This window comes from Heteronotia binoei, chromosome 16, assembly GCF_032191835.1.
Source record: "Heteronotia binoei isolate CCM8104 ecotype False Entrance Well chromosome 16, APGP_CSIRO_Hbin_v1, whole genome shotgun sequence".
NCBI lineage: Eukaryota > Metazoa > Chordata > Lepidosauria > Squamata > Gekkonidae > Heteronotia > Heteronotia binoei.
Genome location: NC_083238.1, coordinates 13,986,203 through 14,108,098, shown reverse-complemented (window position 1 = coordinate 14,108,098; position 121,896 = coordinate 13,986,203). Strand labels below are relative to the sequence as shown.

At 42.1% G+C, this 121,896-nt stretch overlaps 1 protein-coding gene and 1 long non-coding RNA gene across 3 annotated transcripts; both read right to left on the bottom strand.

The window, feature by feature from the left end:
* Positions 1-1,760: 1,760 nt before the first annotated feature.
* On the bottom strand, positions 1,761-37,515 carry ACVR2A (activin A receptor type 2A). 2 transcript variants are annotated; one of them, XM_060257447.1, is made up of 10 exons: positions 37,406-37,515; positions 30,789-30,943; positions 18,473-18,496; positions 12,582-12,725; positions 11,274-11,417; positions 10,028-10,173; positions 9,569-9,683; positions 8,612-8,750; positions 6,583-6,713; positions 1,761-5,511 (listed from the first exon to the last, which is right to left on the bottom strand). In XM_060257447.1, the coding sequence occupies exons 1-10, from the start codon at positions 37,452-37,454 to the stop codon at positions 5,317-5,319; spliced, it is 1,242 nt and encodes a 413-aa protein (XP_060113430.1). In that variant the 5' UTR covers positions 37,455-37,515; the 3' UTR covers positions 1,761-5,316. The 2 variants fall into 2 exon arrangements, with proteins under 2 accessions (XP_060113430.1, XP_060113431.1); XM_060257448.1 differs by lacking the exon at positions 18,473-18,496.
* Positions 37,516-38,108: 593 nt separating this feature from the next.
* Positions 38,109-99,301, bottom strand: LOC132585504 (uncharacterized). Its single transcript, XR_009556312.1, has 2 exons — positions 97,374-99,301; positions 38,109-38,161 (listed from the first exon to the last, which is right to left on the bottom strand). It is a non-coding gene; the product is annotated as an uncharacterized LOC132585504 (long non-coding RNA).
* Between the last annotated feature and the right edge of the window lie 22,595 nt (positions 99,302-121,896).

Below are 121,896 nucleotides of genomic sequence, written 5' to 3'. Positions count from 1 at the left end.
CTCAAAATATGCTGACACATCTACTAGGCCATTCCTTCAGCTGCTACTACTGGAACCCTGCCTCAAGCTACAACTTGCTTGGTTTCAAGAAAATCTTTCGACAGCTATTTTTCATGTTTTTCTTTGGTTGAAACATGGGGAAATTGCTGTGAAAGGTACTGCAATTAATGAATTAAATTTATATGAAGTTCATACAAGCTTTTCTGCAGTTATCCCAAAAAGGATATTTGTGTTTCCCATGCCTTTGAAAGCAACCTGTTCTGCAGGTATTTAGCCAGTGAACTACTTTCATCCTTTTTAATATCTACAGGAGGAGTTTAATTTTGGTGTCAGACAGCTAAAAGCAGGCCCAGTAAAATGGTGCCAGGTTCATAGTACCATCTCTTCCAGTACTGTTGAGATATACCACAGTAAACTCCAATAATCTCTTTCTGCCCCACACCTCACTCACACAGAAATCTCATAGGCCACCTGGCAACAACTGGGGGTGCCAACTTTTCATTGGCAGAGCTCCTATGTCTGCAACAACAGTATGATGGACAGAAAAGTTTCATCCAGTAAAAATGGAAGGCAAGAAAGGGAAAGAAAGACGTGGAAAGAAACAACATAAAACATAAGAGCCATGTTGGATTAGGCCAGTGGACTATCCAGTCCAAAATTCCCTCATACATTCCCCAAAAAGCACCAGAATGTCCACCAGGGGGGCCAGGGCACCAGAAATCCTCCCACTGTTGCTTCTCCCCCCATTCTAGCACCAAGAATACAGACAGAGCATCACTTGCAGAGAAAAAAAAAAGCCTTCCTCACCATCAGATGACCCCAGCCAGCAAAAATTCTGCCCAGGGGTCAGTTTGTTAAAAAATAGCTACTGCAATGCCCACTCCTTGCTGAAAAAAACACACACACCCTTCTTTGCTACCCAGGCCTCCCGGGGAAATCTCTCCAAAAGATCATACTGCAAGGCGCATGAAAGCTCATACCTTGAAGAACACTTCATGGGTCTAAAGTGCCAGTGGATGCTAGCTTTTCTCTCAAACACTGGGAGCGGGGGTGAAGGAAGGAGAGGCAGCCCTGCTCCTCTCTGCACAACACAGACATGAGGCAAGGCTAGATTTGTGACCCAGTAGTGAGGCTTCTGTGGCCTGGTGCCAGTTCCCGACCCTGCAAATGGGAAACAGTGCCCTAGAATATGGGCAATGCAGTCATGAGTCCCCAATATGGCACCCACCCAGTGTTTTGAGAAAGTTGGTGGGGTCGCATGGAGATGTTGCTTCAGCATCAGTTGCCATCACAGCTCAAGTGTTTTATGTTGCATAACTGAGGATAAACTGCATATGAAAGAAAATATTTTAAAAGATATGAGTTTCTGCCTAAGATGTTGAAGAGTCACACATAAGCTCACTCCTTGACATTTTCCAGTAGCACCCATGCCAAGGTGCCCACTGGATCCAAAAGCTTGGGGACCCTTGATGAAAACCCTCTCCCACGCATGGAAATATCTAAACTCCATAAATTATCAGTATCTACTCAACAAAAGTACTTGGTGAAATGTAAATTTATACCTCCCATAAGAATGGAGAAAGAAGGCTTGGATATTGTACACAGTGTGTCTAAGAACCTGACTGGATATGTGAGACTGCTCAAGTAGAACTGGAACTATTCATTTTTATAACTAAATAACAAGAACCCACTGGAAGTAACATTTCATATACTTAATATAGGGATAAGAAAACTCGGAAAAGAATATACAAGTCATAGTAGTCACTTAATTTTTTTATTCCTCTTTCTGTGGGAATAGGGAAAGAGCATACAATTTATACAATATTTAACAATCACTTTTATCCAGGATGGGATGTGTTTGTTTTTTAAATACTTGCTAAAACTGCAAGTCAACAGTAGTACAACAACCTGTGTCCAGAACACTGACAAGTACAGAGTAAAGCTAAAACAATTGCTTACCGATATCTTGAGAGGTAACAGATCGTTATGGACTGAGTGTGCATAAAAAAAAAATTAATAGTACTGCTGGTTGAGTATCTTGAGGTAAATGGTGTCCCAACAAGGATACTGTTTTTATCATTTTGCCCGTAAGCCTGTACATAGCTTTCTGCACCTTATACCAAATATTCCTAATAAAATGCATTAAAAAAGGTTAAAAAGAGAAAACTGGAAAAAAGGTCAACCAACCAGTCACCTCACTTTGTTAAACTACAATCAGCAATTTTTTTCCTGTAGAACTGTAGTATGAACAAATATTTATTACTACTACATCTGGTTACACTTTAGTTATGCCACACGGATTCTGCTATCAAAGGTACAAAGTTGTGTATTTCAATTCAAACTCGTTTTCAGAATACCACCATGAATGAGAACGCTAGCTCAAGAACGCCGACAATTACGAGGCACAATCTGTTCCAAAATGCTAAGTTAATATTTAGTAGCAACTGTACAGAGAGTCGTCATGCATCATGGGATATAAAATCCTTAGCATCTAACACAAACTGAAAGTACTGCAGGGCTGAGACTTTGAATTGATCACAAAAACTGGCTAATCTGTTAAATCCTGTGGCAATTATATGGCAGCCAACTAAGTAGACACAGGCAAGCCAAAGACGACTGAAAACTTGAGCCGGCGGCCTAGCTTTTCTTCACAAGTCAAAAATACAAGGTAAACCACCAAAGCTGGCCATATCCACACAAGCTGTATGATTCAAACACGTAAAAGCAACAATGTTCACAATATCTGCCCGAAAGCAGAACATCTTCCCTAGCTCTGACTTTAGATGTTGACTTTTATTTATTGGTCTTCACGCAAGCATTTGAAACTTGGCCACCTCTACGTTTACTGCACTGTAAAGTTGGAAACAAAAGGTGCTGCGAATCCCTGCAAGACGGCGTTTTAAATATGGATCGAGACAGGTCAGCAACAGCTTAACGAGATCAGTATAAAAAAGCTATATTCCATTTGTGAATAATGTGGTGGTATTCTCTTTAAAAATCTGAACTCTGGGACTTTCAAAAGCATTGGGATAAGTATGAAGATGCATTACCCAGTTTGATTGTCTGTTTTGATTATTTCCCCTATATGACCTGCAAATAGACGCGTATTCACAAAATTACATAAAAAGTTTCCTCAGGGGTCATGGACGTTTGACGGAAAAGTTGCTTTATGAAAACCAAACAGATTTTCACGTACAAAAAAGTTGAATTTATGTTTTCAAATGAAAAAGGGTGCATGTATTTACATGCTTTTGGACAACCAATGATGCTGTTCCTGCATGTACATCCTAGCAAACACTCCCACCTGAGGAAAAATCAGATATATTAAATCAATAATCGACCATTAAAAAATTCAGATCTTTTCGGCCAAGACGTCTTGAGTTGTGGTTAACACACAAGATTTTTTTAAAAGTATTACGCAATCCAAACACAGTATAAGCAATAGTCCCTTGCCCGCATTGTCAATAATGAGCAAGTTTTGCCCAACATAATGTTTCCCAATTAAAGCTTGGGGTTCTTATGACTACCATAAAACCAAAACACAAAAACAGTGAACTCTGAGGTGATGTGCCAAGTTAGCTTATGAACAACTCTGCTGTTACCTTTCTCCCTGCTGCAGAAAACAATGATAAAAATCATCTTTATAGATAATTCCTCTTTGTCCCCAGAGATTTAGTATGTTAAAACAAATACAGGTTTAATAAATAACTGATTAGAAGAGAACATTCACAGTGATTGTGACATTTAAAAAATTCATTACAAATCTAATGCATGATCTTTTAAAAAGTGACCTGACCAGAATCTCAGAATACTGGCTACTGAATGAATCGGTAAAGTCATAATTTTAGAAAGTTAACTTTGGCCTGTATAAACGTAACTGATGAAATAACTGTAGTGTATTATTACTTTGAAAGTACTTTGGCACCTGTTCACATACTGCCTCTTTTGCTTCAGCTGTTATAAGGCTCCATATCTTAAATGTCTGTAACTGAAATACAGGAGTTAGGTTTAACGTTATAGGGCTTTTTCTTTTTTGCTATACTGTGCTACATCATCATCTACAGAAGTCATTGCATATTTGATGGTAAGCATTCTTTTTTTAAAAGAAAGGTGTGGTTGTATGTTCTTTGTGACCATAGGATACACCTATGCATCGCAAACATCAAATATTACTCTGACAAGTCGGCACCAAAATCAAGTGTTGTGAAGCTGCAAAAGGCAATGCAAAGCGTGAGGAGTTCTGGGTAATGAGGCTTCCTGAGGTGATCCTGAAACAGGGACACAGTAGGAACTGTATTCTGTTTAGTGAGACAGAAAATAGGCAGAATATTTACATACAGAAATCGGGAAAAGCTTATTTCAAAAGAAAGAGCTTTCCAGTGCCACAGCTCACATAAAATTTTAAAAAGTCATGCTTAAATTTTCAAATAACCCTCAGACACAGCAAACCTAAATAATATTTAGTAAAATAAATGTATGCAATATTTTGGAAACTGGAGGTAAAATAATGCTTTCAACTAAAAACGGGAAGTTTGCCATTTCAAACACAAATACTTTTTTTTTATACACAAGCTAGATCGAGGAAGGCAAACACACTTTTAGGAATGGCCACTGACTGTTGGCATGAAGCACAGCTTACTGTTTTTTCCCCAAACACGATGATCTGTAATATATCATTTACAAAATGAGGATCAATTTATTATTTCAGTGTTGTTAGTGTTGTCAATTTCACAATTTAGCGGCAGGTGGAACTGAGGTATACCTTGTTGAGGGAGGTTAAAAGTAATGCTTGGAAGCCTTTTTGCTAGATCCCACTTTGATTACATACAACAGCAGCACACTAAACATTCACAAGCTGTGTCATATTGGCATTACAATAGTCATAATATAAACACAACAGCAAATGCAATAAAAACAAGTTACCCTTTTTCTTAAATCTGAAATGAAATGTTTGATTTAAAAAAAAATAGCAGTAGTTCATTGTAAGGAATTAGTCTTTTTCTGACATATTAGGAAATACAATGTCAGCTTTTAAAATGCTTGACTAGCCAGGATAGGTCCATGTTCTTCTCAAATGTTCATTAATGTCATTCGGCCACTTCTCCGTCTTGTGTCCTTCATATGCAGGGAATGCAATAAGTCTCCTGGATCCATGTCTGGAGTAGAGCAAGGAAGCACCTTCCTACTGACACTTTGAAGCCAGACTTACCATTCCAAATTTCACACAGAAAATTATGTCGACCAGAAACGGCCTGTTAGCTTAGCAGCTCCAGTTCAGAGAGTCTCATTGGTCGTGATGCGTGACCGGTGTAACTATCATAGGCTGGATTCTTTGGGAGGAAAGTCCACATTTGTCACCATAGTGACCACAGTCACAATGTCCTCTGTTGTTATAATGTTTGTTAGTCTTTGCATCTGAATAATCCTTTCCTCTACACAACCAGCTGATAATCGGGCTTCTGCGTCATGATCCCAACACTCTTCTATCGTTTCGCAAAGCATCGCCATTCCCTAAAAAAAAAAAAATACAATAAATAACATTCATGTATCATGTATTTAAATCTGAATTCAAAGGATCGGCTCTAAAGACTCTCCCTGACTCTCCCTCCAACAGAAGACTGCAAGAAAATCTGTGGTTCCACCCTTCAGGAAACAACTAACATACTATTTAAAAATAACCTGCAAGCAATACATGCTGTCCCCCCATTTCAGTTACTGTAACAGAGAAGACAACAGTCTACAACAGAAAAGAGCCTGCTTCAGATTCCAGAAATATCAAAAAGTGCATGAGAAATGTGCAAAGGGCTTCATACATAATAGGCTGGTGATATTTTAGACTGTCAATTACATACAGTTACTCACATGAAATATTTCTTGTTATTGCAGGCTAATTCCAATACTAATAAAGATAGAATTGTTCAATAGCTTTTAAATGATACTAACCCTGAAATTACAGATTTGGTCGCTACGTTTTTGGCTGAAGTCGTCAATACCAGATATAGGCTTTTTTAAAGGAACTGTATTTATTTTACTGTTCAATATTATACATTTGTTATAGGTATTTTATTCCCATTATGCCATTAAAGGTGTCCAATTGACTGACTGACATAAAAGGGTGACAGCTCCACACCCAAGGAAACTCCCAGTGAAACACCATAAAAATCTTTGTGCAATTGCACAGCCTCCTTACAATCCCTAGAAATCTATTATTATTACTCCCACTACACTAGAAAGCACAACTGGGAATGAAACCCAAGCTACATCCAAGCTTTGCTGTAACACCAGCTCTGAAGTCACAAAGGCATAACCGGACAAAATATAGTTGCAATTTATTTCTAGTGAAATCAGTCACGAGTGAATCCCATTCATTATTTTCAACAGGACTTGTGATTAATGTCAGCTATAAGAAAGAAGATACAAACATTAACACTAAACTGACAGTAGCTGCATTGAGTTACGTACATACCTAAATGTCTGAAGACCACTAAAATGAACAATCCTGAACCTTACTCTCTACAGGACAATTCTGTTGTTGTTTTAGGTTTCTAATATAACTTCATGTTACTTGATCATATTACTTACAGCATGCTTCTGCCAACACTCTCTCAAAACAGGCCTCTTCTTTTTATGTACAACAACTTCCTGCATATCTTCCAGAGAGGGATGCTGGCCCACCTCTTCTTCAAAAGGTAGCATATACTCATCCACTGGTCCTGTGTTTTAAAAAATAATAAAAGTATTAGGTAACACATTCAATAACCTCTTCTTTTGTGCAGCACACAGAAGATTCACATTTTAGCCTAATATCTCAATGAAGCTGATCAGGCTTAAAGTTAGCCAGTTTTCCATGATCGACAATGACTTTAGGCCTAATGGCTTTAAGTCTCCTCCCTCCACTATCCACTCACTACAGAGTATGCTGAGGATCCACAGTACTTCAGTTCGGCATCTATTTATCAACATTCACCCTCCAAAAAGCGCCTCCAGGTGATAACAACTGAGACACAGACAAAAAGACTAAATACCATCCAAAACATCTTCTACACATTATGTAGTGTTTGTAAACTTAAAAGTTTTGCATTTTTAAAATTTGAATTGTAAACTACCTTGGAAAACTCAAGTATGTGGATAGGAAAGGTATACGTTTGTTAAAATTGTTCATAGTTTCTGAATAGACTTGATTTCTGCATGCAGATACGTATCAACATTGCTATATATAAATTCTGACATTCCGGCATTTTCCAACTCTTTCATTGGCTGTGGTGCATACCGCATCAGCAAAACTGGCCCATAAATTGCCAGTCAAGACAACGTGTGTGCCATTGTCTGGGTCCGCTCCTCTCCCCTGCCCACTGCCAGCCCCAGGACAGATGAGGATTGAGTCACTGGGGAAATTGCTAGGTAGTAGCTGTTGCTAGGCAACCACGTTTGCTTCTGTCAGTAAAACACAATTAACCTTGGTTCTTTCACTAAAAGGCAGGGGGGAGAAGATCCTTTCTAAACCTCTTTTGGCCTCTGAGGGAGAACTCATTGGACCCAGACCGGACTAGGGTTGCCAGTTACAGGTTAGTGGGATTCCTTGAGATTTTGTGGTGGAGTCTGAGGAGGGGAGAGGCCTCAGCTGAATATAGCAAATCAGTGGTTTTTTTCCCAGGGGGAGAGAGATCTGTTGCCTGGAGTTCAGTTGCGATACCGGGAGATCTTCAGGCTTCACCTGGAGGTTGCCTACCCTACACCTGGCTGCTTGCTACTGCTGCTGGGAAGGAGACAGAGTTGCCGACTCCAGGTTGGGAAATTCCTGAATATCTGAGGAGTGGAGCCTGGAGAGGCTGGAGTTTGAGGAAGGGTAGGACCTCAAACAGGTACAATGCCATACACTCCATCCTCCAAACCAGCCACTTCCTCCAGGAGACCACTGCTGCCAATCTCCAGGTGAGGGCTGGAGATCACTCAGAATTAGAGCTGCTCTCCAAATGACAAGAGATCAGGTTACTTGGAGAAAATGGCTGTTTTGTAGGGTGGACTCTGTGTCATTGTACGCTGCTGAGGTCGCTTCTCTCCTGTTTTCGTCCACACTGTTATTTTGGACCACTTACAGACTTTCAGCCTAACCTACCTCACAGGGTTATTATGCAGATCAAAAGAGGTAGAAGAGAATGATATGAGCTGCTTTGGTCTACAATGTGGAAAAAGACTGTCCTTTTCCCAGGCAGAGGCTGCAGGGAGGGGGTTGGAAATGGAAAGCCGAAGTTAGATCAATTCCCCTACAGAAAACGGCTGCCTTGGATGGGTGGGAAGGCACCAAGGTTGGAGTGAATGAATGCCTTTGCTCGGGTGAGTGGGTGGAAAGACAGCAAGGGGGGGGCACTCGCCCACAGCTTCTTTCTAGAGCGCACTGTCTTTCCCACCACAACGGGCCTTATTCCTACTCTTGAAATAACTGATGATCATAATTAATGACAGTTTTAGAAGTATATTCAAACACTCTAAAACCATAACATTTAAAAATTATAATCTCCTTTATGACAGATTTTATGGCAAACCAATTCAGCAAAAACAAACTTAATGTGCAAGATATTCCCCAAATATTAAAGAGCTGCATATTACTTACCATCAGATGCAGTGCATCGTGAAGCTAGCTCCCAAAGTACCAGTCCCATGGCATACATGTCTATTCTCAAAAATGCATCCCTTTGGAAGTTGATAGCACCTTCTAACACTTCTGGAGCCATATACCTTCGGGTGCCAACCTTGAAAATTGTTTAAAATGTTTATTATGTTACTATTCATTTCATAGCTAAAAACAGTACATATAGAACATGTGTCAGTCTAATGCTTTCTATAGAAATGTTTTCAGTCTAATGCTTTCTACAGAAAGGTCTCTATATTCTCTCTAAATACTTTTGGATTGTATGCTGTAACTACCCAAAGAGCAACACTACTACCTTTAAAATCATGGATTGTCATCCAGTCAGCACATATTGTATTTTAAAAAGCATTTGACAGCTTTAGAAACCAACAATTACAGTAGGTTTCTGCATTTTTAAAATGAAATGGCCAAGACAGGAACAACATAAGAGAGCAGCTGAGGACAGAGAGCTTTTGGCAAAGACATAACCACCCAGACAAGGGAACATGCTCCAAGCCTCACTTAGAAGCATTCTCCAATGCCAAGACCCTCATAAAAGTTATATAAGGAACTCTGGTTTAGATCAGTTTTAATCTGTTGGAAGTCCCCATGTAACTCGGGAGTAAAAAGGAATATGATGCAGAATTTGGAGGCAGCACTAAGAATTCACACATCCCTACCAGTGTTCCCTCTAAGCTGAGTTAGTGTGAGCTACCTCACAGATATTTAGCTTCCAGCTCACACATTGTTGTCTTAGCTCAGGAAGGATGACCCCAGAGGAGTAGCTCACAAAGTAGAATTTTTTGCTCAGAAGACTCTGCAGCTTAGAAGTAACATTGATTCCTACCTAGTAACACTTTCTCCCTCCTAATCCTACAACTTTGCAAGTAGCGCTCCAAATTTCAAAGAAAGTGAATCACATTCTTTCCGGCTACTTACCTGACCGTGTGTGTCACCTGCTGACTTCCCAGCTTCAAATTTTAGAGCAAGGCCAAAGTCAGCAATACAAGCTGTAAGGTTATTTTTCAGCAATATATTCTTGCTTTTGATATCCCTTGAAAAATTAAAAACAAAGAAAAAATGATTATGCAGACTATATGAATGCCAAAAGAATTTACTGAATAAAGTATAGCACAGACATGAGTAAAAATCTTCAACTTCAGATCCATTCGATGGAAGAACTCATGAAGGAATGAAGAAGGATGGGGAGACACATGGATTTCCCCTTCTCACTGCAGGCTTCCACCCTCCATCCCATGCCACGCCCCCCCGCCCCCCCAGGGATCCTCTTGGCACCATGCTCATCAGGTATTCCCATTTAAATAATACTCTAGTGGTACATTTATTCTTTATACGTTTAAAGAAGGAAGAATTAAAGTACTTTATTAAATGTCATACCTATGTGATATTGCTGGTTTATGCCCATCTTTTAGACCAGGGATGTCTTCATGAAGGTATGCCAGACCTCTAGCCATAGTTTCAGCAATGTGACACAGTTCATTCCATGAGACTACGTTAGCCTTGAGGAAGTCTGTAAGCGAACCCTGGACAAAGGAGATGAGATAAATGGCATATTCTTTCCTATGACAGTAGTCAACATACCTTCCCTCCCCCAGTTTTCAAAGAGATGTTAGAAGCTATAAATACTAAACGACGACATCTCACATTCAGATACACACAAACTGCTCCAATGTACACAGAATGGTTTCAGATATCATAAAGAGAAGCAGAGACATTTATCCTGAACCCACCTTTTACCCAATTCTATCGTGTTTACTTTCCACCATAAATGTTAAACTCGGTTCAGCGCTCAAATCCTTGGAGCGAGCTAAAGACTTAAGAATAGGAATATATATCAAATTTATACCAGCACCTCTTAAAAGCAAGGAAGGCAGAGTATGCCAGTTTCTGCGAACATCCAAGACAATGAAAAAAGTCCGAGGAAATAAAAGGACTGGTTTGACACATTTATTTACTTGGGTTTTTTATCTTGCCTTTCTCCCCATTTGCACCCAAAGCAGTTTACACATTGTTCTCATTGCCTCCCCTTCTATCCGCACAACAATCCCGTGAGGTATATTAGGTTTAGAATGTATAACTGGCCCAAGATCACCAGGAAGCTTCCATGGCAGAGTGGGGATCTGAATCTGGGCCTCCTAGATCATCGTCCAATACTCTAACTGCAGGTGTGCTGTTCGCAAAACAGAAATTTAAGCATAATCAGAGTTATGAGCTTTATGGAAAACACCATGGTGTACTCTGTTTTTAAACCTGCAATTAGCCTGAGGAAGCAGACCTCAATAATGCATGAAAGAATTATTGCTGAAAATGGTGACCCCCCATGTAAAATTATTTCCTTTCAACATCTGTAGTATCCTGTTCTCAGATTCTTATGCTGTGTGTTTCTCCACATTACTGGCTGGTAGAGGCAGGAAAACACATCTCTGGTCATGTAAAGTTCTCAATGCAGCTGGCGAGTTTTGTTGTGAACACTTTTAGAAACCTGTCAAAGCATACATGCCATAGGACTATATAAAAAGCCAGCTTCCTTACAGACAGTATTCTATTTGTGCACTCAGAATGGGACTAATACAGTTATGGGGATCTGATTACTTAATGCACACATACAAAACAGTCCAAATACCTTTTCATGATATGCTGTAATCAGCCACAAATCTACATCAATGTTAGTGCCTCTTTTCTCAGCACCGATAAATTGCAGTATATTTTCATGCTTCATTCCAGGCAAGCTGTAGACTTCATACTCATTTTGCCATGACTGTTTGTCCTTAAAAAAATAAGTATATTAATATGCAACTATAGCTCATAACTTTAAAAACTTCTTCCTGTTCAAAACATTACTTCAGTAATTCATTCTCAAAAGCCATCTGGAGCTTCTGTATCAATCAAATGGACACCACAGATTTTATGGGACCAATTTTACCCAAATTATACCAATTATACCCCAGCAGTTTACATAGACTGGCTATCAGATATGAACAAGTGTTTTATTAAACTCGCTGATAATTCCAAGGTGGCAAGGCTAGTATGGCAGTTTATTTAATTTATACCCCAAATCTTAAACATTTAAACTTTTAGTAACCTATCACACTTATAAACATGCTCACACTATCAGCTGTTTTGACCAGACATCCTTTTAATAATATAATGGTATAATCAATTTCCCTTTCTCTGAACAGCTAAATCTCAGCCCAGTAGCACCTTAGAGACCTACAAGATTTTGGGGTTATGAGCTTTCAAGAGCCAAAGCTCCCTTCGCCAGAAACCTTTGACTCAAAAAAGCTTAGACGTCCAAAATCTTGTCGGTCTGTTAGGCGCAACTGGACTTTAATCTACCTGTTCTACTTCACACTAACATGGCTATCCCTGAAATTTCTCTAAACAGTTAGGGTTCATGTAAATTGGTTCCTTTCCAGTCCAGTATTTTTGTCTTTATTCTATTGTAATTTTTTATTCATAGCATTTTGAACAAAATGTGGAATTATAGGGTTGGGTTTCCCCCCAGTTACATGAGCAACTTTTCTTAGTGAACTTGCATTTCACAATAATGTAGGGCACTAACATTGCAATCCTATACAGAGTAACTCAAAGTAATCGCATGGCACTGTGAGACTGTTTTTCTTTTTTCTATAATTTTTAATCCAACATTTAAAAATCAATCAAAAAACCAGTGGAAACCTTGCTATATCTAATCTAATACAATCCTGCAAAGTCTGACCTTCATTGCGTGTTACATAAAACTAACCAAAGTTTAACAGTTGGTTTCATAATGTACATGTACAACAGGACTGTCAAAACGAAATTAACTTTCTATAATATTGATTCTGTGGAATGATGTCATTTTCAGAAAGAAAAGGAAGTAAGGGGTACCAAACGGACACCCCATGTCTTTCATATTGGTCGTAAAATATATCATATGAATTATATATACCTGGATTGGGAATATTTTCACAGCTACGTGTTCATTTAGCAACTGAGCTTTCCAAACACAGCCAAATCTCCCCCTAGCTTTGACTTCTAGTAACTGCAGGGGCTTCAGGCCCATCAGTGGTGATGGCGGAGGTGGGCCAGGGTCCTAAAAGCAAAAAGACAAATTAACTAAGCTCTACATTCAAATGACTAATTGAAATGAAAAAATAAAATAAAAGGCCAACTTCTAACAATGCACCTTATTAAAAATGTACGATAAGAGCTTAATACTTAAAAAAAACCCATAATACTTATTCCACTGCACTGGATTAATCATCCTTATTTAGCATTAGTGGAAGAAACCAACAAACCTTTATTTGTATGCAACAACACATCCTTCTGATGCAATATCCAGATTATTATATGAGTTTCCATAAAAATCAAGGGGCTCAACACCATCTGATTTACTCCACTTACCATGTACCTTAATTTCCATTAACCACCCAAACCTCTAGCAATTTGTACTCCAGAAATCAACCCATCAAACCAAACCAAATCTCACTTGTGTAACTAATTTGATCACCACAGATAAGTCATTTTCTGGCATTTTGACAGCTTTCCAAGGGCAGCAAGGGAATGAGTGATTTAGAAAATCACTTGACACAGGTAAATGTCTTCAGTCTAGAGGGGTTAGCAGATGTTCCCACCGAAAATGACCATCTCCACGGGCTCTTCTATGAGCAGCATTTCCACTTTCTGTCAGTCAATGTGCTACTCCAGCAGCTTCAAGAAGTCTTTCCTGACTTTGTACAAGTTCTGTTCTGGTACTAAACCTGCTTGCATGTCAGGTCCAAGCATTATGCTCATATTCCAAAAGACAAGCATAACAGATTCAGAGAAGACAGAAACAGAGGCCATCTATACACCCTTCATCATGCAAGGAGAGGGAGGTCAGTGTTTTGCCTGTATCCTCTGGGAAGAAGGAAGGAAGGAAGGAAGGAAGGAAGGAAGGAAGGAAGGAAGGAAGGAAGGAAGGAAGGAAGGAAGGAAGGAAGGAAGGAAGGAAGGAAGGAAGGAAGGAAGGAAGGAAGGAAGGAAGGAAGGAAGGAAGGAAGAAACAAACAGAGGCTTGGGCTTTTTCTGCACACATCCCTCTGTGGTTGTGCTGCCTAATATATGAGAAGCAAGCATTTTCATTATACTCTGAAAGGTGAGCAGACAGGCAGGGAGGCTCCTGAAAAGTAGACTGGAGGTGATAAAGGCTAGAGGCAAATGTTCTCTCCAAGAAAGAACAGTACCAAAGCAGACAAGATGCAAGAAATCTGTGATGGGAAAGTAGTAAGCATCACATTTCTAAGCTCTCTCAATAGAATCCAAGAGCAGCAAGCCTATTTCCCAACGCAAACTATTCACTCATATTCCTCATCTCTGTCTGGCTCTAGCAGGTTAAAAAAACAAACCAAAACACAGGCAAGCATGTTTTGTGTAAAGAAAGCAGCTGGGGGGTCCTACTTTAAAATAAAACTGGAGAGCGCCAGTAAGTGGAGGTAATGTTATCCCTTCTCGTATTTTAGTCTGGTGCTTGAAGAATTTTTCTATCACCCAGCTCCAATTCTGACTAGTAAGCTGGGCTGGAAGAAAAATGCTGAAATAGAACTGAGCATTGCAGGGTAAAATGTTGGCTGTGTGTGTGAAGGTTACATGGTTCTTCTTCTATCACTCATTTATTCTGGTTCTTTTCTCCTTTAGGTTACTAATAGTCATTTATCAAAAAAGTTGTGTTTAGCAAACAAAGTTTCCACATGTTTTCAATCCCAATGATGGGTTTTAAAAACATCTTTCAAATTCAATTTGTAGCTGCAAGTTGGAAGTGTTAACATTTTAAAGATCTTCTTGTGAGACAAGTGCTCCATTACTTAAATGGTACTACCAAGTAGTACTATTAATTCAATGTAGTAAGTAACAAATATGGACACCAAAAGTAAAATTTTAAAATATCTGACAACATACCAAAAAAATAACTAAAAGATCTTTATCTGTCTTTTCAACCAGAATGCACGCATGGTCTTTCAACCTATGAAGCCTTCACCTGCAACTGAAGTAGAGCTGGTTTTATACCCCCCCCCCCCGCCCTTCACTATCCAAAGGAAACTGGAGTGGCTTACAATTGCCGTCCCTTCCTCTCCCCACAACAGACACCCTGTGAGGCAGGTGGGGCTGAGAGAACTCTGATTGGCCCAAGGTCACTCAGCTGACTGCATGTGAAGATGTGGGGAATCAAACCCAGTTTTCCAGATTAGAGTCTGCTGCTCTTAACCAGTATCTCACTGGCTCTAACACTACACTGGTTCCCTGGAATGATGCCTAAGATGATATCAAAGCACACAAAAGACTTGTTCATAGTTATTCTGCTCCCTTCACACTGTCAAAGTTTAGAGTGTAAGGTCCTTACAGCAGAAACCTGGTTTTTAAAACATACATCACTCCATAAAACAGCTATTTTTTTTTCACTTTGTTTAAACTCACACAAAGGAAATAATTACTTGAAATATTAAGCAATCAAGAATTTAAACAAGCATTTTGTAACAAAATGCAGACAGGAAATAAGAAAAATATAATACTCAAATTTCAAACACTCTTCCTTAGACTTATCCATTATTATACAAGTAATCAACAAAATTTCAAACCTATATCAACTAACCGTCCAATTAGAAGACGAATCAAAGTGTTAACTACAGCTCCTGATTCCAATAATCCTAAAAAAGTTTCCACCTACAAGCAAAACTAGGCTTAAACAATCTCCCATCTCTGAATACATCTAATTCAGTAAGTTTATATAATTTGGCCATCTGCCATATCTTTGTTTATCCACATTTTAACTTTTAAATATATATTATACTCCTCCAACTCCTGGCAATATTCATTTTAGCAACTGAAAGAAAATCTGAAACCATTGCTTTGTACTTAGGGGTACACATTTTGGCAATAAATCTGGTAACAAAACTTTAGGATCTTCTGGAATTTTATCATATGGTTAATAAATTTTCTTTACATTACTTCTTAGAATATCTAATTATTTATATATTTCAATTGAAAAATTGCCAGAACACTGAACACACATTTAATGGGCCTTCAAACCAATTTCTCTTTTCTTTGCAACAAAGTACAACAGACGCTAAACCAAATTTAAACCTGATGCAGGGAAATTAAATTACAATTTCTGCAGCTATATGGGACTAGCCACCAGTGTAAAATGTTACAAGAGTGCAATGTGTAAAACAACAACAACAAATTATAGGATTGTATTTCTGGACACATTTTAAAATACTGCTTATATTCACTTGTAAAAAGACAGCAAATTGAATACTACATCGTTCTGGAGGCTGTTTATGGATTAATTTGATGGTTTTATGGTATTTCTATGTTTGGGTTTAGTATAATTTTTATTTTGGTTTGTTATACATTTTAAATTAGATTTCAGTGTCAATTAATTAGATTTGGTTGGAAAGATGGCATATAAAACTCTAAACAATATATATATATATATATATATATATTCCAAGAAATGATTTATTATTTTTTGCTTATATATACAGCTGTAAAGATAGGAGTTAGTAACTATTATTACTTTCTAAGTAGGGATGGCACAAACCTACCCACAACCATGTCCAGCTAAAATTGCCCGGGTTGTGGTTTGCAAGCCGGGGTTCATGCGAGTTCCCTTCCACAACTCTTCCCCGACCCACATTTCTTTTAAGAGATTTGTGCAAGTTGTGGGGGGGGGGGGAGTGAGAGGGATCGCTGAAATGGCATGCATTTATTTTGTTAAAATGGTTCTGCACTGATTTCATTTTGGTGGAGAGCCAGTTTAGTGTAGTGGTTAAGTGTGTGGACTCTTATCTGGGAGAACCGGGTTTGATTCCCCACTCCTCCACTTGCACTGCTAGCATGCCTTGGGTCAGCCATAGCTCTGGCAGAGGTTGTCCTTGAAAGGGCAGCTGCTGTGAGAGCCCCTCTCAGCCCCACCCACCTCACAGGGTGTCTGTTGTGGGGGAGGAAGGTGAAGGAGATTGTGAGCCACTCTGAGACTCTTTGGTGTGGGCGACGGGGTATAAATCCAATATCTTCATCTACCTCACAGGGCGTCTGTTGTGGGGGAGGAAGGTAAAGGAGATTGTGAGCTGCTCTGAGACTCTTCGGAGCGGAGGGGCGGGGATATAAATCCAATATCTTAATTTTAACAGCTGACTGGCAAACCAGCCCAGCTGTTAGGCTGAAACTGATGCAAGCTATTTCAGCAGCCCCTTTCAGCGTAACAGTTGATGGGCACACCTGTGTCTTCAATCAAGCCAGTCACAACAGCTTTAATAGCTTGTAGCCATTTAACATTTCCTAGGTAATTCCCCCTTTCCAGGAGACCACCCCCCCACTTTCCCCTGCTGAGGCCTGCCACAGCAGGAGAAAAGAAGAACCTTCCCAGGAGATCCTCTCCCCACTTTCTCCTGGCCACAGTTCATCATGGCCAAGAGAAAGGTGACCCCAGGATCTGTATGCAGCATGGTGGGATCCAGACTGCAATGGCTTGTCTTCTGCAGTACCCTTTAAACCACACCACAGGATGAGAAACTGATCCCAGGATCTGTGTGTGGTTCTTCTCCTGGAGTGTGTAGGGGGGTCAGTAGTGTGTAGTGTTCTACTGCATTTCATGAAATGAACTGGTTTGATAAGTGGAGAGCTCCATGATGGTTCATAAGGTCCCACAAATCACAAGCCAAAATGAATCTTGATTTCCCCAGTTTGTGCCCATTCCTACTTATAAGCTCACTGGAAGTAATGAATAACGGTATTATGATATAGATGATAATTCTAAAGAATACGTAGAACTTTGAGTTCAGGAAACGATCCGCCTAGTTTTATGTTTCGGGGTGGGGGGTGGGGACTAAAACAAGTTCAGTTGAAAAAGTAAAGAAAATACGTGACTGGACAAACAAACAAATTTTATTGCACCGAGTATTGAACAGGAATGACATTGGAACCAATTGCTCAATAGTCAACACAGACTGAAGTGATAGCAAGTTAGCATTTTTCACCATACAAAAGCTTTCCACAATACTATTTCAGTTTCTTCCAGAACTGTAGTATTCATTTGCTCTGATACTTCATAATACAGAAAGTTAAATGGACAGTATTCAGGATTTTTAACCTTTGCTAAAATGGGAGGGGGGAACAGTAATAATGACTGTACTGCGGTTATTAACATTTTGATACGAATACTGAGCTTTATCACTTTTTGGGTGTTTTTCTCAAATTGAAGGCAACCGAACATTTGCAACAGGGAAAAAGTCTAAAAGGGGAGAAAAATCTCAATACTAAATGGATTGTACTTGGCATGAAATTAGTTCCTTCTACTCAAGTCACAGGAGAATCACAACTGCTGCCAAAGAGCATAGCCAGGCAAATCACTGACACAAAACTGAAGGACAGCATGCAGCAGTTTACAATGGTCGTTTTCGCACTTACCTTATTCCGGAGCGACGTCCCTCTTCACCACGCAGCGTCTGTGCGGATTTCGCACTACTTGCTCCGCAGAACCTGGAAGTCCCGCGGCTTTTGCGTCGCAAATGTAAACCGCCAAAAACCAGTTTACATTTGCAACGCAAAAGCTGCGGGACTTCCAGTTTCTATGGAGCAAGTAGTGCGAAATCCGTGCAGATGCTGCGCGGTGAAGAGGGACGTCGCTCCGGAATAAGGTAAGTGCGAAAACGACCGCTGGAAACTGTTCAACACTTTTCAACACAAGTATTTGGTATTTTGGTCCATATATGTTTATTTATTCTATAAAGTTACAGTTGAAATGTCACTCATTGTGTATAACCCACAAATACATAACTATGAATAAGCAATGCATCTTACCTCTATCATTATATGAAAGGCGTGCTTGTAAAGAAACACACAGAGGCAGAGGAAGTTATTTTATATAGTAGACTTTACATATAAGAACAGCATAAGTTATAAAAAGAATGCCAAAAACACAGAAAAGGATTCGTTATGGGTGTTCTTTTTCACAATGTACAATGAACCAGCGACAAGGAGGAAGCTAATTATGTAGGCAGGTAATATTTTATAAGTCCCTAACATTACACCAGAGGGCAGCGCTGCATCATCTAGAATGATTTTAAATACCTGCGACGAAAATGTTTAGAACAGCTCTAGCTGTAGAGTCTTTCTCTGGCAAAAGAAGCAGCAAAACATGTCTCTTACACAGGAACAATACACCTTACAAGCAAGAAAGGATATGCCACTAGCAGAAGGGATTCATAGGATCCAACAGGGCACAAATGTAGCAGCATTCTCAGAAGGGAATTGATTTTCACAAGCCTAGCTTGTAGGGAAGATACGATTGGTCAGCAAGCTGCAGAGCTGCTGTGTGCACTATGGATGGTGACATTTGGTACTCATTTAATATGGATAATACAATGAGTTGCTGCTGAGCATAAAATACTGACTTGCTTGCATAAGCAGACAATAATGAAAACTGGACCATGATTTCAGCTATATGTCTCAATCATTTTGAAATATTAGACTATTATAATACATACTTCCACAAGTGCTTTTTCTACCACTAACTTTTAAAAATGGATAGGGAGTGCACTGGTCTGGGACAGAATTCTTATTCCTCATTACATTCCAGACCCTTAGCCTTGTGTACAAGAAACGAGAAAACCCACGTTAACTCCATACTTTCATAAATGTCTGCATGGAGATCAAAAGAAACAGAAAACAGCTGCATTAATTGGCAATATATTCCTGCAAACTATTTTATAAAAAAAATTCAATAATGCACTTCAAAAAAGGAAACATTTCCAAACATTAAAAAATACCACCATTTCAGAGTATCTCTGTAGTAACACAGATATCATATACAAGATGTCCTGCTACAACAGACAGCTGCCTTTTTGTAAACAAAACCACAAAATCTCTTACCACCTAACACTTGATATGAAGTAAGTTAAAACTAAAATAACAAAACTTTTATATAGGAGATGTAGCATTTTGTGACTCTTGCTACACCTCATTTCCATGCAGTTTTCCCTGTAGTAGGGCCCATGCGGACAAGGTATGCCCATCTGCTATTCATATCCAGGCTAAATTTTTCTACTGCTGCAGTCCACTGATCTTCCCAAAATGCTGCTCCTGAGGGACCAAGCACTATCTGGGAAAGCTCAGTATTTTAGCAGAAGAGGATGTGATACAAGAAGTTCCAACACAGCCCTATGCAGCTCATATCCTGGGGTGGGGTGGGGTGGGGAGGGAAAAGTTAGTTTAGAACGCAGGCCTCAGGTGTAGAAAGTCAGACAACTTCTGCACAAGGCAGAAGTGCTGTTACTCAACATTAAACCTCTGAATAGTACAGATTAAAAATAATACACACACAGTGAGTTGTGAAACATCTGCCCATTTTGATGGGTAGGAAAGGGTGAGGCTTATTGAGAGGAGACATACAAGCAAGCTTTTTTCTTTCCACACTCCCTGCTGGGTGCAGATTCTCCTTGCCCAAGTCATGCCCAAGGCATGCAGAATGAAACAGGTCTGCAACAAAAAAAAGGGAGGCATCCACTTCCCTGCCAAAGAAATGCTAAGGATTTCCTAACCCATGTCACCCTTACCATGGCAGCAGTAGCATCACAGTAAAAATTTGAGGCAATGATCCTTGAGGAACAATCCTATGCTTTCCATCTACTTTACGTTATCCAACAATTGGGAGTCCCGAAGAAGCTATAAGGAATGGCCCAAGATTACTGCTGTTCCCACTAAACTGCCATTTTAAAAAGTCATAGCCATGCAAAAAACTTAAGTTTGCAGACTAGCAAACTGATCAATCTCGTTTAAATGAACAAAGAACTTTACAACAGCAGACTCTAAACTTAGCCTACTGAGGATGACTTTGATCATTCAAGTTAAGTGATAACCATACACTAGCCAAGAGGGTACCATTAATTTTCAGCTTTGAACTGACACAATTACATTCTACGCTAACTCCTGCGAACTAGCTATTATATGTGAATAGTTTGTCTTCAAAATTAAAATCAACTCCTTAGAAAGTTGCACATAAGAAAATATAATTGTCATCTCTAACAGTCATGGGTCAGCCTCCCACCCACATGCAAATCACAGTCTATACAGCAGGCCAACAAGGGCTGAGGCAGAGGTTTCTACAACCTCAGGGGAACCAACTGGTCAGCAGAAAAAGATCAGAGGTATTAAAATAACTGGGGGATAGCCCCCCCCACATGATAACAGTGATGTTACCTATAAAAAGCCCTGTAGTTATGACAGCACATGTCAAGTTGCCATAGCAACTCAAAATGACACCTGAATTGCCAGCAGCAATACACTGATAACGATAAAAGGGATGTGTAGGTAACGGATGCAGTGCTGGGAACAAGAAACAGTGGGAAGGAGGGAACAAATGAAACTGCAGCCCAACCTGGGGATAATAAGGAACCAGTGGGAGGCAGGGAGGGAAAACGCAGCTGCAGCAGGGGAAAGCAAAGCCTTCGCTCAAGGCAAGGAGCAAAGCTGGGGGAAGTGATTTTTCCACCCCCACCAGTCTTCACGGGTCCCCCTCTATGCTTTCTAATTCAGAGCATGGAGCGTAACAAAAAAGTAAAGTTTGCTTTGTTGGATTTAGCTGTATTTTTCCAACTGATAAAAACATCTACTAAGGACACGCTCAGTAACCCAAAGAAAAAAAAAAGAGACGAAAAGAAATGTCTGAACACTGGGTAAACAGAGGGCCTATTTACATGTGTAGTTGGGCTCAAGGATGTATATGCAGAAAGTGCACAAAAGGCTCCTGCGTAGACAATTCTGATGTTGAAGTGCCTTCAAACAAGCAATTTGTCCAGTTATACTTTGCAAGTGAACAGTCTGGACAGGTTACCAAAAGCACCTCAGTAAGCATACATTTGAATTAGCTCCATAAGATAGATATTTATTGTTACGGTTAAGGATCAATGCAGATAAACAACATACCATTCATAATATTTCTAATTTGGGCCTTCCTGGCAACATTCTCCTCACCTGCTACTTGTATGCAATGGTTGGTGACTTCCGTTTGAATGTATTTGAAGAAGTGTGTATGCATATGAAAGCTTATACCTAGAACACTTTTTTGGTCATAAAGGTGCCGCTGGGCTCAAACTTTGTTTTACAATATTTTCATTACACAATCATGAGTCCATAAAAATCAATGAAACAAAAAAGGGAAAATGCATATGCATTTTCAAATAGTAAAACCCCGTACATAAAATTAACATAGTGTAATAGAATACAACAGCGTAACTACTTCCTCAATGAAACACAGATAGATTTTGCTATTGAGCAGAATTTAACAACCTTTTCTGTAATCTGATGGTATTCACCTGCTTAGGGGGACAATAAGAGAAGATTTTTCTGTTCTTCCTGGAAATTTCCATAGCTCAACACGAAGATATTTATTAAAAAGACAATATAAAAGAATGTGCCCTATCGTTTCCACTTCTTGACTACTGCAGGGGCAATTCTGTTCATAATATTTTTTTAATATCTCCCATTTAACACCTCAGAAGAGAGAATTAAATTAAATATTAAATTATCACACCTCAGTAATTGCAACACCTCATTTGTGGTGTATGCCATCTTGTGTGGATGTAACAAAATTTACGTGGGCAACACGACCCGCCCTATTCGAGTTCGAGGGGCGGAGCACCGCTCAAGGATTAAAATGAAAAATTTAGAGGCTCTTGTCACGACTCATTATCTTGAGGCCCCGCATCATATTGATGATATGAAATTTGTTGTGTTGTATAAACATGTGGGCCCCATGACAATTTTGTCAAAAAGTGCTTATTACAGGAGGAAACATTTTGGATCCGAATGGTCTGAACAGTAACATTGACTTCTCTTGTTTTTTGCAATTATTTTGTGAATTGTTTAAGATATTGTGGGTGCATGTTGGCAGACTCCTTATCTTCTTTTAAAAACTTTTTTCTGAAAAAAAGGTCATACAGGTGTTTGTAATTGTGGCATTGTCCCTTTAAAAAGCTGAGCTGGACACTGATTGGGTGCGGTAATACGCCCTTGGAAGGTTTTGTGAGTGCTTGTATGTGCTTCTGAATAATTTCTTATTGGTGAGTCATTTTATTTATGGCTTTGTTAAAACTTTGTGATATAAATTGTTTCTGTAAAGTATAAAAATGATGGTATGTTGTTTGTCACACGGTAAAATTGTCAGAAGAACTTCTATCTCCCTTCTGACAAAAGCATTGAAACGGCGTGGCAAGTGTCAGCTGGCTTCGGGCTCTGTCAGAGGTGGACCTGTGGAGTCTTTAAAGAATGAACTGCTACTATTTATTATACAAACTCCTTTTGCACTCAGCACTTTATTTATGAGAAGTATATTCTCTAGAAGTTTTGCATGTGCTCAGTTTGTGTGTATGGTTCTAACTGTATGAATTACTGACTTCATTATAATAATGTCAAAGTGATTGTGATTGATATCACTATACTGATGGTATTTTTGATAAATTTGTACTAATGCAACTAATGGTTTCTTCGTTATTTTATCACGGTATTTGTTTGGTTTGCTGTCTCCTCGTGATTCTCCCTGGTTTTATCCATACCCAGAAGACGGCAAAAACCTCCAGGATCCCTTGCCAAACTGGCCAGGAGAAAAACCGCTAACTGACCAAGTGTCAATCAGAATTTCCCTTGCCGTGTAAGAAGGTGCCACAAGAACTAAGCACTGATGACACCCTCCTTGTTCTCCTTCTCATTATGAGCCTAATTCACAGAATCAGCATTGCAGTCAGAAGGCCATCTTGCCTCTGTATAAAAACCTCCAAGGAAGGAGAGTCTACCACCTCCTAAACATACCCAGCTCCTTCAACCTTTCCCCACAGGACTGGGTCTCCAGATCCTTCACCATCTTCATTGCATTTCTCATCACCTCCAGCATTTGAAAAGTAAATTTGTAGATTCTAGTGTATACATCTACCCAGAAAACTACCAATAATGGATTCAAATGTTTTTGCATGTTTATGACATTATGCTCTCATCAATCAGAAACCTAATTTGTTCTTCATGGAGGGGGGGAGCTAAGTCTATGATGGTGCTCAAGTGTGGAGTAAGATCTTGTGGACACTAATCAGAAAGCCATGGCCCTACAGTGGGCCCCTGCAGGGACTGATATTGGGATGGTACTAATTAATACATTCATAAATGATATTCAACTAGGGGTGAGTAATGTAGTGGTCAGATCTGCAGATGACACAAAGGATGGTGAAAACGAAGAAGAAGATATTGGATTTATATCCCGCCCTCCACTCCGAAAAGTCTAAGAGCGGCTCACAATCTCCTTTCCCTTCCTCCCCCACAACAGACACCCTGTGAGGTGGGTGGGGCTGGAGAGGGCTCTCACAGCAGCTGCCCTTTCAAGGACAACCTCTGCCAGAGCTATGGCTGACCCAATGCTAGGAGGTGCAAGTGGAGGAGTGGGGAATCAAACCCGGTTCTCCCAGATAAGAGTCCGCACACTTAACCACTACACCAAACTGGCTAACTGTGAAGGGCTCCCAGAAGATCAATGTTTATAAGTGTAAAGTGATGCACACTTCAGCCCAGCTTCAACTATAGGTTAGTGGGGTCTGAACTTCCTGGGACTGAGAGAGGGAAAGATCTTAGGGTTGTACTGGATAGCTCAGTGAAACTGTCTATGCAGTATGTTGCAGCAACAGAAAAAGCAAACTATGTTAAGGATCATGGGGAAAGGGATTGAACATAAAACAGCCAATATTATTTGTTATAATTGTTTTTAACTGTTGTGACCCACCTAGAGCCTGCTTGTAGTGAGAGCAGGATACAAACTGAATAAATAAATAAATCATAATACCCTTGTATAGATGCAACTTCCAGGTTCCCCTTAAAGCTGCTGTGGGTTCTAATGTCCACTTATGGTGATAGCCATATGGGGGGGAAGAAGGGGGAGGGAGGGAGGGGGGCTGTTGTGGGCTAAAGGCTTGTATCAGTTTAATTTAATTTAATTTGCAATTTATATCTCGCCCTATCCCACAAGGCAGGCTCAGGGCGGCTTACAACACTGAGAAAGTTACACTAACAATAAAGCAAGCACATCTTCCCTGGCTGCCATGTTAGGTCATTTCCTTCTGGATTCCTGAGAATTCCTAACATTGGGTCTGTCTTCTGGAGCCTTGCCAGCCATTTTAGGGGGCCCTTGAGGTTCTTGAGAGATCTCTGCCCCCATCCATGCTTGACCTTCCAGACACCTCTGCCCCCATCCACGCTTGACCTCACAGTAGTGGGAACGGCCTCTCCTCTTTCAGCACCCCCACTCCCATCTTCACCTCCTACACTGCCTCCTCCAAGACCTTCTGGCTTTTAAAGCCCCCAACTGGCAGGCCTGATTCTGTTCTCCTGTTGGTGGTGGTTGATCCCTTCCGGCTTGGTCATCTTCATTTCTGACTGAACTGTGGGAGATCTCCAGCCGCTGACTGGGTCCCATGGGACCAGTCAGCTCATTTTACAGGGGTTTGACGAAAACATTTTTGTTCTTCTAATGGTGTCAATTAAGGATCAGTGGGATTTTATAGAACAGCTAGTTAAAAGTAGAAAATATAGCAAATCTGTGCTACTGTAAGTTTAATTTTTTTGTGTCTGTGTGAAACAATTACACAAACCACTCTTTTTTATGCAGGTTCAATGCCAATCAGAACATCTGCTAAAGTAGACCCAAGTCAGTTATAACGAAGGATAATGGGAACATCCTCAGGAGTAGAAAACTTCACTACGACAACTCAAGTATAATTATGTTTACTGCATCGTTATTTGAAATCCCTTCTTGTTTTTGAGTATGGAAGAACAATAATTCTTCTGTACTAATTCTCTCGCTTTTCATTTGGCAGGTGAATTTTCTTCCTCTAGTTCTATTATAGAGAAACCAGCAAGCGAGTGTAAAGTGGCATCAAGCTGCAACTGGCTTGTGACAACCTCCAAGGGTTTTCAAGGCAAGACACTAACAGAGGTGGTTTGCCATTGCCTGCCTCTGCACAGTGACCATTGAATTCCTTGGCGGTCTCCCATCCAAATGCTAACCGGGGCTGCCCTCGCTTACCTTCCATCATCTGACAAGATCAGGCAAGCCTGGGCCATCCAGGAGGGGTTGAAACTCACATACTACACTTTAAATGCAAAATGCCACACAGGAGTACAAAATATAATGATCGCATGCTATTAGTCAAATCTGCAACCTATGATGAAATGTATGTTATTTTTTTGTAAGAAGCAGTAGCCTGCGGCAGTTTGTTTGATGTGGATAAAGGACTGGATGATGTTGTTAAATAAAAAGCTTTCATTGTTAGAAGCTCATGGAAATAAATTCGGCTGGCATGCTTATATGTACTATGGGAAAATAAAGATGGATGGCCTTTTCTCTCACTTACTAAATACATGGATAAAATATAAGAAATATGGTGATGAAAGAAAGCCGCTATGGATAGTGCCAGCAGAAGTAATAAAAATAACAGCTGAATCTGATGAAGAGAGAGGGATGTCATATAACCAACTGCTAAAGATTCAAGGTGATAAAGTTGAATTAAAATCTGCCGAAGAGCTAAATAGTAAGTATGATTGGTTTCAAATGCAACAAATAAAAAGCTTGATGGAAAATGATATTAAATCTGTTGGAATTAGACGTGAGCAAACGGAATTGGAAAAGGTTCTATTTGGAGATAATGAAAAATTAATATCGAAAGTATATACATTATTGTTGAAATGGTCTACAGAAGAAGTAGTAAAATCTCAAATGATCAAATGGGCAATTAATATAAACAAGGAAATACAGATGGATACATGGGAATATCTTTGGAAGAACTCGATGAACTCGAGTATTAAAGAGAACTGTTTCAAGATGATGTATAGGTGATATATGACTCCAAAAAAACTGGCAAAGATGAGCGAAAAGATGTCGGATATGAAGGATCTTTTTATCATATGTGGTGGACTTGTGGAAAAGCGAAAAAGTTTTGGCAGATGATACAACAAGAAATATCTAAAATTTTGGGATATGATTTTAAGAAAGTTGCGGAGACTTTCCTGTTGGGACTACATATGGAAAAATTTCCAAAAGAAGACAGAACTTTAATCTGGTACTTGCTCTCAGCTGCTAGGACATTGTATGCGCAGTTATGGAAGCAAGAAAAATTACCAGAAAAATGGGACTGGATCGTGAAAGTTTTATCGTGGAGTGAGATGGATAAACTAACAAGAACTTTAAGAGACTATGATTTGGAAGTGTTTAAAGGGGAGTGGAAGAAATTTAGAAGATATATAGAAAAAGAGTGGAACTTAAAAGGACATTGGACAATTTTTTAATAATGAGTATGAGAAAAGGGAGAAATTGAACTTTGATTGGGTAAGGGTACCTTTATAAGTGAACTCAAGTTTATAACTTCGGTGGGAGCCTAGCAACGGAGGGAGGAGGGATTAGAAAATATCATATGGGTTAGGGATAGTAATGATATATACAGATATTGTTACCATATGTTATTAATAAAAATTTTTAACCTGAGAAGCAGTAGCCTGCTAAAGGAGCAGTGCATGGCAAGAGATTCTGAATGAGATTACAAAACAAAGAACCCATATGCCTCCTAAACAGTCCCTGAAGCCTTTCTTGTTCACAGAGTGGTAGAAGAATTGAAGTTGATTATTTTGATCCTTCTCAATCACATTCATCCTGCATTTCGTCAATTAGCCCTTGAAACATACAATATTGTTTTTTAGTTTAATTCCAGGATAATACATGCCCTAAATAAAAGTTACCATCTGGGATTATTGAAATATGATTACACTTACTAAGCACTCTGATCCAATTATGTATGTTCCTTCAAAGCCTTTCCCCGTCCACAGCTAACACACACACAGATAATTTATCTAGCTTTAAAAAAAAATCTATTCCAATATGAACTTCTCCAGAATTTAAGAGGAAGAAGAGCTGGGTTTTATATCCCACTTTTCTCTACCTTAAGAAGTCTCAAAGCAGCTTACAATCACCTTTCCCTTCCCCTCTCCAGAACAAGCATCTTGTGAGATAGGTGGGCCTGAGAGAGTTCTGAGGGAACCATGACAGGCCCGAGGTCAAGGTCACCAGTAAGCTTCATATGGAGGAGCAGGGAATCAAACCCAGTTTCCTCAATCAGAGTGTGCTGTTTTTAACACCTCTGTTGGAGATGCCTTGCTTCAAGGTACATATTACAGGGATGCCAGGTCTTCTCAGTTGCTCCCCTTAAGTTCTGGAATGTCCTATCTGTTGCAGCCATCTTCTCAGGCATTCCAGAAGGGAGTGAAATGACTTTTCTTCCAGGTAGCTTTCTAAACTAATACTTCATGATTTTCTGTCCTATTATCTTCATTGCAATTTCCATATAATATGTTAATAATATTCAATGAGATCCAAGGTTCCTGTGAGAGCACACTGAGTTATATCGAGAATCTTCCCTCAGCAACTCCCTGCACCTTAAGCTACTGTGGAGTCAGCAGATCCCCAGAACTGAATGTGTGAGCAAGAGCAGATGAAAAGGTTTGGCAAAAGGTGGTTAAGTCAATTCTCGCTTCTTGCAAGAAACAAAATAATGCAAACAGGCTATTCTCGTGGGTGGGCAAAAGATGTAAAATCTCCACAAAATTTGAAGCCAAAGGGGAAAAAAACATTTTTTCCCTTTTTAAATAAAAAATGAAAATTTAGGAGAAACTGGAACTTTGTAACACTGAAGCCTCTAAACATGTTAATAATGTAATCTGCTTAGTAAAAGACACTAGAACATATTAAGAGTTGCTAAAACTATTCATACTGAAATAACAAATATATTCTTGAAAATACATTGCATACATAGGAATTATCATCATAACCAATTCTGAACTGGTCCATAAAATAGATTCAAAAGATCCACCCAACAGGACCCTGTACATACAGTGGAGATTTTTCTATAAGCCCCATGTTTGCAGAAAAATATGAAATGTAAAAAAAAAAATACAGCAGCCTTTCTAAAAAGAAATCCAAACTTGAGAAATAATCTCTGATTCTTCAAGAAAAATATGCCAAACTTGGACCTGTGAATTCAACTGATTCCAACAATCTCTTCCCATTGTGTTTTCAGGGTATTCCCATGCAGGGGACACTTTCCTGTGTCAGGCACAGATATGGATAATAATATCCCAAACTATGTTGTGAGATCTCAGCAGCCAATGTAGGGGTTTCTTGGTGACACCAACAATACCAAGACTTCTGTGTCAGCACAGGACAGTGTGGGAGAGAGAGAAACTGAAAAAAGCTAAGCTATAGGAGGATGGGAAAGTAAAGCAAGAGAGAAGAGGCACAAAAGAGGCAAAGCTAAAGGTGGGGGAGGGGAACAAAAAAGAAGAAAAGAGGAAATGTGGAGATTACAACCCCCCATTATTACTCACAAATCTCCCACAAAAAAATTTAGTGCTACAGATTTTCAATAAATATTTTAAGTATTTCATAGGGGTTTTTTCAGTGCTTACCAAAATGTTTCCATCAGAAAAACTGGAAAAAGTAATTTAAAAATGGGGGAAGAAGTTTTTGTGATATATTTTCCTACTTTTGCCCAGGCCTTCACAGTGCTAATGGAGGGAGGCCTGGAAATACTTGGAAATAAAAACTTAGGACATGAGGCCAGAAGAGACACGAAACTGCAAGCAATCTGAAAAGAGGGTAGCAGGAAATGTACTGGCAGGAATTAACAGTGGACTAGCAATACAGATGGGAACATCAACTCATGAGTATGACATCACATTTCTACCATTTCCTCTTCCTTGTCAAAAGCTTCTTATCTATTCCTACCCCCTTAATGTGTGTCTTTCTCAATAACTTACTACTTGCATATTTTTCACACATAACCACGAAAAGACCTGCTCAGTGGGCTGGTACTGAGTATTTTATCAGATTGATCATTACATACTGATAGGGTTGCCAAGTCCAATTCAAGAAATATCTGGGGACTTTGGGGGTGGAGCCAGGAGATATTGGGGACGGAGCCAGGAACAAGGGTGTAACTAGCATAATTGAACTCCAAGGGAGTTCTGGCCAGCACACCTTTTTAAATGTCTTCCTTCCATAGGAAATAATGAAGGATAGGGGCACCTTCTTTTGGGGCTCATAGAATTGGACCCCCTGGTCCAATCATTTTGAAACTTGGGGGGTACTTTGGGGGAGGTACTAGATACTATACTGAAAATTTGGTGCCTCTACCTCAAAAAACAGCTCCCCCTGAGCCCCCGAAACCTCCAGATTAATTCCCCATTATACCCTATGAGAATCGATCCCCACATAGGGAATAATGAAGTGCTCAGCAGACGTTTCCCTCCCTCTCCCCCCCTCCCCCGTTTCTGGCGACTGAAGGAGGGATTGGCCTCTCTACTCACGAGTTGCTGCCAACTTCTTCACAGACACCCCATCCCAAGAGGAAGCCTTTCAATCGGAGACTGAAGCCTCCGGAGCTGGAAACGCACATGGCCCTCTGGGGGCGGGGCTTCCCCTTGCCGGCCAGCTGACTGGGGGCGGGAAGTAGCCTGGGAAAGCGGAAGAACCCCCGCTGGGACCTGGGGATTGGCAAGCCTACATACTGAAGAACATCTGGCTTCCATTTCATCAGCTCTACCATGATGATCACATTGTTTTACTGCTACTTATTTCCCCTTCCATTTAGGCAAATTTTGGAAGAGAATCTTTTAATACAAAATGTTATGCTCCTGTGTGTACATTTCAATTACTATCTAAGTCAGGGGTTCTCAACAGGATACCTTTTAAGATGAACACTGTTTTAAATTTTTTCTTGCATACACAAAGTTTACCTTCAGTCACTTTGCCAAAGCAACTTTTTTAAAAAAAAAAAATCTGTGAAACCAATCGTTAGGGAACATCATCTTAAGTTTTTGCAAGTTAAATGACAGAATGCAGCAACAGTCCATACCAGGGATATGTAAAAGACCTTAAAAAAAAATCTCAAACAAGAAGTGATATCATTGTATTTCCCTAATTAACTTCAGAATGTAATAAATCGTGATTTATGCAAAACAACACTGAAATCAATCATTTGCTTTATAGAATTAATCACTGACTTATGACAAATATAATTGATACATAACCACTTACCTGGGTTGGTACAAGTACTGGAGGATATGCTAATTTATGATGTCGGTACATCCAAAATGAAAATAATACAATCACCGCTATTCCCATTATAGGCACCAGAGAATATAGCAAGGTACTGAATAGGGGTGGCTTAGAAGTGACAGGATTGGAAGTAGCTGCAAGGGAAAAAGTCATAATTAATATTCTGATTGATCTAATAGTAAGCAAACTGCTATGATCCAATCCTTACCATGGGAGGGGGAAAATAAATTATTAAGAAGCAGAGATCAAAATTTAAAACCAAGATCAAAGTTTAAAAGGTTTTAACCTACATTTCAAACCAAATTTTAAGCTGCTTTAATTTACTGTCTTTTTGACATTTTAAAATTGTTGACTGACAAATGTATGTGACTTGAACGTTTTCATCCCCTCAGTAGAAATTAGTCCAGCTAGAAGCACTTTGTATAGCAGCTCCAGAAGCTATCAATAACACAAGTGCTACTTTGAGCTCCCTTAACATTTGCTTAAAATAGTTCTAAAATTTAAGACTACTCCTAGGACTTAGGTTTAAAACAACTTCTCAGCAGGGAAGTTTCAAGTATGCTCAAGGAATCCGTGATGAAGAATACGCACTATACACTTGTGTTTTACAGTGTGATCTTAAGAATGCTTTTTAAATTATAATTATTATGTTATAAAACAGGGATGGCCAATCTGTGGCTCAGGAGCCACATATGATTCTTTCAACACATATTGTGTGGCTCTCGAAGTCCCCACTGCCCTGTCAGCCAGCCTGGAGAGGGCATTTCTCTCTTTAAATCTCTTCTCCAAGCCAAGCCAACTGTTGGCTTGGAAAATGCATTTCAAGTTAAAGCTGCTTTCTTTCTCCCTCTGCACTCCCCCATCTATTTGTCTTGCCTTCCTGCCTGCCTTCCTTCCCTTGCAGCTCTCAAACATCTGATATTCATGTCTTGTGGCTCTCAAACATCTGACATTTATTCTATGTGGCTCTTACGTTAAGCAAGTTTGGCCACCCTGTTGTTAAGGAATTCTATATGCATGTAGTTTAGGGTTTAGTCAAGGGCATTTGCTTACAATTCCTTCCTTGTTTCTCCCCCCTATACAACCACAATATGATGTGCCCAAACTAGGAACTTGCAAAAACTGTTGTTTGTCTCTTGCCTAAAAACAAAAACTATGAACAAGGTAATTTAGAATCCTGACTGCTGGGTCACAAACAATTTTCCTGTGCTCTAATATAAACTCTGATCAATACATAAATGCATTTGTCATCTACTGGCTTCTCTGGACTCTCAAGGCTGATGGGACAAAACCTTGCCAAGCCTGCATTATCTACAAGCATGCAGTTTTCAGTGGCCAACAATTCTTGTGAGATTCTAAGTCTAACAAGCCTTTCTGAAAAAAATGTGGCCAACTCACTTTTCATTTAAACAGATTTGTAAAGATATTTTTAGAGAAGCTCTCTCACCCTTAAGGCTAAGACGAATAAGTATAATTGAATGGGATATTAGAACAACATGATTGTTCCTTCTACTTGAAGATAAGGAAGGCATCTTTGACAGATATAGGATCTCCTCTCATGGATCCTTGAGGCAAGAATGCATACTTATTTTTGTCTCTACCACTAGAGGGTATCCTCCTCTATATGTTCAGAGACGGCTCACCAACCTCCACAATGTGTGCGTACTGCTTTTCCAAACCTAATCTTTAATAACTCAAACTTCAAGTTGTATGGCAGATAAAAAGTGTACCTTTAAAGAGAAAACAATATACAGTGAAGAACAGTTAACAGAAATGAACAGACTGGGAAATCTTTTGATTATTTGTTCTAGCCCTGTTCAAGGGGATATATATCTTCTCCTCCTTAGTTAAGGATAGAAAGGATACTGTCTTTATCTTCAAGCAGACAGAACCTTCACAGCAAGCCCCAGTGTTCCATTCTCACTTGAAGATGGAGGGCATGTTCAGATGATTGAGAGATGGGATGTTAAAAGGTGTTCAACATTCTAAGCAGGGAAATGTCTCCCAGGCAGACAGTTGCAGGATTTCTGTGTCTGAAGTTCATGCCAGCAGCGGCAAGCAAGTCCAGTTATTACATCTGGCAAATGTATATAGACCCAAATTACTGCCTTGCAAATATCAACTAGTGCCATGTTTATGTAAAAAGCTGATGTAGCTACACTCTGTATAGCAATAATCCCTTCAGGGAGTTCCAAGTCTTTTGACTCATATGCCAGACAAATGCATTCTCACAACCACTGAATTAACGACACTTTTAGAGACCTTCTTGCCGTTCTGAGGGTTTGATAAGCAATGAAAAATGAATCAAATTTCCTCATAGATATTTAAATTTGCAGCACCTTGTGATGATTCAATCTGTTATTTTGTGTGCTCGGGACAAAAGGAGAAAAGATAAATGTTTTGTAACTTATGGAAAATCAAAAGGACAGGGTCAATACCTTGCGGTCTCTGAGAACTACAGAAACACTACCCTGATGTAGAAGGAAGATACAAATGATCTTAAGGGACCCTTCACATCCGGGCCACTTGCTATTTGAGATTTTACCGTCAGGTAGGCGATATAGAGTGTTGAAGGCAAAGACAAATAGATTCAAGGGCAGCTTCTATCCAAGTGCCGTGGTTAAGCTAAATGCAGGGTTATGAATGGTTATGTGTTTTTAGATGCATTTAAATGGTCTATGTATATGTCCTTTTGTGGGTGTTGATGTGTTGGTATGTTTGTGGAAGAGCACCTCATTTCGTTGCTATCATTTTCTTGAGAACAATGGCAATAAATTTATCTATCTATCTATCTATCATCCATCCATCCATCATCCATCCATCATCCATCTATCCATCCATCTATCCATCCATCTATCACCCTTCCAGCAGATGTTACAGTCCCCAGAACTAGCACCCTAAAGGTAAGCAATAAAGTTTCACATAGTGGATCAAACAGAGATTGGGGGGGTTGCATTTTTATGTGTGAGTGTGCACCTGGAAGTCTTGGCAACTGCTGGTGACTGACCCTTACTGGGAGCATGGAGGATATTCAGATAGGTGGCTGAATAAAGCCCGCCTCCACCTCCCAGCTCTGGTATTCCAAGGACATCTCCCATCCAAGTACTTGCCAGAGGCAACCCTGCTTAGCTTCTGAGATCTGTTGAGATCAGGCTTGCCTGGGCTATCCAGGTCAAGGCAAACAGAGACTTCGTTAATGCTTGCATGACAGAGAATTCTAAGCAGAGAATGACTAGAAAGATCAAAGCTTTGTTCCCTTCACAAAAATGTCTTTGAAATATGAATTCTTTCAAAAAGTACAAACTTTCCATGTGCTTCCATATACGCTGACAGCGACTGCACAGTGCAAGAAAAGCATAATTTGAGTTAGTTCTTCAGATAATAATTTCTCTGGGACCATTTGCTTTTCATTTACCATGTATCGCCATGTAGCCATCCCATGTCTGGATCACATAATGGTCCTTGGCTTAACGTGTTGGATGTTACTGTCAATTATCATGCAGATTAAACTGAGGGCTCTATCAAGCTTGAAAGGTATGGTCTCCTTGGCCAGTGGAGAGTAATGCACACCAGATCAGATTTCTCCCATCTGAGTTTACCATACTGGAAGTTACTAACTGAAGGAAAAGGTAAAGCAGACCTGATATCAAGGCATCATTTGCACATTCTGCTTCCAAACAGCTGAAGTGTATGAAGAACCTGCTCAGTTTGGCATTAGATGGGAGATAAACATGTTTACCTGAGGGGTGTCCAAACCCATTTGCTATTTCCAGGAATGTCTCTTGGCTCAGAGACTATTGCCTGGACTAAGCTGGTGTCTTCTAAGCCACCTGCCTGATTGTTGACAAAATCGCTGATGTATTCTGCCTTAAGAAAAAGAAAGTGTTTCTCTGCCCATAAAATTCTCTCTGCGGGGCTCTCAATCTGGTGCCTCCAGGATGACCTTGTGCTTGAACATTACACTCTGCCTGTCCTGATGCCTACGTTCAGATGGTGAATTCTGGAGGAAAAGTGGAGAAGGGGTCAGACAGACAGTACTGTGGGGCATAAGATATTGTGAGAAGCTTCAGTCTTGTTCCAAAGTCCCTGGCATGTTCCACTGAAATGTCGGCTCCTCAACCTGTTTATTATCTGAGTACTTTGAAGGTTTTCCTCTGGAAAATGACTCGCTACATTCAACCACTTCATGCTGTGCCATAGGCAAGCATTCACTCTGACCCTGCTGTGATGTTTAAATAAGTTACCTCTGGAAAGAAAGTAGATTCCTTTGACAATGAGAGTACTGAGACCCATATTTCTTTGGACGAATGTCTAAAGGTAGTTCTCTTCTTATCTGTGGTCTCATACACTGACAGTTCTTCCCAAACAGTATTCTTCCTAGGAACAGGGAAGATGCTGGGCTGTACTCAGGCTGCGTATACAGTCCGATTCTTGAACTACCAGTTGCATCTCATTTCCAATGCCGAAACCATGTTTCATTGAGAAGAAAATTTCACTGCATCCAGACTGGCATCTGGCACAAAAGAGAAACTTGCCTTTCAGCTTGCCTCTTACTATGGATCAGCTGTCAATCATCTTTCTCACACAAACTGTGAATCAAAGGCGCGGTGGCGAAGGCTCTGATGGCAGAGTGACACTGCCAGTTCCATGAAGAGGGAACTCACTTTTCTCCAGCGCACGAAACCCTTTCATAAATGTTTGCCATCCTTCAAGATGACTACTGATGAAATGAAACCTGGTACAGTAGCATCAATTACAGGGATCGGAATTCAATCAGTAACCCAGCTAGGACAGTGATATTTGCTGTGCGTGGCCAGAATGAAATCTTTGGGCAAAAAGAGATTACATTCTTATTTTATGTTTTCTTCTAAGGGTGCTGCAAAAGCAAACATTTATTCTGAATTCTTCATTCTGGAGAAAGTGTTCCTGGTTCCTCCTCGGAGAACTTCCTTATTTCTTCCATAGGGCCAGACAGCTCAAGAACTTTCAGGATACTGATTGAAAATAAGATTCCTCTTGAGAAACAGGCATCTGCTTGGTTGTTCCTGCACAGGCAAACCTTCATTGGATATTTCTCCTTCCTCTCTATTAGAATTCAAGCCTTAAGTCCTTTGTCTTGAGATGTTGATCTGCTTTCTCTGATATGTGAAAGGATCAGTGGAAGGGTACTCTTTAGGTTCAGAGGTGCTTTGGTTGCCAAGCACTGGAGAGGAAGGAGGTTATGACATCTGTTGACTTGTTCTGCTTGGTGAACATCCTCCCCAATCAACTGCTAGTCTTCTCTGAGGGTTGGTAGGGTGGGGATGGCATTTATACACTCCAAACCACACAACAGTTCTCAAATTCCAAACTAGTAGATTTACAGTCTACTGCTCCACAACTAAACTCTGCAACTTTAAGGCAAGCTGGCATGCACATTTGCAGAGCCCTTCTATGTCAGAGCTTGGCAAACAGAGGAAAAGCTCCTCCTTGGATAATGCACTGGAACTATGCCATATCATCATGTCATCTGAAGCCACAGAATGAACTGGTGCCTACTAAGCAGTAGGGAAGGGGTCAGAAAGTAGAAATTAAGGATATTTTTGAAGGATAAATAATTCAGAGAGATGAAAAAGGAAGTCGAGAAAGAACAAACAGTAAAATTAGCTAAACTAGTAGAAGAAGAAAAAATCAACTGAAGAGCTCCTTTAATTTAGATAGCATGGATTAGGGGTGTGCAATTGGGTTTTTTAATCAGTATTTTTCAATTCTGGTCTATTGGACCTGGGGAAAAAAAATTGGGATTCCCAAAAACCCCTGGATTCAAATACTAGTATGGTATTTGGATCTGAGATTTTTCAGAAATCCTGAAATTTTTCAGGTCCAATAGATCCAAACCAAAAAATACCAGTAAAAGATACCAGCCCAATCCTAGCTTGACTTCTCCTGCAGCCCAGTTTAAACCAAGTTGCAACAGAAGGCAGCACAGAGCTGCACCAGTGGGAAGTGACGGGCTCCCTGCAGACACAATCGAAGTCGATCCTAGCTGGGCTGCCTCTCCTGCTGGCCCAGTTTAAACTGGACAGCAGGAGAAGACAGTGTAGAGCTCCACGGTGGGGAACTTTCCGCCACCATGGGTGATCCTTGGGCTGTCTTCTGCTGTCCATTTAAAGTTTAAATGGACTGCATATGCCTGCTCAACAAACAGCTGTTTTCAGATCTACCAGAAACCCCCAAATATATCCAGGATTTGGGAGGGGGGGGGGTTCCCCCACGTGGATTTCCTGAGAAAACACAGATACATTTGGGAAGCCAAAATATACCAATAATGTATTTTTCAGGTATATTTTAGTCTCAAGTAGAACTGAATGCACACACCTAGCACGGACCTCCCTAAATTCCACGTTCTCACTTGTGAGGAAGGAATGTACTGAAATAAGAGGACAGCCTCTAGCGGTGGAGATGAAAACTGCAACCTAATTTCTGCCTCAAGTGTCAATGAGAGCCACCACATCTTTCCAACATGCCCTTTTGCTTCAAGTGAGAAGATTCTCTCGTATATTAAGGCAAAAGCCACAATTTGGTTAACAAGCATTTAGAAAATCTAAACAACTTACGTTGTGTAACCTCCATCTCTGGAAAGTAGAAAAAACGTTCATTGCACATGTTGCCTTCACAGCAGCAGAAAAAGACTTCAGGACTGTCTTTCTTTTCGATACAATTAGTCCTGAAAAGGATTCAAAATCAATTACTCATTTTCATTTTAAAATGGTTGCTTTAGCAGTACACAAGAAGAACTAAAACTCATGAAAAAGGATAAGCATTTTTTAAAAATTTAAATCTGAACCACACTACAAAACTAGGATGATAACTTTCATTTAGTTTTTTCAGCAAAACAATAAAACTTCAGAAAGCAGGTAGTTTCTTCTAAAAAAGTAGTCCTCCTCTAGGGGGGGGGGAAATCATTTCAGCTAGAGAGGGATCGCAATGAGATTAAGTCATAGGACTTAACAGAACCAACGGATTAAGCTGTGATATGGGAATCAATCCTCATCAAACCCCATTAAAGCTGGCTTGAACTGCACTCTGTATTTTTCCTCATTGTTACTTTTTAAAAAAGTTATGCCCAAAACAAAGCATGCAAAAGTAACAGCAATCCACTTGCCTGTCATAACAGTTAATATCATCCAGCCAGCAGCCCTGTTTCACAATTTCAATGGATCCAGAAATGTTTTTCCATGTTGCAAAGCAGTGTCGTCTTTTATCTTTATCGCCATAGCAAGGTTCAATGCCACTACGATTTGTTTTGTCCTTTTCCCAGCTACCATTGTAGAAAATGCACTCCTGCGTCTCTGATCTGCCTAATATGGCACCTGCATGAGATTAAAATAAAATTAAATCACTGAATAAGGTTGCAAAACACTTTTGGTGCTCATAACATGGCTGCGCTGCATTTCTCACAAAACTGCCTTCCTTGTTATTCAATACAGAGTTCCAGCACTGAGACAGGCATGCATTTCAAACAGATATTGAAAAGTAACAAAATAATCTTGTTTTTTTAAGTTTAGAAACATGACCCTAATCACTTGACAAATACAGAGGGCAGCTAAATAAATGGGTTGCTAAATCTTTCAGAACACAAAATTAATGCAAATAACCTTAAAAGCATATGCACGGTTTGAAAGTCAACTCTGAATTAGAACCAATTTAGAGACACCACAGTGCCAGTGTTTTTGTGTAATTGTGATATTGTTTGTGATGTTGTTTTTGTCTTTCTGGGTTCAGCTGTGAATATCTTGCTTTCAGATAAAGTTTTATTTATTATTCAAAATGTTTATACTCCAGAACATGAGACACTGTACTCTGCTCAAGAAGAGTGCAACAGTACACACCGGGCTTCTCAATACTATAGTAAATTCTCTCTCTCTCTCTCTCTCTCTCACTCACATACACGCACACTCACATACTTTATAAAGCTATTGCGAATAGACTTAGTGCTTATAGTGTTAAAAAGAAGTGTCGCCACACAACCTTTTCAGGACAATGAAGGGGAAATAAACTATTCATTTAATCTCTCCTGTCATTTGAGAATCTCTGCGCAACTTGCAATATAAAATCATTACAAGTTATTAGCGCTCCAAGGGGAAATGCAACATTACTATAAATTTTGTTGCATACATGAACTGGTAACAATGTTAAAGTGTCTGTTTTTTGGAATTTTAAAGCAGCACAAAGTAGTTTTTGTTCAAACCTTTTCTAACATCAACAACCCAAGGTGCTTTAGAATGTTAAAATCATGACATTTTTACTCAATCGAGACAAGCAACACGATTGTTACACAGCTAAATCAGGGATACTGAAGTCAGAATGAACTCTGCTAGACGAAAACTCCAAATAGTTATTGATTTATTTGCTTTTATGTAGCCTTAGCCATTCAAATGGTTCTATAAGTAAATGGATATTTAGTATTTTCCTGCACTTAAATCAAATTTACATTTTCCTACACTTAAATTCGAATTCAAGCACAATGAACACAAAAACTGGTTTTCTGATGACCGGATCAGGTTTACATACTTAATAAATACTTAATCAATAAATACTTGATCAATAAATTTTTATTCTTCCCTGGCCAAGCACAAAAAGGAACATTATTGGAGAGTATTCTATCATCAGTCTCTTCTACCTTAAATAAAACCACAGGATATTTCATAGACCTCTCAGACTTCCTGTCATTTTTTAGCTGGTTTCCTCTGTCTTGTTCCCTGTTCCTCTGTATTTGCACCTGAAAATAGGTCTTATAACTAAGGTAAGGTCTTTACCAGAAAAAGAATCCTTAACCTCTCCAGCCTTGATCCTGCAACAATTCATCTCTCACACTATCCTCTTATGTCTTTGTCTCTTCATGTCAAATCCAATATTCTTCTTCACACTTCAGAGTCCAAAGTTATTTAGAGCTATCAGTTTCTTAGTACCAGTTCACACACTACAGCGGCAGGCATGTTTGCTGCATTTATACCATCGTTTCCTTTCCTAATGGGGAAAAAAGTATAAAGGGAAGATGCACGTTGCAAAATGAATGTTGGCATTTCCCCATTATACTTTACATCAGTAGCTCCCAAAGTGGGTGACACTGCACTCTGGGGGGCACTAGGATTAACTGGGGGGGGGGCACTAAGATGCAAGGGGCGGGGGGCCACTGGAAGAGGCCATGGCATTCAACTATGTCATTCAATTATTTATGATCAGCCAGGTTATGGCCCCTATCATCACCTATCATCACCACGACCATTTTGGTCTTCGTGGCATTTTCAAGTTTTTGCTGCTAAGTCCTTAACGCAATACTATTGGAGTGTGCTACTTATTTTCCTGTGTTCTCAGTTACTGAACCTGTTGATTATGGTGTGCTTTTTCAGGGTGTGTGTGTGTGTGTAGAAAAAGCCCAGCAGGAAGTTATTTGCATATGAGGCCATACCCCCTGATGCCAAGCCAAGAGGAACTGCGTTCCTGCTCAAAAAAAGCCCTGCATATAAGCGTTGTTTTGTCACAGTCTACCCAATATTAATATTTCTAGGTCACTGCTATTCTGGATAATGCTTTTTACAGGGTAGGGTAGGGGGATGAGTTTAGGAAACCAAGGAGGCAGTGGCCTGAAAAACTTTGGGAACTAATAATTTATTTACTCACCATAGAGAACACTAGAGTAGATGTAGCAAATTAGCCTGTCTCTGTCTCAATGAGTACTCTACAGGGTTGTTGTTGTTTTTAATGATGTACTACTCTGACTTGTATTCAGATTTATTTTTACACTCCTCTGTTTTCCGAGCATAGAACAAGGCATATGTACCTTCAAACAAATTATTAGCACACCCAAAAATTTAAATACTGAATACCATTTCTGGTGACCTTATTGCAAGGAAAGAGACCATTTCCTACACATGATCGCAGCATATATAATACATAGCTAGCTGCAGGCTATGTAAGCCCTGACCTGGGTGGCCCAGGATAGCCCCGTTTCATCAGATCTCAGAAGCTAAGCAGAATCTGCCCCAGTTAGTAGTTGGATGGGAGACCACCAAGAAAGTCCAGAGACAGGTAAAGTCAAACCACTTCTGATTATCTGTTTCTTGCTTTGAAACCCTGAGGGGTCACCTTAAGCTGGTTGGGACCTTACAGCACTTTCCACCATCACCACTGGCTATATATGCTTAGAAAGCATCATGATGTTAAGGTCTGCGACGCAGTACTCTGGCCATATTCATCAGCTTATTGGATATTCTAAATATTTCATCCTTTCTGGCATCACTTGAGTTTAACCTGTCTCCAGTTACCATTCAGTTGCAGCACTCAAGTCCCTGATTTTTCTATGGCCATTTCTCTTCTCACAGCCATCCCCCCAAATCCATTCTGACCTTCTCCAGAATCATCTTTTAAAGTTCACTTTGCAACCATTTCCCTCCTTCTGTACTTCTTGAAGTAGCAATTGTGCCCCTTGGTTACCAATTCAGAAACTGTTCACATCACTGCCTAAGTAACTTTAGCAGACATACTGCTTATATCTTTTCCCCCAAGACCTCATATTCAAATTATAATATTTAATCTTAAAAACCTCCTGATATACCAGCTTTCTTATTAGAAAAAAAATCAGATTTCTGAAATAGGTAGCAGCATATACGGAAGAATAGGGGGGAAAGTAGCTTCTGTGGTCTGAATCTCCACTTTTCTGTTTTTTTCAAACATATTGCAAGCATGCTGGAAGGGAGGAGGCAATCCAAGGAATAGCCCACATTTAACTTGAAGAGGCTGCTGAGAAGTTTCTTACCTTGCTAGCCAGTTTACTTTTTATCTCCTTAAGTTTATCAAACCCTTCTCCCACGCAACCCCAATCTTGGAAAACTCCCAACCATCAGGCTGCCTAGTTGTTTAGAAGAATGATTTGTTGTTTAAAAGTCTGGAGATTAAAAGGTTTTGGCAACTCTGCACAAGACTGGTAACTAAAAGTACAAGGGTAGCTCTCAAAAGTTTGTGATTAGCCATGAACTCCTTGTGGAGATAAATTATAAATTTATAACATATTTTTGCAGTCAGTTTGGTGATGTACTACAGATAACATATCATAAAAACACGAGTTTACAATATATTCATGAAAACTTAGAATGAAAACTGCATTTTAAATTCTGTTTCACAGTCCAGTGATTCTGTTTTATTTTATGTTGGTTCTGCCTCTAAGGTGTATTTCTGTGATGCTTGATCCTTTTGCCAACAGAACCTTGAGGGCAATCTTGCTCAGTAATCCTCAGTAATAATCATTGTGATTGAAATACCAGGTCTATAAAGATGGACCCAAAAGTCATATGGAAAGGTGACAAATGGTGTTAGTAGTAAAGATTAGCATAAACTGAGAAAACTGAGGTTAATTTTGGTTTGTGAGGCTGAATGAAACTTCATAAGCCTCCCTGGTTACCAAATCGGTTCATTTTGTAAGGCTTGTGACTTTTTGGTTTTTGCAAGGCATGCCATGCGCAAGTGATTTCTGAACTCCATTCGCTTCTAGCTGAACTCACCACTTGGACTTCACTCACATGGGGCACATCTTGCAAAAGTCATTAAAAGGAACATTCCCTTTTAACAGCTTTTGCAAGGCGCACTGGCACAGCTTCAGAACTCACCGTAAAGAGTTCTTCTCCTTTGAGGAAAGGAGGACATCTTAATTTGGGGGTGGGGTGGGGGATACCCACCATCCAATCAAAAGAGACAGGATCTAATTTTCAGCTTCCTGTCTTCAGTCCCACAGGCGACTCCATCAGCTGTTTAAACTAAGCTATTGCCTCTACAGTAGGAAAAAAACCAGAACAGCAGCAGATACATGCACAAGGTGTGTGAACAAAGGCTGAGACAAAAAGACAAACCTGTTTTACTGTCTTCCTGATGTCCTCCTTTTCTTGGAGAAGGATCCTTCACGGTAAATACCTGCTCTGGGACCTCCCAGAGCAGTGTCCTCAATTATTGGGCAGGTTAGAGTCATCATCATTTATGATGTTCTACCCAAGGTAGCATCAACTGAACTGTATGTGTTGATTTTGTAATGTTTGATGAAAGTGGATAACAAAGACCAGGTTACTGCTTTACAGACTTCTTCGATGGTAGTATACTTAATGAAGCCCATGCTGGGGGCTGATTCCACAGAGAATAATCTGTGTTATCATAAGGAAGACTATTGCAGGCTTCTGTAGATCTCAATAATGCAAGCTTTGATGGTATTTCTTATGGCCATGGAAATCCTTTGGGCCTTGTTTGGAGGGGATACAGGGATAAACATAGCACCTGTTTTTCTAAATAAATTGGTTTTAGGGGTGTTCTAATGAGAGTGTGCCAAGCTTTTTCCTTTGGATGCATAGGCTCTGGACCTTTGGAATACAGAATAATATCCTTGGGGATAAATGTGGGATCAGATCTAAGGACCACTTTGTCTTTATAGAAGCTGCAATGATCACCTTTGACTGAAAGTGGGCCTATTTTAGACGCTATCCCGATGAAGGCGATGGCAACAAGGAACAGATTCTTCATTCTTAACCATCTGATGGAGTCATTCTGAAGCAGTTCAGGTTGTGGTTTGATGAGAGCGGAGAGGATGATGTAAAGTTTCCAGATGGAAAATCTGTGAGCTTTCAGTGGGTCCCTCAGAACCATATCTTGAATAAAATGGATGATGTGGGGATGATGGAAAATGTGCTCTCCTTTGATAAGGGCCGGAAGAGTAGCTAAGGCAGCTATCTGCCATTTCATTGTGGATGCCTTAAGTTTTCTCTTTACATTTTCTAGCAGGAATGCTAAAATTGATGTGAGCAGTGGCTTTAACAAGTTAACCCCCTTTCTTTTGCACGACTGTATGAAGGCTTTCCAAGACGTATATTCTGTTGGTTGATTTTCAGGATGCCAGTGAAGTCTCTGTCACACTGGGATTGTATCCCAATCATAGGAAGCATCACTTTTCAACCTCCAGGTGGTCAAGTGCATCCAAGCGGGGGTCAGGATGCCAGATGGGACCTTGCTGTACCATGTCTGAGGACACTGGTAATTTCCAGGGGGGTTCTATCTGTAAGGTTGAGAATCAGGGCCAGTGTGGTCAGAACAGGGCTATTAGCATAATGTCCACTCATTGACCTTTGATATTCTGAAAGACCTAGGACAGAATTGGAAGAGGGGAAAAGGTGAATAATAAACTAATGGGGGCCAGGGAGTTATGAGCACATCAGTCACTTCTGTCCAGAGGTGACAGAACCTTGTGAAGAAGCAGCTGAGCAGGAGATCTGCCAGGGAGAGCAAAGAGGTTTCCTTGGGGTTGTCCAAATTGAATTACTATCTCCAAGAAAAGCTCCTTTTTGAGAGATCACTCTTCTTCCTATATGATTTGTCTGTTGAGCCAATCTGCTTTGTTGTTGGAAGACCCATTTATATATTCTGCTGTAATTGATAAGTTCTCCAGGTTAGAATTTTCAAGTTTCTTTGTGGAGACTGGAAGACCTCAATTCCTCTTGCTTGTTGATTTAAGTCTCTGCTGAAACACTGCCCATTCTTATGAGGACATGTCTCTGTCAGACTTGTTGGTGACAATATCTTAATACTAGCCAAATGGCTTTCAGTTCCAGGAAGCTGATGTTCATCTCAGATTCTGCTCTTGATCCAGTTCCTTGGACTGGCTTGTCATCTAACATCATTCCCCATCTGGGGAGTGACAGTGAAAATCTGCAGTACTTCTCACTTCCAGTATGTTTTCCCTTGTGACAGGCTGGATGATTTGGTCCACCACAGAAGGCTGATCTTCATCTGGACTGGTGTCTGGAGGAGCAGATTTGATCTCTACATGATCTGAAGTTGATATGATGGTAACAGCTGTCTTGTTTGCAGCCAAGCCCACTGGATTGCATTTATATATGATGTCATGGGTCTGAGCAGCCTGGTCAAGGGCTTGAGGGGTGTAGACCTGGCCTTGACTATGGAGCTTAATAGCGCCATTATTCTTTGTGCTTTGTTTTAAAATAGGAACAACTGGTTAACAAAGGTGTTATTACTTCCAGATGTTCCAGCTGTTGAGAGGGAGATACGGAGCTATTTTGTACATTGACTATGAATCCATAATCTGTATGGTCAACTCTGTGTTTAGTTGGGTCTTGTTTCTGGTGCTGGATTTGATCAGAAGATCGTCCAAACATGGATGGATATGAATACCTTGTTGTCTCAATCTGACAACTGGAGTGATTAATTTGAAAAATACCCTTGGAGCCATAGGGAGGCCAAATGGAAGTGCTCTGAATTGGAAGTGGAATCCCCCAAAGCAGAAGCAGAGATATTTCTTGTCAGCTGGGGGAATAGGAACATGAAGATATGCCTCTGTGAGATAGATGGAGGTGAAAAACTCTCCGGTTTGCGAAGATTCCATGATGGAGTACTGTGATTCCATCCTGAAGTGTCTTATCTTGACAAACCATTTCAAGAATTTTAGGTCCAGGACAGCCCTCCATTCTCCACAGCTCTTTGGCACTGTAAACCCTTGACCCCTTGTCTGGAAATGGGACTGGTTTGATGCCATTTGTCAAAAGCAGGTGTCAAGTTGTCATTATGATTACCTTGCCCACTTCCTTCCCTCAGAGACAGAAGCAATTGAAAGTTTTTCAAGCTTTTCACCCAATCAAAGAATATTTAAGATGAGGGTTTTTTGTTTCAGTGTTTCTTAAACACTCCATACACTTTCTCGGGCTTAACTGTCTCTTTTGGCTTCCAGACAGTAAGGCTACACTATCCAGTTCCCAAATTCCTTCTCTAAACACAACAGTACATTTTCTTTAGTTTTACTGACTCTTTAGGTTTCAGGAGGCAGTCTCTAAACACACCAGACCAGGAATCACTCAACTCTTTGAGTCATCTCCCTTTGTTAATTGGGTAGGGAATTTCTTCTCTCACTAGAAAATCTATCCCTTTTCCTGGCCCGAATGGGAGTCTTCATCTATCTACCCACTCCTCCTGCCAACCTGCCCAGTTCTCTGTCCATATTAAAGTCCTCTCAGTCAGGCCTTACCACAAACTCTGTCAGCACCCAATTCTTCTCAGTCAGAACTAGACTCAGACTCAGCAGCCCCTGTAATTTCCCTTTGAAATTCCTTTGTAAAAAGCACTGCTACTATTAGGTCAGGCAAGTGAATGTCATGGTTTCTAATGTCCACTTATTTGTTGCATCCTCCTGGACTGAATCCTCCTGGATGGAAGACCTAAGTTTCCTGTCTCATTATCAACACTCATTATCTCCACATCTACTACTCCTCTGCATCACACCAGATCCAATCAAACCTACTATTGTCATTCACCTGCTATTGCCATTCAACATCTGAAATCACCTGTATAAAGTTTGTATCTCCAGTTCCTCGTGTTATTTTTAATTTTTATTTAGTAGGCTTATATTCTGCCCTTTCCCGTAAACGGGCTCAAGGCGGATCACAACATATAATAATAACAATAAAAAACTTACATATCAAAGTTAAAACACTGTATTAAAATTAAACAGTAAAAACAATAAATAAAACGCACCACCAGCGGACAGGGCACAGCGTATCAGTAACCAGTTGTAGGCCCACCTTAAACGATGGCAATAACAATAAGATAGCACTGTAATATGTCACCACAAGGGAGGCCAAATGATGGAATAATAGGATGCCCACTGCCTCAACCATAGGCCCGGCGGAACAGCTCTGTCTTGCAGGCCCTACGTTACATTTTATAGCATGCATGACCTGGCCTAACGAAGTGATATTTATGTCAGATCCAGCCCTCACAACAAATTAGTTCTACACCTCTGAGGCAAATGAACACCTTGAAGACCAACCAAGTTTTATTCAGGGTATAAGCTTCCATGCACACAAAAGCTTATACCCTGAATAAAACTTGGTTAGTCTTCAAGGTGCCACTGGACTCAAACGTTGTTCTGCTTTGTTCAGACTAATATGGCTACCCACCTGAAGGTAGATGAGACAGGGGAGAGCCTGCTTGTCTAACTACACTCCCTTCTGAGACAGGAAACAAACTGGAGATGGTGACTCCCACAAGGCTGAAGACAGGAAGGTGGAAATTAGTTCCTGTCCCTTTTTATTGGATGGTGGGAATAACCCCCCATCAAGATGTCCTCCAGCTCAGAGAGAGAATTCCTACTGTGTTCAGATTTGCTTTGCAGCCTACAGTTGCATGGCCCACAGCAGTCATGAAAACTTTTGGGATTTCCCCTCTTCAACACAATCCTTGATACCGCACAGAACTTTGTCCACACTTAATCAGCATTAAGTTTTTCAAGTCCCTGAGAGAAGCAGGAAAGGCCTTGTTATATAAACTACTTCCATTTACTCAACTGTATGATTCAACCCATTACATTGTTAAAGGCATACTACTCACCTTTTGGGTGGAGGGGGTTAACATGTGCTCTACCCATGATGAGTAGATAGGTAGCAAAGGATCAAGAAATTAAAAGTAAAAATATCTAGATGAAGAGAATAATAGTAGCAGACAATCCTATATTCGATGCTCTACCTACAGAGGCAGAAAAGAACTGAGTTGAGGGTGACTCCCAACAGAAAAAGGAAGTTGAAAATTTAGTCCCGCCTCCCTACTGATGGGTTGGGAATCACCCACAAGGTGTCCTGCGCCTCAGAGGGAGAACACTACAAACCAAGGATGTACACTTAGAATCTAACATACTATTTTTTCAAAGGAACAGAAAAAAGCGAACTAGTGGATAAAAAAAATTAAATTAGTATTACCTTAATTATGGTTTTGCTATTTCTGTAATTATACAATAAATGTAAAAGAAACTTTGTGACCCTACAATACACAACATGTATGCAATGAAACAAACGCATGCTATAATTTATTACCGTGTTTCCCCGAAAATAAGACACTGTCTTGTATTTGTTTTTTCTCAAGAAGACACACTAGGGCTTATTTTCAGGGGATGTCTTATTTTTTATTAAGTATGATACAACAATCTACATTTATTCAAATACAGTTAAGTCATCTTCTGGAACATTGTCATAACTCTCCAGGTATTTCAGTCTTCCTTACCACTCCGTGCCGAAATGCATGGTGTGGCTTTGCAGATACGCTGCATAGCCACGCCCATCACTAGGTCTTATTATCAGGGTAGGGCTTATATTTAACAAATGCATAGAAATCCTGCTAGGGCTTATTTTTTGGGTAGGTCTTATTTTCAGGGAAACAGGGTAGTAGCACAATGGATGATGATGAAGATGATGATGACTTCAACAGATAAACAATACAAATCAATGAAGTTCCAATTAAGACATTTCAAAAACTTAAGCCAATAAAACTCTAAAAACCCATGATGGCATCCCACTAGTTAAGTTCTCTTTGCTATGCAGAAAATCTCAACAGTCACAGAGTTTGCCCATTCGTGCTCCAATGGTCCTCACAACAAATCTGTCTCAACATGGGCTCCAGTTTTGGATTTTATGTCCAGAAATGAATTTCTTCCATCAAACTGGTATATCACTCTTGGTTATATTTTTTAATTATTTTATTTATTTATTTGCTCTTCCCCATTTCTTTCGCCCTATCCCTTCTTCTTCTCCCTTGGCGTTGGAGCTCCCACTACTGAGTACATGGTCTTCTTTTTTGTTAGGTCTGTAATTATACTTTTGGTGCCTTAGGTCAGTCAATGGATTTTTTTTCCTCCTTCCTTTTCCTTTTTTTTACCATAGGCTTTCACATTAATTTTAATGTCAATATTCTTCTCTTACCCACTTAAGATTACTATATTTGTATGTTTGTCAACTGTTTTCTATATATATTGGCTTTCCTCTGCTTGTTTTACTGCATTCTTTTTCTTTTGGCATTGCTATACTGCTTTAAGATCAAATAAAGCTCATTTTTAATTTTTTAAAAAGTTCTGCTTCCAAATTATCAGAGCATACCGGGGGGGGGGGGGTAAAGAGCAAAAGTTCTGAAGGGGGGGTGGACAAAAAAGGATGGGAAGGTGCCAGCTGCTGCTGTCCTTATTCGATATGTCTCTAAGAAATGGCGACGAAATCATGAGTAATTTTAGAAGAAGCAATCCCAAGAAACTAATTCCAACCAAATAAGAGATAGTGCATTGATATACATAGTGAGGATACTCACACTTAAGTACAGCAGGACAGCATTTTATAGGGATTGATCACAGCTGGAATTCTCTTAGAGATTATCCAAGAGGTAACCAATTACAACCTCAGTCAAACATTAGACAATTGCTTCTGTTCATTTATGGTGTACAAATACTTCAGAATACTTATACACTGCCTTTGTATTAAATATGGTTGAGTCATCTGGCAAGAGTTAAAGATAGCCATAATCAAGATGTTCAGCTGCAAGTAGTAGAATGAGCATCCATGCTAATCTTCATACAAGACAGATTCGGGTGGATATTCTGAAGGAAGTGTGCATGCACAAGAAAGCTTATGCCCATTATTAAATGTTGTTGATATTAAAGGTGCCACTGGACTCAAACTGCACACAAGAGTGGAGAAGTAAAATTTCTGGAAATTTTGAAAACACGGGAAAAAATTAATAGGAAATGTTGCAAAGCCCCAGAAATATATGCAATACTTAATTTCCTCTCAAACCTAATTTTACTGTTTTAGCATACAATGTGTAATTTATAATTTTATAGTTATTTATAATGTATGCATAATTCATAACTATAATTGTAACACATACAATACTATTTAACATCATGTGCTGAGAAACAGAAATTCCTTAGTTTTCTACAAGCAAAACTGAAAACATACTCAATACTTGACAGAAGTGTACACAGCCCAGGCAAGCCCAATCTTGTCAGATCTCAGAAGCTAACCAGGGTCAACCATGTACTTGGATGGGACACTGTCCTTGAAATACCCAGGCAGGAGCAGACTTAGCCTCCTCCCTGAATATCCTCCATGCCCCCAGTAAAGGTCAGTCACCAGAGGCTGTCATGACTTCCAGAGGTTGACACACGCGAAAAATACAAAGAAAAATGTACATGCTATTTATCTTTTAAAGCGAGTGCTAACTCATGAAAACTCATGCCAGAATGTATTTGTTTAGTTTGTAGGGTGCCACTGGATTTCTGTTGAATTTTTCTGCAACAAATTAACCTACCTCTCTGGATTTAACACACTGAGTTCTTTAATAATGTATTATCAAACACATTAATTCTTGAAAATTATCATTTAAACAGTAAACATGCCCTTGAAAATATGCTAAGTAGTATGCTTAGGAATTATTTAGTACTGCAGAAAAATGTATTAAAAACTCAGTGCCGTAGATTAAAAAATGCTGCACATTTAGGATCAGTAAAACCTTGTCTTTAAAAAACCACATTTCACTCATTCACTTTATTTTCAGCGCTCCCCAACTCAGCAACTTTTTATATGAATGCTTTCACAGCAGATATCTGTCTGGTCATCACCTGGGCCTCAGCCTCTACATTTATCAGACATTATAAGATAGTGCCTCAGCTGACGTGGCTTTTCAGAGAATACTTTCATAGCATTAGTTTTTTGCTTTGGTTGGCGAGTATGATCTCTCATTAAAAATCTGGCTTGGTGGTATCCAAAGTGTAACAAGATTTCCTCCTGCTGTTGAGTGAGAATGGAACACTGGACTTGCCATGAAGGTTCTTCTTGATGGTAAGGAGGACATTCTGCATCCACCCTGCTTTTTCTTCTCATAGGGGGGGGGGGGGTCTCTACTGGATAACTGCAATTATCTGAAGGTTGTATAATATCTGTCAGCTCAGATACACGAATGTATGAAGCTGCTTTGTATCTAGGTCATTACTATGTACTAAAGCTGGCAGCAGCTTACCAGGGTTTCAGTTAGAGGTCTTTCACATCACCAATTGCCAGATCTTTTTAACTGGAAATGATGAGGATTGAACCCAAGACTTTTTGTATGCAAAACATTTTCTGTTGTTCCTTGCTGTTTCAGATTACCTTTGTTTTGTGATTTTTTAAAATGTACTCTCACTTTCATTCTGAATACAACATTATTAGCTATAGTTCTCCCAGAGAACATGCTGTTCTTGGAGATGCCAGGCACACGTCGATTGCAGAATCTCTCAGAAGCTGTAGAAGTCTCTGAATTAAAGGGAACAGGCACTCCCTCTCTCTTGGAGACAGAAAGTTCAAACTGAACTTAAATATGGTGCGATGTCCTCTTCACTCTCAAGCAGGAGAAAACTTCATGCTAAGTCCAATCTTCCATTTTATGCAGCTTCATTATATCATAGAGGAACCTGGTTCCCCTGTCTAGTGAGATACCCAAGTGAAGGCATACCAGTTATTTTTATGGCACCCTCCCAGAACTCTGCTTTTTCAGGAGTCTCTGGCATACAGCAAATGCAAGACTCTACTACTATATGGCCAGGGATCACTGGAACAGCTGTACAGATCAGTCAGGTAAGAAACGAAAATATCCTTAAAATCAGCTCAATATACCTTATAACATTACCCCCCTAAAGTAATACTACCATATTGTGCTTAGGTTGACTCTACCCAATTATTCATCTGAAATTAGTCTCTTCTTATATTAATATGGCAACCTTTTTTCGCTCCTATATGTTCCCTTGTTTTATTCAATATGTCTACGGGTGCTACACAGCAATGGTTCTCAACCAGTGTTACATGTACCACCAGTGGTATGCAGAAGTAATCCAGGTAGGAAGCAAGGTTTCCATAACAGTTCTCCCTCATTCCCAGGGTCCACTGCAAATAATCTGCCAATCTCATCAACCACAGATTATCTATCTGTGGTCTTGGTGGGCTAGCAGTAATAATAAAATGTCTGTAAACATATAAATGTCCTTTTGGGGGAAAGCTGGTTTTAGGTTTCTATCATAGTGGGGCCCAGATTCTTTGGCAGTAAATGCTGGGGAATAAGATATGAAAGACTGAAGACTACTACTATATAGGATGCAGAAAGGAAAACTGAAGAATTCTGTAGCCGTCTAATCCGCTTGTTCTAAACTGGTGGTCACTAAGTGGTTGATCTTGAATTTTGAGATACTGTTTAAAAAGGGGTTAACACTATGATCTTTTTCACACAGCCTAAGTATTCCAGTATGGCAGCTGGTCAGTTACTGAACAGCAATAGGTTTCTGCTGTCATTTCAAACAGACCCGACTCAGTAACTGGCTGCTACCAGAATACTGTTACCTTTTCACACAGTTCCGCGACTGTCCCGGCAGTGAGGAGTGCCTCAGTCGCTATTAACGAAGAGCAGCTTCCTCCAGTTTTCAACCCCTCCTTCCGGGTTGAAATCGCTATGGGATGCTTTGTGATTCTGGGAGCGCCGTTTTCACTCCCTTTTTGCCAGCGGGTGCACGATCTCCGGCTTTTTTTTTTTTTTTTTGGAACATCAGGCTAAGATCGCTATAGCAATGTCTCAAAACAGCACCAGCATTGGGATGCCTGGGCTCCATTGAGATTTGAGATCGTGGACATGTTTCTGTTTTCTTCTTCCCAGCTGCAATTAAATTTGGAACCAGTGCTCTATCTCTTTCACTTCACAGCAATCGCGCTCTATTTTCAAACTGGAGAACGGACTGCTAATGACCATCACCTGCACCATCTCCAAAAAAAGTCTCAATACTGTTGTGATGAAAACCATGACTATTAGAACAATAGAACTAATAGAACAATAGCCTTCCACATAAACCACTCACCTACAACCCACAGAAATCTGTGGGTTCCGCATCTGACATTTATACCTGCTGCAGCTTGGCACAAGTCACTTTTCAGCCAATAGCCTGTGGGCATGGATGGGTGCACATCAGGCTGGGTTAGCAACATCTTTCTCATCAATCACTGTTGATTTGTTCTCCCATCGAAACCTGCCCTATGGGCAACCCCTCTCCAGGTGGCAACAGCCCCCTTCCAATGTGCCTCAGAGTCACCTACAAACCAGTCACATTCCCCTCGCTCCTGTGTGGGCATGGAAGTGACAGCAACAGGTGACAGACCAATGCCTGGTGTCCTGATCTCCTGCTTGAACTGTGTATCCAATGGGGCACTTGTTATCAAGTGTCAGCAGCAGCAATCTTAGGCATCTCAATGGAGCCCAAGCATCCCAATGGTGTTGCTGTTTTGAAACATCGCTATAGCACTATAGCGATCTTAGCCTGACATTCCCAAAAATGAAAACACCAGAGATTGTGCGCCAGCAGGCAAAAAAGGGTGCGAAAACGTGGAGCTCATGGAAGCAAGATAAAAGCAGAATAGTGTGAAATGGCTCACTTCAATCATGGAACCCTACAGGAAAAGAACACATGTGTCTGAAAACTCCCATCCCTGCCCTGGATTACTCCAGGGCAGCACAATACCGATTCCTTTCCGGTTTCCACTGGCAAGTGTGAAAAGGGCCTATGCATCTATTCACTTTTCCCCATCGTTCAGTTGTGAAAGGATGTGTATAAAAGAGAGGACAAACTGTACCTGTTTAGCTAAGCAATAAAACTAACACATTTAAAGTAGTTTGTTTTAGCAAAACAATCCATGCAAGATTTAAACTCCTTAACCAAGCCAAGTCTGAAAACACATAAACTGCACAGATAATAGCATTAAAGCAACATCAGAACAATTAACTGGCTACAAACTAATGTGTGTAATTCCTTCTACCATCCAGTTTCAAGGGTCTGCACGTAACACCAAGGCTGGAAACCTGAGGCAACATGAAATTACTTCATGCTAAAGGCCCTATGTGGTGGAGGAAAGTGCCATCAAGTTACTGTTGATTTATGCTGACCCTGTACAGTTTTCAAGGCAAGAGACATCTGAGGGTGGTTTGCCATTGCCTGCCTCCGCAACATGATGCTGCACTTCCTTGCTTGCTTCCCATCCAAATTTTAACCTGGGCTGACCCTGCTTAGCTGACAAGATCTGATGAGATCGGGCTAGCCTCAGCCATCCAGGTCAGGGCACTATAACTTCAGAAAAACAACAGTTTGTGATTTATTATTATTATTATTTTTAAAAGATCTTACCTAAAGCATGGTCAATACCATACGTGTTGAAAGTAGTTGAGAGGAGCAAGAGGGAAGCAAAAAATGGGGAATTGGCCTTCTGGAGCCATTAATAATTTAGATTATACTGGGTGCGAAAATGAACGTGAGGCTAGGACTAGCGGCTAAACACAGATTAGAAAGATGTAAATCATGGGGAGATCTCCCAGTTGCTTCTCTCCCCTTCTCATTCGTGGTTACTTGGAAACACCTAGCCTTTACATTTCCATGCGAGTAACACCAGGAAGATGGTAGATGACAGATCATTACTGCATGACATATTGTACTTCCTCTTTAGCATTTCCGTATATTTCTGTGATGTAAATTCTGGTGGCATTCAAAAAATTATTCAAAGTTATTTGATTTTTTAATTTAACATATTCGCTTTGGTCATAGCTAATATTTCTATTGCAAAGCATTTCATTTTTACTAGACATTCTGCTTATTTATTTATTTTTATTTATTTAGCAGGCTTATATTTTGCCTTTTCCCGTAAACAGTTTTATAATCTGCTGTGTTAAAAATACCACATTAAGCTTGCGACAACAAACAATTTTGCACTGGAAACCACAACAAAAAAGTAAATATAAAAAAGGAGAAAGATAGCACAAAAATTGGGGTGCACTGAAACATTCCTATGAAATATTGTCTTTTGGAACAAGTGAAATGGTTTTTAAGACTAGGTTTTAGTCATTCTAAACACATAGCATGCTCAGGAGATCACTGAGTTCAATTCCTCCTTGGAGAATGCAGCTGTGTTGCTGCCAAGACTGCTATGTCTCCATTTTGTTGACAACACTTCCTAACATTTTGCTTTGTGCTTGGTCAGATTGCCTTTACCAGGTCCCAGCTACTTTGCCAGATTTTAAATAATCTCTAGATTAACAAAAAGAGATGGGTTGATAAAATGAATGTGAGGCCAGGACTAGTGGCTCAACACAACTAAATCTGAGCACCCTGAGACAATGGATGGCTCATCAAAGGAGGAGCTAAACTATGCAGGACCTTTGGAAGAGTGTTGAGAGGCAGAACCAACACAGCATAACCAAGGAACCAGGGCTATTATAATGTATATTTTGACATAATCAAGGCAACAGCTGCCTTTATGCTGAAAATTCCTTTGCACTTTGGAAGAGTGCTGACAGGCAGACGCAACCCAACATAACAAAGGCACCATAGCTATTATAATGTACATTTTGACATAATCAAAGTAAAGGTTTCTTTGCCCTAGCCCTGATTCAAACTGATTCTTCTCAGACAGTTCTAATTCAAATGACTCTATCAGATTTCTTTCAGGTCTCTAATCCCTTTCTTCCTTCTCTCATTGGAGAAAAGGCAGAATGCCACTCCACCTTGGATTCCCCCCCCCCAAGCCAATCAAAGTCGTTAAATCTAACTTTGCCAGACTTTCTCCCTTCTCCCAACAAGCCTGCTAAAGTCAACCTTAGTGTTTCTACTACGCTTAACTCCTGTAACTGTCACCTCCCAATACCAAAATGTACACAACCAACTTTCACATATCACTCTGCTTACTCATCTGCTTATCTCCTCTCTCTCTGCTCTAGGTTGTTACTCTTGTTTTATAGGCTGGAACTGCTGCTGAATCAACCAGTCAGCTCCCAAGTCAAGTGCCTTTCCATGGACATCCCTCCAAACCACAGCTAGTTTGCCAGAGTGAGGAGCAGCAGAACCAGATTCATTGTAGAGTGCAAAAAAGGATAGGTAATATTCCTCCCACCACTCATCTTCTTTTCCTCTTCTTTTTTTTTTGCACTCCTTTTCTCTTATTCTCTGAGGTACATACTACTATGTTGGGAATAACTACTGAGTGGATACCAGAATAAAGTACTGATGTTGATGGACTGTGCAATGCAAAGAAATAATGCTTTGCTTGCCCATATCCCTAATTGTCCTCAATAAACTATCTCTATTATTCCAATTTATTAAAACCTTTGGTTTGTTTTCAAAGCCTGCTTCAGAGCTCTGTCATTTTTATCTTAAACCCAAACCTCCAAGGATCCAGTAATCATTCTCCTCGATCTGAGTTTGGACTGGAGTCCTGTTTAGACAGATAAGAAAGTATAATGTGTTGGGCTTGAGACCAGCATCTGAAACTTCCAGCGCTGAACCAGCTGAACTGAGTGGTAGAACTCCAGCAGACGGCAGACCAGAGAAGTTATTTGTATTCAGAAGTAGAAAACATGAAGAGATAAGACAAAGGGCACCAAAACCAACGAAGGCACTTAAAGGCATACAAACAAAAAGCTCCAAGGAAAAATAAATCCAGTTCTGCTTGATCAGTGTACTCACTGTGTAAGCAGGATAAAACTTGAAGTGGGAACCCTTATTGGAGAAATGAAGCTCAACATACTTCCTGCCTCTTAGGATTATGAAACAAACCCAAATGCAACAAGATGCCCTCTTGACTGCAAGAAAGAACACAACCACATAACATGAAAGAAATGCATACAAACTGCAGAGTATCCAGGGGTGTCAAACATGTGGCCCGAGGGCCAGAACAGGTCCCAGGCCAGATCAGGCCCGCAAGCAATTCACTGTCATCTGCTTCCTTCTCTCTTGTTTCTTTCTGCATCACAGCTTGCTTTGCCAGGCTTGCTCAATCACACAAGAGCTTCAGAGCAAAGCCTCCATTGGCTGACCAGCACATGAAGCAACTCGTGTTCAAAAGCACACAATGTCCAGCTATTTCATGTTTCCCCCTGGGCTTTAGGCTCAAAGCACTGACCAGGAGATTTCTGCAGTGAATGTCAATAAATCAAAAGTACATTTGCAACGTAAAGATATAAAAAGAATACTCGATTGCTACAGCACAGACATGGTCTGCAGATTTTGATGCAATAATTCAGGACAAGAGGTGTCAGTTATCAGAAACCGTTAAATAAACGAAATACTGCAAGAGTGCTGATCTTTTAAGCATATTTTAAGTTTTAAAAAAAATATTTAATTGTGTTTGTGTGTGTCCTTTATAAAGTTTATATACACTGCTACTTGGCATTACATTTTATGACACAAATGGTGTGGCCTGAGATGGTCTCATTTATATCAGTTCCCGCCCTCATAGCAAATGAGTTTGACACCCCTGGTCTACACTGTAGTAAAGAGTTACTTATTCTCCTGAAACACTGGGCATGTATAATGCTATCAAACACACTTTTCAGTCAAGCTCAGCCAATAAATTAGGCCCACTGAGTTGCTTGTGTTAACAACTATACTATATAATTTCTAACACTATTCTACACACATCTGTTAAGCTGATGGCCCAGACATGACATTCTTCCTTCTAGAACGCCTTACCAAGATCCTTTCCCCCCACCTTTTCCTATGGTTTGTTTTCTCTTGAACATAGTGTGTTTACTCACATAACTCTATTTTGCTGCAAACAAAAACACCTTTTGAAGAAGAGCATAATAATCTATTATTAAATAGAAAAAGTTTTAAAAATCTACCATACATATCTTTAAGCTTGTTTTTATCTCAGCTAGTAACAATCACATCAAAATATTTTTGTCTCCTCTTCTAGATAACAAGCTAAAATTCCACTTTAAGAACTTCCATGCAAGACACAAAATTAGTATCCACTTGGCTTTATGACACACACTGGGACTGCCCTTGTGCAGGCCAGTGGCAGGACATTTTCTTTCAGTTCAAAAACTCCAAATGCCCTGCCCTTTTCATAGCCAACGTAGCCACAGGACTCCCATCCAACACATCATGTGCTCCCTCAGTGGCACAATAGGCCACATGCTAGTAAAATATCCATCACTTCTACAGAATAACCTAGTCACAGAAAGTTGAACTGTTGAATCTTCATGTGGTTGTATTTAGCCACTCTGGATGTGGATGCCTGAAGACCCCCAGTGTCATAGCAAGGTGACCAGAAGAGCCATGAACTATATATACATGGAGCCCTATGATGCAGAACCAAAGGAATCTTCTGTGGCCAAAAAATGTTGGAATGTGGAGGTATGCTCCCATGAGATCCATAGTGGAGATACATTCCCATGAGATCAGGTACTCCTCCGGCTGCAATGACCCTGTGAAGGATCTCAGAGTCTCCATTCTGAAATGCCTCAGTCTGATGAACTTGTTAAAATACTTTAAGTCTAGGACTGACCTCTATTCTCTGTTCTTTGAGGGAACCAAGAAGAATATGGAATAGGCTCCCTGTCCCCTTTCTGAAGGAGGGACAGGTTCTATGGCCCAAATAATGCAAAGATACTGGACAGCTGCATGAATTCTTATGTATGGGAGAGGCAAGAAAGCGTTCGAATGATATTCTGATGAACTCTATGGAGTCACCTCTGGTGACTATTTCCAGGGACCAATTGTCTGTCTGAAGGTTGATCCACATATCTTGCAAGTGTAGAAAGTATCCCCCCATCGGAAGTTCTTCACAGTCATGCTTTTCTTGGCTTATTGTCATGGACTGTTTTGTTGGATCTGTTTGTGAGTTGTTTGTTGAAACAATTGTTGTTGAAATGACTGCTGAATGATCCTCTTCTGCAGGATTGTCTAGAGGACCCCCAGCTTGGGTTTTCTGTATTCCTTGCTGAATCTCAGTAGGATGCTCTGGGAACTAAAGGAGTAATTTGCAGCAGGTTTCCTGTTAGTATGGCTAAAAGTCTTGAGCATTGCCTTTTTCTTGTCTTGGGTTTCGATGAGGATTTTGTCCAGACAATTTCCAAACAGCCTCTCTCCTTGAAATGGGACAGGCATAAGTATTGTTTTGGCATGGAGGTCGGTTTGCCATGCCCAAAGCCAAAAGTTGCTTCTGACAGTGGCTGCAGATGCCATAGCCTAAATAAGATTATTAAAGAATCTAATGTTGTTTCTGCTATAAATGGGGTAGCTTTGAGAATTCTATTGGCTCTCTTCACCAGGTGACGACTGCTGACAGGAATAAGATGAAGAACTTTTCTGGTCCAGATAACAGCTGTTCTTAAAACTACTGAGGAGGTCGCAGAGGCCTTGATGGCCATTGTGGTGGCTTCATGGGTTTTCTTGAGGCAACACTGCCCCTTTTTGTCCTTGCTATTCCTAATTGTGTCTAATCTATCTTTAGATAGAAGGCCAGGTCACTGTACTGCTGCTACTGGAGCATCCATTAGTGGGACCTGAAAAACTGTGATTAGTGAAAGATGGCAGTGCATATTGTTTCTCAAGAAAATTAGGAAATTGCTGGTTGGCCACAGGTTTCACCCATTCTGTCTTTAGTGCTTTTCAAAGTATTCAGAGAATGGAAATGCCTCTCCACTATGCTAGACCTAGGGAAGAATTCTTTGTTCTCTTTAGGCTTGCCTTTGGACTTTGCTCACCCAGCTCTCAACTATTTCTTGGAAAAATCTAGGAATGGAAAAACCCTTTCAAATGTATTAGATCTAGGGAAAAATTTCTTTATTTCCTTTTGTTCTTTTTTATATAACCAGAAGCTACAGAGGACTGGTCCTCCACAGCTGTCCTCCTTCTGGAGCTCTAAGAACACAGGGTTTGTGTCAAGAGACATTTATAATCCTTGCTCTTAAAAATCTTATAGATTGGTATCTAAAATTCCCTTTCATCTTTGTTGGAAAGGAATTCTCTCTCTTCGCTTTCATCTAGCTCACCATCAGAAGAGGTTTCTTTTCCCCAATGGGCATGCTCTCTCCTTTTCTTACTAACATACTCTTTTCTCAGTTGCTTTTGTGAGCCATTGGGAGCTTTTCCTAGTTGGATATATTTTTACATCTCTCTCTGTGAGAGGAGAGAGGAGAAGGTACTAGATCAGGCTCTACTTTTTTATTTAAAACCTTCTTGGGAGCAGTTGTAAATTTCCTCTCTCACTGTCTAATAAGAGAGAGGTTGGGGGGGGGGGAGAATGTCCCGGGTTCATTTCCATTGCTGGAATGTTGACAGGCTGTGATGTTCCAATGTAGAGGGAACTGGTTCCTCTCTTAAGGTTGAATCTTGCAGCTCTAAGCTGCCATGGTCTTGGCTAGGAGGTAATCGTAGTCCTCTGACTTAAATAATCTTATGAACTATTCTGGGATTTCCATCTCATCCTCTTATCTGAGAAGAATTCTCCTTCCCCTTTACTACCTGAATATACATCAGGTTCCCACTGAATCATCTCTCTCTCTTTTTCTGGTATAATCTTCCTTCCTAGCTGCCTTAGTGGGACAGTTAGGTCTCCCTCTGGAAGAAAGCATTCCTTCCATATCCCTTTGTCTAGGAGGGGAAGGGCTGGAGGAAAGACTGGAGTAAGGTCTGTGATTTCCATCTCCATTCTGGCAGAGGCTTGCCATCTCCTCCTGCATGTTTTGTTCTAAGAAGTTTAGAAATTCAGGAGGAAACACTGAGGATCTTGATCCCTGCACGCTACTCACAAGTAAACCCATTGTGTCACTGTCAAGGGTGGACCTGGTTGACACAGCTACTCGTTCTGAAGGGTGACTAATTGGCTTTCTCTGAGTCCTGTGCTTGGCTTATGAATGTGGGAAACCACCTCGTAGCCTCCTCCCAGTAGGTTGGCAAGGTCATCACTAGGAGTAGGTTCAGAAATGGCTGCCATGGAATCTGACAGCAGGGAAGGATGGCACCTCTTCTTTGGTGCACCTTTGGTTCTCAGCTCTCTTCATCTTGGAAACGGCTGTCAAAGCAAGTCCCAATTAGTCTGAAGCAGTCATGTTGGTATTTAGACCAGGCTGGGGGTGAGGAGACTTCTCACTCTCCTTCCAAGAGGAAGCTGTCGCTACCCTCATGATGCTCCATTCTGAAGTGGCTGAAAAACATGCTCTGCATCTGCAGCCAAGCACCCAAGCAAAGGAGCCAAGCAGGGAGCATCTTTATAGTGCAGTGGGAGAAGGTGGAATAATAGAGGGAGAAGAGAGTGGGCCAGGTGGCTTTAAGGTGGGAAAGGATGGCAAGCCAGGTAAGGCCTGCCATGCCTCGATATTTATGTGGAGCGTGGGAGGGAGGGCAGAGGGCCCCAGAGGAAGCTCACTTGATACAGCCATGCTGCCACCAGCACTCAGGTCCCAGCCCAGTAGCCTCAGTGCTACACCAGCCACAGCCACCGGGGGGGGGGGATTTGTTAAATGCCCTGCACTGAAATATCAGTGCACTAAGTGTTAAAAAAAATGCACCCATGCATTATAGTGCAGCTTAAAGGAAATACTAGGCCAGATGATGACTTTCCCTGTTAGCTGGGGATGAATAGTGGCCAAGCCATTAGTGTGCCTGTATGTCTTTTGTAACTAATGAAGATGGTGGTGGGTGCGTGGACAGAAACTCACAGGAGTCCTGTCCTGCTTTGCTCTGTATAAATTCTGAATCATATGAGGTTTGGCCTGAATGGAGGCTGGTTTCTGCCAGAATGGAACTGTAAGGTCAGAAAGCAGGGTGGATTTGATTTAGATCAACTAGTTGATTTACAATTTATTTCAAATCATTAGTAAGACTCGATTTAAATCGTGGTTTTCTGCAACAGCATTAATTCTTGCTGGCCTTAATATTTACTACCCAGATGAAGGTTTCATTTTAGTATAATAACAATCTAAATTTTAAAAATCTGATTTTTTTAAAAAATTGATTTTTATCCACCCTGCCAGAAAGACCTTCCAGTCACTGCTTCTTTCTATTCCACCAATCTTCTGATACATCTACTTTGTCCAAGTTCTCTTTCAGCAAAAGGTAAGGGTCATTAGAAACATACGACACAGTGCATTTGGGGCAAAGAGGAATTATGCCTTTCTGTTCCAAAATCACAGCAGCATCAACGTCATTTCAAATCGGAAATAAACACAGCTTGCCACATGCATTCCAAGTCATGGATGACAAAGGGGATGGGGGGGGGGGTATACTCCCTGCCACACTTCAGCTGTCTCCTGGGTTCAGCTCTCTTAACACCATGCCGTTCTCCTCTAGGCACTTCTATTCACCAAGTGAGAAATTCCTCAGAGAGGGAGATTAAAAAGACAGAAAGAAAACAACTAATCTTTCTGCTGCAGTCTTTTCATAGGTCTCATGTTGGTTTATCACTATCGCTAATAGTAAACTGGCTGGCTTTTGTGTGAATGAGAGCTGAAAAACCAGTCCACCCATGACCTCGGCCTATTCAGAAGAATCTCCAGGAATGCAGAAAAATATTCAAAATAGAGGATGGGAAACAAAAACTGGCCTGATAAGAATTGCAAGGGTCTCCAAAAAGGCAAAATGTTGAGAGTAGGACAGTGTCTATTAGGAAAGGGAAATATGAGGCAGAAGAAGCACCAGCCTGCTGAAGAACAGAGGTAAACGTCCAAGAAATAAAGTCAAAATATGTGTAATAATTATTATCAAACTTACACCAGTATTACTGCTTTTAAATAAAATGCATTTATAACATACTCAGTATATATTAGTTGGCATATTTATGAAACTTAAAATATAAATGCCTTAATTTTCTATGAGCAAAACTGCAGATATACTCAACGCTAGAAAGACTATGTGCTGCTAACCAATGCATCTAATGCATTTTTGTCTCTGCCATCTGAGACAGAGGAAAAAGCAAAAGTTGAAAATGGAAAACAAATTTTGTAGAAAACAAAAGACAGTGCAGCACTTTGAGAAAAACAAACATATAGAGCTACAGAAGGACCAGCACTATGTATGAACACTGCATTAAACTTCATAAGAACACTGACCTCTTTACTAGCATATCATCGAACACATTTATATCATATTAATTATGGACACATTAGTCACATTCTTGAAAATATGAGATTCTGTGTTCAAGCAACGGATTTCAAACTTTAGCAACTTGCCCCCCCCCCCCCCCCATTTTGATTTTAAACATGTGGTGGTCCTTCAAGTCTTCCCCCTTATCCTTCACTAGTACCTGAATACAAAGCATGCAGCAAGCTGCACGTGTCACAGAGATGCTCCGGTATTGTCCTCAAAACAATAACAAAAACCATAATGGCTACACTTTACCAAGTTTAAGTAAAATGCCTGTATTGTCTGTTTCTGGCCTACAAAATCAGGTCTCACATAATAGGGTTGCCAAGCCCAACTCAAGAAATACCTGGGGATTTTGTGGGTGAAGCCTAGAGACTTCCCCATTTCCTAAAATAAATAAGAATAGTAGTACACTTCCCCTGAATACAGAGTTCATTTCCTCATACTCCTTTTTGCCTTCAAAGAGTTTCCCAGCAGTTGCATTTCTACTAAATGAAAATGTAATTTGCCATACCATCACAAATCCCTTGCCAGGCTTTGATAACATTTCCAGGCATGTCTTTAAGGGACACACACACACGCACACAAAATAAACACAAACAGTTTGAAAATACATACTTTTGTGATCTCACTGGGGCAATTATATAAATAGATTTACTCATGAGAATTGCTCAATGTAGCAATCTGCTTTCTTACAACCAAGTTCTTCAGACTATCACAGAAAAACAAAAAGGAAGAGAACGACCAGTGGTACTTACCATTAGGGGCCATTCTCCTCTGAGTACAGGAGGACATATTGGGTGTTTCCCACCACTGTGTCAGGGAGGCAGGAAATAGAATTTTTTCTTCTTCCACTTCCTGTGCACCGGAACACCCACCTCTTCAGTTTTGGTAACTCCGAGAAGCAGTTCAACTTTAATAATCTTACTCATGAAAGAAACAACAAACAGTAACGAAATAACTCAGGTGAATATAAACAGATAGAACCGTATAGCAGCAAAGAAAAAAGTTAATTAGAACAGCAGGTGAAATATGAGAGCGATGAATAGCGGTGGGCAATGTGTCGTCCTGTACTCAGAGGAGAATGACCCCTCACAGTAAGTACCACTGGTCATTCTCCCTCTGAGTTGGAGGACATATTGGGTTTTCCTATAGCAGTAGTCTAACGACTGGAAGGGAACTCACTCTCTTCTGAAAACATGTGCTGTAAGACTTTTCTGCCAAAAGCTGCTTCTGAACTATAGGCGTTAAGTTTGTAGTGCCGTACAAATGTTGAGATAGAAGACCAAGTTGCAGCTTTGCACACTTCGATGAATGCTGCGTTGGTTGCTGTGCTTCTAACAGAATGTGCGGTAATTCCCTTAGGCACCTCCATTTTCATTGCCTTATAGGCTTCGGAAATGCATTGTCGAATAGCATAACTAATAGCAGAGGTTGACATTTGTAAACCAATTTTTGGTTGAGTAATATTTATAAACATAGTAATATTTATAAACTTTCCAATTGGCTGAGTCCTAATCAGGTAAGCTTTGAGGCATCCAAAGTGTGCCACGCCCTTTCTCTGTGATGTTTTGGATTCGGACAAAATGAAGGTAATTAAATGTCTTGGGACCTATGAAACCTCAATACTATCTTGGGTTGAAAAGTAGGGTCTGTGCGAAGTACGACTTTATCTTTGTGACAGATGCAAAGTTCTTTCTTTACGGAAAGTGCATTAATCTCCGAAACTCTTCTGGCTGAAGCTATAGCTATTAGAAATACAGTTTTTAAACACAACCACTTCAGCGAAATCTCCTGAATGGGTTCAAATGGTGATTTAGTAAGAGCCGATAGAACTGTGTGGAGACGCCATGTTGGAAATCTGTGCACCTGTGGTGGACATTTATGAGAAGCTCCCCTCAGGAATCTCTGTATTTGAGCATGCTTGGAAATGTCCACATCTTGTACCAAACCAAAAACCGAGGATAAAGCGGCAACCTGCCTGTGCCAATAGCATGTTTGCAATCTCAGGAAAATAACCCAAGCTCAGGAAAGTAGACAGTTCAATTTCCACACGGTCAATTGAAGCCATTCTGGATGAGGATGCCAGATGGGACCCTGTGACAGCATGTCTGGGGATATTTCCAGTCAGAGTGGTGGAGATACTGCCAGTCTCTGAATGGTAGAATGGACGATGAGGCCACCAAGGTGCTACTAGTAGAATCTGTGCTCCCTGATGCTGCACCCGTCAGAGGCATCTTGCTAATACTGGAATTGGAGGAAACGCATACAGTAGCCCCTGAGGCCACTGTACTGACAGGGCATCTACCAATGATGCTTCTGGATGGAAGAACCTGGTGCAAAACTTGGGGAGTTGATGATTGATGTGTGATGCGAACAAGTCCATGACTGGTTGCCCGAACTTTTTGACTATTCGCTGGAACAGCGATGTCTTCAGTGTCCATTCTCCTGGTTGAATGGCTGTTCTGCTGAGCCAGTCCGCTTGAACATTGGTTGCGCCCTTGATATGGTCTGCTCTGACGGACAGCATGTGATGTTCCGCCCAACTGAACAGGATCTTTGCTTTCTTTGGCTAGGGCTGATGATTTTGAACCCTCCTGGTGATTCAGGTAAGTTTTGGCAGCCACGTTGACTGTTCGAATCAGAATATGCTGTCCCCTCACCTGGTTGGAGAAAAATAGCAAGGCTAGATGTATGGCTCTCAACTCCAGTATGTTGATCGGTAGTTGGGATTCCGACTGAGACCAGCGACCCTGAGTCGGAATGTTGTTTAGAGTGGCCCCCCAGCCTGACAGACTGGCATCTGTAAATATCTACACCTCTCTGGGAAGATAGTAAATCTTCCCTTGAAGAAGATTGGTTTCTTTGGTCCACCACTTCAAGGAGTGCTTGACTGCTAGGGGAACAGATTCTGCAGATTTTGTTTCTATATAATGTGGATTTGATAAGGTCGAAGTAGAAGCTGCAGCAGCCTGGAGTGTAGTCTGCCCCACTGCACCACATCTATATTTGAGATGAGTAATCCCATCAATTTGGCCAGCGTCAGTAGAGGAGTGCACTGTTCTTGGATGACTGACTTGGCTAGTTGCTTGGTTTTCTCCACTTTCTCAGAGGTGAGGAATAAACAGTTCCTTCTGGTGTCTATAATCATCCCGAGATGCTCCAATCGTTGCACTGGTTTTAGTGAGCTCTTGGGGAGATTGATGAGAAATTCGTGATTCTGAAGACACCTAATAGTTGTCTGGACATCTGAGTAAGATCTCTGTTTGGAAGGTATCAGCAGGTCATCAAGATACGGATGTACATGGACTCCCTGTTGTCTGAAAAAAGCTACCACATTTACCATCACCTTTGTGAAGACTCTAGGGGCTGTGGCCAGCCCAAATGGAAGTGCTCTGAACTGGTAATGGCGACTTCCTACACAGAAGTGGAGAAACTGATGATGAGATGGTAGAATTGGCACATTCAGGTATGCTTCTGTTAAATCCAAGGAAGTGAGGAATTCCCCCGATTGTAATGCTTCTGTAATTGTCTTGAGAGTCTCCATACGAAAATGCTGAAGTTTTATGAACCTGTTTAGGAACTTGAGGATGAGAATTGCTCTCCAGTCCCTGTTCTTCTTGGGCACCGTGAAGAAAATGGAGTACACTTCTTGACCCTTCTGGTCCACTGGAACAGGTTCTATGGTGAGTATTTCGAGTAGATGTTGTACAGCTTTGTTCGTAATCACCCTTTTTGTAGCATTGTGACAGAGGGGGGGACCTTAGAAAATGTTCCAGTGGTGTTCTTTTGAATTCTACAGCGTAGCCGTGTGAGACTATTTCTTATGTTCAGCAGTCTGCCTTGGATTCCACCCAGGCTCTTTGGAAATTCTGTAGACGTCCCCCCACCGGACTCGAAAGGCAGTCATGCCTTGTGGGACTTGGGGCTCCCTGTCCTGTTTGTCTGATCGGTCTGTTTTGTCTGTAGAACCTGAAATTGGTGAATCCCTTTCCGAAGGGCTGTCTAGGCTGGTTCCAGGATGACTTTCTGTTATCTTGTCTTGGTCTGGCCAGGGTATGGGAAGAACGAAAGAACTGCGAAGAGAAACCTTTTCTATCTGACCGCCGGAGGTTTTTGGCATAGCTTTTTTCTTATCCTTTGTCTCTATTAGTATTTTATCTAAGGAGCTGCCAAGTAATTTTTCCCCTTGAAAAGGATAAGAAATCACTATATGTTTTGAATTATTGTCAGCAGGCCATGCTCTAAGTCAAATACCTCTTCTCACTACAGCCCCAGAGGCCAGACCCCTGGAACAAAAAGTGACTGCGTCTAGGGAGGCATCAGCAGAAAATTCTGCTGCCTTAAGTAACCTAGTGGTCCCATCCAGGAGTTTTTTATTATTTTCCGGTAACAACTGTGTAAGCCTCCTGGCCCAAACAATCGCTGCCCTGGATACAACGGAAGATGCTGCACAGGCTTTTACTGCCATGGCAACCGCCTCGTGATCTTTTCAGTGCTAAATCAATTTTTCTATCCCAATTATCCCTGAGGGAACCATGACCATCCTCAGACACTAACCCTGTTGTCTGAAGAGCTGTCACTGGAGAGTCCACCATCGGTACCTGTGACATTTCATTTGCAAACCCCGGTAAATCATATAACTTCTTAACAAACCCCGGGAACTGCTGGTTAGAATTAGGCTTCCCCCATTCAGCCTTAAGTTGTCTCTCAAAGAACTGGGGAAAAGGGAACACCTTCACTGAGGTAGATGAACTAGGGAAGAATTCTCTATCCCCCGGTAGTCTTATTTCTGGGATTAGTCCCTGAATTGGCAGCATCCTCCTCAGAGGAGGAATCTTGAAGGGCTAAAGCTGCCATGACCCTGGTTAGTAGGTACCGGTGGTCCTCAGATTTGAAAAATCGAACGGCCTGCTCCGGAACACTGACATCTCCCACCTCCTCATCCGATATAAAATCGCCTTGATCTTTAGACTGAGACTCAGAATCAGAAGCAGCATCCTCTGAGTCCTACCTTGTGAGCCTGAACCCTGGGGCCTGCTTTCTGGCTGCCTTAGCAGGCCAGATGCACTCGTTTGAAGGCTGCTGCAAAGGGCGCCGTAGGAGGGAAGGAGGAGGAGGGGAAGGTGATCTGGATCCCACTGATCCTGCACTCAAGGTCTCATTACAGCAGGCATTAAAAATTTCTGCTCTAATGCACTGCTGTAGCATGTGCATAAATTCCCTAGAAAAGGGTCCCCGAAGGTTTGGTACGTTACCGAACCGTAGGACCTGTGTTGTGTCACTTGTGGAGGCTTGTCCCGCCAAGGGTTGCTCTCCTGTCACACCTCCCGGCTGAAGGTTGGTAACTGAAGCTGCAGCCACAGCTTGGGAATCATGGCACCCATCGGCAGAATTTCGCACCAAAAAATCACTCCTAAAATGGCCGCCGTCTCTAGCGACCTGCTGTAGTGGAGAAGGCTCTGTCGCATCCATTAAAGGGGCTGCACGCTTCTGCCCACGGTGACCTTAGTCACTTGAGTGGACATGTTGCCGGGAACCGATACAAGCCAAGCAGGCATGCCGGTGCCAGTTTCTTCCCCCGCGGCCTCCGCCTGAGGCTTGAGATCAGGCGTGTCTTCCAGGAAGTCATCTCTGAAGTGATCCATTCGTGCCTCTCTCGCTACGTGGCAAAGCGGCTGCTTTGAAGTAGCCACAGCAATGCTGCCTTCGATCAATGCGGAGATTTATATCAAGTAAGATCAGAATAGAAGAAGGAAAGCACAAAGAGATATTAAAGGTATTTGAGTAAGGTGGAAGAGGAAGGAAAACAGAGGTAATATTAGATGAAAAGGAATAAATCTATGGAGCTAGGCTCAAGTAGTTGCTCTCCCTCTCAAGGCAGGAAAGAAACTGAAGAGGTGGGTGTTCCGGTGCACAGGAAGAGGAAGAAGAAAAAATTCTATTTCCTGCCTCCCTGACACAGTGGTGGGAAACACCCAATATGTCCTCCGACTCAGAGGGAGAACAGTCTGAGGGGTGGAGTTTTCTTCCATCCCATAATCAGGTTCTACTTATCTCTTTTCTATTCATAAGACTTCTGAAACAAATGCAAAACAGAGGGACTGTGCTCTCTTCCACTCACCACAGGCTTACTAGGAAGAGCCATGAGGCTCTGCCTGCTCACCTCCCCAATGCAGCTTTTGTCCAGATGTGATTTAAAGGAACACACACACCAAAACACAGTTTGCAAACTTCTAAAATGTCTACCCAAGATTTAAAGGCATATCATGGCTGTTGCGGTGGGGCTTGCCCCTGCCAGACATCTGTCCAGCAGTAGGGGATCCCCCACCCAGACCTGAGTGCTGTCAAGCCTAACACAGAACAACGGATTCCATAGAGTCATGATTCAAAAGGTCCTAATCAAAATTCTTCTGATCAATCCTATCCCTTGAAATGACTTCATGCTACAAACCAGAAACTTTCTTGTTGGTTAATAATAGCAAAACAAGATTGCTGTGGTGGTAAAGTACCTGGGAAAAGATTCACAGCAGCTCACAGGAAAAGACTGAAATTGCACAACACCTGATCTTCCAATATTCAACTGAAAACCACCACTGGCTATTACTGCCTACAGAAGAGGTCAAACATATAGCCCCTGGGCTGGATCCTGCCCCTGCAGGGTTCCTATTTGTCCTATGAGCAACCGGCTGTCTGCTGCTTCCTACTTCCTATTCCTCCTTCCTATTTCCAGCATTGGAGTTGGCTTTTGCTCCATCTCTCCTGTTTCCTGCTTCACAGAGGAGATAAAGAAAACCAAGCCTCCCTTCCCTCAAGTGGCTGAGGGCTCCTCCACCACCTCTGGGGAGGGGGAGGGAATGAGCCAGAGAGAGAGAGAGAGAGTCCCATAGCACCTTTAAGAAGGTCAACAATGTTTTATTTCAGGTATAAGTTTTTTTTAGAGAGGGCAGGTAGGAGGAGGGGAGGATGGAAAGAGAGAAAGATCAGAGAAAGAGAGAGAGTCAGTCAGTCCCATGGCACTTGGAGAGATTCCCTTTCCAGTTATAACGGGGGGGGGGGGGGGAGGGAGAAACCTAAAAACACAGTTGCATTTTTTATTAGTGGAAGGAAACAATAGTCCAGTAGTCGCTTAATAACAAACAAAATTTGTGGCAGGACGTGAGTTTTTATGAGTCACTGCTCACTTCCTCAGATACAGCTAGAATCTGAGTCCATCTGCCCTAATTTTTTTTTTTGGAGGGGGGGGTATGATTTTTAAATTGATTCGTGCTGGATGAACTTAAGACCTTTGGTCATAGAAGCTAATAAAGGAAATGGAAATGGAAACGGAGTAGAGTGATTTCAGATGCAAAATGACAAAAGCAGGCATTGGTAATGAGATTAGAAATGTAGGTCTCGATTCAGTCCAAGAGGATGCTCTGTCTTGAGCTCCTTTATCAGTTGAAATTCAGCAGTCTCTCTAATCTCCCTTTGAAATTCCTTTGTAAGAGAACAACTGCTACTCGAATCAGCAACTGAATGTCCTGCAAAGTTCAAATGTTCCCCTACTGGTTTTTGAATTTTTTGGTTTCTAATAGCAATATAAAGAGCAAGAGTCCAGTAACACCTTAAAGACTTAACAAAATTGGGGGTAGGGTATGTGCGTTCATGAGTCATTGCTCACTTGTTCAGGCTTAATTCCATTTATTCTTTGCATCCTCCTGGACTGAATCCTCCTCTACCTAACTGAGACCTAGGTTTCCTGCTGATATCTCCACACCTACTAGTCCTCTGCACATCACACCTAATCCAATCAGGCCTGCCATTGCCATTCAGTAGCTAAAAGCATCTTTATAAAGTTTACATCTCTAGTTAAATTTTATGGCACACATGGCCTGGCCAGATAAAGTGACATTTATGTCAGATTCGGCCCTCATAAAAAATGAGTTCAACGCCTCTGGTCTACAGATATAATCTGGGTATTGGGCAGTAGATTGAAAAAAGCAATGCAACATTATACATGAAGGAATTATGGCAAATATATAAGGACTGTACCTCATTGATGCCACTCAGTTGGTTACGCTTCCTAAGGCCAAGTTATCAGATTGCAGCAACTGATCAGCATGATTCCTAGCCAGTGGTGATAATTTCGAAACTAGCTGACTACTGCTCCATCCTTCAAAAGCAGGAGAAACTGATTCCTGGAGGTGGAATGTCTTCGACCCCATACTAACAGGGCTCCATTTTCACTTTAACAACATGGGCATGACAGAGCCTTATTTTTTATCTTTGGAAAGGACTCATTGACCATATGGAGTGACCTTTCAGACCCCAGTTGGAGAAGTTACTGTTGTATAATACACATAAAAACTATGTAGTGTTTTAGACTGTAGTATGAATGTCTTTATGTAAATCTCACAAAGTATCCTCAAGCCCTCCCCCCTCCCCAGGCCTTCCCATTCGCTCCCCTCCTTCCATCTGGGCTCCAGTCTATTTATGTTCAGGGAAGAGCCTTTCCTCCTCAACAAAACTTCTTTCAGCCCAGTACCAGTCAATGACCTGGCTAGTGTTTACCGCAGCTTTTCTCTACTCTCCACCTGTCCCCGGCTCCAACTCTCACACTTACTTGCCTTGTCCTCAATCCCAGCTGGCTGTGTTGAAGGTGATTTTTGCCTACAGATGTTAGGTTGTCATTCCCTGGTGCTGGAGTGACTCAGAGCCAGGCTCCAAGCCCCAATACTAACATTCTCCCTTCTCAGCATTCCACAGCACTGTACTTCAGACTAGAGATGTAAAGGCTGGGGGGGTGGGAGCCAGGAAAAGTGGGGAGAAGCCAAATTTTTCCTAGCCCCCCACCCCAAGACTTTTTTTCACAGAGAAAATCATGTGAATGCTAGAAAAAAACTGTTAAGTAATACCTGTTAAAATGAATGAAATGCTTTAAGAAAAAGCTTTATTTAATCAAACTGCACAACATGAAAATATAAAAAATTAATGTATGTATCCAGGGGTCATTTCATAGAAAAAGAAGTTCTTGGAGCTTATTAGCACAACTAATTTGCATAGCCACATACCCCTGACATCACCGGAAGGTGTACTACATTATATCAACTCAGCATCTACCTTAAAATGCTTCTTGAATTATAACTGTCATAATAAAACCTTACTCCCATATTTTTAAAATTACTTACTTCTATGTGGCCACAGCGGTATGAGGAAGATTCCCATCTGTCTACTTTATATGTTTTGGTTATTTTCCCTTTTTTTTTGTTGAGAAAAATATTAGCAAGTTTGTAAAATCTTAAGAGTTCAGCAAAATTCTCACAGGTTTGAACAATGGAGCCCAGAAGCAAGTATGTTTTGGGGAGTGGGGGTAAGAAAGAAAAAGCACAATAAAATTTAGAGGTTCTGGAGCTCTGCTCTTGTGAGCTTCTGCCCTGGATGAGGCCTGTATGTACCCAAGTGCAACCTTTCTCCGGCAAGGCTTCAGTTTGAAGAAGAGGGGTTAGTGATTTCTGCTGATTCTGTTGCAAGTCCTCTTTGCCCTCTATGCTAATCTAGAGGGTTCACTGACTCCAGGAACAGAATTTCAAGGGGGGCTGGTGGGCTGTGGCTGTAGCAGAAGTGGAAAAGTCCCACTCCGCAAAGTCTATGGGTGGTTGGATATATGAACATACAGCATAACATAACAGTAATTTCTATGTGCACATACAATATATTCCAAGTATATGTTCATAGCTCAAATATGAATAATACTAGCAGCAACCAATACGTTACAATATGGTTGATAATAAATTAAGAAGTTCACAGTTTACAAAGTTTAGCTTGTTTATAAAATTTAATTTGACATGCTTGACAATAAATTAAGAAGTTCCGTTTACAAAGTTTAACTTGTTTATAAAATTTAATTTGATACCCAAATATGACCATATAAGATTGTTTGTGCTGAATAATACACTTCCTTTTGTTTGCCACAAAATCTGTTTTCTAATTTCAACCAATTTTTTCTCAAATAACAAAAGCTGAGATGGGCTAAGTAAGAACCGTATGCAGCAATTTTCAGCTCTGCCTCTAGCACTGAGTATATTTGCAGTTTGGTTGTAGGAAACTAACATTTAAACTTTTAAACTCCATGTATATGTCAGCAGGTAAATTTTAACTGCCAAGTTATTTATTTGTTAAATCAGAAAAGTTAAATTTAGGTTTGGTAGGAAAATTATTGAATACATTTCGGTTTCTCCACAACTTCCACTGTTCAACACATACCGTACTACATATTTCAAAATTACTTTTTCGAAGACTTCATCGTTTCCCAAAATTTTACATCTCTACTTTAGACTAACAAACAGGCACAGTCATGTTTGGTTATGGCAAAGATCGTCTTTTAGAGAAATTTTACAACAGCTGTCTTTTTTTTTTTTTTTAAGGTGACAAATCTCTAAATGATCTATTGTCAGCAAATGGGCTAACTTGTGGAGGAGTTCTTTACAGAACCATGGCCAAGAGGGGAAAGAAACCTCTTGCTATGCAGACAAAGACCTGCTTAATTCCCAACAATTTATACCAAGTTCTATGAAAAAAGTTAAGCCAGCTAAAGGATAAGGGGCTGACTTTAAAATCTCAGACCAATGCTATCTATATTATACGCTTTTAAATTTCCCTATTTACATTCATTCGTACAGGGCAAACCAGAGGGTATAACATGACGATGACATTGCAGCTGGATTAAAATTGGTCATTACTCCCTATATTGGGTAACACCTAGCACCACAGGTTGTAGACAAAGGGCACTGTGTTTCTGACACTCTTCTTCCCTCCCCCCCCCCCACCAACCAGCCCAGGACTTTGGTAAAGTAGTACAGAAATATGGATAGTGGTCTAAAAATAATTGTAACTTGTGAATTAGGAAGGAGGAGGGGCATTCCTCAGAAGAAAAAAGAGATGCAGCAATAATTCACAAAGGCTGGGGATTAATTTCAAACAGGTGCTAGAAGCAATTCTGAAATTTGTCAGCATTCCAGTTTTGCTGTGCCTGACACACTTTGAGTACCAGAGGCGAAGGATTAGGAAGAAAGAAAACACAGCTGCCCTTTCTTTTATTCCCACTTGTTGACCACTCTTTTTCTTTAGAAAAGTTCCTTTGAAAACTGAGAGATTACTCTCTTAATGTTGAAAAGAGCTCATCACTTAGCAGAAATAAGTGATCAACAAATAGAAATAAAAGGAAGCATACTGTTTCCCCAGAAGCAGGGCTTGGTTTGAGGAAAGGAAGGGAATGGTCAAATTTTGAATCTGTAGCAACTACTGTATCACTTGTTCATTCTCCTGTTTACCACTCCACCCACTTTCACTAGTCCAATATATGGAAGCCAAACTGTGGCTTCAAGTCTAAAACGATTAAGGAGCAGAAGCTACTCTACTCACCTTGCTACAATCAGCACTAATACTTTCAAAAACTGGTTAAGCAACAAAATGTGTTTGGACTGAAGATCAATATAGTAAGTGCTTTACTGGAAGAACAATACAAAAATGCTAAGCTTGCTTTTTTCAGAACTCATCAATATATTTTCTTCTTAGACTACCTGTAAGTCATTAGTATGAATATCTCAAGCCCAAAAATATATAGTTGCAACTTTATCTGCAAATCAGCATCATATTGTGGCTGTAGACGTTAACGATTCAGGGGATATCAAGTCTAGTTTTATTAGATGGTTTCAAAGTTAGCTATTACTTTGTGCCTCTAAAATTATTTTTAAAAGTCAACACTTACAGAAACTAGTAATTCCAGTAGTAAAAAAAAAAAGTTCACAGCTAAACAATTCCTTCTTTACAACAGGATGCCCCAGTTAAATACAAGCTTAAAATGGGAAATAATCCTCAATTTTAGTAAGGCTGAGACAGCAAGACACAGCAAAGGTCATGTTGGAAGGGAAGACCTAGGTCTGAATCATTATTCATCCACAAAGTTCATTTATTTATATATTTATTTGTTTATTTATTTTATGACTTCTATCCCGCCCTTCCCAACAAGTGGCTCAGGGCGGCTTTTTCAAAATCAAATGATTTTTAGCCAGTTATAATCTCTGAATCTACACTAATCTGATGATTTAAAATTTAGGTTTAGGCTGGAGTAATTCTGAATAGCATTACAATGTCAGTCATGATAACTAGTTGCTACATGAGTTGCTGTATAAATTCTGCATGTTCTTGGTGTCAAGCTCATAATAGTTAAAGTACAACTATGATATTGCATTATGCTGACGTGATCCAGCCAGAGAATAAGACGTTCTAGACCTGAAACACACTAGTAAATGAAAAGACTTGAAAATGCATTTTTTAATCCAGTGAAACTTCTTGGAGAGATAATTCCAATGTGCTATTGTAGAACACTTTGCTCTGAACACCAGCTAGAATGCATGTCCTGCATGCAGTGTTCCCTTTAAGCTGTGCCAGTCTATGCTGGTGCACAAATGCCCTGCCCCCAGCGTGCAGATCCCAACTGAGTGCAGGGCAAGAAGGAAAATCTTCCCCTGCCCCCCCTCCCAGGCTGCAGGAGCCTGCACCGCCAGCTCTGGCGCATGGGGGGGGGGGGAAGAGGCACAAAGCCAAACCTCCTTTCCCCCACCAGCAAAGGTCTCCTCCCCTGGAGAGGGAGGAGCCGGATATTTTTCTTTTGCACCACCCCACACACTTGAGAGTGCAAGGGAGCCAAGCTGAGTACTTTAATGGCTGCCTGCCCTTTAAAGCAAACAGCTGACAGGCGGACATGGTGCACTATTTGCTTTAGGGCTCCTCTTCACTTCTCTCTGCTTGGCAGATAACAAGACTTCAAAGCATGGTTTCTGATACTGGTTTGAGATACCCTAACCGACCATAATTAGGTGAGCAGCCCACATCTGGATAACACTGTTATTAATTTAATTAAACCACAGTTTTGTTTGATACCTCAACTGAGCCTCAGTTTTTCTGGTTCTGCTGTTTCCATAGACTTTGTTAAAAAATACTTTAACTGTATTTCACAATTATGCTAAAAAACAACTTGAGTATGTTTTAAATATAAACATGGATAGCCCAGATTTGCCAGCAGCGACTTTTTCATCCCTAGTTTTTCCCCCCTCTTTACCAAGGTAATATTTGATAATATGAACAACTATTCTAATTTGCAACTGCATCAGAGTACAGTTTGGTCCACAGATGGGCTTGATTTTTTAAAACATTTACATAGACACTACTTGCACAAACTGCCCATGAAATGATACTACTCAGACGGTGAGCTCACACTACACTAAATAATGCATTTTACATCCAGAGTCTTGCTATTCTTACACAGCAAAAGGGATGTAAAATGCATTATTTAGTGTAGTGTGAACGCACCAAGAGTCTCAGAACAGATTTTGTATGGAATCAAAAAGCAATCCCATTTGCTTATACCTTGTCGAACACCTATTAGCTGGCAGCTCCAGCACAAAGTCTGGTACTATTTTCAAAACAAACAGAAAATCTCAACATTCTAGAAATTCACCCACAAAACAAAATCCCACAAAGGTCTTCAGAAAAACCAAATGCTCCAGTATTCCACAGTGTTACCTTCAGCAGATTCTGAACAGTTCTATCAGAAGAAAACCTTAGTGCACCTTGAAAACGGACATTTATTAGAGATGTGCACTCCTATCTAGGAGACACTGAAGGTTTCAAAAGCATAAGTGATCAGAAGTTACTTCAATCGACTCAGAATGGCATAATTACAAACTTAATTCCAATTTAGAAAGAAAAATGCCAGGTTTGGTATAGCAACTGCAGCAGAACATTTGTGAATAGACTGCTTATTATCTGATTGCAGTCAAACACTGGCATATATTCAGTGAAGACAAGAATGCCACCATATAGACTGCAGCCTACTTTTACTTCATTTGCTAGCAATAACTGTCTTTAAAATGTGACTGCTTTCAAGAGCTACTTTGCTCTATTTGGTTATTAAAATTAAATTAGAACATTGGTGATTCAGGAAAGAAGCCAAAGACAGCAGATCAATAAATCAGACTGCTTACAGAAACATTAACATTGTTAAAAGTTTTAAAAGTTATAATTCCATTATATTGCAATAATTAATTTCAAGGCTTTTTTGAGCAGGAATAAGTTCCGGCTGGCTTTGTGTCAGGGGGTGTGGCCTAATATGCAAATGAGTCCCTGCTGGGCTTTTTCTACATAAAAAGTCCTGGTTAATTTTATTGTTTACAGTAAATTAAGTTGTGTTTTTTTTTTTTTAAATTAGTTTAAGTTTCAAACCTGTTAATCGACGTATCTTCACTACTGTCAATTTTCTCTTTAAGCACATGTGAGGATAGATTTGGGATGAAAAATTCTGTATGTGTAAAAAACCCGTTTCATAAAATTAGCAAAACAGGGTATATGCCATTGCCAGTGCAATATCAGGCATGCTTGGCAGTTTCAAAGTTGTAATTTCTGTTTTCTAGGTGAATATCCGTAGGAACTGTTTCTGGGAGAACAGCTATGTTTTATTAACTTGTGACCCAGGGCAGGGGACAAGATACCACTACATGTAATAAACTAAACTTTTAAAAAATCAAGTTATGAATTCACCTGCATAATTGTGCAGGTCATATCAAAAGCAAAGCTAAAATTCTTATGTATATCTTTCCTATGAGAGAAGGGATACTGTAATCACTAATGTTATATGAAACACAATACAGAGAGTAACAGTGAAACTGAAGTGCAGCAGTGACCTCCATGGAACAGAGCTAAATTCTGCTGAAATAGATTGGTGAAGAACCATGTCCATTTCATATACACAATTATTTGTGTACCCTAAATTCTGACCATGAACAGTATTCAGTACCATCAGTTTTTTCTTAAATCTAAACAATAAAAGAAATACCTGCTATATAATCTTTTATCTCTGCATTATTACTCAAAAAGTCCCTTGGACTGCAAGAAGATCAAATCAGTCAGTCCTAAGGGAAATCAACCCAGACTGTTCCCTGGAAGGTCAGATGCTGAAGCTCAAATACTTTGGCCACCAAATGAGAAGGGAGCACTCACTGGAGAAGATCCTGATGCTGGGAAAGACAGAAGGCAAAAGAAGAAGGGGATGGCAAAAGCTGAGATGGCAGGACAGCGTTACTGATGTAACAAACACGGATTTGAGCAGACTTCGGAGGATGGTGGAAGACTGGAGGGCCTGGCGTGACTTTGACCATGGGGTTGCAAAGAGTCTGACTCGACTGTGTGACTGAACAACAGCCTCAAAAAGTATTTCCATATAAAGCTTTGAATTCACAGGGTTTTTTTCATCATATATTTCAGGTCAAGTATTTGTTGCTATTGGGACAAGGCTATTCAGATCAGGATATCTATGCCTTGCAGATATATGCATAAGGGCCATCTTTTTCCATCTGTTCCCATGTGCCAATTATAGTTGCTGCTTACTGGCCGCCCCCTCCTCTTTAAGGTAGCCAGCCCATTATTTCCGTTGAAGCTTCCACTCTGTAGAATGGGCTCCCTGAGGAAGTGGGGGAGGGTGCTACTTCTAGAAATGTTCAGGAGGTGCTGCAAGGCCATTTTATTTGCTTTTAATGGGATAAAGACTGCAGGCATGTGTTATGAGGTTATGTTGGGCTTTAATTTGTATGATTTACTGTGCTTTATTCCGGATATTTTAAATTGCGATTTGTAAACTGCCTCAAGACACAAAGAAAGGTGGGATATAATACTTCAATAAAATATGTTTAATAGATGTGGGTAAACATTCAAATCCTGCTAAATCCTCAAGGAAAATTAAGGCAAATCATTGTCAATCACTATCTGTAATACATCCATCTACTGAATGAACTGCTGCAGTTGCAGATTAAGGCTACTATCCTATCCACACCAATGTTAAAGTAAAATTCTACTAGTTTGGTAGGATTTACTTCTGAGTAAACTTGTATAGGATTATGCTATAAAAGAATGATTTCTAGGCCTTGCATTCATGTTATCAACAGCCTATATTTCAGGATATTAAGTACTGCTGAAAAGCCAGGCAGGTGGATTAATTTAAATCAATCTATTTCTTGAACAGGAAAGCATACTAACTGGTTGCTAGTGTTACCTCTAAGCTGAGTTAATGTGAGCCAGCTCACAATTTTTTAGCCTCCGACTCACACATTTTTTGTCTTAGCTCGTGAAAAATGGCCCCAGAGCAAACTAATTTATGCAGTAGCTCACAACTTTAAAGCCACTAGCTCACAAAGCAGAAGTTTTGCTCACAAGACTCCACTGCTTAGAGGGAGTATTAACAATTCATATTAAGTAACATCTAAAGACCAGAATTCAACAGGCTTACACTGAAACAACTCAGTATAGGATTGTACTACACATATTGATCTGGAAGAACAGTGTTTCTCTGACAAAGGAAATCAATATCTATTGTTGCTTGAGAAGAGTCCATATATTCATATTTTGCACAAAAACTAACAGAAAGTTACTGTGACATTTATAAATGCGCAGCCACCTGACAAGTAACTTTTCTGCCATGATTTGAACTCGTACATAGAAAAATGATGGCTGCAACTTGGTCATCTGTGATACTTTACCATGCCACAGTTTAATATGAAACATGGTTTTCAAACCTCACTCCAAATAATCATTTTTTGATGGTCTGCTGGTCAGCCATCCATGATTTAATATTAACTGACATTTAAGCATTTTGTGCAAGTTACTCCAAGTTCGAAATCTTTACAATAGGGACAGTGGGAGGGACGGTGGCTCAGTGGTAGAGCATCTTCTTGGGAAGCAGAAAGTCCCAGGTTCAATCCCTGGCATCTCCAAAAAGGGGTCCAGGCAAATAGGTGTGAAAAACCTCAGCTTGAGACCCTGGAGAGCCATGAATGGGGCTGTGGCTCAGTGGTAGAGCATCTGCTTGGGAAGCAGAAGGTCCCAGGTTCAATCCCTGGCATCTCCAAAAAAGGGTCCAGGCAAATAGGTTTGAAAAACCTCAGCTCGAGACCCTGGAGAGCCGCTGCCAGTCTGAGAAGACAATACTGACTTTGATGGACCCAGGGTCTGATTCAGTATAAGGCAGCTTCATATGTTCATATGTTCAATATATCCTGATTTGTTTCCGCAATCATCTTCCTTCACAACCTGGGACTCTGAAAGAGTGCTAATTATAAATGATACATTTTATATCGTTAAAACTTTAAAATAAGATAGCACATATATTTCAATGTTTTTCAAATCCCATCCCTCCAAAAGGAGCAGGAAAAATATGTTTTTCCACAGCATGAAACTTTCCAAAAGTTTTAAATCTTTAGTATAATGCACTATGGTATCTAGTCTGAATATCAGAGCAAAGACAGAACAATCACAATTTATCAGTTGATGTGAGCTGCTTAACAGAAATGCAGGGAAGGTTATCTGACTTATCCCCTTTGACACTTTACAGCAGGCGTGTCAAACATGCAGTTCAAAGGCCGAATCAGGCCCTCAGAGGGCTTCTATCAGGCCCCCGAGCAACTGGCTGTCATCTGCTTCCTTCTCCCTCTCTCTTGCTTCCTTTTGCATTACAACTTACTTTACAAGGTTCTCTCAATTGCATAGCAGAGCTACTGAGCCAGCCCTCTCTTCCTTCTATTGACTGAGGTGCCTCCCCCTCCAAGTCCCTGAGGAAGGAAGGAAAGAGCCAGAGCTTCCTTTGCCCAATTCCCTGGTTCCCATGGGAGAAATACAAAGAAAGCATCTTTAAGACCAATGAGAGCTAAAGTTTTAAGAATGTTTTAAGTTATTTTTAAAAAATATATTTGTGTTTGTCTGTGTTCTTTATAAAATTTATATCTCTGCTACCTAATCTTAAATAGGAACACACATGGCTCTGTCTCATTTATGTCAGAACTGGCCCTCATAACAAATGAGTTCGACACCCCTGCTTTAGAGGATTCTGTAAAGCTGACTGGTTGGATGCATGGAGGTGAAGGAGCACCATTTTCAAATTACATTCCCTTTCCCATTCATAAACCAGTTTGTTTAGTTCATTTGCTTCCCTTCTTCACAATTGTCCTTGGCAGCTATAGTTCTAGAGCCAAGCCCCTCCAAACACCCACCCATTCACCATATATATGGGGTTTTTTGTAGTAGGAATGCCTTTGCATATTAGGCCACACACCCCAATGTAGCCAATCCTCTAATAACTTACAGGGCTATTATGTTCACATACATACACATAGGCTGAACACATGTTCAAAATCAAACATCAGAACAAAAAAGGGCAAAAAAGACATCCTGACATCTGGGCTCTGCCTCCCAAAAAGCTTGGAAGCAGGTGATGTTTTCTGTTTCCAAGGTGAAAGGAGAGCCCACTCCTTAGGTCACAAGACTTCTGAAGCCACTAAGCAATATATGTCATGTGTTCAAGACTGAAGGATCTCAAGAAGAACTATAAATATGATGACTACATTAAAAAAAACTCTTAATGACAGAAGAGGTAGAGATTACATAAGGAAGAACATCTTGGAACAAAGATAAAATTCTAGACAGGTAATATCCAGACCGCTCTTGTCGGCAGTTACTCAGTTTCATACACCAGCCAATTTTGACTGCCCCCAAGAATAATTCTTGGTAGGTCCAGGATACCCTCACTCTCTATGCCTGAAGGCAGCGTCACTGTGGAGAAGAAATTAAGTCTGTAGTATCTGACAAAAACTTAAGACTGAAGACAGTATTGCCACTGTGCTTTTTTCTTTCACTGAGGCCTGATGATCAAAGGCTATAGTACTGACTGCACTTCTCATTGAGTGGCTCATGACCCCTACTAGAATCAGAATGCTGCCTGCTTTGTAGGCATGGGAGATGCAGTGTTGAATGGTATAGCTGATGGCTGATTTGGACATAATCTTCCCACAGCTGGGGATGAAAAGTCCATCTTTCTGGTGGATTCTGTACACTTGGGGTAGATTCTGAGGGTCCTCCAGAGGTGTGAGAAAAGCCACTCTGTCTCTTTGGGGTGACTAGGATATGTGCAGAAGGAAGGGAATTGTAACTCCTGACTCCTGTGAAAAGTGGAGTTCTCCTGGCTAATAAACGTGAGATCCAGCTTGAACACCACCTTGTCCCTGAAGAAAACATGGCCTTTTCTGGCTGACATGGCTCCCAATTTTCACATCCTTCTAGCCAAAATCACTGCTGTAAGAAAGAGGGTTTTCGCACACAGCAATTTTAGGGAAAAGCTTCCTTAAGAACTTGAATTAGTGATAGCAGAAAGAATTAGTGATAATGGAATGAACTACATACAGTCTCCATGCAGGCAGTTTGTGGGCCGCAGTAGGATTTATCTACACAACTCCATGAAGAAAGCAGAAGATATGAGGCTCTCTAGCAGTGTTCCCTCTAAGCTGCACTAGTGTGCACATACACAGGCTTTTTTAGACACTAGCGCATAGGTTTTCTTGCTGAGTGCAGGGCAACAACTCTCCCCTCCACCATCACAGCATGGAGTAGCTGTTGGGCTGGGAGCTGGCACTGGTAGGTTGGGTATGTGCATCACAGTGTCCATTGAGGCTGGGGAGAGGAGCAGAACTAAGTGGGACACCCACTGCCACCAGTGGCCACTCATGCTCCTGCCTTTAATGGGCTAGTAGCTGAGAGCTGTAGTCCATTTGTGCCCTCAGCCCTGCAGGCAAGCAGGTAGGCCAACTGGGGCAGGTACCATACAGCAGGCTGGACTGCATGGCAGGGTACACTGTATGGCAGGCAGGAGGGAGGAAGGGAGCACTGGGGGGGACAGAGTTGCTGGGTTGGTGGGGAAAGTGGGGCTCTGGTGGGCAGGCAGCATGTGTTCAGCAGTGCCTCAGCCTGCTCAACAGGCCTGGAAGTTTCCATCCAGCTGATAAGGCTGGTCCCAATCCCTCAGCACAGATTCAAAGGTTGGGCCATGGCCCTCTTCACATGGTCATCTGCATGGCATACCAGCACCCCCTGTCTTGTTGCTGGCCTTTGGCAGAGGGCTCAGCCATGGGAGATTTCCCTGAGAGTTGGGCAGCTCACCTGGCACCCATCCCACTAGCAGCCCCTTCCCTGCCATCAAAATCCTCCAGAACAGCTGCACCCCTACTGCATAACCTCTTCTGCAGCCCAGAGAGCCTCTGCACTGCTTCAGCCAAGGAGCTGCTGCTGCTGTGCTTGGGCACTGGTGCCAGTCTGAGTTCAGGAAGATGATCCCCAGGGCACATCAAGAAGCAAAGGCCTCCATTTTTTTGTTTAACTTCTGCTTTATCTACTTGTAGTTCCCTTGTCTTGCATATTTCATGTTTTTTGGCTTGCAAAGATTTCTGTTTTTAACATGTAACACTGGCAATGCAACGCTAAGTACTTAATAGTTTTATTTCATCAAACAAGTATGCCATGCTCTTCACATTCTACAGCATTGCTCAGACTGAACGAAATGCAGATAAAGAAGGAACGTCAATTTTGCCCTTTTAAAGTAATTTCTATAAGTCATTCACAATTTTATCAAATGATCTTGTAGGAAAAAAACTGTTTCAGCAAGTATTGTCAAGCAAGCTTATACAATTTGATTGGTACCAACTTATTTTTAAAAATCTTGGACATAGCAATTGGAGATAAATTTGGGGTTTCCCTTAGGATAGGGCTCTCAGTAACTAAATGATATACTGGTGTGATCATTTTTGTTAATGCTTAATAAAGTATAGCTTGACAAATCCTTTTGTAGCTGTAGACTTTTCCTTTGGTTTTACACAAAGAACACCACAAAATATGACTGACTGCTCATGTGGGTTGTGAATTTCCCCCCTAACAAATAATAAAACTCCAGTGGCATGCAACAAGTGGCTAAAGATCCCTACAGGCACCTTTAAAACCAACAAAGTTTTCTTCGAGGTATGGGTTTTTATGTGCACTTTTCCACAGTTTCACTAAGCCACTATCATTCTCAGTTAAACTACTGATTTCAACTGTCTCCATCAGCTCCTTTTGCCCATTCTTGGGGGAAGGTGGATATTGATGGGTTTCTTAATGAAAATCCTACAAATTCCAACTACATAAGGTAGGATTGTGGTGATAGCTTATATCTGGCAATGAACGGTGGATATATTTGGGGGGGGGGGGTGTTTGATGAATATCCTCTGATGGAGAGCCAAAAGATGGCCCAAGTCAGAGTTGAGGGGGCTGATGTGCTTCATTGGCGACTTCTAAGGAGTAGCCAAAATTTAGGAACCCATTCCTTTCAAGAGCCACAAGCTCAGATGGAGCCACTATGGATCCAGATGCCAAAATGATCCCTGCTGTAATATGTCTGGGCTCATAGAAATCTCCCAGAGGGGCTGAACTGAGAGTTCCACCAAGGATGGAAACCATGGCCTGCAGGACCAATCTGGAGTCACAAAGATCACCCCCATCTGCTCCTGACATATCTTCCATAGAGCTTGGGATCACTGGGATGGGTTGAGGGTATACAGTAGATCCTTGGGGCATGGAGAGGTTAGCGCATCTACTCATTCTGACTCTGGGGGATGGAATCTGAAGAAAAATCTCAGTACTTGATGACTGAGTACTGAGGCAAAAAGATCTACTTCTGACATTCCAAATCAAGCTGCAATTAGTAGGAAGATTTCCCAACTGATGCACCATTTATTTGTGTTGTTAATCTGTTTGCTCAGCAACTCAGCCTGGACTTCAGAAGTCCCTGAATGTGTTCTGCTGAGATAAACCACAGATGCTTCTCCACCCAGAAAAGGGGTGAGTTGGGCCATTTTGTATAGGGGATGATCTGAAGCCCACCCCACCAGATATGGGCCCTGGTTGAAAAATAAGCCATCCTGATGAGTGCATGTCGGTCCCTGATGTCTGCCTTGAAAAAGGTGAGCTTTTTTCTGACCCCTGCATTCCAATGCGTTGATGTCCATTGTCTTTGCCTTTGATGTCCTTATGCCTTGGGCTGGATGGCCAAGCTGTGATAGCCCAAGCAGACAGACTAAGGGTCTGAAAAGTTGAAGGATGTGGTCCAAGACATAGGATTGGTTTTGTCTCAGTTGCAAGGGTCAGTTCACCAGACCATGCTGTCTCAGAGACCGTTTTAGATTTGGAGTTACATTGCTCCTCTGCAGATCTCAAGTTAATAAGAGCTGGAGGAGTCACTACAGTGTATCTGGCAGGTGATCAGGTCCACAGAACTGTCCGTATGTGGAGCACTGCACTGCACTACCACAATCCCAGCACCAGCTGGCTGGTGTCAGTGACAGCACAATTTAATAGGCTTCCTTAACTTTTTAGTCTGGGGAAAGCCCCCAACACTGTGCAACATTACACCGCTGAAGATCCTGGTGTACAACATTCAAACATCCCAGAAAATGCCTAACAAAATAAAATACATCAAGCATCCTCCCCTTCCCAACTGACCCCGTGCAGTGCAGCAATTTACTGTCTACAGCCGTAGCCAATCACACCACCCACAGTACTATATAAATCTATCCAGGACACCAGTACTTTGGATAAGGTATGCAGGATGGGACTATATCACTGTGGCCTCATGTCTTAAAACATACCCAGAACATACTTTAATAATGGGAACCTCTCACAAAGGCACTTTGCACAAGAAGGGAACACTGAACATACATACCACCTATGTGAGAAAAATTATTGTAGCATATCTCTCACACTACCTTGCTCAAAACTCTTACAGATGCACAGCTCAAGACTAGGGAGACCAACTTCCCTACTTCTGCAGGAAACCTCCAGCTCCTGCCAGTTCTGCCTACTAGTTCTCAGTTGGGTGACGGGGGGGGGGGGGGGCGGGAACTGTGAGCAAAATGGTGGTAGGGGACTGGCATTTTGCTGACACTATGACATCATTTCCAGCACTACTCAGAAAAGATGTCATCATGCTTGGCAACACTCTTATCATTCACCCCAAACTCTACAGTTAAACTTTAAACCATTGAGTTTCGGATGGATGCTACAGCATAGCCACAACGTGATCATGCCACTTACAGATCACAATGGAAATGACACCACTGCATCGCTATTTAGGGCCCCTGCCCCAATGTAAGTCTCCCACCAGTTGCCAGCCTCAGAATGGCAACCAACTAAAGACACAAAAAGCAAAGGAGAAAATCTACTCTCAAAAATAGGCATGTAAGGACAACATAAGCCACACAGGTTGGAAAGGGAGGGAGAAGTCCCAACCTCAAGCTGAAACTGCTAAAACTATTCTTTCCTGCCCCTCCACCATACTGACAACTGTTATCTCAACAATCCCATCTCCCACAACAGTTGCTAGCTAGAAATAATCACAGTGTTGAAAAGGAGGGGACTGGCTGACCAAACATCTATTATGCTTATTTTATTGCTGGATCAGAGACCCATGGATTAGCCCCAGAAACAGCGCATATATGGCTCCATTACAACACTCTAAGTGCTGTATCAATGTTACATCATGTCCCCCAACAGTCACATCTTATCATGTGGGAACACCCAAGGCAGAGGGGGAAGCTGCAGACAGCAAGAGCACCACACAGAAACCCATGAGTGGTCACTTGCTGGTATTACTATGGAACCTTGCTCATTACTATCCTTCTAGCTGTTTGGACTGTGCCAGAGATTAGGATGAACTCTGTTCACGGTGAAATGCCAATTAATGGCCTGTACCTCCAATCACCAGCTGAAGTGACCAGTATGGATGTCACTGCCTGCTGTGGGGTTGCCAGTTCTCTTGTTCTTGCTTATCTCCATGGCCACTGCAAGCCACTCAACAGAAAGTTGTCCAACCAACACAGCTGTCCCTATCTACGGCTTACACTGAATGGGACCAGCTCGATGTGTAGTTTGTTAGCGCAACGTGAAAAGGCAAAAAACAAGAGAACTGGCAAAAGAACAAGAGAACTTGCTTTCAGTGCTCCTTCTTAAATAGTTCAACAAATGTGTAAATCACTGCAAAGTTACGTCTGCTTGGCATTTGAGATATAAAAGTTTGGTTCCCAGCTCCGCTTCTTACTGACCTCAACTGTCTCAAGTATGCAGCTCACAGTGGGAGGGGACTGAGGGATGTTCTAACATGTGTACAGGTATGTTCTTTCCAGGAACCCCAGATTTCACACTCCACAGATATTTGCTGGCCCACAATAAGCCAGGAAGCTTGCAATAGGATGGGGAGGGGAGGAAACAATGGAATGCAAAGGTTGCTAGGGCAAATGGCAATGAGTCTTGAGCATAGCATGAAGATGGTACATGGGTCCTGCTAGCCAAAATAATGGCCAATCAGCAAGCTGTCCCAAGTTACTGTATGATAGGGCAACATTTCAGCTGTGCTTGGAGACTTGGTCCAGACTGACTCCGGACTATCATCTTGTGGATTTTTAACTAGGAGCCTTAGTATGCTATTCCTGCACATTTCCATTGTACCATGCCTTTCTTTGCAGTCTTTGCACACTATATGGCTAATGGTACTGATGGAAGTGCTGGCTAATGCCTATGCTGTGTCTTGCTCCTGTGCACCAATTTGGGTGTGTTTTGTTAGAGAGGTGCTCCTTATCTGCAAGGTATGCCAATCTCTCACTACTGCTTTGCTGTTGCTTGACCTTTTGCTGGCCAAAAGGCAAGCTTTGCTTCGCTGACAGTATCACCCTTAGTGGCATCCAAACCCTGTTCATAGTTTGGATGTCTTTACACAGTGAGCTATTGAGCACATCGATAGAATTGCCTTCTAGAAGGTGCCATTGTATATACCTTTTTTGGTGCCCCAGAGTTTACATTCCCCTTGCCTGGGAAAACATTAGTGCTCTTATGCTTTGGCCCAGCCAAAGATCTGAAACCTGTTCTATTGATAAGTCTGCTCAAAGTGAGCTATATATGCATACGGAAGCTGCAAAGAGAATGACCATGATTCTAGGGATTTGAACCCACATCTGCAGAGACCAGTGGAGAATCTTCACTCCAGGGCTTTTTCCAGCCACACCACAGTGCTCTTTCCCTTGGTATGTTCTGTGTATGGACAGCAGTGCCTTCCCCTGACATCACGCAGGTGCGTTCCAGTCTTTGTCAGAGATGCATGAGCAAAACATCACTCCATGATTAGCGGCTTGCAGCAGGGCTGCTAAGGAGGCCTCTAGTACACTCACTATGTTCTCTCTTATCTGTGTGTGTGTGTGTTGTACTATTTCCCTTCTACAGAACAGGCACATGGTATCTCTAGTAGCATCAGGGTCTTTGGATTAGTCTCATGAAGGCTTAAGTCAGTTTTATGAAGGCTTCACAAAAATTCAAGTACCATTAGGTTAGCAGGAACACCCAGCAGTTAGAAAAGATACCTTAAATGTTTGAACTGTTTATGCTAAATATTTAAATTGTGCATAACATCCAAAGTGCTTCGCCAAACAAAGATTGTGCACAAAAATCCTAAGTATAGTATAAGAAGAAGGAATTTAAACAAGAATTAACAGCTGATCCCGCTGCTCAAGTGACAGAACTTCCCACCATTGTATTACCACAGACCAAATTAAAGCTTGCTGGATTTTTTTTTTTTGGGGGGGGGGAGATTCACATTCTTTCTGTCATTTCATTCCTCTCACAGCATCCATTTCAACCCCGAAGGCCACAATAATACCATAAGTCAGAGCACTTCAACGAATTCATATACTATATTATCATACATGTCAAGCTAAGGATGAACATACAATGCTAGTATATCTTTGTCATTTGTAAAAAAACCACCCAGAAATAATTGTTTAGAAATTAATAAATTAATATAAATTATTTATATAGCAGTGCACTTTTTTCTTGCCATATTTATATGAGGGGGAAGGTAGAAGAAATCTGAACAAATGATTTCTTGTATAATAAAAAGTATAAAAAATCCTCCCTTACATTCTCTGTCATGTTCCCTTTCATAAAAATTTTCATCTGGAAAAGCATTTCACCCTTTTCTAAAAGAAAACAAAACATTATTTTTAGTGCTCCCCAAGATTTCCCTGTTTTCATATCAGAAAAACTGTAAAAAGTTCTTGGGAAAAACACAGGATGCAGGCAATCCCAACTTTTTCTAGTTTCTTCCTGGGTCTTCATATCTCTGCCACATCTACCGGTATATATCAAATTCCCAACACATCCAACATGTGCGGATACTTATTTCCACAGATACGGGGCATACTGTGGGGAAAGAGACTTTTCTGCACACTTGAGTCACTCTACAGGAGTGCAGAAAAATCTTTTATGTTTAAAAAAGTATAAGGGGGGATACTTAGACCCCCCAAAACACTAAAACCTCATTCAATGCACAGAACATATTTGCTGAGCTGCTGGACAAACACTGGAGCCCAGAGGAAAGCTGCCATGGGAATGTCCATCCCAGCTGCTGCTCAGCCTGCTGCAGCCATTCACACCGCCACTGACAGCACCATCCCAATCCCCAAAGCAGGAGCCTTTCTACAGCCGCTATGACCACTGGAAAAAGCCAGAGCTAAGAGAGAAAGAGAGAGGAAGAAGAAGTCTCAGAGATTGGGAGCTGTGCAGCTCTCCATCTCTGAGGCGGGAGGAGAAGGAGAAGACGCCTCAGAGATCGGGAGCTGTGCAGTCAAAACACATCACATTTTGTTGTGAATCCTCACTTCTATATTTCAGCAGACTTCAGCACCTCCTTCCAAATGCCTATCCTAACATACAGTAATGACATCGGGACCAGTTTTTACTATCTGGTCCTGAAAGCCCTCAAGAAATTGCAGTGGGCCTTTGATAAACTTCCACTGCACCATTAACCTGGAATAGTACATGCAGCAGATTCACTTTCAGGATACTGCTAATAACTTACATAATGGAAGTAAACAAGCTACTTTATATCGAATGCCAAGTGACTACTACATTTGCCTACATGCTTCCCTGAACACCTCATATGATTATAGCCAAGACTCAGAGATAGAGACCATTACACCAAACAATCTTTTGGTATCTGCATCTAAATTAACATCAAACACTCCTCAAACTACAGTATCCATTTAACGAAGTAGAGAGACATAAAATAGGTTGATACCTAACAGCTACATTCTCCAGGGCAGGCCTACAAGGTAAACTGACAATGCCTCAAATGAATCCTCAGAATTCTAAAACCACTTTCAGAACATGATCCCTCTTTCTTCACAAACATTTGGGTAAACTAGAAGGAGATATTCAGAGACAGCTACACCCTCAAAGTAGAAGTAGCTACCAACTAGCAGCAATACACCACTTATTGGAAGGAATCCAGGGACTAGCTCCCACTACAAGCCTTTGTACCAACTTTGTCCTCCTATCTACTTAATATTATCAACACAAGACTCATCAACTGTAAAGGTAGACTCCTGTGCAAGCACCGGGTCATTACCAACCCATGGGGTGACGTCACATCAGAATGTTTTCTCGGCAGACTTTTACAAGGTGGTTTGCCACTGCCTTCCCCAGTCATCTATACTTTACCCCCAGCAAGCTGGGTACTCATTTTACCGACCTCGAAAGAATGGAAGGCTAAATCAATCTTGAACCGGCTACCTGAACCCAGCTTCTGCCAAGATCAAACTCAGGTCATGAGCAGAACTTGGACTGCAGTACTGCAGCTTACCAATCTGCGCCACAAGGCTCCTATCATTAACTGTAACATGGGTTTATTAGTCTGCACCAGTGTTGGTCAAACTTGCTTAACATAAGACCCACATAGAATAAACGTCATATGTCTGGGAGCTGCAAGGAAAGAAGGAACACAAACAGATGAAGGGGTGGAAGGGTGGAAAGAAAGCAACCTTAGTCTACACCAGTGTTGGTCAAACTTGCTTAACATAAGACCCACATAGAATAAACATCAGATGTCTAGGAGCTGCAAGGAAAGAAGGAACGCAAACAGATGAAGGGGTGGAAGGGTGGAAAGAAAGCAACCTTAACTTTAATAAATGCATTCTCCAAGCTCCTGGCTGGCTTGGCATGGCAAAGTGATTTAAAGAGACAAATGCCTTCTCCAAGACAACCAACAGGGTGGTGGGGGCTGCGAGAGCCACATAATGTGTGTGAAAGAGCCGCATATGGTTCCCAAGCCATAGGTTGTCCACCCATGGTCTACACATTCTGTAACATGAATATTCTATTAATGCCCTGAAGACTTGATGGCATCTATACAAAATGCTGCATGTGAAGCTCTCCAAACAGTGAAAACACAAGATAAATGCTAAACAGTACATAACAAGTGGACACAAATCAGATATTAAAAATGTAAGCATTCCAAATCCAGTGGGAGGGGGGGTCATCCTGTCTAGATATTCAATACTAATACTAAAGGTTACAGTACTTCGGAAAGTTTAAAAGTGAGACTCCAGAGAAAGCTACTATTGACATTCATATGCAGATTCACTACGAACAGACCTGGACTCATACTGGAGTAGTCAGATCACTAGAAAAAGTTATCATTTCACCTTGAAAGTCTGCGCACACTATTACTCTTACATTGCCAATTAGGAATGGGAATGAACCGCAAGCTGAAACTGGAGTTTTGTTCACAAACCAAACTGGTTTATAGTCCTGCAAACTCCACTGAAAGGGACTGCAATCCCTTTCAATGGGGCTTATTAAAAAGCCTGAAAAACAGTTGAGCCACGGGTAGAAGCTTGCTCCCCACTGCTCAACTGTTTTTCAGGTTGCCTTCTGCAGTCCCCTGAAAGTTTAAAGGGACTGCACAAGGCAGCTGAAAGCAGCTGAGCTCAGCTGTTTCTGCAGCTTTTGTGGGAAACAGGGCAGGAGTCTAAAGGGACTGGGAGTCCCTTTCTGCTCCATCCATGAACCTTCTGCTTTCTGGTCCATCCATGAACCTTCATAAACTGCTTTACAAGCTTGTGGAAGTTCATGATGGTAGATTCATCACAAACTTCTGTTCATGAACCATGGACAGGGCAAAATTTGTGATGAATTTTGCTTCATGATTCAGTTAGCATCCATTCCTTCAGATTCCAATTGTATCATACAGGGGTGTCAAACTCATTTGTTAAGAGGGCCAGATCTGACACACATGGAACTTCGTGGGGCCGGGCCATGCATGTCATAAAATATAAAGTGAGGTGGCAGAGATATAAACTTTATAAAGGACACAGACAAACACAATTAAAGATATTATGTTTTAACTTAAAATACAAACATGCTTAAGACACTTGCAATATTTTGTTTGAAATGGAAACATGGGGAAATAGTGGGATTTGGCAATGCAATTTTAAAAATAAAATATCAAGAAAAAGCACAAGGATCACAGCTGAAACTTAAAATATAAAATGCTCTGAGCCTGAGAAAACAATGAAATGGCATTGTAAGCTTCTCCCCCCACCCCAGGTCTACTCAGATTGGCTATGGCTCTCCAGTGTAATATCTCCCTTTGGCTGTGGGTTCCAAGGTTAGAGTACTCACTAGACATCAGTTCTCACATTCATTAAGCAGTGTCAAGCTGGTTCAAAACATCAAGCATTCATTTGAAGCAACAGCTTCAGCTGGCCACAGGAACACTGCAGCACAGATAAAGCTGCAAGGAAAACAAGGAATGGATTTTCCATTAAGGTCTATGGGCCCAGAAGGCATAGAGACCATAACTGAAAGTTCATTGTGCATTTTCTTTGCAGCTTTGCAAGAATTCCTTCCTGCTACAGCCTACAAAGACAAGGAAGAAGGAGCCAGGAACTTCAACAGTCTCAGAGCTTCAGAGGGTGAGGACAGGAGAAGGGAGGGGGGAAAAGAGCCCCATGGGCCTTTTTAAAGTCCTGGGGGGGCTGGTTCTAGCCCACGGGCCAGACATTTGACACCCCTGATTTACACTTTTTGACTGATTTTGTTTTCATCTGCTCTCTACAATGCACTGCAACACACACTTCTTAGTATGCTGGAACTTCTGGCTTCTTTCTGCAGTACCTTTTTCCCCACATTTTCAAATTTCAAAATTTTATTTGATACAAAATCAGCTCTAGAGAGTCAGCAGTAACATAAAAAGAAAAAAGGAGGACGCATTAACAAAAAGCACAGATTGAGGGGTAACAGAGAAGATGGTGATGCCCTCCTCTGAGAGAGAGGTAAAATTACTGGAACTCAATCAGCTACTTGCATATCTCACACACCTGAAGGCAAAGTTTGGCAACTTTATTATTTTCCTCCTGGAAATGGTCTACAAAAAGGAGAGAGAACATTGTTCAGATCTTCCTGGTAAAGTTGACAGAATTGGAGCAATATACTGAGACTGGATGTCATTACAAAATGAGCAGTGTGACTGTACATGTTCAATAGACTTGACTTTCCCTGTATGGCACAGAAAGTGGTTGATAAGAGTCCCAATGACAGAGCCATTGAGGGAGTGGGACACAATGGCATCTGCCGTTCAAGAGGGCTGACGGGAGGGCATTACAATGTGCCAGGGTAAAGATTATCCAATATTTGGAGAGCTCAAAGGATTCTAAAGTAATCTGCTATTTGAAAACATTTGACATACTGCAGAGAAATTAGATATTTCTGTATCTGTGCCCTATCTGATTATAGGGCACAATCCCAGTACTTTTTAATTATTTCTTTTGCTTTTTGATGCCCAATGTGCACTAAGACTTTGGGGGGAGGGAGGCCATGCTCCTGGAGTTTCCCTTTAATTGCCCTTTGCCAAGTTGAATGGTGGCTATCAGCAAGGATCAAGGGTATAGACCTACCAGATTGAAGATTAGTTTTAACCAGTAGGTGGATGCAAGTAGCCACATAGTCTCCAAGGGATTAGCACAGCCTCTACTCTGAGAAGAGCATTCAGAATATATTGCAGGAATCCAAGGATCATTTGTAGGAACTTGGATTGCACTGCTTCCAGTGAGTGCTTTTCTTTGTAAATACAGAGCTGGGAACAGTATAAGAGCTGGGTGACAACCTTTCCTTGGAAGACCTTGATTTCTGCAGGGATAAAGGAGGCTTGTTTTGTGAACTAGAACCTTAAAATGGCAGAAGATGCTCTGTGGGCAGACTCTGTGGCATATAAGTGCCTGAGCTCTCCAATGTCCAGGTGACTGGAAGTCTATACCAAAATATTTAAAGATTATTGTTTGTTCAATGTTGTGGCCCTCTATGACTTTAATATTTTGGTAAAAGTTGGGCTTTTTGTCTTTTGGTAGTTTATCACAAGCCGCTCCTCTTTACAATATGGTGAAGGCATGGAATGCTCTCCTAAGGCCCACTTATGAATAAGATAGAATTGAACATACTAGTAAAAAAGCTTAAAAATAGCTACCAACTAGCAAAGTTCAGTTCTGAATCATGTAGCCAGGATACCTAGCATAGACAACAGTTTCAGTTACCTAAGCAGTTTAAACAAACTGAACTCTGAATGCCAAAGCTAACCAAAATTATGGTGGTCTTTCTTACAACTATGCTTGTGTCCTTGCATGAAAAATTTCAGCTTGTTTACTGACGCAACAAAATAAAACTACACTAGATATAACAGGATTTGGCAGTTGCGACAACCAAGTAATCGATGAAAACAGCATGGTCTGAGCATCATTTTGAGGTCCATTATAAATATAGCTTCTGAAAACAGCTTAAAATATAAACAGTATATTAGGCTACAATGCATGTAAACATGGTTTGGTCATAACTATATTTGAAAGCTACAAAAAGTTTTCACAAATCACTTGTATACTTCTGACAGGAATATTCAAAAGAAAAGTACAATCAAAGCTGTATTAGTGATACCCCCCCTAAAAAACCCCCGCTATCTTGTTTTCTTAAACTCTTCCAGAACTTCAGTCTAACGGTGTATGAATTCACACTCCAATGTACTCTTGGAATTATCTAGGAATTTAAATTACTCAGCAAATAATGCTACACAGAAGCAGAGAGGAAAGTGGCTTCTTAAAGTTACCAGTTCCCTTCTCCAAACACATCCAAGAACATGTGCTTCACCAACATCACTGCCTTTGGGAAATGTATTGGAAAGCAGAATCTGTTTCCTCGTCAGGTTAGTGTCAGAGTAGTATCTCAGAGACCTGGGTTCGAATGCCTGCTCTGCCATGGAAGCTTGCTGGATGACCTTGGGCCAATCAGACACACACTCAGCCTAACCTATCTCAACAGGGTTGTTGTGAGAATAAAACTGAGAAGACGAAAATGCTATAAACTATTTTGGGTCCCTACGAGGAGAAAGGTGGGGTATAAATAAAGTTAAAGAACAAAAGGAAAGGGCTGATTTGGCTCTTTTAAGTGAGATTTTTGTGAACAACTCTAGAAAACAAATACCAAGGTTTACCTAATATAAATTCCAGCCATAGCTTCGACTAAAGTAACTCACATGGCAAAAAAAAAACTTCACAGAACATTATGTAACAGAAGAGTTTATTCTAAGGAAGACAAAAAGAAAAAAGAAAAGAAAAGCTTTAAATATCCAGCATTCAGTGGTGTAGCCATGAGAGAAGTCTTCCAAGCCATCATTAACTAGTATTAATACCAATTTTGCTTTTGAATTTTGTCATGTCTAAGGAGGCATGATACACAAAGCCCCTACAGTAATGTTTTCCACCTGGGTTTGCTCTGGAGCAACTCCTGCATGAAGGATTATACTACACACTACTGTACTGACCATCTATTCCCATGCAGTATTTATTCTTAAGAGATGACACTTCAGGGTCACCCTTTTACAGCTTGACCTTAAGTATGTTTACACAGAAGTAAATCTTCACTTTCAACGGTACTCACTTCCTGCTAAGAGACAGGGAAAACAATGTCTTTTTCTATACACATTAAAATATGGGAGTGCCTGTAATTTCTTCAGCAAAGCCTGATATCCAATGAAAAGGACGGAACCATAGTGTACACATTAGAAAGCTGGAAAGAAGTAAAAATGTACAAATAACATGATCCTATTTCAAAAGCATTTAGGAAGGCATTTTCATACTGCTGCACATACCTAGGGACTCTGTACTTGAGAAAGCAATGATTAAAAACCTAGCAACAATGAACTATTTAAATACTCTGGTCTGCATTCATCAACAGGCTTGGGTGACAAATGTTAGCGAAAAGGCTATTTAATTTTTCCTACTTTTCTCCTTAGAAATGTTAATTATTAATGTGAAACTAATAACAGTTTCATAATGAATTAGTATTAAAGGGAATATAATTTCCCCCATTGTGAATTTATTTTATTTTCCAAATGGCCACACTTTTCAAGAAGTACTTTTACACCCTTTTGTGTACCACAGCACAAATTTTAACGGACTGTTAACCCAACTTCTATCTATAGCAGAGCTGCTACAAAACAGCTCATCTGAACTACATTAATAAGGAGAGCTATGGTCATTCCTTACATAAAATTCCTTTTACTACCGATTTTTAAGAAATGCTTGACAATCACACCTTTCTTCAGTGAAATTTCAATGTTTTAGTGCCAAAAACAGGAATGTGGACAACTCTATAGATGAGTGATCTTTTGAGCACAAAGGACTCCTAACTAGATCACAAAGGGCAGCAATCCTCAGCATACTTAACCAGGAAGTAAGCCCCACTGAAATCAGCAGAACCTACTTTCAAGTTGAGCTTTATTTGAGGTGGAAATCAGAGGCTCTTTAAGAAAGAGTTACTTGCACATTTAATCATTGGAATGGTAATAAACCACTGATTAGAAAGATTGGTACGGAGCCCAGAAAAACTTTGAGGAAATACAGACACCCAACAATACAAACAAAACCTGAAGTTTAAGATTTAATAGAAGAATGGGGAAACATATTTTAAGCTATGTACAGAAAAGCTGGAAGAGTTTGCCTAACAATGGTATCGCTTGTGTTTTCCAAAAAGTATGGTAACATCTTATTTGCTGGAACTCTTATGCCAGACTATGATTTGGGTAGCTAGCTTTCCCTTCCAAAAGGCATAAATTTTGTTCAGTCTTTAGCAGTGTTCGCCATTGCACAGCACACTCAACCCACACAGAACAGATCAATAACATTACAGACACAAGACTAGACTGCATCCATTTAATAACCGCAAGAAAGTGTACCATTCAGCAAAATCTTACACAAGTTTCACAACTGCTGGAAAGCAGGAACTAATGAGAAAAAAAAATCAAAGTGAAATCATAACTAGATTTATCTACGGTAACTGCTTGTTCAACTATAAAAGCTACTTCACTTTTCAATTAAGACTCAGGCCAATATTTTTACCAAAGAAAACAGCAGGCATCCCATCCAGTACTAGCAATACACTATAACTTTAGGGAAAGATAGGCTTCCCTGTACTTGGAACTGCATAAAGCTGTACAACCACTGGTTGCTGCCCAGTGGAGCATTTCCCTGTGGCCAAAACATGATCAACTTATTTGTTATGACAAAAAAATGTATTGTAAAACCTTTGAGTTTGATATAGCATCCAACTCCTTATTAGTGCGTGCAGCATTAAGAGCTTGATTGTTTTAACCATATGTAGCTTTTTAAAAATAGATTCATTCGAGTCCATTCAACAATTCCTTCTGACATAGTATCCTTCTTCTCTGGTAAGAAAACAGAATACACCATATTCAACTACAGTTATCATAACCATCACCCTACCAAATTTCTTTATGCCTAAAAACATGTTGCTGTTCTTTCACAGCCCTACGAACTAGTAGCTTGCAGTACCTGTACAGGACACCAACTTAAGCAGTAGAAAACCTCAGCTGTAGACTCCAAAGATAATAAAAGCAACACGTACTGCTGCCGTTTAAAAGTGCTCAACAAGCAGAAACAAACCAGTATAATAATCATTTTAACCTCAAATACTATTTTAAAGATTAAAGAACTGTAACCAAGGAAAAGAAACCATGTACTCACCTGAAGAACAAGAGATAAGAAACACAGCAAACACCAACTTCCTAGCAGCTCCCATTTTCCAAACAATCAGAACCAACACAAAGGAATTCTATATATCCAGGATCCTAGGTCTTCCAAAGATGAAAATTCTCGTTTCTCCTTGATATTTTCTATAGCAACATATTTGCACATAAGAATAAAAGTGGATTCTCTTCTAGCAGTCTATTTAGCTTTTCTTTAACCCTTGCAATAAAGGGACGTATATATTCGGGGAAACACACGTCATTTGGCTTCTGTATAAATGGTGGCAAAATTCAATTCATAAAAACACAGTTAAGTACCCAGTTTAAAAGGTCAGCAGTAAAAGAGTCGAGTCTTAGGCAAATAATCGACTCAAGAGCACTTTCTCCCACCCCTTCACTTTGAGAACTGCAAGGTATCAGCCATAGATGTGGGAATCAGGCAAGATGCACAAACATTAGTAAACAATACTTTCATCTTCACACATCTTTTACAGCACGTAATGTTTGGGTGAGAAATAGTTCCATCTCAGTTTCAAGTGTCAACCCCACTACAGCCTCAATGACAAGGGTAATATAAATTAATCCATTAATTAAAAAAAAAATACCAAGCAGAATGTGAAACACTGACGTTTCCTATTAATAATGCAGAGAGCAGCCCACGGGAAAAGAGGACAGAGATAAAAAAAACTTGTCAAATCTCCACAGTCCGACAAATTGTGGTCAACCTCTGCTCCTTCCTTATGTAGTCAACGAAAGACGCGCATTTCCATTTGCACCCTTCTCCTTTGCTTTGCCCCCCTCGAGCGAAGAAATCACACGTTCCAGACACTCGCTGTGTAGCCAAGGAAAATTTCAAACTCTTGAGAATCCCCCCCTGCAACCTCCGTGGCCCCCCTCAAGTCTCTAGTTCAAGACACCCCCTGTTTGGTATTAAAACCACAACGAAGCAGTGGGAAGGGTTACGCTGCATCCAACTGTTGCAAATATATATATATATTTTCACTGTTCTTTTAAACAAAACCCCACCACGCACAACTTCTGGAAAGCCTTGCGAGAAAACCTTCCTTTAAACGGTGCATGAAGCATCAAAGAGGCGAAGCAGATGAAACGGTGGTTTACAACCGTGGCAATCAGAGGTGGGCAACTCGGTCTTCTTGAGAGGCCAGGCTGGTGGGGGGTGTGTGTGTGTGTGTGTGTGTGAAGATTCCCTTCCCTTCCTTTGGCTTGTAGTGTTAATGCTCTTCAGAACACGCTCCTCTTCCTCTCCTCTTGCAACTCTTCAAGGGCTCACCATTTCCCACAGACTCGTGCAATGTCCTCCTCCCCCCCTCCGTCGCCGTAGAGGCAGGACCCTCCGCGCACGATCCGACTCGGCTTTTGTTTTGCTTCTCCTCCCTTCTCCTCCTCCTCTCCCCCTCGGAAATCACACCCGCAGCGAGGCGGGCGAGGGCACGGAGCCTGGTCAATCCCCGCTCGCCTCTCTCCGTGCCTCCCACGCGACGCCTCCCCGGCGAGGAGAGCCAGCGAGCGGGGCGAGCGAAAGGAGCGTGAGGAGCGCCTTCTTCTCCTTCTACCTCCTCTTCCCCGGCGGCGAGAGAGCGGCTGCTGCGGGCTCCGGCCCCCGGGGCTCCTGGCAGGCGGGGAGGCGGCTGGACCCAACTTTGCGCCCCCGGCGACGAAGTTGAAGCCTCGCCGCGAAGGAAGGGCCGAGCCGATCTCCCCCCTCAGGGCCGCTCCGGAGGAAGCAGAAAGGGGCGAGGAGGAGGAGGAAAGGGCCGGCTTTATTGTGCTCCGGCTGGCAACGCGGAACGGCCCTCCCTGTCTTGCTGCGCCGCTGTGGTAATTTCATCGCTACCCATTCACTCGCGCGGTGTGGAGAACGGACCCAAGATGGCGGCGCCCGGCCGATTGTTTTTGTTTCCTCTCCTCCTCCTCCTCCTCGCCTTTTTTTTTTTTTGTTTAACCCCTCCCTCCCTCCTTCCTTCCTTCCCGCGCGCGCGTTCTCGCGCTCTCTCCCCTCAGCCGGGCCCGACAGGCGCAGGCGCGCAGGCGCGCGCGTCAGGGCGCTCCCGCCCCGCCCCTTCCCTGATTGGCAAGCCGGCGTAGCCACTCACGGCAAAGACGAGCGCGAAATGTGTCTGAAGTCGCACGACGTTGCTATTCCCCGCCTCTCGCTGTGCTCCGCCCCTCTGTCGGGCGGGGTTGGGCCTGAGCGGTGGGGCGGGGTTGAGTCCCGGCGTTTTGGAGGCGCCGCGTTGTGTCGGGGGGGGGGGGGGGGTCCGCCGATGCGCCTCGTGCGTGTCCGTTCGGGAGAAAGGCCTGTGGCATTCAACGGAGCGCCGTCCCCAGCTTGCCTCCCCCCCCCCCCCTGTGAATTGCAGCTCTCTGCTCCTTTGCACAGAAGTCGAGCTCGGTGGGATCCACGTGCCTTTTTGACAAGCTTCGGATTGCTCCGTACTGAGGTGTCCACACGCTGGGAATAGTGTTCTTATTCTCATGCGGGAATCCCGTAGTAGTCCAGCCGAGAGAGCCCACAAGAAATAAATTCTGAAATGGATCGAAAAGCCATGCCTTTACCAAGGCTTAGTAGAGAGTTATAAGGGGGATACATTATGCAAGTTGCATGCATTTGCCTTAGCGTTTTGAGTAATCCTGTCGTTTTTATTTTGCATTACTTCTAATGCATTTGCAGAGGGATAGACAAGGAAGCTTGTAGGAATGGATGCTTTCCTCACTTGCACCATATCTGCGGGTCAAAACCAGTCTTCAGGAGAGTTAGTGCAGAGTATCATCGTGCACAGCCAATTACAGGATGTTATTAAATGCATAGAGATGGGTGTTGGATTTTGCACCTTTTTCTTCAATCACAAAATTAAGAAATTGAATTCATGCCTGAAAAGTGATTTGTGCACGCTTTTTTTTTTTTTGCCTGGAGGTTGGTGGGATGGATACAACCTATTCGTGTGTATTGGATAAAAAGATGATTACTTTATAGAAGTCACAAATAGGGAGCTACTTGACCCACATACGGTTCACCCAGGTAGCTCACTTTGTGCCCACATAACAGACAGGCTTCTTTATCCCTAGGTACTAAATTTTGGCGAAGGAGGTAGCGTCATACTTCAGGTGTCCATATTAATGTTGGATGTTTTCATTTGGCTACTATGGGATCCCATATTACAATATTAGTGCCACGGGACATAATTTTATTTTGGGGCATCATGGAGAACACCGAACCACAGAAATGGATATAAATACTGCTGCCGGTCAGTGGAAGGCACTGGTGGTTGCTGATCTTTCGCACGTGAACACATTTATTTATTCCTTCAGTGTAATCACCCCATCCTGGCTGGTGGTGGACTCTAGGTGATATGCAACAATAGATTAAAAATGCATACATTTGGACCAATAAAAGCAATTTCATTAAAACCAGATTTCAAACCCTGATGGTGACTTATTCAAGTGCTACCGATCCAGATGCCCAGATGTTACGTCGGGGATGGGTGAACCCCTAGAAGGGACAGAGGAGAGAGATGCCAGCTTGGCAGCCTTCGCTGTCCATAAGCAAAAGCCTGGCAGAACATCTCTGCTTTGCAGGCCCTGCAGAACTGTAAAAGATCGCGCAGGGCTCTGGTGTCTTCCAGCAGACCATACCACCAGGTTGGGGCCAGGACTGAAAAGCTCCTGGTCAAATCTGGGAAAGTGTATTCCTGGAGTCGCAGGCCCTGTGTGGTTTAACAGCCATGTAGGTAATGAAGCTGCAATGAGGAAGGGGAAAGCGGCAGAACTGCAACTTCCTTCCTTTTCTCTGAGGGGAGTTCTGCTAACAGAAGTGATATTATTCCCTTCCCCTACCCCCAAGGTTCCTGACTCTTTCAGAAAGTACTGCTTGTAGGATTACCAGCCTCAAGGTGGGGACCTGTGGCTATCTTGAAATTACAACTATCTCCAAATGCTTTGGCGGGTTGAGTCTATGGCATATCCTTCTGAGGTGCCTCCCTGGGCTCTGCCCCAAATGTCCAGAAATTCACAACCTGAAGGTGATAACCCTATGGCTGGGGAAACTGTAGCAGAATTCCAAGTGAGACTGGACCAATTCCTGTCTGGTAGCCATTTCTGTTTGGTTCTTTGTCCCAGACCTTGAAATTCCCTAACAGAAGCTCGGGAAGATCTGTTATTCTTGTGCTGGATCTGACCCACTGAACCAAGCAGTTCTGAGACCTTCTCGTCTCTTGGAATTTTGGCCTGATAGTGTATAATTTTTGTAATGGATGGACACCAGAGAACTGACATGCGCTTTCAGGTTACCCTTGAGACCATGATAAAGATAATAAACTAATAGGCTTGCCTGAGCAAATAGCAGGCTAATTATAGTTATGCTTATGTCCAATTATGTTTGTGGGAAGAAAAGCAGGATGTGAATATTTAAATCAATAAGCAACGAAGTAAAATGCTTGTTCTGTTGTGCTCAGATGTATACTGATGGAAAGCTTAGGGACAGGGGGGAAGTCTTGCTTAGTGGTGCATGTGCCGTTTGTTGTAAGCTAGTTCTAAAGCAATTGTTCAAGGTCAGTTCATAAATGAGAGCCACTGGAATTGGCATTCAAGTACGTTAGCTGTGTGGTGAGGACTTCTCACAAGTAATGGCTGCCACATGGGGCAACCTTTGCTTGCAGTCAGTTCCCACATGGCCTTTACTTTAAGAATCAGCCCTGAGGAAAAAAAGATGCTTGCCTCTGAAATACTGGAAAATGGTACTGTCAGAGTCAAATTTGCAATACTTGAAGGTAAGGTAATGTGAAGGGTAAGAAAGGGATGTCACCACTCAGTAGGTACCAATAAGTCCAACTAGGCTTCCCAATCTCCAGGTCCCAGAGGGGGATCCCCGGTTTTACAGGCTTCCCCCCTCCCCCAGCCAGCTGGCCCACAGGGGAAGCCCCGCCCCCACAGCCATCATGCACCTCCATGAATGATTCCCATAGGGAATTATGGAGAATTGATCCGCGGGTTTGGGGGCTCTTGGGGGGGGTCTATTTTTTGCGATAGAGGCACCAAATTTTCAGTATAGCATCTAGTGCCTCTCCCCAAAATACCTCCCAAGTTTCAAAAAGATTGGACCAGGGGGTCCAATTCTATGAGCCCCAAAAGAAGGTGCCCCTATCCATTATTTCCTATGGAAGGAAGGCATTTAAAAAGATGTGCAGTCCCTTTAAATGTGATGGCCAGAACTCCCTTTGGCATTCAATTACGCTTGTCACACCCCTGTTCCTGGCTCTGCCCCAATATCTCCTGGCTCCACCCCCAAAGTCTCCTGGCTCCACCCCCAAAGTCCCCAGATATTTCTTGAATTGGACTTGGCGACCCTAAGTCCAACAGGTAGTTTGTGAGCTGCTAATGACTCACCAGCTGCTGAAGAGTAGCTTGTGCAGCCCACTAAACATCACCAGAGAAACGCTGCTGGAGTACTCAAAGCCTTGACAAGGCTCAATCTACTGATGTGCCAAGCTAATTTAACATGTTAACAAGAGTGTGTATGTGGATACACACACGCATAAATGTTTTAGTAGCTCAACATGTTTTACGTTACTCAGAAGGTATTCTCATTAAATAAGGGGTTGATGACCCTTGCCCTAAATACATCCTTATGAGCAGCATAGTTAGGGAAGTGTAGGCGGTTTGCAAGGCTTGGAAGCTATTCTCTTTCCAGCAAGATAGGTGGGCAGACCTTTGCCTATCTCAGAATTTTTAAGGAGGCACAGTCTGATTTGGGAGTTGACAGTCTACTATAGCCAGGCTCTTATTAAAAGCAGACTGTATTAATCATTTTGTTAGTATAAGTTGTTGAACTGGACTCATGCCACACCAAGCCTTTTACACTGAAGTAATTATAGGGGAGTGTCTCCTTGGAGAAAAGGCATTTCCTGGTTGCTTTGGGCTCTTTGAAGATCCCTTAAAGCACACAGAACATAGTGGCTACCCTGTTTAGCAATTAAGGAAAGCTGTGGCTGTTTCTCAGCTGTTAAAAATGTAGGGCACTTCTACTAGACTATGATTTACATAATTGCAATTTGTGTCAGAGTAGCCCAGATTATAATTTTAACAGGCTTCAGATCAGGCCTTTGAGAACATTTGTGTGCTCATCTTTTGTCACTTGGATAAAACTGACATACAAATGATTACAGTTATAATTTGAACAACTGAAACGTTGGGCTTGAAGTTCTGGTGTAAGATTAGAAAACTGGAAACAGTAGTGCTACATCCATTCCCACAGGAATCCAGGGAATCGTAGTGGTGCACTCAGTATGACTGCAGTAACAGGTACACTTCAGGAGTATCTGTAGGCAGAGATTCAAAGCCTGAAATCAGCAAGCCTTTTGACAGGAGGACATGCAGGGAAGAAAGGAAGGAAAGAATTCCATCCTCACACCCACACAAGACACTTGAGAAAGGTATATGAGTTGGGTTGTCTTGGAGGACTTCTGTGAGGGGATGGAACTTTTTGCCAGGGAGGAGAAAGGGACAAGCAGCAAGCAAGGCTACAACATGTTTCCAACAACTTTTGACCCACCCACCCAATAACTCAATGGGAAAAAGCACCAAAAGGGGAGTTTGGGTCTCCATGTGCAGAAATGCAGCATTGACCACCAGAAGGCAAAACAAACATTTGGATGCCTGTCCTGCAACAGTCACGCCTCATTAACAGGAGGGGATCAGAACCCAAACAATGCAGTCCTCAGATCAACTTTTCACAGCCGGAAGAGAACCGCACATCTCAGACGGAGTAATTGTCCACTTTCAAGGGTGCAACCCACAGGCCTACTTACAGAGTCAAGGACTTAAGGTGTTGCATATGGAGCTGTGGCCTTTTGAAGCAGCACTGGCCACCCACCGTGAAGGCCTAAGAGAAGTCACACCCACAGGCAAACCTGAAATAATGCAGTGAGAATGAATTGGAGTGATGCTTACATGAATAGCCCCATGTTGGCAGTAGCATGTTGTCACATGACCCTGGGATGATGTATTAGTCTACCTATATCTTCATATCTCAACCAGCTACACCTTGTCCACATTCATTTGTCTGATTACTTGTGCCAGTAACTTATTGTTCCAACAGAGCTTCATTATCTTGTCTTCTCTCCACCCGTCATTTTATGTAATACGAATGCATTATGTGTCACACCCAAGAAGAAACCAAGAGGATAATGAGCTGACAGAAGCTTTCCTAGAGCTCTAGTGGCTAGAAGGTACAGCAGACAAACTCTCAGCTCTGGTGGGCACTGTGGTGAGGATCCGTTGGGCTTCCCATTCTGTGAGGAAATCACTTTAGCTGTCGGTAATAAGCTGGGATAGCTGTCGGTAATAAGCAGGGAGCTGAGGATGATCTTTGTGTATTAAGCCTGGTTAACCCAAAAGCGCTGAAATAAATATATTTTAAAGTTTTTTATTGTTTAATAAACTTTTTGTTTGGTAATCTCCCAGCTGAAATTCCAGAAAAGATATTAAAAGGGTGGCGGCTATTATTAAATATATTCATTTGCAATTAAAAGGAAACCTAGGATACAATGCAAATAGCCATGCTGCCGTGGTCTCAGCCCCGACTTCCTATGTAGTGCCCTTCACACCCGTACGTGATGTCTCCAGGATATACGAAAGAATGGGATGCCTCCGCTCAGAGTCGCACGGAATTATTGCATTCGCGGTGCTAGAGGGCCTTGAGGACCTCATGCAGGAACTATGGCAAAAGTCTACCTCTTTCCAGCCTACCTTGAGAAAAGTAGAACATTGTAATAGGATCAAAAAGGAGCCATTTAACTACCTGATTACTCATCTCCCACCTTCTTTCTTGGTGATGGAGGAGATACAGCCAAAGAGCTGTCAGGCGTAACACTTTGCTCCCGCAGATGGAACCTAAAATCGAAGTTATCAAATAAATGAGCACACACCCCACCAACAGGTGAGTAGTTTGCTAGTATCCTCATGTGGGATTGCGCAGAAGATCAATGATGAAAAAGTTGAACTTACCTGTAACTATTGTCCGTTGAGTATCTATTGTGCAGGCATGCATAGCCTCCCTCCTGCCTCTCTGCATGCTCTAGCTTCAGTGACGCTAGAGGTACTGCAGGTGGGGGCACTGCTGTGCAGGAGCATGTGGTCCCTGGTCAGGAACAAGCTTCTGGCTCTATTGGGCAGCACCCCCCCCCCCGAGAGTTCTAGCTTTACAGACCTATTAGATGGCAGGCCTGCTCATGCACAGTCCCCATGTGTGCCCATGGCTGGCGTTTGAGAGTAGGCCATGTAGGTGGCTGTCTAGGGTGCCACATGGCCTATGGGGTGATGCTAGGCACCCTCTCCCCACATGCCAGCTAGTGCAGTGCTGCCTCTTTCACTCACCCGAGACCCAGGCAGAGGAAAGAGGTGGCTCATCCAGGCTGCCTCCCCTTGCGAGGGAAAGCAGCTTGAGAGCGAGGCAGAACATATATATTTGAACATATATGAAGCTGCCTTCTACTGAATCAGACCCTCGGTCCATCAAAGTCAGTACTGTCTTCTCAGACTGGCAGTGGCTCTCCAGGGTCTCAAGCTGAGGTTTTTCACACCTATTTGCCTGGACCCTTTTTTGGAGATGCCGGGGATTGAACCTGGGACCTTTTGCTTCCCAAGCAGATGCTCTACCACTGAGCCACCGTCCCTCCATAAGAAGTGCAAAACCGCCGCTTTCGCCTGCCTGGGATCAGGTGGACAAAAGAGATGGCACTGCTGATCGGCAGAGGTCTTTAAATGGGGGGGGGGGAGGCAGATCAGCTGCTTCTGCTGCTTCTCCGCCTAGCAGGGGAGGCAGCAGAAGCAGCCCCACCTCCCCCTTTTTAAAGACCCCTCATGGGCGGGCAGGGACAGGGGGCACCAGTGGGGCGGCAGCCTGAGGTGACAAAAACCCCCGTGCTGTCTCTGTGGGTGCCCGCACATAAGATACTTGAGAAACAGTAGTTATAGGTAAGTTCAGCTTTGGTAGGTGCTGCCAGTTTGGTTTTTACAAGGCAATGAAAAACAACAAAAACTACAAGACAGGCTGCTGAAAATAAAGGAGATCAACACTTTAGTGAAATTAACTGCTTCTCAGAAAAATAGAGATACACATAGAGTAGTCCTTCTATGCCAGGCACAGCTGGCTCTGCCACTAGGGAATTCCCTAGGGCACTGGGCCAGGTGGGGGGGTGCTGAATTGGGTGCTCCCCCCCCAGTGCCCTAGGCAAATGCCCCAGTTGCACAGCAGCTGGTAGCTACGCTTTGCCCCCCTTGCCATCGGGCCTAGGGCTGGCCCTGATGGCAGGGGTGGCCAAAGTTATTTAACAGAAGATCCACATAGAATAAATATCACATGGAGGGAGGGAGAGGTGGAAAGAAAGTAACTTTAAATGCATTTCTCAAACCCCTGGCTGGCTTGACTTGGAGAAATGATTGAAAGAGACAAATACCTTCTCCAAGCCAACCGACATGGCAGTGGGGGTTTCAAGAGCTGCACGATATGCATGAAAGAGCTGCAGTTTGGCCACCCCATTCTTTGGTCAAGAGCAGTACAGAGGATGGAACTGGCAATTGTATAATTGGGAATTGTATTAAAATTGTCAGTTGCTGGTGAAGGGTTTTGAACCTATGAAGCTGCCTTTTACTGAATCAGACCCCCCTCGGTCCATCAAAGTCAGTATTATCCACTCAGACGGACAGCGGCTTTCCAGGGTCTCAAGCTGAGGATTTTCACACTTACTTGCCTGGACCCTTTTTAGTTGGAGATGCCGGGGATTGAACCTGGGACCTTCTGCTTCCCAAGCAGATGTTCTACCCCTGAGCCACCGTCCCTCCCCTTAACTCTGCCCATGGAGGAAGGGCATAAGAGGTTATAGATTGGCAATGTATCTTGTGTAATTTTTTTATTTGCATATATATTTGTTTGTTTGTTTTCAAATAAAATTTAATTTTAAATTTTTTTTTTATTGAATAGCATTCCAGTCTTCAAAGTTCTGAAAGCGAGACAGATGAATGGGATCGACAACTTTCATGTCCGAGCAGGGGCTCAGGCACCTTCAAAAGCTGCATGACAGACAGAAAAGCAGCTCACCCCACCACTAAAAGCATTATGTTAAGCATGGCTTCACCTGCCAAAAACTTGCAAAATGTATTATGCTGGAATAAAACTTGGTGTGCGCTGCTGCTAATAATGCTTACGGCCTTGTCCATGATCTGAAGTGCTTTGAAAAGATATGTGGAAAGGGTTTTGGAAGGCTCTTGGGGAGAGCCAAGAGAGGCATCAGTTTATCATTTGTTTTTAACTCTTGACCCTGCTTTTGGCCTGAAATGGATCCCCCAAACAGCATACGATAGCAAAACCAAAATAATCCCAGGTACAATAAAATCCCATCGGAAGAATAAAGGAAGATCAGCAGCCTAAGCACCAATGTTATCTACTTTGAAGTCCCTTCCTGAATATATGAGTTTTACAGAGCTTCCTACATAAGAACATAAGAGAAGCCATGTTGGATCAGGCCAATGGCCCATCCAGTCCAACACTCTGTGTCACACAGTGGCCAAAATTTTTATATATATATATATACACACACACACTGTGGCTAATAGCCACTGATGGACCTCTGCTCCACATTTTTATCTAAACCCATCTTGAAGGTGGCCATGCTTGTGGCCGCCACCACCTCCTGTGGCAGTGAATTCCACATGTTAATCACCCTTTGGGTGAAGAAGTACTTCCTTTTATCCGTTTTAACCTGTCTGCTCAGCAATTTCATCGAATGCCCACGAGTTCTTGTATTGTGAGAAAGGGAGAAAAGTACCTCTTTCTCTACTTTCTCCATCCCATGCATTATCTTGTAAACCTCTATCATGTCACCCCGCAGTCGACGTTTCTCCAAGCTAAAGAGTCCCAAGCGTTTCAACCTTTCTTCATAGGGAAAGTGTTCCAGCCCTTTAATCATTCTAGTTGCCCTTTTCTGGACTTTCTCCAATGCTATAATATTCTTTTTGAGGTGTGGCGACCAGAACTGCACACAGTACTCCAAATGAGACCTCACCATCGATTTATACAGGGGCATTGGCTTTTTTTATTGCAAATGCACACTGTCTTGACATTTTCAGTGAGTTATCTACCACGACCCCAAGATCTTTCTTTTGGTCAGTCTCTGCCAGTTCACACCCCATCAACTTGTATTTGTAGCTGGGATTCTTGGCCCCAATGTGCATTACTTTGCACTTGGCCACACTGAACTGCATCTGCCATGTTGACGCCCACTCACCCAGCCTCAACAGGTCCCTTTGGAGTTCCTCACAATCCTCTCTGGTTCTCACCACCCTGAAGAAACAGACAGAGGTTGATGGCTGCACTAGATGTAATTTGTACCTTGTAGATAGTAATAACTAGAAAGTAGGGGATTGTGAGAGAAAGTCACAAATCATCTTCCAGTTCTGGGGTCTTCAACCTATGACTCTAGAGCTAAATGTGGCTCAGTATGGAACTAAATATGGCTTTTGAGAGAGGGGGGGGGGAATCTTTAAATTAAGTTGGGTAGGTTGGATGATATGAAAAGGAATGGCAGGCATAGATTTTTTATGGGGCTAAAGGGCTTCTTAGAGATGCTTTACAGAAAAAGAATGGAGAGAATTGAACAAATGCCAGTAATTTCAAGTGTAAACCATGTACAGACTCATGTCACTGCATCACAGTTATTGTGCATGGTGTTCCTGTGTATATTTATTACTTATTTTGAGACTTTTGTGTGTGCCACTTCCAAAGGACTTGCAACAACTGGTGTTTGGGTTGCAGAAACTGTCTGAATTATTAAACAACTTTTCCGTTATAAGTAATGTTTAGTTGTGTATTCCCGGTAATGCAAATAGGTATTCTCATACTGACTCTTTGTTGATCTCGTGCTCTGAATTTTGACAATTCTCAACAATGCTAAATTATGTAGTTTGTTTTATGCAAACAGGCATTTCTCTGCTGGCTATTTGATCTCTTGCTCTGAATTTTGATATTGTTTGGCTCTTTAATTGTAAAAGATTTGCTAGCCCCAATCTAGTTCCTGATCTCAATGCTTTCCATATTTGGAGGTCTCCTTATTGGAGGAGAAATTTCACGCATAAGACAATATTCACACATGAGGTATAATCCCATCCAGGGAAACAGCATGTTATAGCTCCTTGGATCCGTAAGAACATAGGTCGGGGACAAGAACAATTCTCAAATGGCAGCAGTTCATTAAACCTGGGTAAACAAATATACCGTTGCACCTCTCCTGATAGGTTCCTGCCAGCTATGCCCTAGAACAGGACACTGTTCTTCAGCTACCACCCTAACTGGAGTACATATACTGCTGGTGGTGTGCTATGGCTGGCTGCCTGGCTAGAAGCTTAACATCCCTTCTGATTGTGTAGACAGATTGGGAGGAGGCATGCTTTTGTTAAAAATAATTTTTGTAGTCCCATTTAACGGTTGTGTTAATTTGGAGTACCTGTTTTGCTGCATAACTACCGATTGCTGGAATGGAAACATGACCTGAGGGGATTTAGGGTCAAACTGATGTCCTTGTGGCTGCCATGAGGATGCCATCACCTTTTAAAAGTTATTTTAAAATGCTGTGAGAACCCACAGTGCTGAGGTGTTCATGTTCCCCGGTGCCTTATCGAAGGCCTAAATGGCAGACCCCCCCACAGCTATTTCATGACATTAAAAGGTGTGGGGAAGGATCAAGAGCACTTCAGCAATTTACCTGCTTCTCAAAACTGAATCTGTTCTGGAGTGTTCTGCTAGGCCTCAGTGGAACTTTTGTGTTCTTGAACTGTGTATAGCTCTCTGTTTCTTTCTTCATATTCTGTGCATAATCTGTGATCAGGTTTACAGCCATCTAAACCTACTGACTTCCATGGACTTATAACTGCTTAAGATGGCGTTGTAAATCACTAATACTATTACTTACACCAGCATCCTGGGATATATTTTAACCCAATATATTACTCATATCACCTGGACCCTTGCCCATCCTAGCTGATTAAAGCTTGCCAGCTGGAGCTTCGATATCCTATACGGGATATCGTAAATAGATCCCTCTCTGAGACGCTCTTTCCAGGGCCCCTCAAAGAGGCAGTGGTCCACCCTCTCCTGAAAAAACCATCTTTAGATCCGGCCGAATTGGCACACTATCGGTCGGTCTTGAATTTTCCATTTTTGGGCAAAATTATTGAGAGGGCAGTAGCACTACAGTTACAGAGTTTTCTGGAGGACGCTTCCGTCCTGGACCCCCATCAGTCTGGCTTTCGCCCAGGTCATGGGGTGGAGACAGTACTGGCCACCTTGGTGGATGATCTCCAGCATGTAAGAAAAAGCCACCTACTTTTCATACACATGGACATGGTGAGCACCAGTATGGTTGCTAGGGTGCCTGGAGTTTTCACTTGCACACATCTGCTCTAAGAAGTGGACTTTGCCCACGGTTTCTAAGGCTTATGTGGATACTATAAGCCTCAGCTTTGCAGCAGCATTCTACATCTCTGGATGGGTGTTAGCTGGAACTACAGACGAGCTTCCAGCTGCTCCTTGTGTGCCCAGTCTTGGCCGCTGCAGTGGAAGAAGCCACACCACCATGAACTGTACAGCCAAACAGTTTCCAGGCTGTTTCCATGAACCAAAGGCTAACACCATCAGAATCCATCTTGTTTGTGTAAACCGGGTGTTACCTTAGGTAGCAATTTGGCCATCTATTGTCACCTTTTTAGATAAGTTTGGTAAACTCAAGCACACCTCCACCCAGTAATTTCCCCCATTCTTTTCCCCATTTTGGAGCCTCACCCTGGTCCATTACAACCTGAAAGTCCAACCAGGTACTCCTGGACCAAGCTTGTTCATTGGTCAGCCATGGGCACACAATTAGGTGCCACCAATTAACTTGCTATTGGCTACTGCAGAAGTCCAGCCCTTATGGTCACTGCAGAGCCGCCCCTTTTCTGAGGTCATGTACCAGCTGACCACCTGTCATCCACCCCTGTGCTTCCCATCCCCTAAAGGGCTCAAGGTAGTCTATATAGCTTGTAACACAGCTCCCCACATGTGTGCATCTAGCAGTACCCCAGTTCCACTGTCTAGATCCATCCATCTCTTCCCATATGTTCCCCCTCAGGATACTCAGATCAGGGACATGGAACCTGTTACGATCCCTGGGCCGAGGGAGGCAAGATTGAAGATCACTCGAGAGATAGTCTTCTCTATAGAAGCTCCCTATTGGTGGAACCAACTTCCAGAAGAAGCAAGAGTCTTGCGGGACCTTGTCTAGTTCCGCAAGGCTTGCAAGACAGCTTTATTTCAACTTGCTTTTAATTGATAGCCACATATGGGGATACTTAAGAAGACTGAACTGAAACAACTGGAATGTATTATTAGCACCAAATTGGTTTTAAAATGTTTTAATTGTTATATTGTTCAAAGGTTTTGATTAATGTTTAATATTCGTACATGTTTTTACTCTTGTAAGCTGGCCTGAGCCTGCTTCGGCGGGGAGGGCGGGATATAAATCCAATAAATAAATAAATAAATAAATATCAACAATATAAACCGGAACATGTCCATTTTTCTGTACTAAACAAACAATAAACTGTGAAGATCATGTGCAAATCATGTTATGAAAGCTCCCAGTTATCCCCCATTCCACATGCTGAACCAAAGTGTTTTTGTAATGAAATTTTTTAACACAGAATTGCACAGCTCTGGAAATCAGGATACACTTGGGCATCTTGAATGCTGTCATCTTTGCTAAGCGGCATGGAATGAATTGCAAATATTAATTAAGTCTGACCTTGTTTAAAATGTAGATTTTATATTTTTCTACCCCAGCACTCGAACTCAACTTGTTCTCCAGGTTTATAAGAATAACCATGAGGCTCAGTGTCTTCTGAAAGATCATCTCATATAGACATTTGAGTTGAAAATTATAGGCACCATCAATCCCACACATGGCCAGACCTTTTCATTTTGGGCTATTTATTTTACCTTTCTTTAATTAGGCAAGTTAAGAAGAAAGATAGGTGCTGTATTAATTTAACATTAGGTCCTTAAATTCTACCAAGTGCTTCCTACACTGCCGTACGAAGCAAAGTTAGACCTTTCTAATCAATTTGAAGTTAACTGAATTAGGGTTATCGTAACTCTGTTTAGGATTGCAATGGCAAGTGCCTCACAATGAAATCCTAAGGACAGTTAACACTGTTCTAATTCCGTGGGTTTAGAAGGGTGTAAATCTGTCAGAAATGTCGAAGTAAACAAAGCTTTTCCTCAAAGCAGTCAATTAAGTCCTTGTGTGGTGTCCTATACAGGCTTTTATGACAATATCAAAATGGTTGGCATTGTACAAATAATGGAATGGACCCAATGGTCCCCTTCCAGACGTGGAATCTTCCTTTCTGAAGGAGTCCTTGTTTTGGAGGGTCTCACTTAGTGGAATCTAACCATCAGTTCCAGTCTACCAGTATAAACGTACTTTCAAATTTTATTTTGATGAGATTGCGACTCCCCTATGCAATGTTACAACAATCTTAAGAGAGCAGGAGGGATCCTACCCCCATCCTACCATTTTACTGAGCAAAGTCTGAAGCCTTCCTCCAGCCTGAGGAGACTTCCTTGATTTTAACTGGCTCTTCCTCCCATGGATAGACTCCTTAAAAGATGGTTAGATTCACATTTTGAGAAGCTGGGGAGGACAGGAAGGAAAGTTTCATTTTGTTATAGGCTTCCCAATCCCCAGGTCCCAGAGGGGGATCCCCCGGTTTTACAGGCTTCCCCCCTCCCCCAGCCAGCTGGCCGGCGGGGGGAGCCCTGCCCCCACAACCATCATGCACCTTCATGAACTATTCCCATAGGGAATTATGGGGAATTGATTCGCGGGTATTGGGGGCTCTGGGGGAGCTGTTTTTTTAGATAGAAGCACCAAATTTTCAGTATAGCATCTAGTGCCTCTCCCCAAAATACCTCCCAAGTTTCAAAAAGATTGGACCAGGGGGTCCAATTCTATGAACCCCAAAATAAGGTGCCCCTACCCTTCATTATTTCCTATGGAAGGAAGGCATTTTAAAAGATGTGCAGTCCCTTTAAATGTGATGGCCAGAACTCCCTTGAAGTTCAATTATGCTTGTCACACCCTTGCTTTTGGCTCCGGCCCCAATGTCTCCTGGCTCTACCCCCAAAGTCTCCTGGCTCCACCCCCAAAGTCCCCAGATATTTCTTGAATTGGACTTGGCAACCCTATTTTGTTAGCAGAGTTCCAGTTGCAGTTTGTCGGAGTTTTTACAAGCCACTTGATATACAAAGGCTTGATGCGCTTCAGTGTCATTTGCCTGCTTTTATGTACTGTGAATTATATGTTCTTAACATAGCTGCGTATCATAATGAAAAATAAAGTAGTCGCCGCAACCCTTGTTTGAAGAGGGTGAGGATGTCTCTTTGTATATCTCTGTCACTGTGGAGATCAGGTGCCGTAGGTTCAATAGATGGGATTCACCTACTTGAATAGGACAATACTGCAGCATGGGTCTTGTTCAACCTCAAACTGTTGACTGCTGCAAGGAAAAGCAACAAAGGATAATATTTGTGTCACCATCATTAACGTTCCTTCTTCCAGGACATAATTTTGATAAATGAAGAATATAGATAAAGTTTTCAAACCTTACTGGGGAAAAAAAATTGTAATTTTTTATTCTCAAAATCTGACATCCAAATATCAGAATGGAGTCAACAGTTGTATTTCAATTGTTTTGATCAATAAATGAATGCAGTGAATGTAAATTTTACTGACTTCTGATTGTCATCTTTCAGATACTGTCAAATATTGATTGTTGTTGCATGTCACTACTCAGATATTGTTGGCTGATTCTGCATGTTCACTGTCTCCTGTTGCATACTCACTATCAAATATGTTAAAATGGCAAACTCCGTTGCAAAATCTTTGGGTGTCAATGGATGAAGCTGATGTAAAACTTTCACCAGAAACTAGTGGATCCACACAATAGTTGCCATCAGAACCAATAAAGGACAATTTTGAGTAGAATTTAATGCTGCAGTTATAACTCAGATGTGATATCGCCAAGACCCACTTCAAATATTATTTTTAGCCAAGTCATAATCATTTTTGGTGGGACTTAACTTTCAAATATTAATTATTTGCTTCCCAGTCTGCAACTATTACTGTGTTTCGTATCATTACAGAAGTTCAGCTCCTTTGTCATTTTTAAAAACCAGAACTTGCATGTATTTGTTCTTTGTTATTACCATAAGACTATAAACCAGAAATATTATTAAGCCATGCGTCTAGCAACAGCTAACTGCACTCCAAAAACACTCATTTTTTTTGTACAATTCAACTGAATTCTCTCTACAGACCTGTTTGAAAAGTGCAGTGTGGGAGAGGTGTGATTTCTCTGATCTCATGCTTAATTAAGTAATTTCTGATGGCAACTATCACAATAATTAGACTCATCACCATTATTCTAATTTTAATTTCCGAATGATATAAGTCCTTCAACAGAACGTTTTTATTTCCTATTTTATTAATACTTGCACTGAATTTAGATTTATGTTAACATAAATCTAAATTCAGTGTAAGTATCAATAAAATAGGAAATAAAAACATTCTGCTGAAGGACTTATCTATAAAGCTTGATTTAGTTTTTTCCATCCTTAAACAGATTTTGCTTAGATTATACTTTCAGCCTATCAGTATATGTTTCTTTTTTATCCATTCAATCATTTGGCTAGTTTGTAAATACTTGAGTCATTTTGTAAAAATAGAGATTTAGCATCTAGCCCATTCAAATAAACATAGTATTATATAGGTGGATCTATGGGCAGGCTGGGCAGCCCAATCCTAACATACACGGCGGGTGGCCATGGTGTAAGTCCTGTGCCACTCATCGTCCCTAAGGGGACTGGCACGCTCAGGCGTAGGGGCGGGGGAGAGAGAAGAGGAGTAAGGCAGCTGCAGGTCAGGCAGTCACCATGGCAACCCCGCTGGAGCGTGCAGGTGAGGCGGATGCAGGAGGAGGGGAGGGCCAGCCCAGGCCCCCTGGATTGGTCAGGCACCATGGCAGATGACAGTCAGGGGTGGGAAGATGCAGACCCAGAGAGGCTGATCGCTTTCCCCACCCTGCCCTGACAGAGAGCTGAGCCAATCATGACCAGATGATCACAGTCAAGGGAGAGAAGTCCCACCAATAAAGCGAGGGGAAAGGAGTGGGGCTGGGCATGTGCGCAAGAGAGACAGAGAAGCCTGGCGCACTACCACGGTGGGGATAGGAAAAGGGAAGAGGAAGTGCGGAGCTGTGGGGTTGACCAATCCCGCGGCTGCGCCCACTGTCAGAGACTCGTGCCAATGGCAAGCAGGTGAGAGAAGTCATGAGCCCCCCACCCACCAGCCATACACAGACAGGGAAAACATAGTGCTGGAGTCTGCAGTCAGGGAAACCAGGCAAAATGTGTGTCGTGAAAGAGGAGACAGAGCTGTGGCATGTCCACGTCCCACAGGACAGCACTGTCCAGCATGGACTCACTGTCCATGACTCACTGTCCAGCATGGACCACCCCCCTTGCAGGGAACCCCACTCCCACTGGACACAGAGTGCAAAGTGCCAGCCAGGTGCCCAGCGCATGTCCTCCCCCGCATTCCCCTCTGCTCTGTGCCATGAAATGAGGGGGGGGGGGAGAAGAACCTCTGGGCTCCCCTGTCCACTCTCTTGCAGAGGTGGCTCATAGACTCGGCCCCTCTCCATGAAGCATGCTACCTCGCCCTCCAAGACCTCGCCCTTACGCACCAGCCAATGCTTTACCATCCCTGATGGAAGCAGTGGCGGGCTAGGCGTTGGAGTACCCAGGGCTTATGATCCTGGGTGACTTCAATGTCCATGCTGACGATGCGGCCTCCAATCAGGCAATGGATCTAGTGTCTTCCATGGCGACACTGGGACTCTCTCAATTTGTTACGACCCCTATGCATCAGGCAGGACACATGTTAGATTTGATCTTTTCATCCAGGATTCTGGTGAACGATATTGCGGTGGAAGCGGTACCATGGTCGGATCACCTAGCCCTCAAGGCCCGTATGGAGACGCTGCCTCAACCCTGTATGGGTGGAGAGCCTATTTTGGCTCACCCACGGAGCCTGATGGACCCGGAACGGTTCCAAATGGCTCTACGGGATCCCTGGCCCCCTGGCGACTTCCTTGATGACCTGGTTGAGGCCTGGCAAGATCGGCTATCCAGGGCGATCAATGAGATCACACCCTGATGCCCTCTGCCCCCTCGTGTGAGGCTGGCTCCATGGTATACCTTGGAGCTACGTCAGCTGAAACAAGGGCTCAGATGGCTAGAGAGGCAGTGGCAGCGTACTCGTGACGAAGCGATGAGAACATCCTATAGAACGTTTATGAGGTCTTATGAGATGGCAGTCAAGGGCGCAAAGAAAGATTACTTTGTGGCCAGGATTGCGTCTGCAAATTCGCGCCCGGCACAATTGTTTAGAATAATTGGAAATTTAACTACACTGCCTCAAGGCAGACCAAATGTGAGAGAATTAGAAATAGGCTGTGAGGCTTTTGCGAAATTTTTTGTAGATAAGATCACGTCACTCCGCCAGGACTTGCCTATCACATTGTATACAGTACATGAACTGGAGGCTCCGTGCCTGTCTTCTGGTTTAGTTATGGAACACTTCGACCCACTCAGCCTGGAGGAAGTTGACGGAATTCTCTCCTCTGCATACCCAACAACTTGCGATCTGGACCCGTGCCCCTCTTGGCTAATTAAATCTTGCCTGAGGGAGCTTAGATGTCCTTTACGGGACATCATAAATAGATCCCTCTTGGAGGGGCATTTTCCAACACCCTTGAAAGAGGCTATGGTCTGCCCCTTCCTGAAAAAAAGTACAGCAGACCCAGCCGAATTGGCAAATTACCGACCGGTCTCTAATTTACCGTTTTTAGGTAAAATTATTGAGAGGGCAGTGGCGTTGCAGTTGCAGGGTTTTCTGGATGACGCTTCCATCCTAGACTCTTGCCAGTCCCGCTTTCATCCAGGTCACAGGACGGAGACAGTACTGGTCGCCATGGCAGATGACCTCCAGCAGCATCTGGATCGAGGTGGCGTGGTGGTGCTGATGTTGTTAGATCTGTTGGCTGCGTTCAACATGGTTGACCATCAGTTACTGACCCGCCGCTTCGCCGACGTAGGGGTTAGAGGGTCGACTTTACAATGGTTCTCCTCCTTCCTCGAGGGTCGGGGACAAAGGGTGGCAATTGGAGGTGAGCTGTCCCAGAGGCGCACACTAGATTGTGGAGTGCCTCAGGGAGCAGATCTCTCTCCGATGCTATTTAATATCTATATGCGCCCCCTTGCCCAGATTGCCCGGAGGCATGGGCTTGGGTGTCATCAATATGCAGATGACACCCAGCTCTATTTGCTAATGGATGGCCAGCCTGACTGCGTCCCAGGGAATTTGGACCTGGCACTGCAGGCCGTGGCAACTTGGCTAAGGCTGAGTGGATTGAAGTTGAATCCAACGAAGACAGAGGTCCTTTGCGTGGGTCGGGGCGCTTTGGGGAGGGAAATACCTCTCCCGGTTTTTGATGGCGTGCCGCTGAAAGCAGCACACCGGGTCAGAAGCTTGGGAGTTCTACTGGAGCCTTCACTACCAATGGAGGCCCAGATAGCAGCCACTGCCAAGTCAGCCTTTTTTCATCTAAGGCGGGCAAGGCAGTTGGCCCCCTTCTTAGAGCGTCAGGACCTAGCAACAGTGATTCATGCAATGGTCACCTTGAGATTGGATTACTGTAATGCCCTCTACATGGGGCTGCCTCTGTGCCAAATCCGGAAGCTGCAGTTGGTGCAGAACACGGCGGCTAGGCTGCTATTGGGGCTCCTGAAGTGGGAGCACATACAGCCGGGGCTGTGCGGTCTGCACTGGTTGCCAGTTACATACCGGATTCGTTACAAAGTGCTGGTTATTACCTTTAAAGCCCTATATGGCCGCGGACCTGCCTACCTGCGGGACCGTCTTTCCCCATATGAACCCCAAAGAGCACTAAGGTCAGCAGGGAACAACCAACTGACCATCCCCGGGCCAAAGGAGGCAAAACAGGAGAGTACTCGTATTGTAGCTCCACACCTATGGAACCAGCTCCCAGAAGAAGTGCGGGCCCTGCGGAACCTTGAACAGTTCTGCAGGGCCTGCAAGACCATCCTTTTTGGGATGGCCTTACCGATTAAATGACAGAGGGACTCGCCTAAGTGATTTTCACCACCATGCTGAAATAGCACCAGAATGTTAATTTTAGGAAATTTTAAATTAGACTGTTTTAAAAATAGTTACTGCTTTTAAACACTTATTGTATAATTTATTGTATTTGATGTTGTTAGCCACCCTGAGCCTGTTTCGGCAGGGAGGGCGGGATATTAATAAAATGTTTAAAATGTTGATTTACATTCCCTTGGGGAACCCACTGACAGAGGGAACACTTCACACAACACATTTGGAAGGGGATGGAGCAGAGGGAATGTGCAGCAGACATCACACACGCGAGACAAAGAATGGCATATCTCAAGACTTTATTGGTCAGGAACTGGGTGCAATAGTTTCCTAGGAACACCTCGGACAGTCTTGCCAGCCATGAGGCTTCACTCTGAGAGGAGAGTGGGAACAGCTGACAGAGAAGAGGGGGGGAGGAAGCACCCCACACGGAAGTCTCTCTGTTGCATTCCCACCTGCAAAACAGAAACAGAGATCAAGAGCACCCAAAGGGGTGGCAGCTGCAGTGTGCACATGTGTTGTGCTGAGGGAATCTCTTAAAGGGATAGTCCCTGACTCACTTCCCCACAGGCATCGGAGGAGCTTCCAGACCCCCCTCTCCCCATGCCTTGCCAGGGGTGGGAATGAGGTGGAGGACAGACTGAGGGGGAGGCCTCCAGCAGCATGCAGGGGCTGCAGCAAATGCCCCTGCCTGGACTTGCAGCCTGGGTCCAGTGCCAGAGATGCTGTCACTGTGAACAAGGGGAGGAGGCGAGTTTGGAGAACACACTCACACTTACCCATCGGTGCATGACTGGCTCTGCACACCAAGCTTCGGGCACCTGTTTGGACTCGAAAATAAGAGGTTAGCCATAGAGGAGAGACCTCGCTCCCCTCCTCTCAAGCCAAAGTGCCCACCCTATATCGTCTAAGCAAATTCGCTGTGCAGTTTCCATCACCAAAGTGCTCCCCCTTGCTCTAAGTCCACGCGGCAGAGAGCTCCCCAGCAGAGCCCCCTACTGCACAGCTGGCCCTATCTAAAGGGTGTGTGGGGCAGGACCGGCAGCCTTTGTAGGAGAGGGGAGGCTGTGATTGGGTGCTGGACAGGGGGCTTGCCCCATCCAAAGCATGCGGGGATTGGTGCACCATTTAGTCTGCTCCCTGAGAGGTTCTGAGGCTATGCCAGGAGTGTCGGGAACCTTTGTTTTTGGGACACATGGGTTTCTATGGGATCCATCACGATTTACCTTGCCATAACTTTACGCCTCTTGCAGGGGGCATGCCCGAGCTGAGAGGTCTTAGGAAGCCCCCTAACTCCAGCCACGCCCCTATGCCTGCCCCCTCACACGCGGCCCCCTAACTCCTACAACCCAGTTGTGCTGCTGGCTAGCTGGTGTGGTGCTCCGTCAGTGGACTGGGATGGACACATGATGTGGCGTGCGCAGACTAGAGTAAGTCCCATTTGCGCCGACGGGGAAGTCGTTAGAGTGGTGTATCTCCCATTCCCGCTGGTGTAGCAGTAAGTTTGCCTCCAAAGCACTTTCAGCCCCCCCCCCTTAGGATTGCTCTCTTAATCACTAGATTAACCTATATTAATTCAGTTCAACAATTTTATTGAATTCCGTTAGCAGCATAGCAAATAATAAAATTCCAGTAAGCAAATAATAAATACATAAAATACATATAAACCTAAATCACAGATAAAATTCCAAAAGATTAGTCCACAACATAGAAATATTTAATAATATCAATTTAAAATCTAATACAGCAGATTTAACAAAATTTATCAATCCGGTATTGTGGAGAAACGCCATCTTAGTTAATGGTGGTGCTTAGTTGGGAGGGTACATGAAACTGCTAGGCAGGCTTTGGGGCCTAGCCTTCCCTTCACTCCCCCCTCCCTTCCGAAGTTAAACCATCAACTCTAGGGGAAAAGCCTCCTAGAGGGGCAGGAAGTTCTTTTGTTTTATTGGAGTGAGGCGGGAAAAGGGCAGTCCTCGGCTGGCCCTCAAGGAGAGAGGTTGTCAGTCTATGGGCTCCTGACTGTGGGAGAGGCCTACTCAAGAGGAAGAGGACCCCAGGCAGTCAGGCCGAGTAAGTCATCCACAAGGCAGGGCAAGTTTAGACCAGGGACAGGAGGATGCGTTTAAATCCACCTTTTATTTGTCATTCTGGTGGCTGTTTGGGTGCTGTGCTAAACTGTTACACGCAACTGCTTTCGGTTTCTTTTCTTTTCTTTTCTTTTCTAATTAAATATTTTTACTGTTTTGAATGCTGGCAGTCAAACTCTGTACCACATAGATCCCCAACCGCTTTTGACCACGCTGCTTTATGAAGGGGGCCCCAGGGAAAGGGGGAAGGCCTGTAGTTGGATAAGGTGCCAATCCTCCAGGGGTTCCCCGAAAAAGTGCTGTGGTCTCTATGATACCCAAGTACAGGATGGCAGAGGACCTTGAGGCCTGGCCTCAGAGCTGGAGAGGGGGATTGGGAGTCCTGTTCCTCTCAATCTGAACCCCTAGACTGAGCAGGTGGTGACAGTGAGCCCAAGTGGCCGGAGGAGAAATAGCTCCCTCCAAAAAGGGGAACAGGGTCTGGTAGGCATACCAGGGCCGTTCCGTCACAGGTATCAACACAATTACCAATATTGAATACCAAATATCAGGTATCAAATAACTCAGAATGGTATCATTAATCTAATAACCAACCATATTTATGGCTGGTGGAGTTTTTTTTGTCTTCATAACAAAGGCAATAAACCTTGCCATTCAAAAAATAACAAAGTTGTGTTTATCTGCCAACAGTGAAACTGGCTTAGCCTGATCTGGCCTTCCACATCAAGATAAAATGGACATCAATTAGTTAATGTGAGCCAGTGTTACTCTGTGGCACTTTGAGGTGAGGTCTCTCTTCTTTATTTTGGAGGCATTTCTGGTTCTGATGTGTTGCGAAAAAAGCCTCTTTAAATGCCTCGCTGTGCCTTCCCCAGTGCTCTCATCATAGTGGGCACACTGGGGAAGGCTGGAGCCATGGGGAGACATTTAAAGATGCCTCACTGCATCTTCCTCAGCATACCCACCACAGTGGCTTTCCCAACCCTCCCTAAATTGGGGTGGGGGGGAGGCTCCTGTCATTGAAGGGAAGGGAAATTGCCTTCCCTTCAATGAAGCAAGTGTGCTGCCTCTGTGGCACAACAAATAGGAG

What these genes read in the sequence shown, in the direction of transcription:
- ACVR2A (XM_060257447.1), bottom strand. Translation starts at nt 37,454, where the DNA reads ATGTGCAATGAACGTTTTTTCTACTTTCCAGAGATGGAGGTTACACAA. An exon ending in TGAAAATATTCCCAATCCAG is followed by an intron (nt 11,418 to 12,581) that starts GTATATATAATT and finishes TATTTTTTTAAG; the next exon opens with GACAAACAGTCATGGCAAAA. An exon ending in AGTGTTGGCAGAAGCATGCT is followed by an intron (nt 5,512 to 6,582) that starts GTAAGTAATATG and finishes TTTTTTTTTTAG; the next exon opens with GGAATGGCGATGCTTTGCGA.